We start from the raw sequence: 144,179 nt of genomic DNA, 5'->3' as shown, positions 1-144,179 counted from the left end.
TGTCTATACATTTCAAACATTCGAAAACTATATCCTTAAGTTCTAAACTATACAAAAAGTTTAAACCATCCAAAACTATGCATATCTGACTTTCTAAACATATCAACAACGTTTAAGAGATTATCTAAAATTACCGACAATAGTTCCTATTGTAGTTGCAGCTGCAATTGTAGCAAATCCACTTGCTCCTAGCACAGGGACGAGGGTGCCCAATGTATGCGTTAAGGCATCTAAACCCACGGCAATAGCTGAAGCAACTAAACCTGTTGCATTTCTTGTCTGCATGACAAAAGAAACTTCACATAAGTACAAAAAACAACGACTTAGGGACAAAAATATTTCTTGAGGTATTAAGAAATGATCAAGAAATTTTAAAACATCAACAAAATCTATCCCAAATGAGGCTTTCTAGTCCCTTGCTTGGAGGAAATGTCAACCGTCAGACTGAGATTTTGGGAAGCCAAGCTGATGTATGACTGGCACAAAGGGTCTCATACAACGAAACTTTTTTCTTACAATATCAAATTTAAATTTAAAATCAAATCTGATAGAGTCAAATGATTGGAATAACTCAATGAAATATTAATTTGTAAAAAAAAAAAAAATTTATTTGTATAGGTGTTTCGCCTGCCATCATGTTTGATTGGAAAAAACTGTCATGTATTAAATAGTTTTTTTTACTATAATTAGCTTGTTTCAAATATTAAAATTTATTAATTTATATGGCATTTTTTGCCCCCTCACATTCATGACTTGTTGTTGCTAGTATAGCAGAGCAAAGTTGCTTGCTGTTCACTTTTAGTATATGGTAAGTTAACATTGGTAATAGGGCATGGTCAAATGGCTTTGGTTGGGTCTTAACATGATTATTATGGGTATTTACTACTTCTACGTATGATACACTAATTCCAAGCTTTGCAAAGACAAAAACACTTTACATACCTTCAATGTGAGTGAAAACATCCCAATTGCTAAAACTCTTACCATCTTCAAGAATTGCTCCTTCAATTTGTGACGACAATACGGAAAAAGTCTAAAGAAAAGAGAGACGACACAATTTAGAAGGCAAGAAGAAGAGGCATACTTGGTATGAAGAAGTGGCTGTTCCAAAGAAGAAACCATCTGAGAATTATGATCTTTTGATGTCTTCTGCTTCATTGAAGCTCTCAACAAAAGAATGAACAAATGAAAAAAGGAGAAGAAAGCAGAGGTAGAAATGGATATACTTTTGTCTTTCATTTTGGTTTGTTTCAATTTGTCAAAGATTTCAAGATCAGTGTAACTATGAAAAAGTAATGGGTATTCTGGGCATATTGGCTATATATATATATATATATATTTTTTTTCTTCATGGGTTCGGTAAAGGGTTGTTTCAATTCTTTAGAATCTGTTGATGCAATTGTGCTTTCTACAACCACTACCATTGCCCCATCCCAATTCAACAATCTGCACTTGGCATTGTTCAAGTTAGATCCACTATTCCTAGTTTCATTCTCATTATGTAACTATCATGAAAGCAAACATAAAATAAGATAATAAATTAAAGACAAAATTAAGGTAATTACTAATGCCATAGAAAATTTACCCATGTGTGTAAATTAAAAACCTTGCTCATTTTGATTACATCTAAAGTTGTTCTTTGTGGCAACAGCATCCCCCCAAGCCAAGTCCATAAAATTTTAGTGCCACCAAAAACAAAAATAATCATTAGTGGATGTTTGTTTCATTGAAAATTAAGTTATACTAATGACATGTAGACATTTAAAGCCAAAGCAAGCACATATTTATGTGCATAGTAAATAATAGTGATAATAGACCATACAAATGCTTCAATACACCAAATTCATTTTACATACCTTATTTGCTCTTTGAAAACCATCTTACTCAGAGACTACATTACTTCTAGCAAGAATTTCAAAACATGAGTATATGATACTGAACATAATTTTAAATGAATACCTTTTTGGCATCAGGATCTGGTATCTCCTTTGGGATATCATCATAACCTTGACAAAACAAGAAAATGTTCAACCAAACTATCGGCCCCATATTCTCAGTTGTCAAATAAATTTAGGGAAAAATAAAATGAATTATTAACTAAATGTTCACTACCTCTAGTTTCTTATCTTCAGGATCAGGAAAGAATTTTGTCATCCCAATCTTCAAGCTTCATCAATAAGCAATTTGGTCATTATCAAAAACTTTAAAAAGAAAATAATAATAATAAAAACACTAAAAAAACGCATATGATAAAGAATAGCATGGACTTTCTTCGTGCTGTAGCCACACATATCTGGACCAAACATGATACTGCATACAAACATATGATAAAGAAAATGAAAGACATCAACAAAGAAGGTAAGGTAACCAAAAGAGAGTAAAAGATATATATATCAAAGAGAAACCTCCTTAAAAAATAATTTGCAACATGAAAAAGAGCATGATAAACATCTCATGAGCCCCATATAGGATTCCATTTGAAATTAAAATATATATATATCGAAAAAGATCTTCATAAGTTTATGATATGTATTGTAATATGATGCCTTAGACTAATCAGTTCTAAAGATGCCCTTTTGTTAGGATTTATCAAAATTTACCTTGCTTAGCCCCTGAGTAATTTGTGTCCTATTGAGGAATAGATCTAGGAAAATCGATGCACATTGCAGCTGCCTTTTTTCTCTGCACAGCACTGCATTTCAATTTTAAGTGGAGACCTTGCTGCTTCCTCGTGGAAAATTCTTACATACACAGAAATTCTTACCATCTAATCATTTTTTGCCCAGGTGGCATCGTTTTAAAATATTAAAAACATTAAAATTAGAATGAGTTATGATTACTAGAAGACAATAAAAATCAACCCAATGTTGCAAACAACTACATTATTAAGAGTGCATAAATTACAGTTAATGATTCAAAAGCACCTTAACAAGCTCCTGAAGAGGCTGGGATCATAAACCATCATCTTCCATGCCTAATTAAAGCTCCAAAACCCTATCCTTTTGCCACCCGCATACAAAACCTAAAAACCTCATAACTTCACCAAAATTTCAGCCACACCAACTTATTAAATTCAGCCCCTAAGAACCCCTATTGAATGGCAAAGGTTATCCCCACTTGTTCTACATCATATGTGTTGAAAAATTACACTCAAGGATCCATCCACTACACTTAACCAATCTAAAGTAAACTTTCACCATCAACACCAATAACCTACTTATGAGCAACCAAGGTGTGATAACAAAAATGGTGACTCTAAATATCTCTTGGATAACCATAATGAGAACTACCAATTGTTCAATTAGCATGGTGCAATAAAAATATTTGTTCTAAATGTATATATGGACAAAATGGAAGGCACTTCGTTTAACACGAAATTCAAATAAGCAAGCGACATGGGCAACTACTGGGAAGCATGAATACCTAAAACGAATTTCTGGAGTTGGAGGAAAGAACCTCTCAGATGAGCACAAAACTGTGCTTTCTTAGAAATTGGAAACCAATCCAGCTCTGTGGGCCCTAAGCACACGTCTGTTTTAAGTTCTACATTTCGCAGATTGAAGGAGATATGAGATATGAGTAAAGTTAACTTTACCATGAAACACGACTTTAATAAAACTTGGAAATACAATTACAAATAATTGTAATCATAAGATTAAGATCCAAAACTCTTTTGACCAGCAAATATTGAATCCGAAGAAATTAATTTAATTACAATAAACCAAAACCAAAGAACTGTGATCCACAAAACTAGATCAAACGCAATTGTGAACAAACAAATCAACAAAAATTGAGCATCAAAACTTTGGAATTGAATAAAAAAAAAGGGTATGAGTATACTGTAAAAAAAATTAAAAAAAAAACAATGTATTCTGAGCTACAAAACTAGATCAACTACAGATACGAACTCAATATAGAATGAGAATAAATCAAAACTAACAAGCCACAACTCCGAAGGAAGAAGCCTAACACAATCCCTATAAAAACCCTTAATTTCACCATTATCACTGCCTACAAAATTTGTAGGAGGTCAGATAAAGGAATCGTGAATATGGATTGCAGGAAAAAGTATAGTAGATGGGAGCAAAGAAGGAGCAGACTATCATTAAGGAGATGCCAACATAGTCTAGGTGCCAGAAAAACACATTCCAGCATTTGGAATAGCAAACAAAGAGGTGGGAAAGGGAGCTACAAATTAAACAGCCCATAGCCCCAGCTAGAAATACAAACCAAGGCCATCTAGGAATTGCCTTATTAGAAGCATCATCCATATCTAACGCCGCCATTGCTGATAATGCACGCGTGATGTGTCCTAGATTTGAATCCTACTAGGCAAACCATGTTTCAGAATGACTTTAGTATATGCATAGACATTCAATATTCAGCTTATAAGTAGAGTACATTATACAAATGAAATTCAAAACTCTCTTCTCTAGTTGGGTATCTTCTTCTAGTCTAGTACATAGACATAGTTCACCTAATTTTGCATGTTTTATATTTCCTTCCAAAATATTAATGACAATTATTGAAAAACCATATTAACACCAAATTGAAAACGTGAAAGAAATGAATAATGTAACCCCCCAAAATTTCTCCAACATAATCTAGGTACATCGACTAACATTCATTATAGAATAATAGCAAATCCCAAATCATCGTAACATTGATCATTAAAGTTTGTACAAAATAGTCCCACATGCGAATTATACATTCAATGATATTACATACATGAATCTATAGCATGCGGAACGTCAAATTCAAAAGTAAATAAAATGCCCTCAGGGGCTTACAAATTCCAAGGCTTAAGCCCGGTTACACAAAAATAGTCCCTCGAACTCAAACAGTTATAGCCCTAAGCTTAAAAAATACAATCACAACAAAACCGAGCCTCGTGCTTTATATACATATATCCACGCTCTAGATTGGCAGGTTCACGACGTCTTTTCCTGCACCAAAATCCCATAGGGGTGAGCATAAAGCCCAGTAGAGAATCCTTAACAAAGTATATACATTTATGCAAGATTCTCACTATGAAATGCAAATGTCATGCTATGCCATTTAAAAGAAGATTCCATTTTTTTTTTATCTTGTGAAAACCACCATGCTCAATGATAATTTGAAATCTCATCAATTTAGAAATTTACAAATTGGTTTCAGAGGGGCGGTAAATATGACTTAGGTAATCCCTAGGTTAATGTCTGCAAGTAGGCATAACTAGCACTACCAAAACCCCACTTTACCGGTAGCTAACCTGAAGGGAAATGGTACCTCTTCCGCGCATGTTTTCGTTCTTTCACCCTGGACACTCAAGCTAACTTAATCAATTTCATCTACACCTCCTATCTGGACTTACCAACGTATTTACCCCAAAACATTTCAATAATTCTCATTTCGAAATATTCTTTTCCCAATGTAAACGTTTCCAAACTCGACTCAAAATGTATAATGATCAATTGAATGAGTATGTAAAGCAATAACTATCAATGCCTCATAACATTTTCTCCATTTTCAAGTATCTCAACAACAATACGATAATAACCACCTATTCAATTAAATCTATCAACATGTAGCAACATTTCCTCATCTTGTACAATTCTCAACATTTTAGTCATTTCAAGACTATATGCAATGTTTTGAACATCAACTTCCAAATCACAATTCTCATTTTTCATGGAACTCAACAATGTGCCATTTCCTAACTACATATGCATATGCATTTAACGATAAATTCAAGTAAGGTCTCAAAACCCTCATACATCAAGAAGTTGTCATATTTGCAAACAACAACATGAAATTTCCACTCACTCCTTCATTTACCCCAAGAAAATCCATAAATCCCCAACATTTTTCCAAAACCCCCAATTTCTAGGTTTTTCACAAAAACTAGACATTTCTTCATCTCTTAGCAAAACTTGACTGAAAACATCATTTTTTTTAGCCAATGTGATTCAACTATTCAAGAGAATCTTCAAAAAAGAGACAAAAGATGAATTCCTTTTACAAAGCCACTAATTTCTTGAGCCAAAAACCAATTTTCAAAACAATCAAAGGGGAACTCTCAAAATCAACCAAAAACTTGCAAAACATATATATAACTCTAAGAAAATCCCTACCTCAAGTTCTTGGAGAGAAAGAGATGAAAGCCCCAAGATCAAAGGTGATGAAACCCGATCTTCACCGCACACAATGAAGCTCTAGCTTAGCTCTCCAATGTTAATCAAGGAACCAAGGTCCAAATGTTTGAGGATTTGGAGAAATCAAGGATTTAGTGGGTGTTGATGTAGGAAATATAGAGAGAAGGAGGAGAAAAGGGTTTTAGAGAGAGAGAGAGAGAGAGAGGTGTATAAAATGTTATACACTCAGTCCAAAGAAGGAAGAAAAAGAAAATTTTCGGACACAGCGACTCCTGCACGTGAAGAGCGTGCTTCACGCACATGCGACCCTCATCCCCGCACGTGTGGCCCTTCCAATCCGCAACTACATATAATGCATTGTGCTAGCCAGAATTCCTCATATTCTCGCATGTGCAGCCTCACCTCCTGCACGTGCGGCCCCATTCCGCACGTGCGGCCCAAGGCCCCGCACATGTGGCCCTGGTCCTCTAGCCCGAAATTTCCTCAGCTCAATCCCTAGCACTCCAGACCGAACCCTTACCCTCCGAAACAACTGGAATTCAACACCGGAATAAACAAGAACAAGGTTTTGAGAAAAAACTCCGAAACACAACAAACCCAAATGATTAACAAGATTCCAAGTCAAACCGACATCCCAACATGACCAACCCAAAGTTAAATGAGGAAAAACGAAACGAGTAGCACACTCGGTCATCACAACCTCCCCACCATAGGAAATTTCGTCCCCGAAATTGAATCGGCTACTCAAACAAAAAAAGTCTCTAGCAATCACAACCGTTCTATTTCGATTCAATCACAAAATAGATTTTCAAACAACAATTACTATTATCACCATGGTTCCCAAGTGTCCTAGTTACAATGTTAACAACAATGATTCATGTGCATGAAGCCTTCCAACAAGATAATGGTAATTTATAACAATTCCAATTTTCAAAATAATACTACATAGTCAACAACTTTGATACATTTCCCTCCAACATTGGGGAATAATACAAATTAAAATAACTAAGCATTTCCAAACAAATCTGGATACTTGGAGTGGACCTCCACTTCCCGTTCCCAAGTTGCCTCCTCAAGCCCATGGTGTCTCCACAACACCTTTACTAACGGTATGGTTTTGCCCCGTAGCACTTGTTCTCGGTATCTAGTATTTGAACTGGTCGCTCTTCATAAGAGGCATCTTCATCTACTTTCAATTTAACCCAATCTAGTACATGAGAAGGGTCGAGCTCATACTTCCTAAGCATAGACACATGAAACACATTGTGAACTCCCGAAAGTTGTAGCGGTAAGGCCAACCGGTATGCCACTTCCCCTATTCTCTCAAATATCTCAAAAGGCCTAATAAACCTTGGAGACAACTTACCACTCTTACCGAATCTCATCAAACCCCGCCTAGATGAGATCTTAAGAAAAACATGGTCACCCACTTCGAAAGACAAAGGTCATCTTCTCTTGTCAACATAACTTTTCTATCGGCTTTGGGCCGTAGCTAACCTCTTCTGAATGAGAGAAACTTTCTCAGTTGTCTCCCTAATAATTTTCGGACCCAACAACGGTGCATCCCCCACCTCGGCCCAACAAACCGGTGATCTACAAGGTCAGCCATACAAGGCCTCAAACAGTGCCATCTCGATGCTAGCTTGGTAACTATTGTTATAGGCAAACTCAATTAACGGTAAGTGCCTCTCCCAAGACCCCTTGAAATCGACGACGCAAGCTCTAAGCATGTCCTCCAAAATTTGAATGACACGCTCCGACTACCCATCGGTTTGAGGGTGGTAAGCGGTGCAAAAGGTCAACTTAGTCCCCAACGCCTCTTAAAGGCTTTCCCACAACCGGGCAGTAAAACCAGGATCCCTATCCGATACAATGGTTACAGGAACTCCGTGAAGTCGAACTATCTCTCTAATGTACAACTCGGCCAAGTGCTCAACTGAGTCGCCGGTACGCATTGGAATGAAATGCATAGACTTAGTCAACCTATCAACAATCACCCAAACGGCATCATTGCCCCACTGTGTTCTAGGAAGCCCAACTACAAAATTCATAGTAACGTGCTCCCATTTCCACTCAGCTATCGGTAAGGGTTGTAACAAACCCGCCAGTCTTTGGTGTTCGGCCTTCACTTGTTGACAAGTAAGGCACTTCGACACAAAGGAAGCGACATCCTGCTTCATACCTCTTCTACCAAAGCTGACAGCTAAGATCACGATAAATTTTGGTGCCTCCCGGATGTACCGCATGGCGTGAATGATGAAACTCCCAAAACACTTCCTCTCTACAAGATTCTTGTACAAACAAATGGTCTAGAAAATGTACACTCAGATCCGAGTGGATGTTCAAACCCTTCTCTTCCTTCCCGTTCGAGATTCTATCATGAATTGACTCTACTTCATGGTCTCCTTGTTGTGCCTCTATAACTTTACTAATCAAGGTGGGTTGAGCACTCAAAGTAAACAAAGTTACACCCTGATCGGACTCACCCAAGTGCAATTTAAACTTGCCAATGTCACCCGACATAACCCATTCCCAAATGGCCACACTCGCCAAACTACTCATGGATTTCCGACTTAAGGCGTCGGCTACTACATTGGCCTTTCCCGGATGATAGTGTAACTCGAAGTCATAATCCTCCAAAAATTCCATCCACCTCTGTTGGCGTAAATTCAAGTCTTTTTGGAAAAACAAATACTTTAGACTCTTATGATCGGAGAAAACCTCAAACTTCTCACCATACAAATAATATCTCCAAATTTTCAAGGCAAACACTACTGCTGCTAACTCTAAGTCGTGGGTGGGGTAATTCTTCTCATGAGTTTTCAACTGTCGTGAACCGTAAGCTACAACCTTTCCCCCTTGCATCAAGACACAACCAAGCCCATCCCGAGACGCATCACAATAATTGGTGTAACCCAAACCTCTTTCCGGAAGTATCAACACCAGTGCGGTAGTCAGTCTAGCCTTATGCTCTTGGAATGACTTTTCACAAGCCTCACTCCACACAAACTTGACCTCCTTTCTAGTCAGTCTAGTCAAATGAGTGGTTAGTCTAGAAAAGTCCCTTACAAAACGCCAATAATACCCCACCAATCCCAATAAACTCCGGATCTCAAAAACATTTTTGGGTTGTCCCCAATCTTGCTCGGCGTCTATCTTTGAAGAGTCCACAGTTACTCCCTCTTTTGACATTACATGTCCCAAAAACTTCACCTCAGTGAGCCAAAACTCGCATTTCTCAAACTTAGCATACAACTAGTACTCTCTAAGCAAATCAAGCACTACCCTCAAGCGAGCCTCGTGTTCCTCCTCGGAGGTTGAATAAATTAGGATATCATCCACAAAGACGACCACGAAACGATCCAAGTATTCTTGAAAAATCCGGTTCATCAAATCCATAAAGGAAGCCGGCACATTGATCAACCCAAAAAGCTGTAGCTCGACTTTTTCGTGCCCCCCTTTTCGGAGAGCTCGAATTGATCCTACAGTTCGGACTCCTGTCATGGTTCTGAATCTAATCTCACAAAGTGCAATGTGAGACTGATAAACACCAAAGAGTCCAAATCCAGCAAATCGTTTTGAAAATTTGATTTTGAATGAAAAAGCGCCAAAAATGGACTGCTTTGCCAGATTACAGAGTCGCCACCTATATATTTTATTTTGTGGAAATTTAGGAAACCCTGACTTGTGCCAAAGGCCACGTGTCCGTCATCACCAAAATTGCCTCAGCTCGGGAACTTGGGTACGAGAGAGGAAAGTCCTGAAATGAGCACCCCCGCTTGCCCGATCAAAGGATCGGCCTCTACTAACAATGATATGTTATTTTATAAACATTATGCATTCTTATTCCGGTTTATTAGCTAGTTTTACTATGTGATGCGCACATGAGCAAGTATAGACTAAAATCGCAAGAATTGGAACAACTCAATTTATGTTGGTTTTCGAAAATGGCTTGAAGTTGCCACCCTCTAGTGGGCTTAAAAGATGCGGATTTGCCACCTCAAGTGGGCTTAAAAGATGCGGATTTGCCACCTCAAATGGGCTTAAAACATGATTTGCCACCTCAAGTGGGCTTAAAAGATGCGGATTTGCCACCTCAAGTGGGCTTAAAACGCATATTTATTGAATCGTTCCAATTCAAACAATCAAGCCTTCATCCACGGGCATTCATACAATTAATCATTTAAGCAAATAGCCTCATGGCAAGCATGTTGTCATGGCAACATGGCAGTCGCACTCATGCAAGCATCCTAAAGCATAAAACTTACCGAGTACTCCAAGCCAAAACAAAAACTAGTTAGAAAGGTGCATGATCCTAACTATGTTAAGTGTCTAATGCAACGCATGCAATAATGCAACTAAGATAGGCTCCGCTACCTAACATGTTTGTTTACAACAATTTGATAGCATGCTTTTAAACATGTATTCATTGAAGATATTGAAATACAATGCAGTTTGAATGATGCGCCGAGCCTCGGTGCATGCAATACAAATGGATGGATGCAAACATGCAAGCATAAGGTATGCTAATTGAAAATGACCCTAATCTAACCATCGAAAGTGATTAAATAAAAAGGAGAAAGATGTGGGGTTGGAAGACATGCACACACGCACGCACACTTATTACAACATTGCGCCCTCACGACGAAGGGTTCGAATAAATAAGCTAAGCTACACTAAGCTAAGCTAATTATTACAAATCAAAACTAATTAACTATTATAGTTAACTAATTATTACAAACCAATTGAATAACTAGCTATGCTAAGCCAATTAAAATATTACAAAACGAATTAAGCTAATTCATTACAACACATGTATGAAGGAACTAGCTAACTTATTCTAAGCTAATAAAAGTGATTAAATGGCCTCGAGGGCGAGGGACGCATGCATGCTCAGTTGCTCCTCTCGAAAATACCATCGCCTTGCCATCGAATATCTCTGAAAATTGTGCCAACTCCCAAAATGCCTCTACTCTAACTCAGGAACACACTAATGCAAAATTCATTTCTAGTCGGTTGGCTACCAATGGTGGCTGTCGTCTACCATTGGTGGCCGGTTGGCTGGTACATGTGGCCGGTTGGCCACTGCTTTCCTGAACTTCCCTTTTTTTGCTGCAATAGAGAGCAAACAGAGGCAAAGTAGTGTATTCTCAAGGAGTGTGTGTACTATTACCCTCCTTATCATTACACAAGTTCAAAGGAGTGCCACTCTTGGTTCCTAAACCATCAACCAAGCATTTTCAATGCATGATGGCCAAAGAACCAAGCTTGTACAACTTCAATGAGTGCATAAACAAGACTCAACAAAACCATCACCCTATCATGCATGATCAAGGGTAATGGTGACTAAGAAAAGTGGCACATTTCATCACTTTGAGTATGAAACATCCCATTTTTCTCGTGTTCGGATTAACGTCTGATCCAAACACATGCAATGCAACACGAAGATGCTTAATCTTGCCTCTTTTACTTTATTCATTTTTGTTTATACATTTTAGATTACCAATCCATTCTTTAATTGATTAGTCCAAAAGTGAATGTTCTCTAATTGAAAGTAGGCTTAAACCACAAGTGCCTTGAGCATGAAAGAGTCCTCATGCCGTTGGTTAGTAGAAACCCTCAAAAGAGGATTAAAACCACTAAGCACAAGTGTCTCAATTTCACACTCAAGCCAACAAAGGGTTCAAAGCCACTTTCAAAATAAATGAAAGAGTGAAGAATAGAGGGAGGTGGCAAAGATTTCAGTGCTGAAATGGAGTGCAAAAAGACACTAAAACATGCAAGCAACTCATGCAATACATGCTAAAAAGCCTAACTCATTAAGCTAGTGAAAGAGATTGCACCACAACCACGCAATACAAGCCACAAAGGGCCAAACCAACTCAAAACAGAGCTAAGACCAGTCAAAATAGTGGCCAAAACATGCTGAGATTAAGGTACAAAATGCTAGAAGAACATGCTCACATGTTAGCTTGCAAATAAGACTCAAGAGCAACTCTAAAAAAAGCAATGAAAGAGTGAAACAAATGAGCATGTGACAGAGTCATATATGCTGAAATTACATGTAAAAAGACAATACAACATGCAACCATCTCAAGCAAATCATGTTTAAAGCCTTAAAACAATGAGCTAGTGAAGACCATTACACTATAGCCATGCAATACAAGCCTCAAAGGACTTAACCAGCCCAAAAGAGAGCTAAAACATGCCAAAATAGTAGCTAAAACATACTTGAATTAAGCTAAGTTAAGCTAGAAAATCAAGCTAATGTGTGAAGCAACCTAGGCATGGAAACAAGACACAAGGAGGGGAGGCTAACCCCTCCAATTTTGGACTTTAAAAGTTGATTTTTGCCACTGAAATAACTCTGAATTTCAGTGGTTTAAAGGCCCAAAATTTTTGATTTAAGGGTGGTAAGAAATGGCACAAAAGGTTTCATAAGCCAAAGAACAAAAAGGAGAGACAACCCCCTAACTCACCAAGACTTAAACTACCATTTTTAAACCTTAAAAACAAAGTTTTTTGTAGTTGAAAAACCAGGTCAAAACAGTACAAAAGAATAGCAAAACAAGTTATGAAAAACAAGTTTAAAAGGTAAGCTTTATACCTCTGGAAGCACAAGACAATTTTAGGCACAAATTCAAGCTCAAAACCCCTTTTAAGACACCAAGAAGATCTCCTAGAACCTCAGCTCCAGCGTAGTCAAGATTGATCAAGGGTCTATGTGCAAAAGTGTAGAGAAAGCTAACTACAAGGTGTAGACGTCCCCGAACGTCTCGGGAGGGAAATCTCGTTTTGTTCATTTGGGGTCACTACAGCTCAGGACTCAATGTCACGGTCCTGTATCTAATCTCGCAGAGTGCAATGCAAGACCGATGAATCATCAAAGAGTCCAAATCCAGCAAATCGTTTTTGAAAACAGATTTTTTGAAAGAAGTGCCAAACATGGACTGCTTTGCCAGATACAGAGTCGCCACCTAAATATTTTATTTTGGGAAATTTAGGAAACCCTGACCCATTGCCTAAGGCCACATGTCCGTCATCACCAAAGTTGCCTTGACTCGGGAACTTGGGTACGATTGGGGAAGGTCACTTCGTGAGCACCCCCGCTCGCCCGATCAAAGATCGGTCTCTACTAACCATGATATCAGGTTTTGAAAACACTATGCGTTCTTATTCCGGTTATTAGCCTAGGTTTACTATGTGATGCCCGCAGCATACAAATATAGACTGGGTCGCCTGAATTGGAACGAAACATCTCATGTTTGTTTTAAAAAACGGTTTGCTACTCGCAAGTAGGCTAAAATATGGATTTGCCACCTTCAGGTGGGCTTAGAAAACATGATGATTTACCACTCTCAAGTGGGCTTAAAACTCAAAATTGATGAATTGTTCCAATCCAAATAACCCAACCTTCACCCACAGGCATTCAGGCAGTTATATCATATAAGCACATAGCGTCATGGTAAGCATGCTATCATGGCAGTCACTCACACACATGCAAGAATGCTAAAGCATAAACACTTACCGAGTACTCCAAGCCAAAACAAAAGCTATGTTAGAAATCCATGCATGATCCTAACTATACAGAAATGCCTAATGCAACTCATGCAAAAATGCAACTACAGTAGGCTCGGCTGTTCTAAACATGGCATATGATGATGCTACAGCTAACACGTATTCAATTTGGAATTGAAATACAAATGCAGTTAGTATGATGCGCCGAGCCCGGTGCGTGCAAGACAGATGAATGAATGCAAACATGCTATCATACTGTATGCTAATTGAAACATGCCCTAATCTAACCATCATAAGCTGGTAAATAAAAGGGAGAAAGACGTGGGGTTGGAAGACATACATCACACACACGCACACTTATTACAATTGTGCTCTTGCTCGGAGGGTCTGAAAGAATAATACAGTCCGAATAAAATAATTACGGTCCGGAATGAATAATTAAATATTACAAAACCCTAATTAATTAACAAATTAACTAGGAAAGCGATAAACTAGCATGTAAGCCTATGGACTGCCTCAGCTCCGTTCTGAATGGTGGAATGATGCATGCCTGAATTACCTAGCGCGGGAAATTCTTTACGATGCCCCGGTTTGCCTCTGTTCGCAATTGTTCTCGGAATATTGTGCAAAGCTCCAGAAGGCTACTGATTTCTGATTTGCTGCAACAGAGAGCAACAAAGGGGCATGGCAAAGTATTTTCATATATGTATGCATGACAACTCTTCAGGGAGTGTAGTCCTCGATCCTCGTGCCACCAATTACGCATCTCAATGCATGATGGCCGAGGAGTCGAATTGCACGACTCAATGTGAAATGAATGCACATGAAAACACAACAAGACCTAAACTCCATCATGGGTAATCCGGAGTGTCGGCGACCGGGAATTGAGACACGTTCCGTCACTCGACGTACGATACGAAACGTCCCTCGTTTCCCGTGCTTGGGTTAACTCCTATCCCAAACACAATGCAAATGAGATGGCATGCACAATGCGACTAACACACAACCTAGCATATGCAATGTTATGAAATGGCATGCACAATGCTCGATGTAACATGGCATACACAATGCTCTAACACGCAACCTAGCATATGCAATGCTATGAATTGAAAAGGCATACACAATGCATAATGGACTTACACCAACATGAGTGGACCTCAGCCACACTCACATCAGTGGCCATAAGATGAAAATGAGATCACCGAAATGCGTGCACACATGCACGCAAACCGAGGATCGAACCTGAGGCACAACGTGCAACTCTAACAAGGCATGGCAAGGAATGCAACATGGCATTCAAACATGTAAATTTCAGCACTAAAATATGATGCAAAACAATCCCGAATCATGGATATATGGCACCCAATGCATGAGATGAGCCCCGAAACTTCAAAACTAGGCACATGTATTGACTTGTAGCTATACAAAGCATGCATTATTTGACCATGAAGCACAAAGACAGAGCCAAGACAGTCCTAAAACATGAACATTTCTAGTTCAAAGCATGACCAAAAGATGCCAGCATGATGGACTAAAATAGCGTGCAACTTTGACTAGCAAACATGGTTTACATGGCATGCATATGAAGCATATGAAATCTCACCAAACCAGAAAAAATCAGTGAATAAAACATGCCAAAATATGTCCAAATAATCACTGAAATGCAGCCAACATGTGCAAAAATGAGGGGCTTCATTGGAAGGGCATACAAGGGATTGTTAAGCACATACAAGATGGACATGAAGCATGACCGAACCAACTCTGGAAATGGAATATGAAAGCCTTAAAACTTACCAAATTGACCCTGAAATTGGTCTAGGGAACATGCAAAGAAAGGCTTCTTTGAGGGGCCTTGAATGGGATTGGTCTACACAAGCAACATAGACCTAAAATATGGTGAAATGGGCCTTGGACAGAGCCAAGGCAGGCCTCAAAACCCTCAGAATGAGGCCTAGAAAGTGGCTTCAATGCATGCAAAATAGGGTCCCTTTGGAAGGCCTAAACGATCCCCAAACAAGACAAGGAGAGAGGGGGTCACCCCCCTCTAATTTTGGCCCTCAAAAATGCGTCAAATCCACTGAAAATCCACTGCATTTCAGTGGCTAAGAGGCCAAACCAAGGCCAATGTAAATGCTCTAATGCATAGCCTTAATCATGAAGGGATGAAGCATGCATAGGGGAAGATGACCCCAAACAGAAAATAGATCTTAATAAAACATAAAGATGATATCAAAACAAGATTTTTTTTAGTTTAGGTCGAGGTCTAAAATGGCTCACAAATAAGGCTAATGTATCATGCAAAAACAGGCCTAAAAGAGAGATTAAACAAACAGGGAAGAAAAAGGTCTGAAACAGCAAATACCCCTTCAACAAAGTGGAAGAGGGTCTCAAAACAAGATACTTTACAGTTTATGGAAAATCTCAAATATGCTCACAAGTACGGCTAAAATATGATGCAAAAAATAGCCCTAAAAGAGAGATAAAGGGAAAGGGGCAGTAGATGGCCTCAAACAGTAAAGAGCCCTTCAACAAAGTTGAAGAGGGGCTCAAAAAAAGATACTTCACAGTTAGTTTTGAAGCCCAGAAATTCTCAAAAACAGGGCTAATATATCATGCAAAATATACCCCAAAAGAGGGATAAAGCACAAAGGGGGAGTAGAAGACTTGAAACAGAAAAAAGTCCTTAATGAAACATGAATATGAGCTCAAAATAAGACTTTTTTTAGTTCAGGCCGATGCCCAAAAATTTAATCAAAAGGGGCTAAGATATAGAACAAAATAGTGCAAAAAAATGGAGAATAGGAGCTTACCCTTGTAGCCCAACTTTCCAGCAGCCTTTGGTCCAAGGAAATGAGCTTTCAACCTCTGAAAATGACTTCCAAGGGGCTGGAATGGATGATGGTGGTATGGTGCTATGGGTTGTAGTGTAAATGGACCAAGGAAGTTAGGGTTTTGGAGCTTGGAATAGAAGCAATGGAGGTGGGAGGTGATGAGCCTTAAGTAAAAGTGTCCAACCTCTACAAATGAAGAGGAGGGCCTCTCTTATAGATAAGAGAGGCCAAAGCTTCTCTTGGAAGCTTCAAAGATCCTCCATACACGTGCATGGAGGATGCACCGAATGATCTCCAGCTGGCACAGCTGGATTACACTCAAAGAGAGGAAAAGCAATAAGCAGGCCGGCCAGTTCAAGTGGCCGGCCGGCCACTCCTCTTGGTCAGCCGACCAGGGGTCAAAAGGTTCAAGAACAATTGCTGGTCAGCCTACCCAGAAAGATGGCCTCCCAAATGAGTAGAACACAGCCCTGTGGAGAAAAACCAGAAAAAGTGACCCAAGAGAGAGAAAAGCTAGCTTTTTAGAGGGGTTCAAAAGGGTCAAAGTGAATTACTGGTCGGCCTACCCATATTGGTGGCCTCCTCGATGAGTAGATCACCATGGTGGTATGAAAAGCCAGAAACTGTGGCTCAAAAGTGAGAAAAACTAGCTTTCTGTCAGAAAAACCAACTTTTGGAGGGAGAAAATGAGAAAACTGATTTTTCAGGGGAATAGGTGGCCGGCCACCATCCTACCACCTCCCTAACAGTGAAAATAGGGTCTCTACCAAAAATAGACCAAAACGGATGCAAAACGAAGGTCCGGGGGCCAAAACGCGCGGTTTGGGGCCTCGAAAACAAGCTGTTAGGCACCGAAAGTGGCGTATGACCACGAAGGTGGTCTCCCAGGCCACAGTGTCCCTCTAAAGGGAGGAAATAAGGTGTGTGCCAAAAATCGGAGCAAACGGAGGTAGTTGACCGGTCCCGAACCGAGGCACACGGCCGACGGCTCTGAAAACCAGAAACCGGGCTTCAAATGGGAAAAATGGCCTACGACCACGAAACGTAGCCTACGGCCACTAAGAGATGATGTACGGGACCTCTCCCTCCCTTCAAGAAGAGAAAATAGAGAAAACAGGACCTGATTCGCAAACCAAGGCAAAGCACAAAAGAGCCCCGAAGTCTGGAGGCAAGGCTCGCAGCCGAGACTCTAAAACCTCAGAACGAGCACAATATGCAACATCATCGAGCGCTCAACTGGTGACGTCTGAGTCTTAAGGTCGGTCAAAAATGGGGTGTCTACACAAGGCACAAAATAAGAGAAGAGAGAGAGAATTTTGCTCCAAATTGTCTAACCTTCCAAAATGGGGGAGAGACCCCTCTATATATAGAAAAACAAGCTTAGAGCTTGTATTCATCCCTCCATACACATGTATGGAGATGCACTTTAGTTAACAACAGCTGGCACAGCTGGCAAACAAATGTTTGAAAAAGGAGAAAAATGGTCGTTGGCCATCACTAGTGATCGACCGGCCATCAAAGTAGCCGACAGGCCACCACTGGTGGCCGACAGGCACAAGCTATGGCCGGCAGGCTATGGGGATGGCCGATAGGCCACCCTCTCCTCCAGACTTGAAGCAACATGCTCTAGGTCCAAAACCAAGCACAAAACAGAGAAGTTGAGAGGCTCAAAGGCAAGGCACTCGGTCGAGAACTTTAGGGACTCAAAACGAACACAAGCATACAAAACCATCGACTGTTCAAATGATGACGTCCAAGTCTTGAGGACGTTCAAAAATGGGGTGTCTACAAAGGCATCACAAGGAATTCGTAATGGCCATAACGCGTGTGAAAGGCTGTTTTCTGGATGTCCTCCTCCCGAACCCTCAACTGATGGCAACCCAACCTCAAATCTATCTTAGAAAAGCAACAAGGCCCTCTAAGTTGGTCAAACAAGTCATCTATTCTGAGTAAAGGATACTTGTTCTTGACGGTAACCCGATTCAACTTCTGGTAATCAATACACAATCGCAACGATCCATCCTTCTTCTTCGCAAAGAGAGCCGGTGCTCCTCATGGCGATGTGTTAGGGCAAATGAAGCCCTTGTCTAAAAACTCTTGGAGTTGAATCTTCAACTCATGTAACTTCGCGGGTGCAAATCTATATAGCGCCATCGAAATTGGTGTCGTTCTAGGCACTAAGTCAATGGTGAACTCGATCTCCTGGTGGGGTGGCAAACTAGTAAGATCTTCGGGAAATACGTCCCGGTATTCACAAACTATCCTTGGCAACTCAACACAAGTCCTGTCACTCTCACTACCCAAGAAAGTAGCAAGAAGGCCACTAAGCTCGTTTCTACTACGAGGTTCAAAAACTGACGACAAGGCCCTATCAACCCGGTCTCCTAGAAAGTAAAAACGATCACCACTTGAGGTGCACACTAAAACTCTCTGACGAAAACAATCAATCACTACTCGGTACGAAGACAACCAATCCATGCCTAAAATGACATCAAAACTCGACATGTCTAGCAACACAAAAACAAACGGGAGTCGACGCCCGGCAACCTCTATCTCACAACCACGACACCCTCGATCTAACTCAACTATACCCCTAACCGGTGACTCTACTCTGAGCGGAGACGATGACTGTGCCACCTCTAATCCCAGTGCAGACGCAAATGCAGTAGATATGAATGAATGAGACGCACCTATATCTATCAACACATTAGCCAAAGAATTACATACAACAAAAGTACCTCTCAAAACTGAGGATCCTGGTAATAACTCTTGCATGGTAACAGCATACACATGCCCCTGTGGCCTCTGATCAACCTTCTCATCTCTTGGAGTATAGGCCTGATGCACTGACTGAGCTGAAATGGCTCCTTGATTAGCTCGCGAAGTCTAGACTAAGTGTAACAACCCACATTTATGTCTTAGTCATGTTCATGAACATTGGTATGATTATGACTCGTTAAGCTTGTATTTGCATGTTTATGACTTGTTTTGCCTATGTAAGATCCATGCCTTGTTTTAATGTCTATGCGATTTGCCTAAGTGTTGTGTGCATGTTTGTTTCCTTCCTTGGTGTCTCAAGCCTAGGTTATGCAAAGCCAAAGTCATGCCAAGCCTAGGTTACATTACGCCTAGATCATTCCAAGCCGAGGTCATCCTAAGTCTAGAAGTATCTTGGAACCCCTTTGTTTGACCTCCCCCTTCGCCTTGACATATTGGCCGAGATGTCATTATCTAGGCCGAGGTGTTCATCACCAAGGCCGAGATGTGTATTATCTAGGCCGAGATGTTACTTTTGCACCCAAGTGATCTTGTCCTGGAGTGGTATGACCTAGACCGAGGTGTGGCACATCTAGGCCAGGGTGTGGCACAGCTTAGTCAAGAGTTGTCCTTCCTAGCTGAGGTCATTGTTACCTTAGTTGCCAAAGCCTTGTCCTTAGCCGATGTCACCACTCGCCGGAGTGCCATTCCGAGTAGCTTGTTAGATACACTTTGTCATAGTGTTGTCTTGTCAACCTATCACCTTTTTGAAGAGAACCAACCAGCCGTTGCCACGTGTCCGAGCTGAGTGTTAAGTCAGCCGATAGAGAGAGGAAACCTATCATTTCTATATCCTTGTTTTGAAGATGAGAGAGAAACTCTAGGTGAGGAAGAGGAGTTCTTGGGAGGAGGTAGATTTCCAAGCTTGATCCCTAGAGATCGAACCGTTAGATCCGTGTTCTAAGGTTAGATTCTTGATCTACCCATGTTGTTCTTTATGTTTATGTTATTGCATTGCATGATTGAATATGATTTGTAAGCCATGCATTGTTTTGAAGTTCGGTTTTAGAAAGAGAAAATAGCATTCGTGTGTTCTTCAAGAAAAGTTATGTTTTGATCCAAAAGCTCATGTCAAGATCCATGTTTTTGTGTTTGTTTCCATATGATTTTCAAGTATGGGTACCCAGGTCCATGTTTTCAAACTCATAGCATGAAATCCCAGATTTTTGTAATAAAGAAGTTATGATTTTAGCATTCATGTTCTTCATGACCTTCATGTTCATGTTCTTCCTGTTCTTCACGGGTGGAAACCCAGATCTCCAGACCTCACTTCCCGAGGTGTAGTCGCCGAGATCACTCTCACCTAGACCTTACACTTAGGCCAAGCATCGTATCTCACCTTGGCCTACCTTGCATGATCACTTACGCCTTTAGTTGTCTTGTGCGCACCTCGGCATGCAGCCGCACGCCGAAGCCTAGGTAGCCACACCTCGGCCAAGAGGTGTGGGACCTCGGCAAGGACCTGGTTGGTACCCAGCATATCTTCCTGACATGTAAAACAGTGTTTTGACTGCCAGCATGTTTTTCTGAGATCATTTGTATGCATGTGAGACCTGTTTTGAGAAGTATGTTCAGTATGCTTTGTCATGTGTTTGTTGGACTTGGACCTTTGCCTTGACCCCGACATCCCAAGAACTAATGTGAGTGGTATTTCTAATAAAGTTATGTTATAACGTTTTGATAAAGCTTTGACTTGTTTTGATAAAAGTATTTGTTAAGCATAAATGATATCCCTATTTTATGTATCAAGTATAAACTCTATTTTGGATGGCAATGTATCAAGTAAGCTTTGCTTGGATGACAATCTTTGAAAGTCCGTACGTGCTAAAGGACTTTAAGCATTAGTAGCACATATGTGAAGTCCGTACGTGCCAGGGGACTTTAAGCAATTGTGGCACAAGTCCGTACGTGCTAGGGGACTTTAAGCATTAGTAGCACATATGTGAAGTCCGTACGTGCCAGGGGACTTTAAGCAATTGTGGCACAAGTCCGTACGTGCTAGGGCACTATAAGCATTAGTAGCACACATGTTAAGTATGTAAGTTTTGAAGGACCAAGATTTGATTGATGAACTTGATTCATCCCATGTTTTGAACAAGCTATGATATATGTATTGTTTTGACAAAGACCTCGGGAATCATTCATTTAACCCCTTTATTACTTATACCATTCACTGAGTATCCAAGCTCACCCTCCCTATGTATGTATGTAGGTAACAAGCAAGAAGTCGGCTACGCCGAGATGTGTGTCTTGTATGCATGTTATGTCGGCAGTGAGGATGTCGGCAATCTTGAAGCTTTCGTGTTTGAACATGTCGGCTTGAGAAGCCCTTTTGTTAAGATGTAATATGTATTTTTGTACTTCATTTCTATATGTATTCAAGTTGTAAAGCTATGTAAAGATGTATGCCATTCCATTTGACTTATGCACTGCTCTTATGGACCACTTGTATTTTAGATTATTGCTTCCGCACTTGTAAGCCCCATAAATTATACTCTGATTGTGTGTGAATTTTGAAAGTTGGCCTTCGGTAATCTCGGATTACTGGCCATCACGGCACCAAACTAATAGGGGCGGTTTGGGGTCGTGACAGAATGGTATCAGAGCCAGATTTCCTTATAGTACGTTATTCACACACTTTAAGTCCTAAAGAGCATAAGATGTCCCTTAGAATGATCTTAGGATTGCATCATATTGCTTGCTACTTGACAAGGTGTGCATCATCTCGACATGAGCATTTGTTACATCGGCATGATCATGTTCACTTGCATACATGTTCATTTGTTCATTTTGTTCTAAGAGTCATATCCTGCATACTCCTAGCATCATGAGAAGAGGTAGACCCCCAGTTGGCCGAGATCAATCCGAGGACAGAATAGACAGATTAGAAAGATTGGTTGAAAGTTTGGCCGATGAGTTAAGATAGGCAAGGCAGCAGAACACCGGTACCACCTCCACCCAGGCCGAGCGGACAGATGGCCGACATGCAGCTCCACCACCGCCAGTACCACAAGTGCCTCCACAGCCAGCTTTGTATGGAGATGACACATTGACCCTGATCAAAGAATTCAAAATGATGAAACCGTCGAAGTTCCATGGAGGTATAGAGCCAATGAAAGCAGAAGCATGGATCCTTAAAATGGAGAAGTTGTTCGAGGTTTTTCCCAGCACCGACGCTCAGAAGGTGTCACTAGCAACATTCACATTGGAAGACGACGCTCGTAGATGGTGGATGATGATCCGAGAAGGTAACCCAGACTTGACTTGGGCCAGATTTTCGGAGCTGTTCTATGACAAGCATTTTTCACTCAGTGTCCGAGATCGCAAGACTATAGAATTTCAGATGTTGACACAGGGTAGCAAAACAGTGGCAGAGTATGATCGTGCTTTCACCGAGTTGGCAAGGTATGCACCTCACATGGTCGACAACGAATACAGAAAAGCTAGGAAGTTTGAGAGTGGACTTGGGGGGCCAATACAAGACCAAGTTAATTTGCTCAACATGCCGACGTATGCCGGAGTGTTAGATAAAGCCATCCTTGCAGAAGCCAACCTGAATAGAAGTCAAAGTTCGGGGAGGAATCAGAGGAAGAGGCAGACCTATGACAATCACGAAGAAGAGGCAGACCCGGATGACGCTGAGGAGAAGACAAAGGAGGATAGTCCCAACAACGCAAATCAGGAGGGTGGCACTAGGCCGATATGTACAAATTACAAGAAGCGACATTTTGGAGTTTGTCATTGGGTATCGGGGGCTTGCTTTGAATGTGGCGAGATGGGTCACCGTGTGAAGGACTGTCCAAGGGTAAAGGCTAGAAAAGACAAGAAGAGCTGAGAACCCGACGCTCGGAAATTGTTTTGGAACATGGTAAGCTAAGTTTGGAGGACCAAACTTCTTTAAGGGGGGAAGGATGTAACAACCCACATTTATGTCTTAGTCATGTTCATGAACATTGGTATGATTATGACTCGTTAAGCTTGTATTTGCATGTTTATGACTTGTTTTGCCTAGGTAAGATCCATGCCTTGTTTTAATGTCTATGCGATTTGCCTAAGTGTTGTGTGCATGCTTGTTTCCTTCTTTGGTGTCTCAAGCCTAGGTTATGTTAAGCCGAAGTCATGCCAAGCCTAGGTTATGTTACGCCTAGATCATTCCAAACCGAGGTCATCCTAAGTCTAGAAGTATCTTGGAACCCCTTTGTTTGACCTCTCCCTTCGCCTTGACATATTGGCCGAGATGTCATTATCTAGGCCGAGGTGTTCATCACCAAGGCCGAGATGTGTATTATCTAGGCCGAGATGTTACTTTTGCACCCAAGTGATCTTGTCCTGGAGTGGTATGACCTAGACCGAGGTGGCGCACATCTAGGCCAGGGTGTAGCACAGCTTAGTCAAGAGTTGTCCTTCCTAGCCGAGGTCATTGTCACCTTAGTTGCCGAAGCCTTGTCCTTAGCCGATGTCACCACTCACCAGAGTGCCATTCCGAGTAGCTTGTTAGATACACTTTGTCATGGTGTTGTCTTGTCAACCTATCACCTTTTTGAAGAGAACCAACCAGCCGTTGCCATGTGTCCGAGCTGAGTGTTAAGTCAGCCGATAAAGAGAGGAAACCTATCATTTCTATATCCTTGTTTTGAAGAGGAGAGAGAAGCTCTAGGTGAGGAAGAGGAGTTCTTGAGAGGAGGTAGATTTCCAAGCTTAATCCCTAGAGATCGAACCGTTAGATCCGTGTTCTAAGGTTAGATTCTTGATCTACCCATGTTGTTCTTTATGTTTATGTTATTGCATTACATGATTGAATAGGATTTGTAAGCCATGCATTGTTTTGAAGTTCGGTTTTAGAAAGAGAAAATAACATTTGTGTGTTCTTCAAGAAAAGTTATGTTTTGATCCCAAAGCTCATGCCAAGATCCATGTTTTTGTGTTTGTTTCCACATGATTTTCAAGTATGGGTACCCAGGTCCATGTTTTCGAACTCATAACATGAAATCCCAGATTTTTGTAATAAAGAAGTTATGATTTTAGCATTCATGTTCTTCATGATCTTCATGTTCATGTTCTTCCTATTCTTCACGGGTGGAAACCCAGATCTCCAGACCTCACTTCTCGAGGTGTAGTCGCCGAGATCACTCTCACCTAGACCTTACACTTAGGCCAAGCATCGTATCTCACCTTGGCCTACCTTGCATGATCACTTACGCCTTTAGTTGTCTTGTGCGCACCTCGGCATGCAGCCGCACGCCGAAGCCTAGGTAGCCACACCTCGGCCAGGAGGTGTGGGACCCCGGCAAGGACCTGGTTGGTACCCAGCATGTCTTCCTGACATGTAAAGCAATGTTTTGACTGCCAGCATGTTTTTTTGAGATCATTTGCATGCATGTGAGACCTGTTTTGAGAAGTATGTTCAGTATGCTTTGCCATGTGTTTGTAGGACTTGGACCTTTGCCTTGACCCTGACATCCCAAGAACTAATGTGAGTGGTATTTCTAATAAAGTTATGTTATAACGTTATGATAAAGCTTTGAGTTGTTTTAATAAAAGTATTTGTTAAGCATGAATGATATCCCTATTTTATGTTTCAAGTATAAACTCTGTTTTGGATGGCAATGTATCAAGTAAGCTTTGCTTGGATGACAATCTTTGAAAGTCCGTACGTGCTAGGGGACTTTAAGCATTAGTAGCACATATGTGAAGTCCGTACGTGCCAGGGGACTTTAAGCAATTGTGGCACAAGTCCGTACGTGCTAGGGGACTTTAAGCATTACTAGCACATATGTGAAGTCCGTACGTGCCAGGGGACTTTAAGCAATTGTGGCACAAGTCCGTACGTGCTAGGGCACTATAAGCATTAGTAGCACACATGTTAAGTATGTAAGTTTTGAAGGACCAAGATTTGATTGATGAACTTGATTCATCCCATGTTTTGAACAAGCTATGATATATGTATTGTTTTGACAAAGACCTCGGGAATCATTCGTTTAACCCCTTTGTTACTTATACCATTCACTGAGTATCCAAGGTCACCCTCCCTATGTATATATGTAGGTAACAAGCAAGAAGTCGGCTACACCGAGATGTGTGTCTTGTATGCATGTTATGTCGGCAGTGAGGATGTCGGCAATCTTGAAGCTTTCGTGTTTGAACATGTCGGCTTGAGAAGCCCTTTTGTTAAGATGTAATATGTATTTTTGTACTTCATTTCTATATGTATTCAAGTTGTAAAGCTATGTAAAGATGTATGCCATTCCATTTGACTTATGCACTGCTCTTATGGACCACTTGTAGTTTAGATTATTGCTTCCGCACTTGTAAGCCCCATAAATTATACTCTGATTGTGTGTGAATTTTGAAAGTTGGCCTTCGGTAATCTCAGATTACTGGCCATCACGGCACCAAACTACTAGGGGCGGTTTGGGGTCGTGACACTAAGTGAGCCTGCTGGTGGCTCTGAGTCTATGTCGACCCTGATGCGCTAGATACGCCTCCCAATTGCTGGCAAGCTCTCTTCATGTGTCCTGACTGACTGCACTAATAGCAAGTAGGCCCCTGCCCCCTACTCTGAGACTGACTCTAAGATCAGTTAGGTAGTGGTGGTGGCTACATCTACTATCCTCCTCCCTTCTACGGACATGCAAAGGCCTTATGACCCGGTTGGCCACATTTGAAACAAGAAAAGCCACTCAGTGCACTCTTCCCGGGGCCTACACTAGGCAAGGGAAAGGTGGATCTAGACTGTTATGGTTGGGACTGGAATGAAAAGGTGTTTCTGCTCTTCTTATTAGGCCTATAGTCCTCCTAAGACCCTTGACCCCTCGACCTTGAACACCGGATTCTCTCCTCTTCGACCTCCACAGTAATCTCTATGTGTGCTGCCACTTCCACAAGACGATCATAGTTCCGGATCATATTTCCAGCAACCTTGAACAAGATCTTGGATCTTAGTTTCTTCTCAAACTCACTGCAACGGCGCTCTTTCGTTGCTACCAATTTCGGTGCAAACTGGGACAAACTAGAGAAGGCCGGTTCAAACTTGGCCACGGACATGTTAAGTTGCTTGAGGTCCTGAAATTCCTGCCTCAACCTCTCCCTAGCAGTGGGAGATAGATACTTATCTTGGAAAGCCACCACAAATGCTTCCCTTATTGGTTCTATTCGACCATTGGCGTATTTCCACCATTGGCCCGCATCTCCTTTGAGGTAGTAACTCACACGAGTCACTCTTAGCTCTGTCTTCTATGTGAAGCATCTCAAATGTCTTCACTATTTGTTCGAGCCACTCATGCGCTTTTTTGGGCTCGAGGCCACCATGAAACTCATCTGGTTTGGCCTGCAAAAACTCCCTAGCGAGAAAGCTTGCCCTCATCTCTACGGCGTTCTCTCTAGCTTGGTTCTCCACCCTTAGTATGTTCATCGACTCTCTCAAGGCCCCCGCCATTTCTCGGGCTAGGGCCCCCATTGCGGCTTGACCCGCTTACCTCAAAATTTCTGCTTGCCCCACTTGCTCGGCCATATTAGCTTGGCCCAACCCCTCCTCTTGCACCAAAACCTCATGGACTTTCACTCCATGCACCCCCCGGCGAGCCCTATCATGCCTTCCACCTCTACCACCACGGGTTTGACCCCTTCCTGACATCCTAATTAAGGAATAAGATAAACAATTTAGCACATAATCTCAAATGGCTCGCGACTTCTCTCACTCATTTGAACACAACAATTTCATATATTTCCAACCATACAAACAATTCATTTCCACTCCACATAAGCATTTAGTCACGTAAGCACATATGGATTATCCCTTTGTGATGAAATTCGTCCCACGAAAAACCAAGAATTCTTAATAGAACGAGTATTGATCAATTACCCTTCTAATAAGACCTCAAGGAATTTAATAGGTGCAAACAACATCCCAAGGGTCCAATCCCATACCCATCTAGTCATATAAGCATGTTATCACATAGTCACAAAATACAAAATATTTCTTAATCATGTGAAATGAACCCACTATGGCAAAACAACCATTCCCCACGAGCCCCAAGTATTCAAACCCAGTAGCTCTAATACCAAGTTGTAATGCCCCAAAATTTCTCCAACATAATCTAGGTACATCGACTAACATTCATTATAGAATAATAGCAAATCCCAAATCATCATAACATTGATGATTAAAGTTTGTACAAAATAGTCCCACATGCGAATTATAAATTCAACGATATTACATACATGAATCTATAGCATGTGGAAAGTCAAATTCAAAAGTAAATAAAATGCCCTCAAGGGCTTACAAATTCCAAGGCTTAAGCCCGGTTACACAAAAATAGTCCCTCGAACTCAAACAGTTATAGCCCTAAGCTTAAAAAATACAATCACAACAAAACCGAGCCTCGTGCTTTATATACATATATCCACGCTCTAGATTGGCAGGTTCACGACGTCTTTTCCTGCACCAAAATCCCATAGGGGTGAGCATAAAGCCCAGTAGAGAATCTTTAACAAAGTATATACATTTATGCAAGATTCTCACTATGAAATGCAAATGTCATGCTATGCCATTTAAAAGAAGATTCCATTTTTTTTTTATCTTGTGAAAACCACCATGCTCAATGATAATTTGAAATCTCATCAATTTAGAAATTTACAAATTGGTTTCAGAGGGGCGGTAAATATGACTTAGGTAATCCCTAGGTTAATGTCTGCAAGTAGGCATAACTAGCACTACCAAAACCCCACTTTACCGGTAGCTAACCTGAAGGGAAATGGTACCTCTTCCGCGCATGTTTTCGTTCTTTCACCCTGGACACTCAAGCTAACTTAATCAATTTCATCTACACCTCCTATCTGGACTTACCAACGTATTTACCCCAAAACATTTCAATAATTCTCATTTCGAAATATTCTTTTCCCAATGTAAACGTTTCCAAACTCGACTCAAAATGTATAATGATCAATTGAATGAGTATGTAAAGCAATAACTATCAATGCCTCATAACATTTTCTCCATTTTCAAGTATCTCAACAACAATACGATAATAACCACCTATTCAATTAAATCTATCAACATGTAGCAACATTTCCTCATCTTGTACAATTCTCAACATTTTAGTCATTTCAAGACTATATGCAATGTTTTGAACATCAACTTCCAAATCACAATTCTCATTTTTCATGGAACTCAACAATGTGCCATTTCCTAACTACATATGCATATGCATTTAACGATAAATTCAAGTAAGGTCTCAAAACCCTCATACATCAAGAAGTTGTCATATTTGCAAACAACAACATGAAATTTCCACTCACTCCTTCATTTACCCCAAGAAAATCCATAAATCCCCAACATTTTTCCAAAACCCCCAATTTTTAGGTTTTTCACAAAAACTAGACATTTCTTCATCTCTTAGCAAAACTTCACTAAAAACATCATTTTTTAGCCCATGTGATTCAACTATTCAAGAGAATCTTTAAAAAAGAGACAAAAGATGAATTCCTTTTACAAAGCCACTAATTTCTTGAGCCAAAAACCAATTTTCAAAACAATCAAAGGGGAACTCTCAAAATCAACCAAAAACTTGCAAAACACATATATATAACTCTAAGAAAATCCCTACCTCAAGTTTTTGGAGAGAAAGAGATGAAAGCCCCAAGATCAAAGGTGATGAAACTCGATCTTCACTGCACACAATAAAGCTCTAGCTTAGCTCTCCAACTTTAATCAAGGAACCAAGGTCAAAATGTTTGAGGATTTGGAGAAATCAAGGATTTAGTGGGTGTTGATGTAGGAAATATAGAGAGAATGAGAAAAAAAAAGGGTTTTTAGGGAGAGAGAAAGGTGTATAAAATGTTATACACTCAGCCCAAAGGAGGAAGAAAAAGAAAATTTTCAGACAAATCGACACCCACACGTGCGAAACGTGCTTCTCACATATGCAGCCCTCATCCCCGCATGTGCGGCCCTTCCAATTTGCACCTCTTTCCGCACCTGCATGTAATGCAGTGGGCTAGCTAGAATTCCTCAGATTCCAGCACGTGCGGCCCATCTCCACACGTGCGGCCCAAGGCCCCGCACGTGTGGCCCTGGTCCTCTAAACCAAAATTTCCTCGGCTCAATCCTTGGCACTCCAGACCGAACCCTTACCCTTTGAAACAAGTGGAATTCAACACTGAAATAAACAAGAACAAGGTTTTGAGGAAAAAACTATAGCGATCCCGGTTTTCCCTCTATTGTTTATCGTATTCTGAACTTGGGTTCCGTCATGATTGTTGTTGTCTTTATCTTTTTTCTGTCCTTTAAATTCTTTGTATTTGAGTTTTGGGATGTGTCGGGCAGGTTTGAAACAGGTTGGATGTGATTTGAAATAAATAGTTGCTGCCCAGATTTTGGTTTCTTCGTTCGAGCAAGCTTCGGGTTTTAGTTCCTTCGCTCGAGCCAGGGTTCCTTCGCTCGAGCCAGGGTTCCTTCACTTGAGCGAGCTTTGAGTGGTGTGTCTCTTGGCTCGAGCGAGCACTCTTGTGCTCGAGCGTGTGTCTATGTCTCTTTTTGACCTGAAGGTTGTGTTTCTTCACTCGAGCGAGCTTTCCTTCACTCAAACGAGCACTCTTGCGCTCGAGCGTGCTTCTGGGTTGGAGACCTGAAGCTTCGCATTGTTCGCTCGAGCAAGGTTCTTTTGTGTCTGGTCGCTCGAGCGAGTCTCGAGTATATCAGTTGCAGCAACGTATTTCTACTTCACTTTTTCATCCCTTTTTTCCTCAAAACCCTAGATTCGGCACACTCTCTCTCTACATACACATTCTCTCTAGAAATACACTTAGTTTTTGGGTGTCTCTACCCTAGTCTCTTTGATGAAAAGGTAGAGCTTTGCTTGGGCTACACTTTGATCCGAAAAAGGTTGGATTTGGAGCACTTTGAGTTTCTTCCTTTTTCTCCTTTGAGCTCTGAAACTTAAGGTAGGGATAACCTACTCCTTTCTATGAGTTTTGACATAAACGTTGGGTATTTTGTATAGATGGTCTTGTTTGGGAGTTTTGGGAAAGTTAGGGTTTGTTTTGAAATTATAAAATAGGGGTTTTCAATTGTTAAGCTCCATGTACATATGAGACCTTGGAAAATGGGATTGTTGGTGTAAGATTGAAGAAATTGAGCCTTAGGGTTAAAGTTGAAAAGAAAATAGGAAAATGCCCTAATTAAATATGATTAATTAATTTAGGGAAATATGGAAATATGAAATTGAGTTGAAAATCATGAAATTGGGAAGTTATGAGAATGAATGGTGTAGTTGGATTGATTAATTACTCACCTATGAAAATGTTGATAATTTATCTGTTTGATATATTTATTTATCTGTTTAGAAATAACTGTTTTGGGCTATCGGTGGAAGATAGTCTTGATTGTTGTAGATACTAAATGATGATTAGGTGAATTAAAACTAGTCAATTGAGTTATGTCATTGAATATGACTGTTGAATTGACACATTGAATATGTGCATGGATTGATCATTGTATATGATAAAGCATTTAAATACATTGCATATGTATCTTGTTTGGGAGGAGATAGCAGATGTACTCTCAAACCTGTTTGGAAGGAGATAGGGGATGGACTCCGTTGATAACTAAGTTGGCCGAAGTGTCCAGGGTGAAAGTCCTGAAACCTTAATTACGTTTCCATAACGTAGATGATTGAAGTATTGAAGTATTGATAATATGAATTGTAGTCACATTTGAATTGATTATGATTGAAGTATTAATAATATGAGTTGTAGTCTCATTTGAATTGATTATGATTGAAGTATTGATAATATGTGTTGTAGTCTCACTTTGAACTGTTCAGATAAACAATAAACCATATCGATAAATTAGTTTGGATAATAAAACGGAAAGGGATTAAAATATGGTTGTTAATATGAATTGGTTATTGAAGAGATGTACGTTGGTTTATATGAGTTAAACATTTATCAAATGCTAATGTTTTAGTTAATTCTCATATTATGTTTAGCGTATCTCTACTGGGCTTTGGCTCACCCTATATGGGACATCATTTTCAGGTACAGGTGATATGCCGCCTCTAAGGATGTAGCTTAGGAGGTTTATATGCTGAAGGCTTATTTTTTTTGTAGTTTTCTTTTGTATTACATGTAATTCAAGCCAAGGGTTTTATGTGTTAAGAGTTAGAACTCTCTTTTGTTGAGCCCAAGTGTTGACTTGGAAAGCTGTAAGCCCACAAGGCATTTACTTTTGTTGTCAACATGTGATACTTTTTGTAATGAATACTCTGATAGATGAATATATGTTTATTTCCCCTATGTCTGTGTATCAAGAATGATTGGTTTATATGTATTATTTTGAGGACGTTACAAAAACTCCCGAACACAACAAACTCAAACGATTAACAAGATTCCAAGTCAAACCGACATCCCAACATGACCAACCCAAAGTTAAATGAGGGAAAATGAAACAAGTAGCGCACTACGTCATCACAAATAAATCATATCAATAATCTCAATAACTTCTTAGGAATCCTAGTTTAGTTCTTCAAATTTTGCACGTTTTATATTTCCTTTCAAAATATTAATTACAATTTTAGAAAAACCACATTAAAACCAAATTGAAAACATGAGGAAAATGAATAAATTATATCAATAATGTCAATAATTTCTTTTGAATTCTAGTTTAGTTCTTCTAATTTTGCACATTTTATATTTCCTTCCAAAATATTAATGATAATTATTGAAAAACCATGTTAACAACAATTTGAAAACGTGAGAGAAATGAATAAATTATATCAATAATCTCAATAACTTCTTAGGAATCCTAGTTTAGTTCTTCTAATTTCGCACGTTTTATATTTCCTTTTAAAATATTAATGACAATTATTGAAAAACCATATTAACACCAAATTGAAAACATGAGAGAAACGAATAAATTATATCAATAATCTCAATAACTTCTTGATCTCTCATTTTACAAATTCTCATCTCTCGGCAATTTGGATTGATCTCCTCCACCAACCACTTCAGAAACTGCTCTCTCGCTATCATTTTGATGAGGGATTTCATTTTTTTTTCTTTGTTATGTGCCTCGTTTGTAGTAGAAAATAATATCTCATACTTCTTAACTCTATCTCTCATTTTGCAGATTCTCATCTCTCAACGATTCGAATCAATCTCCTCCACCAACCACTTCAGAAGCGATTCTCTTGCTATCATTTTGGTGAGGGATTTAATGTTTTTTTAATTGTTACAACAAAATGTCACATCAAAACCCATAATCATTTCATTTTTTTTTCTCACAAACATCACATCTAATTACAAAAAATTCCAATTATCTTTCCAAACACAAAAATTTTAGACTCCTAAAATAGCTTACTAAAATAGTAACTTCCCAAACATCCACATATCCAACGCATAATACACGCGAAAAAAAAAAAAAAGAGTTGGTTTGGTGTTCAAAACTAGGGAGACACATTTTGGTACCATACATTCAATGCATAATATCGTCTTCCGCAATAGTAAAAAAACACAGCTCTCTCTCTCTCTCTCCGTCGTCAATAGTTCTCCATCGTCAACAGTTTGCTCTGCATATAATTGTGGTTTGTGTTTATGTATAACATTATTATTTTGGATATTTATTATAATTTTATGATTTGCATGATTTTCATTATCATAAATAATTAAAAAAACAAAATAAACATTTTATGCATTAAAATTAACAAACATGTTTTTGAGTTTTTATTTTTAATTTTTTTAAATATTTTATTTTTATTTTTTAAAAAATAAACAAAAACTAGTTTATAATTTTTTCATAAACATAAACAAAAAAACGTAAACTTTACCGAACGGTATCTAAACATTAATATTCAAAAAAAAATGTCCAAAATGTAAAAAAAAAAAAAATTGCAGTTTACTAATTGACCAGGCGGACGACCGGTAACACTCTAAGCCGAACAGACTATTTTCTAATACCACCTCCTTGCCTAGACTAACAATAACCTCATCAAGGCCTATCATATAGTCCGAAGGAGACTACGAATCCGAAACTCCAAAACCAAAACAAACATGAGACATTTCACTGTTCAGCATTCACAATCCGAAATAGACTGTGAAATGGACTATGATAGAGGAAAACAAATGGGCCTTAAATCAATGGAGTGGTCTTATATTTGTGAGTGTTGCTATTCACTCCAACAACTCAACCCACTCTGATTTGCACGTAATGCTAAATCACATTGAGTCAGATTCAAAAGAGAATGCGGACTGTTTATCCATTTTTCATGTTTTGTCACTAAGCAAAAGGTTAGGCAGTTGAGTTGATAGAAAGGCAACCTCTTTAAGTTGTAATTTAATTTTATTAATAAATTAAAATTTGATAATCTTAAGAAAAAAATATTAAATTAACATCTATTGATTTATGCCCAAACACTGCCATATATTTTCCCATTTCATTTCTTATTGTGTGGAGGAGGGGAAGGGGGGAGGGAGGGAAGACAGCTCACCGGGAAAAAAGAATCTAAGCCGTTGGCGTCTGTCTTCATTGTCATCACCATCATCATCATCATCATCCATGGTATTTGAAGCGTAGGTCTAGTGTATGTCTCAACACAAGCTTAGGAAATGATTTTTCAATGGACGAAAAAGAACATTAAAAAATTATGATACTTGAAGAAACTCACGATCAAGCTTTCGATATTGGTCTTCTCCAACGAGCTCAACACGATCAACGTAACAAATATAATAAACCCCCCAAGTGCCTGCGGAAATTCAAATTCAAACTCAAACACAAAAAGAAACTAATTTCAATTTCGATTTACGATTCATTCATGAGATTGAGTCGATTCGATTCAAACAACAACGAATGACTCACGTCCAGATGTTTAGGGTTTCATTATGCCAAGTGAAGACACTGAACAGTTTCTCCTTCAACGTCTATTTACATCAGTAATAGTCCAATATGAACTCGTTGTCCTTCAAGTACTCAGGCAAGCTATCATACTTCACCAATCGCCTCTCGAATCCCTGCTTCATGTTTTGGCCTGAGTCAACTTGGCCAACTCTCTCCTCTTTGCCATTACCACCGAGCTTTGCACTGTTCCCGCCTCTGCGTTTCATCTTCACTGGAAAATCCTCCAATGTTTCTCTGTTTCCAGCGAGCTATTCACCGGAAATATCTCTATTTTCCGACGCCTCTCTCTCTCTCACTCGCTCGCTCCCTCCTCCTATCTCAAAATCTATAAATATGCAATTATTTATGTTTGTGCATATATAGTAGTAGATAATATATGTGTATATGTGTGTATGTTTGTCAAGCTGGTGCCGAGATTGGAGCTTTAGAGAATTTATAGCTAACGAGGAACGTGTGATCGAATTAAATAGAAAATGATTTTTTTCTTTTTGCTTAAAATAATAATAATTAAAAAAAAAAGAAACACTTAACATAAATAACATAAAATAATAATAATAATGTATGTGAAGCGTCATTTTTTATTTTCCAAAAATATTTTTCAGAAAATTTTATTTTATTATTTTTCATATTTTTTTATTTTTACTGAATTTTTTTAATATTTTAAATAATTTTTTTAATTTTTAGACACACTTAACATAAATACATATAAAAAGTATAATTTTTGTGAAAAAAAAAATATTTTAAAAATTGACTAAATACAAAAAAAGCAAAAACAATACGAAAATTCAGTATATTTTTTATATTTTTATGTATTTATTAATTTTTTAAAATATTTTTTCACAATTTTTTTACTTTTTAGATACATCTAAGTAAGGTGCATCTAAAAAAGTTTTAAAAAATGCTTAAAATTTCAAAAATATTCACTAAAAACAAAAAAACACGAAAAACAAAAAAACTCAATTTTCAAAAAACTTAATCCAAAAAATTCAAACTAAACACAGAGAATGGTGTGCTCGTGCTAGGGGGGTCTACGATATTAACTCCATGTTTAATCTTTTTGCTTTGAACGCTGGCTTGTTTCTAAATTTCAACATTTTCAAATCAAATTTAGGCGTTAAGGAAAGTGAAAAACACAAGTTGAGTGATTCGATTTTAGATTGAACAATTGGAAAAAGATTTCATGACAGGATACTCACATAGTCATCATGAGCCCACATTTTAAGTTTGATATTACTATTAAATTAACACACACTTGCCCTTTCATTAGTTACTGACAACAATCTTTGCACAAGGTAAGAGTTTCTTGAGTTTGTTTGATTGAAATTTTGTTATTGGAATTGTGATTGTTATTAATTTGCAATATATATAATATTTTAGGGAAAAAAAATAAACTAAAACAAACGTGATGGTAACATATTTGGAATAGTGGGATTAGATGGAATTGGCATTTGAAAATGGAATTTGATTTGGTGGGATTTGGAATTAATAAAATCTTTTCTAGTCTTATTACCCAAACTACACTCACATCTTTGATTTTGATCTAATCTTATCTGGTCTTATTGCTTCTTGTAGTGAAGCAAAAGTAGGCACTGAGGAACAAGGAAGTAGGATGCAATAAAACTGACATGCAATAATAATCACGTTTCATGATAGGATAGAGTGAATAAAAATTGGCATAAAAAGAAATCATAATAATAATAATCATAATAATAATCACTATATTTGATTTTAGTTTCTTAAATTCAGTTTTTCAAAAATTAAATTTTTTATTTGTTTGTATTTATTTGTTTTTAATGAATATTTTTAAAATTTTAAACAATTTTTTTACTTTTTTAGATGCACCTTACTTAGATGTATGTAAATAGTAAAATATTTGTCAAAAAATATTTTAAAAAATTAATAAATACACAAAAAAACGAAAAATGTATTGAATTTTTATTTTATTTTTTTTGTATTTTTAGTATTTAATGAATTGTTTAAAGATTTTTTTTCACAAATATTATACTTTTTAAGTGTATTTATGTTAGGTGTGTCTAAAAATTACAAAAAAAAATGCGTACAATATTAAAAAAATTTCATTGAAAAAAAAATACAGAGAATAAAAAAAATAGAATTTTCTACAAAATATTTTTTGAAAATCAAAACCAAACAAGCAAGTAATTAATCACACCAAATCTTGACTAGTGATTCTGCCATTTTCGTTTCTCTCATATGCTCTCATCTTCTTGTTGTAGTATCAAATAATGTTTGATATTACTCCTTAACTCTCTCTCTTTCTCTAAGACTTGTTGATCTCATTTTTTCGGATTCATTGATCACTCACTCTCTTCTCTCGGCGGTTCGGGTTGATCTTTCATGCTTTTTTTTTTTTTTTTTTTGGTTATGTGTTTCGTTTTTATGTATTTCATTTGTGGTATAAAATAATGTCTCATACTTACTTCTTAACTCTATCTATCAGACTCTTTGATCTCTCATTTGCTTATTAAATAAATTATATCAATAATGTCAATAATTTCTTTTGAATTCTAGTTTAGTTCTTCTAATTTTGCACGTTTTATATTTCCTTCCAAAATATTTATGAAAATTATTGAAAAACCATATTAACACCAAATTGAAAACGTGAGAGAAATGAATAAATTATATCAATAATCTCAATAACTTCTTAGGAATCCTAGTTTAGTTCTTTTAATTTCGCACGTTTTATATTTCCTTTTAAAATGTTAATGACAATTATTGAAAAATCATATTAACACCAAATTGAAAACGTGAGAGAAATGAATAAATTATATCAATAATCTCAATAACTTCTTGATCTCTCATTTTTCAAATTCTCATCTCTCAGCGGTTCGGATTGATCTCCTCCACCAACTACTTCAGAAGCTGCTCTGTCCCTACCATTTCGGTGAGGGATTTCATGTTTTTTTCTTTGTTATGTGCTTTGTTTGTAGTAGAAAATAATGTCTCATACTTCTTAACTCTATCTCTCAGTTTGCTGATTCTCATCTCTCAGCGGTTCGAATTGATCTCCTCCACCAACCACTTCAGAAGCAGTTCTCTAGCTACCATTTTAATGAGGGATTTAATGTTTTTTTTTTAATTGTTACGTGCTTCGTTTGTAGAAGAAAATTTTTAGCTTTTGATAAAGCTCTCTCTAGATTGAACTATTATTTTGTATTGAATTTAACTTGTATTGATCTTGAATTTTCCTCTTATTTGATTTCTTTGTCCATAGGCTTGGGGAAATAGCTTTAATATCAAATTCTATGAACCCAAGAGAAAATCCTTTCCATTGTGTGGCATTGAACCTAAATCATGATGAACACAAACCTCTCCTAATAGGGAAAATCTAAGATATGAAGGCCATAGGGTATGGCCGTTGTTTCAATGTGAACCCAAAATAGTATAACCAGAACGGCTGTAATGCCCTCAAAATATTATATAAATCAATCATTCATTAAATCTATAAACATGATAGAAAAGTTATATTTTCATTCACCAGAGTCTGTATTACAAAAGATATTACATTCATTACATTTTCATAAATATTCATTTCGAAACAATAGCATGTAACTCTAACTACTAACAATAAAATATGTGCTCTACGGTTTTACATCTTTCCAAGTTATCACTTGGTTATAACAAAAGAAGAGGCCTAGCTCTATACATATAAAGCCCTCAGCTTGAATTTACACTTAACACAAAGCAAAATAGAAAAATGGAGCCCTCAGCCCCTAAGCCTCCCAAGCTATGTCCTTGGAGGCGGCATGTCACCTGTACCTGAAAATGGTTTTCCAAGTAGGGTGAGCCAAAGCCCAGTAGAGATATGCTAGACAATATATGAGAATTAACTAAAATATGAGCATCCGATAAATGTGCAACATTCTTAACCAATATGTATTATTTTCAAGGTCATTCAATATAGATAGCCAATATCTCATTTCATTTCCATTTCTCCATGTCGGGTAAATCAATTAATCAAATTCATTATTATCAAAATAACCAATATGAGACTACAACTCAATAGTTCACAATTCAACACATTCATCAATTCAACACTTCTATTTCTTGCCATTCTATGGAACTACGTCTGAGGGAACTGGCACCCATAAATATATAAGATTTCGGAATTTTCACCCTGGACACTCTGTCCAACTTAATTTTCAATGGAGTCCATCCCCTATCTCCTCCCAAACAAAGATGCATGTACAATGTATTTAAACACGTTGTCATATACAATAACCAATCAAATCACATATTCAATGGTTTAATCCAACCGTTATATTCAATGACATAATCCAATTGATTAGTTTCAATTAACCTAATCCTCATGCAGTTTCTACAACAATCATAGTTATCCTCCACCGATAGCCCAAAGCAGATATTTCTAAACAGATAAATAAATCTAACAAACAGATAATTTACCATATTTTCCATAGGTGAGTGATTTATCAAATCCAACTACACATCTCATTTGTGCATTCTTCCAATTTCATATTTCTCATAACAATTTCATTACTTATATCAATAATTTATTTAACTCATATTAGGGCAAATTTTCCCCTTTTCAAACATCAACCTCCAAAACTCAATTTCACCACTCATACACAACTAATCCCATTTTCAAGACCTCACATACACATATGGAGCCCAAAATAGAAAACCACTCTTTCAAATATCAAACCCTAACCTTAACCTCACCCAAATCTTTCCAAATCCCACAATTTATACAAAATGACAAATATCTAGGTTAAAGCTCATATTAAAGAGTAGAATATCCCTATCTCAAGTGAAGAAGCTCAAAGAGGAAGAAGGAGAAACTTGAAGATGCCCAAAACTCAAACTTTTTCGGATCAAAAGGAAGCCCACGCAAAACTCTATCTTTTTAACAAAGGAAGTAGGGTAGAGAGACCCAAGATCATGGAGTATTTATAGAGAGAGGGTGTGTTTTAGAGAGAGAGACAGCCGAATTAGGTTTTTGAGTGAAAAGGAGACCCAAAAGTAATATAAAATCACGCTACTGCGAACTGATATACGCATTCCTCGCTTGAGCGAAGGAGTCGTCGATCGAGCGACCAGACACAACAGTGACCTCGCTCAGACGCAAAAAACGTCGCTCGAGCGTAGAATGCAAAGCTACAAATCTGCCACCAACGCAGACGCACGCTCGAGCACAAGAAGTCTTGCTCGAGCAAAGAAATAATTTCACAAGGCTCACTCGAGCACAAGAAGCCTCGCTCGAATGACGCACTTTCACCTTCCCAGAAAAGTTGCGTTTGGGAGAAAAACCTAAAGACCCGCATTTCTCGCTCTAGCGCAAGAAATCTCGCTCAAGCGAAGAGGCAAACCATACAAGGCTCACTCGAGTACAGGAAGCCTCGCTCGAGCGAAGAGGCCAAAATCTGGGCAACAACCATTTGTACCAAAAGGCAACCAACCTGTTCCAAACTCGCCCAACAAGTCCCAAAGCTCAAATTCAAATAATCAAAGGGAGGAAACAAGACATAGACAACAATATACAATCACGGAACCCGAGTCCGGAACACAATAAAGGTCGGGGTAAAACCGGGATCGCTATAACGGCAGTGCAACCTAATAATGGTCTTCAGGATTTCTCCTTCTATAAACACTATTATCATATCCATATTAAAACTCAAATGGTAACATATTTGGAATAGTGGGATTAGATGGAATTGGCATTTGAAAATGGAATTTGATTTGGAATTAATAAAATCTTATCTACTCTTATTACCCAAACTACACTGCACATCTTTGGTTCTGATCTAATCTTATCTAGTGTTATTGCTTCTTGTAGTGAAGTAAAAGCAAGCACTGAGGAACAGGGAAGTGAGATGCAATAAAACTGACATGCAATAATAATCACGTTTCATGATGGGATAGAGTGAATAAAAATTGACATAAAAAGAAATAATAATAATAATAATAATAATAATAATAATAATAATAATAATAATAATAATAATAATAATCACTATATTTGATTTTAGTTTTTTAAATTCAGTTTTTTTTAAATTAAATTTTTTATTTTTTTGTAACTTTTTGTTTTTAATGAACATTTTTAAAAAATTTAACATTTTTTTACTTTTTTAGATGCACCTTACTTAGATGTATGTAAATAGTAAAATATTTGTCAAAAATTATTTTAAAAAATTAATAAATACACAAAAATATGAAAAACGTATTGAATTTCATATATATATATATATATATTGTATTTTTAGTATTTAATGAATTGTTTAAAGATTTTTTCACAAATATTATACTTTTTAAGTGTATTTATGTTAGGTGTTTATAAAAATTAAAAAAATTGCTTAAAATAAAATTTCATTGAAAACAAAAAAAAAATGCGGAGAATAAAAAAATAGAATTTTTTGAAAATCAAAACCAAACAAGCAATTAATTAATCACACCAAATCTTGTCTAGTGATTCTGCCATTTTTGTTTCTCTCACATGCTCTCATCTTCTTGTTGTAGTATCAAATAATGTTTTATATTACTCTCTCTCTCTCTCTCTCTCTCTCTCTAAGACTCGTTGATCTCCATTTTTCGTATTCATTGATCACTCGCTCTCATCTCTCAACACTTCAGGTTGATCTTTCATGCTTTTTTTGTTGGTTATTATTTATAGTCAGAGCAATGCAAAATTTTTGCTGCTTCAATTCCCATAAAATCTTCATCTTTTGATATAGGTATGAAATTATGAAAATTCAAAATTTAATATAATAGATTTGCATTTAGTTTTTAGTGCCTTTGTTTGCTATCATAATTTTGAGATGGCAAATCAAAATTCCAGTTGATTTGCCCTTTTTGCTATGTTCCCATAGGTAGATGGTGAATGTGAAATTAATTCTCTTTCAAATGTAAATTTTATTTATTAATATTAGTAGGGCACGTGTGCTACACAAGAGTTGAGAAAAAATATATATTTATTAAATTAATGTAAGTGTAAATAAAATGTATAACATAGTTTTTTTATGAAGTTTAATAACTAAAATATTACTTTTTCGTCAGTTTTACTTAACAAGAATAAGTAACCGATTTATACTGAAAATAAACTGCTGTAAAAGATTAAGATTTAAATTAATAAAATTAAAATTTTAGTATTTATTTTTTTACAAGAGTCAAACCTTGAAAATTTTCTTTTATAATTTTTCCAAAATGTTTTGTAGGGCACTATATTTTCCAAAATGCACTGATTGTAATCTTTTTGCATTAGATTTTCATATTAAATCACTTTGTTCTATTTTCATATTAAATTTTCCAAAATGTTCTATTTCATCAGATTTTCATATTAAATCACTTTGTTCTATTTATAGCATTATATTTATGTGATATGTTATCACCGTTGATCTAAAATTGAAGTAGTTAATTGACAAGTAATTTTTAAAAGTAAAATTATTTTTAGTGTTTAGCCTATTCACATCTCTTTAGTTTCCAAATTTTATTAACTCAATTCATTTATTTTCATATTGTCGTATGGTGTTATTTTAATTCGTGTTCGATTGATGTTTAATGTGAAAACTTTCACTTTTAGTTAAAAATAACTTAGCAAGTGTATGGAGAGATCAAATTTTTTTTCATAAGTTGAATTTTATAAAATTTATCTCTACTAAATAAAATTATTTATAGAATGTTTAGTTTTAATTCAATTGCATTTTTCTAATTAAAAAAATTATACCTTATTACTATATATTTTTTACTAGATTGACTCTAAAATATGTAACAAAAAAATACATATCTTAAATGAAAAAAAAAATATTAGCTTTAATTATTATTTTGCATACTTTTTTATTCAGTTAGATGGAGTTAAATAAAAGATTAAAAAAATGTCATGGCATTTCTTAATGAACATTAAAATATATAACTAGTAATTCATGTTACTAAGTCGTGTCATACTTAGATTCATGTTGAAAAATAGTCAACCCTAACTTGCCAATTTTGTATATTGCTTGAGTTATATCGAAAATTCTCATCCTTACCCCTAATTAATTTTAGTTATTATAGTATTGGTAAGTTAAAAAATAAAGATTCGATCAACTAATTGAAGTTCAACTATTTTATATATATGCATATATATATTTGTTATCTAAATTTTGTTAAATTATAATGCAATACAAATAAATTTTTATCATTTTTATTTTATCCAAAACAATTTTTTTTAATAATGATATTTGAAGGACCCAATTTAAAAAAATTTCCTTTAACCCCTAATAATTCAGGACCGACCCTGCTTATCTGAAATAATTGAAAGATTGTGAGATACAGTGGTGTAGACACCCCATTTTTGACCGACCTCAAGACTCAGACATCACCGATTGAGCGCTCGGTGACGTTGCATATCGTGCTCGTTCAGAAGTTTCAGAGTCACGGCCGTGAGCCCTGCCTCCGGACTTCCGAACCTTCTTTTGTGCCTTGCCGCGGTTTGCGAACCAGACTTGGTTTTCTCTGTTTCTTTTCCTAAGGGGAGGGAGAGGTCCCATAGACCATCTCTTAGTGGCCGTGGGCTACATTCTGTGGCTATAGGCCATTTTGCCCATTTCGGAGCCCGGTTTCCGGTTTTCGGAGCCGTCAGGCCGTGTGCCCCTGTTCGGGACCGCCTAACCGTCTTCGTTTGCTCTGATTTTTGGCATACATCTTATTTTCTCCCTTTTGAGGGACACTGGGGTCAGAGAAACCCACTTCGTGGCCGAACGCCACTTTTGGTGCTTAGCAGCCCATTTTCGGGACCCCGAACTGCGTGTTTTGGCCCCCGAGCATTCGTTTTGCATCGATTTTCGTTCATTTCTGGCAGGTACCTCTGTTTTATCACCAGGAAGGTCACTGGAGGGTGGGAGGCCAGTAATTATCTTGGCAACCAGTTATATTCCATTTTCGCCCTCCGGCACCCGTTTTTCTCACTTCCGAGCCAATGTTGAACACCTTGGGGCCACTTTCTTCAACCCCAAACCACATATTTGTGTTGTACACACATGGGAGGATCCTAATATAATATGGCCGGCCAGAAATTCCATTTGACCCTTTTGAACCCCTCTTAAAAATGGCCTATTCTCTCTCCTGTTTTACAATTTCCAAATTCGAATCACAGGGTTGTGATGAGGGGACCTGGGAGGCCACCTTTATGTGGTGGCCGGCCACTAAATCAACTTGACTTTTTTGACCCCTAGCCGGCCGGCTAGGGAGGGTGGCCGGCCGGCCACCTGCAGCTCCAAAAGGTGGCCGGCCATGATCCTCACAATTTGAACTTTACAGCTGTATAGCTGTTGTCCCCCAGAAATATCTAAATCCGGGGGACACCTTTTGGGGAAAGGACTTGGTCCTTTTCCCCCACCCTTTCCCTCCATGCTCCCCCTCTCCTTGGTCCATATAACCAGCCTCCAACACTGGTTTTAGGGGTTAGAAAAATTGTCTTCAAGTCTTGCATCCAAATCTCCCTCTATCTCTCTCATTTTCTCAAAACATCCAAGTTCTACACCTCATTTCTTCATCACCACCAAGCACCACCACCACCACTCCATTTCCAGCAACTTGGGAAGCTTTCCAGCAGCTAAGAGGCACCACTTCTCAAGCCAAGAAGCAACAAAAGACTTGTCTTCAAGGATGAGTACCATTTCCCATTTTTTTAAGCCTATTTTTGCAACATTCCTTAACCATATATGCTTGCTGTTTTGAGCTCCGGCCCTAACTGAAAATGGCCTTATTTTGAGCTCTTTTTCACTTTTTCTTAAGGGCTCAACCCTGTTTGAGCCCCCCATCTTGCACTTGCTTCAATATCTTCCGTGAATGCTATTTTCTTGCATGCTTTGGCAGCCCATTATGCTTCCATTTTTGGGCGTTTTACAGAACTAAAAATAGTCTTATTTTGAGCCCCTCTTCAACATTGAAGAAGGGCTCATCAGTGTTTGGGACCTCCATGTGCCACTTCATGTTATATCCTCTCTTTGGTCCCCATTTTTGCATGCTTTGGCAACCTATCATGCTTCGGTTTTTGGTCATTTTACAGCACTGAAAATAGTCTTATTTTGGCCCATTCTTCATGTTTCATTTAGGCCCTTTCATGGTTTGGGACCTCCATATGCCACTTCATGTTATATCCCTCTTTGGTTCCCTTTTCTTGCATGTCTTGGCAGCCTATTGTGCTTTGGTTTTTAGACCATGATCAGAACTGAAAGTGGCCTTATTTTGACCTTCTTAACATGTTTTATTAAGGGTCTTTGCTTTTTTGGTGAATGCTTTGTATACCTCATGTTATAGCCACTTTTGAGCCTCATTTTGCATTGCATTTCTAGCATGTTTTCATACTGATTTTGGGGTTGCCATAAACTGTAAATGTGCATATTTTTGGTCCCTCTTAAATGTTGTAGAAGGCCATTTTTCATTTTGGGTTTTACATATACCACTTGTTTCATTGCCCTCTCTTGGCCCCTATTTTTGCATGCCATTGTTGCCCTATCTTTGCTTGCTGTTTGGCCATGATTTGTACTGGTAAAATGCTTATTTTGGGGCTGCCTTGCTACTGTCTATTCATTGCATGTCCATATTGTGCATGTTCGGTATAGCTATAGGCCATTTCGGGTGCCAAAATTCATGTTTCGGGACTATTCCATGCACCGGGTGTACTTTTGTCTCATTTCGGGGCTGTTTTCCCTACATTTCAGTGCTGAAATTCCATTAGCATGTTTGCATATCATTTTCCATGTCATTGCATTACATATGCCATTGCCTCGGTTTGCGTGCCCGTGTGCACGCATTTCGAGGCGCTTCATTTTCATCCATCGGCCTCTTATGTGAGTGTGGCTGAGGCTCTCTCATGTTAGTATAAGTCCATGTTGCATTCTATATGCCATTTTAGCCACATTGCATTGTATATGCCATTACCTCGGTTTGCGTGCCCGTATGCACGCATTTCGAGGCATCTCATTTTCACAACATAGTGCATACTAGGATTGTATTTTAGTTGCATTTCATGCATATCATGCATATTGCATCGTGTTCGGGATAGGAGTTAGCTCGGGCACGGGAAACGAGGTACGTTTCGTACTCCGAGTGACGGAACGTGTCTCAATTCCAAGTCACCGACACTCCGGATTATCCATGATGGAGTTAGGTTTTGTTGTGTTTATACGTGCATTCATTTCATATTGAGTTGTGCAATTCGACCTCTCGGCCAGCATGCATCGATATGCGTGATTGGTGGCACGAGGATCGAGGCATGCATACATTTGTGAAAATACATTGCTATGCCCCTTTCCTGCTCTCTGTTGCAGCAAAATGAAGAATCAGCAACTTTTTGGAGCTTGGCGCGCATTTCAAGAAAAGGTGTAAACAGAGGCTAATCGGGGCATCCCAGTGGATTTCCGCGCGAGACAGCCCAGACATACATCATTCATTAGAAGCAAGGTAGTCCCTAGCTTGCATGCCAGCTTACAGCTTTCTTATTTTAATTTGATTAATTAATTAGGAATTTGTATATTATTTGGACTGTAATATTTGGACTGTATTATTCTTTCATTTGGGACTGTATATTTATTCGGACCCTCTGTGCGATGGCATAATTGTAATAAGTGTTGGTGAGTGCGATGTATGTCTTCCAACCCCACGTCTTTCTTCCCTTTTATTTACCTGCTTATGATGGTTAGATTAGGGCATATTTCAATTGGCATACAGTATGACAGCATGTTTGCATCATTCATCTGTTTTGCATGCACCGGGCTCGGCGCATCATACTAACTGCATTTGTATTTCAATTCCAAGTTGAATACGTATTAGCTGTAGCATTCCATATGCCATGTTTAGAATAGCCGAGCCTGCTATAGTTGCATTTTGCATGTGTTGCATTAAGTATTTCTGTATAATTAGGATCATGCATGGGTTTCTAATTAGCTTCTTTTTTGGCTTGGAATACTCGGTGAGTTTTATGCTTTAGCATCCTTGCATGCGTATGAGTGAATGCCATGAATAGCATGCTTACTATGAGGCTATATACTTATATGATATAAATGCCTGAATGCCTGTGGGTGAAGGTTGGGTTACTTGGATTGGAATAAATCATCAAATGTTTTAAACCCACTAGATAGTGGCAAAACCATCTTTTCTAAGCCTACCCGAGGGTGGCAAAAATCACGTCTTAGCCTACTTGCAAGTAGCACCATCAAACCATTTTCAAACAAACAAACATGAAATGTCTTGTTTCAATTCAGGCGATCCAGTCTATACTTGTATGTTGTGCGCATCACATAGTAACCTAGGCTAATAACCGGAATAAGAACATACAAAGTTTTCAAAAATAGATATCACGGTTAGTAGAGGCCGATCTTTGATCGGGCGAGCGGGGGTGCTCACGAATTGACCTTCCCCAATCGTACCCAAGTTCCCAAGCCGAGGCAACTTTGGTGATGACGGACACGTGGCCTTAGGCAAACGAGTCAGGATTTCTTAAATTTTCCAAAATAAAATATTTAGGTGGCGACTCTGTATCTGGCAAAGCAGTCCATGTTTGGCACTTCTTTCAAAATCTGTTTTCTCAAAACGATTTGCCGGATTTGGACTCTTTGGTTCAGATTTAGAACCGTGACAAATTTGAGAGTCCTGAGCTGTAGTGACCCCAAATGAACGGAACGGGAGCTCGTCCCTCCCGGGGCGTTCGGGGACGTCTACAAGTGGGTGTTTGAGAAGTTGTTGTTCTAGTAGGTTATTTTAGTTTTTGACTATTTTAGTAAGTTAAATTTTTTGTGTTTGAGAAGATAGATAGATTTGATTTACAGTTGGATGTGATGTTTGTGAAAGAAAAAGTGAAATGATTATGAATTTGATGTGACATTTTATTTTATTAACTATTTTAACCTATTTTATCATTTTGTAAATTTTAACCCCAAAAATAAAATAAAATAAAACTTTTGCCAAACACCCCTACAAGTGGGACGTAGGGATGGCAATGAGGGGTATTGGGTGGATATTAATTCCCTATCCCCATTCCCCTATAATAAATTTTCCCCATTTCCTATTCCCCATTCCCCATGGGTACCACCCTCCCCATTTCTTAATGGGTATGGATTTTCCCCCACCCACTTTAATCCCCATTTTTATTTTTTATATTTAATGTTAACAACCACCTTTTTTTTTTTTTTTTTTTTTTTTTTTAAGGTTCACAACAAAAACTAAATATACCTTCAATCTTTTTTCTTTCTTTTTTAATATATTTAATGTTAACAATTTTTTTTTTTTTTTTTTTTTTTTAAGGTTCACAGCAAAAGTTAAATATAACTTCAATCTTTTTTCTTTCTTTTTTAATATATTTAATGTTAACAGCCTTCTCTCTTTTTTCTTTTTTTTTAATAAAGGTTTTAGCTAAATATACCTTCAATCTTTTTTCTTTCTTTTTTAATATATTTAATGTTAACAACTTATTTATTTATTTTTTTTTATTTTTTTTAAGGTTCACAACAAAAGCTAAATATACATTCAATCTTATTTTATTTTATTTGGTTCAACAACAAAATCAAATACACATTAATTAATTAATTAAAAAGTTTGTTTTATAATAATCAAATATATAATTTTGAGACAATCAAATAAGTTTTAGTAATTGAAAAAAAAATGTGGAAGAACGTGGAAGATTAAAAAAAAATTACAACCATCTCTCTCTCTCTCACTCTCACTCTCACTCTCTCCCCTACATGTTACAAGAACCTGATTACAATGTTATAAGAGCCTGTTTGAAGAAATAAAATGTGAAAGAACCTGTTTTAAGAAAGTGTTATAAGACCCATATTAAATTGCATCAGGACATAAATAATGAATTGTTTGTTGATCTCTTAGCCACGGATATTTTAGACATTAAATCATCTTTCTCTTAGCAAATTTAAACCATTCATTTTAGTTTATCCAAATCTAATTATACCTTTAACAAATCTGAACCACTCATTTTAAGATATCTATGCCTTACCACACCCAATCCATCCTCCATCTTCTTCCTTTAGTCCCCCACGAAATTTGTTGTTTGTTACTTTTAAAAAACAAAAAATGTTTTTTCAATTAAATTTTTACTAATTTCACAACACCATCACCACTATTCTCACCTTCACTGTCACACTACCATCATCATAGCCACTACCATCATCACTGCCGCCATCACCCCACCACTATGTCACAATCTCTACTTTCACCTTCGTTCCATCACCACCACCACAAAATATAAAAAAATATATTTTTAATTTTTTTTATAAAAAATATTTTTCATTAAAAAATATTTTCTATCTAAATAAATGAAGCATAACATTGGGAAACAAGCTGATTTCAGTTAAATCTGTTCATAACTAAGAAAAATTCTTTTATTTTAAAAAAAATTATTTAGTAAGACTTTGTATCCCCATTTTGTTTTTCTAGCAAATAAATCTTTATACCCATCCTTTCTAACCAATCACGACTCATGCTTGTTTTAATTCTCTACAATTTCCTTATTTTCAAATACATTCATATATATATATATATATATGTTATATAAATTGTGTGATAACATAAAACAAATAGATTCATACTCGTTAATTGAAATTTCAGAACAAGCAAACTATTTTGAAAATTACAATACATAACAAAATAAAATAACATAGAAAAGCAAACCGAAACCTACACTAGACAGTGTCCTTAATTTTTTTAAATAAATTTAAAAAATTCTAGATATGCATAAAATTTGACAAGAATAATGTGACAATGTTAATTAATGTGTATTTGATTTTATTGTTGAGCCAAATAAAATAAAATAAGATTGAATATATATTTAGCTTTGGTTGTGAATCTTAAAAAAAAAAAAAAAAAAAAAAAAAAAAAAAAAAAAAAATTGGTTGTGAACCTTTAACCTTAAAAAAAAAATTTAAAAGAAAAACAAAAGAAAAAAGATTGAATGTATATTTAGTTTTGGTTGTGAATCTTAAAAATTAAAAAAAAATGATTGTGAACCTTAAAAATAAAAATAATAATAATAATAAAAAATTAGATGTATATTTAGCTTTAGTTGTGGATCTTTAAAAAAAAAAATTGATTGTGAACTTAAAAAAATAAATAAATAAATAAAAGAAAAAAAATTAAATATATATCTAGTTTTGATTATAAATCTTAAAATATATATATATATATATATAAAAGAAAATTAGTGGATACCCATTCCAACCCATCACCTAATATCACTTACCTACCCAATGAATAAGAAAAAAAAAAAAAAACACCATGGGTTGGGTCTCCCCGATACCCACACTCTGGGTTATCCATTGCCATCATGGAACGTGCATCCGTGGTTATTTTTTATCTCCATATGCCCCCTGCATGTGTTTCAGACGTTTCTTCGCAACCGACGATCGTTCGAAGGCTAGACGATCGTTCGAAGGCTAGGGTTCCTGCAACACAACAGCAGTTCCTTTGAAAGAAGTCGACAAGAGTGGTTGGCGATGGCATTGGAGAAAGTGATACGCCTGGTCATTCCGCAATGATGTGTTGCGTTGTCGTTGCCTGTGCTCAGATCGCTCTGATTCTAAACGATGTAGAAATAGAAAAGTAGTAGTAGAAGAAGAAGAAGAAGAAGAAGAAGAAGAGAGCGAATTCCAATACAGTAACTGGGGTAATCCTGAAACCCTTTCGATTACATCAATTATTATATACAAATAGAAATAGAAATCATGTTCAGCGTTCATTTTGACCTCTTTTTGACTTAATAATTGATATTCTTCAATAATTTTAATTGTTGCCTAATTTTGTATTATCAACTGCATTTAGTTTATCAGATCCACTGAAACTTTTCAAATTGCTTTATAAGCATTTATTTTTTCCCTAGTTACTGTGAGAGAGAGAGAGAGAGAGAGAGAGACATGTGATGCAGCTCTATAAAGCACGAGTATGAGTACTGGTATGATACGGGAGGTCATGAGTACTGGTATGATACGGGAGGTCGATATGGTAAAATCTCAAAAAATTAGGGTACGGATGCGATTTGGTACGTTTGTAAAAAAATATTTATTTTTAATTTATAGTCGTGAAAAAATTGATTAAATGATTTAATTTATTAAGATTTAATCTAAAATTAATATTTAATGCTAAAAGTAAAGGTATAAATCAAAATTAAATGGTATTATATTAGATAACTTATAAACCATAGTTTAATTTTAAAATCATGCTAAGCATAAAACTAAAAATAAAAAAGAAGTCTAGTGAAAGGAATTTTATGTCTGTAGTAGAAGAAAATATTATTTCCACTAAGGTACGGTATGACTTAGGTAATATGCTAGGTTCGTTTGGGTACGTCAAAAATTTAGAAGAAAAAATTTGAGTACGTATTTTGTGTACTCGGTACGTATGCAGAAGCACTATACAAAGTATCATATGCCGGTTCGTATCCAGTACGGGTGCGACATGTATTTTGAAGTACCCATGTTTCATAGATGCAACTTAAGTTTGTTGTCAATGTGAAAGAATAGAAATGTAAAGGAAACTTTATACAAAACCTCAATTAAATCTTTGGTTGTGTTGTGTGCAACTTTTGTAATGGATGACAAGCTACAAAGCACGGATAGGGAGTATCCGTATTGGATTCCAATAATCTTTGGATACTTTCATATATGTATCTGATTACTTCCTAAACTTATATTTATTTATTTTTTTAATTTTGACAAGGGTTGGATATTTTTTTGGTTATACTAGGGTACTTGATAATAATTATCTTTAATTTGTAGGTCATGTTTCCGAACTATTACAATTCATGAATTGAGATTGTAATAATTCTTGCATTGCATTAGAGTAAAATTATTATGATAAATACAAGAATATTTTTTCCCCAATATTTTTCTTATTTCTTATGATAGAAGAAACTAGTGCGATTAGACTACTACCTTAGTTTTTCAAATTTTATTGAATTAGCATATGCTTAACGTGTCATACATGTGTCCTATATCTATGTCCGTACTTTGTATAAAGTAAGGATAAAACAAATGTAATGATACTAAAATTATACTAAAATTAGGTTTCAATAATTAAATGAGGAAGTAAATTTGCATATAATATTTTTACATATACCACTGTTAAGGGTGAAAGTATAATGCACATGGACAATATAAATAGTTTAGACTTGAAATTAAATTGAAATTTTTATAGGATCCACCGAAAAAAATTGACTACTGACTCTTAAATTAATACCTAATACTACCTAATTCTCGTAGAATCAATCTTAACATTCTTTGTGTTTATGTATTATATAATATTATAAATTTTAAATTTTTCTAACTTATCTTGGCCGTACTTGCATCCATCTTTTTTGGGGTTTTGTTGTATCGCCTCTTTTCTATATTCATATTCATATCCCGTATCCATATCCCTTATTGTGTATCCCATATCCATATCCGTATCTGTGCTTCATAGATGACGAGGCTATAATATTTCCCAGCTATTAACTGTACTTGTGTGACAGCCCCCAGCCTTTCATGAGGGTTGGTACCTAAATAACTTAAGAATATCTTTGGATGCCAAGATGAATTAATTAACCCCACGAAAGGTTTCCCTAGTGCAAGGTCGTTAGATGTAAAATCATGTTCTTGTAGTGGTGGTGTCCTCATCAGCTTGATAGTGTCTGGTTGGATGCAACTTGTTCTATTTAATAAAGTGTTATTTGGCAGTTGAGATAGCTTCTGTTTTACATATATATGTTTATTTTATTTTGAACTAAGATTTAACTTGCCAAACGAATGCATGTCTAATTGAGTGTCTTTCTTTCAGATTTGATAGAGATTAGGACCATGCCTCGTAAAGTAAATTGTGGAATTGACTATGATGAAGATTATGATTATGATTCTGATGTACAAGAAATTTGTAAGTGACCCTGTTAGGTACATGGCCTTCTACTTTATCGTCTCAATGGGCAGCACATTTTACTTCAATTGGAGCATTCCTTATTACACTTTATTTTGAGATCGTTATAAAGCTTGACTCTGGGCATTGAGTACATGGTTAATAATTTGCTACTTTACTGTTTTACTATTTTACGTAACTACATAAGCTAAAAAGCATGGACTCTTTCTACATTTTCTATGTTAAGATGTTTTCAGGATTGTAGGGATGAAATCATTGGGCTTGAGTTAAAACCTTGCTGGCTTGCTGATAAGGGGTTCTTTATATGGTGATACTGATTATTAAGATTCTGAAGGCCTCTAACTAAAATAGCATCATAGGTTAAAGGGAAAGATGAAAAGGGAAGCATTGGAGCATAAATTGAAGTAGAAAACATCTGTAAAAGCAATTCTCTGTCTTTCTTTCTTGTTTCCTTCTCCATCCTCTCCGATCTCCCTCGTCTCATTTTTCCCATGGCCTTTGTTGTTTGGAGTTGACATTCCTTTTTTGGAACCGAAAGTTGTGACTGTTTGATGATGACACTTAAATGGCAGTATTGAATAAACAGATCTGAATGTTTCAAGTTGGTTAATTAATGTACAGGGATAAATTTATCAATTCAAATTTGATGACTACCTTCTAGTTGTTTTTTGTTTTTGTTTTTTTTTTGATAAATGGAAAGTAGTCTTTTTTATTTGAAATTCAAACCCTCCTTATCAGAACATTCAGCCCCTTATTAAGTAACATAAAATATATATAACTGAAGTGGTATCAATAATGCCTTATCAAACTCACTTCATACAATAAGAGGTACTCTAGTTGTATTGTAAAGACCTAATGAAACCATCACTAGTATTGAAACTTACATAGAGATAGATGTTAGGGACTTGCGTGTAGGTTCTAATAGGTGAATTTTTTGTCCCATAGGTCCTATGATAATTAATGGCATTTTCATCAAATACTATTAAAAACGTCACTAATTGTTAATTTTCAATGACAATTTGAAAATTGTCACAAAAAATGTCACTAATCATAAGTTTTAGTGACAGTTTAAAAAAATTGTCACAAAAAAAAAGTTATAAATTTTCAACTTTCAGTGATAATTTGAAAAATTCATCACAAAAAAAGGTCACTAACTGTAAGTTTTAGTAACAATTTATAAAAATCGTGGCAAAAAAAGGCACTAATTGTCAATAGTTTTAGCCACATGCAAAAAATCGTCCCAAAAAATTATTTTTAGTGATGATTTTACTTGGACTTATTTTCAATAGGACTTGATGGGAATTCAATCTAACTATTAGGATCTATTGGTATTTACCATAGATATTAAATATCTAAAGTGCCCTTTTGTGTAGTGTATGGATGTTCCAATTAGCCAATTCCATGATTTGGAAGCTAAGAAACACGAACATGGACAGATGCGGACAGGGACACAGGACACAGTGATTTCCAAAAAATAGGGACACAGACACAATGAGGACATGGAAATATATTTTTTTTTTTTTATTTTGCTATGTAGATTAATCTTACATCCACAAAAAAATCAAAATTAACAAAATCAATCACTAATTCAATATAATAAGAAAAACTCACTCTTAAGGTAACTCATTGTTTTTATCATTTTTATGGATCCATTAATTATTTAAATCTAAGCAAAAAATAATGAGCATTCAATATCTTACATCCATCAAAAGAATTAAAGAAGAGGGGGATAAAACTAGTTAGTGTGTCCCCTATGTGTCCCTTGAAAACAAATTAATTAAATAAAGGAACATGCCATGTGTTGCGTCCCCCTGTGTTGTAGCCGTGTCCATGTGTCCAACACTTCTATGACACTTATTTTAAAGTGTCAGTGCTTCATAGTTGGGAACTATTTGGTCATTTCTCTATGAAGAGGGCATGTAATATATTCAACATCAATTTGGTATTATTATTCAATGTCGTCATAAAATTTTGGATCGGTTACCAACAGGAAGCCACTATATTGCCTTTTCTTTTTTCCTGTTTGGTACGGTTTATCTACGCAATAAAATGTGGGAACGCCATTGCCTCCATTTCATTCCATTCCATCTTAGAATCATTATAAGTATTATCAATTAGCTACCACCACTGTTTCTTTCTGTTACCACCCCCTTCCACCACCGCCACGACTACCACCAACACCACGACCACCACCCTATTGCCACCACTATCACTACCACCACAACCACTACATTATCACCGCTACTGCCACCGCCACCGCTAGAACTACCACCACAACCACCATACCACAACCATCATACCACAACCATCCTACTACCATTGTCACCACTATCACCACCACTACTGCCACAACCACTGCCATAACCACTACCACTACCACTTCCTTATCACCACTACCACCACCTTCATCAAAAACCGCACCACCACCACCACTATCGCTGCCACAACCACCACAACACTGCCACCACCACCGCCACGATGACCTACCGCACACCATCATCCTACTACCACTTCTATCTCCACCATTGATGCCCCCGCTGCCACTACAATAACTTAACACATCCACAACTATCAACACTATTACGATCTATATGAATTTTTAACTTGTTTGTTATTAGCTTATTAAAAAAATAAATAATAAATAAAAACTTAATCCATTTCATTAGTTTAATAGGTATAACCAAACACGAGAATGAAAATTATCATTATATTCTTATGTTATTCCATGTGGGCAACCAAACAATGGAATGAGAATGGACATTCCATTCCATTCAACCTTGTATTCCATTCTCACTCTCATTTTATTCCCCCCTTCATTCCATTCATTCGTACCAAACATGCTAAGTTTTAAGTTTTTGGCACTTAGAAGGGATCATCAAACACTGTAATCTAAGAAGCATGGATACAGATACGGATGCTGACACGGGACACGACGATTTCAAAAAAATAGGGACACAGACACAGACACGGACACGGACACGGCCGGGACATAGCAAGAAAATATGTTTTCATATATTTTTATTTGCTATCTAGATTAGTATTACATCCACAAAGAATTAATATTAACAAAAATAACTCTAATTCTATTTATATATTTAAAAAAAACACTTTTAAATTTACACTTATAGTTTATATATTTTTTTTATTGATGATCTATTAAGTATTTAAATCTAATAAAAAAAATAATAAACATTTGACATTCATCAAAAACACTAAAGAAAATGGACGAAAAGACAAATTGGCATGTCCCTAGTTGTCCTTGACGTGTCCTCTTTGTGTCTCCTGAAAATAAATTAATTAAATAAGGGGACACACCATTTGGCGTGTCAATACGTGTCCCCGCCGTGTCCGCGTGTCCGGCATGGATACTACACTTGTTTTGAAGTGTTAGTGTTTCATAGATTGTAACACTTTTGGGCTTCACGCAAATTACATTGTTACTATGGTTTGGAAAATATTTTTATATTTGTTTTAGGTCCTTAAATTTAATATCTAGTCATATTTGTTGAAAATAATTCCTCCATTATTTCTACAATTAAGAGCGCATCTCTGATGCAACTGCCATTTGAGCTGCTATATTAAAAAGAGCTCCAATGTAGTGCCATTCAAGTTGCCAAATTTTGGCATTACTATATCTTGTAATCTGCCAACTCATCAACCAACCACTGCTCATCTATTCTTCTTAGGAGGAAAAAAAAAAAAACATGACACAATATTTATTATAAGGAGTGGAGAAAAAAGGAGAGAGAAGACTCACATTCACCAACCAAACACTAGACCACCATCATTGAGGATCACTACCATCGACCACCGTTGACCATTGCACTGTCAATCATTGACCATCGCCAAACCACACTGATTTCTCAGATCCATGAGAGATCGGAAGGGTGTTTCCAAGGATGTGGGATTGGAAGGGGATGAGGTGTGGCAACGGGAAGGGTGATTTGTGATGTGGTTTTAACCCATAAATCCAATTTTGTTTGGATTGCTGGTGTGATAATTGTAATGATCGGGAAAAATTTGAACTTTAATTTAATTTAATTGAGTCCTAATGAAGTTTAATTAATTATAATTTAGATCACGAGTTTCTCTACGTATTTCAATTTAGATCTCTGTTGGCTAATTTTCTGCGCAACCGATCATCTCGGTTTGCTTGCGTCGATTCCAGAGCCAACTTAGGACTCAAGGGACAGACTCTCTAAGCCTAGTAGAGTGTGTTAATATGATCTTATGGTCAATCTTGTACAAATAGAATTTAATTGCGTGTTGAGAAAGGTAGTGCAACAATTGTCTGGATTTGCGTGCACCCGGGCCCGAATTGCCATGAGATTCGAAAGATGGATTCTTTAGGCTTAAGAATTATTAATTTTGTGTTATTTATGTATGTTTTATTTATTGTAGTTATCCCTATGAATTTCATGCTATTCTAGTACAGAAATTGTGCATTTTCTATGTCCGAAACTATACAGCTTTTAGCTAGGGTTTTGGGGAAAGCACAAAACCCTTGAACTAAGTAAATATAATTTTTTTTTGGGATCCTAGAGGGCCAGCTGAATATCTCTCTCTCTCTTTCTCTCTCTCTCTCTCTCCCAATTGTCCTTTTTACCTCCAATAATGCATACAAACACTTGGGTTTTACTTACACCTTTCTGTTTCACCATTTGGGAAATGTAGGCACATGGGCCATTTGACCACCTTGTTATATATGTATATATATATATATATATATATATATGAATATGATTTTTGAATCTAGGGTGCGGATTTGAGGGGTTTTCAAGATTCAATCTTAGACATTAGTTACAACTTTGGTTAAGGGTTAACCTAGGGTTAGTTTAGGGTTGTTGGGGGTTGAGTTAGAGGAGAAGCCCTCATTTCAGCCAATTCATCCCCCAAAACGTTACTCTTCTCTCTCTAGAATTCTCTCACAAAACCCTTGCCTTGATCCTTGTTTGTCTAAACGAGTGAGTGTTCTTGTGTTTTTAGGCTTAGAACCTTACTTTAAGGAGTGATTAGAAGACTTGGAAGTGGTTTTTAGTGTGTTTTGAAGATCAAAGTTGACGGACAAAGCTTGTTCTTGGAACATCTCTCCCTTTTCTACCTCATTTCCTCATTATTTGTTTGAAAGCTTCAAGTAAAGGTAGGGGTTTTCTCATCTCTTGCTTAGAAAGCATGCTAGGATTTTTATTTCAAAATTTATGACATGATTTTATCTATGGAAGCATGATTAGCGTGTATTTGTTGTAAATTATGAGTTATTTAGTTGATTTATGCCTTCTTGAGACACTTTTAAGTTAGAGTTGGATTTTTGCTTTGAAATCTCTAAAAGTGTTCTTATTATGCGATTTCATGAACTTTGAATACAATATTGTCATACCTATCTTGAAATCATGAAAAGTATTATTTCATTAATTCAGGGCTTTTTGTTCAAACCTCAAAAAGTGTAATCTATGGCATGTTTGATGACTTATGGTATAAAGGACATGTGATTTGGACAACTTTGAATTTTTGAGAAATATTTAAAGTGTTGAGAAATTGGGGAAAATGAATCACGGGTTAAATTGAGTTAGTCTAAAAGATGGTGTGATTTAGTGTTGATTTATTATTTTCCCCATGATTGTTACCCTAGTTTCGCTTACTAGTTTCTTAAAAATATATGTTTCCATGACTATTTTATTATTTTAGATGCGTTTATGAGTTATTTGGATTATTTGATGAATTTGGGACTTATAATGGCAAAAAGGTAATTTTGACTCTTTGGGGGTAAAATAGTCATTTGGGTGCATTTTGGATTATTTGATTGAAATTTGCCACGTAGGAAATTAACTTGGGATTAATGAAGGGTAAATTGCTAATCTCATGCTTGAAGGCATTTTGGTAATCAGTACTTTAGGGTAATTTGGTGAAATTATGCCGTAGGGATATATTGGTCATTTCACACTAAGAGTATTATTACTATTATAGCCCTAGGGGCAAACAGGTAAAATTGGCTAGAAAGAGCATTATTGACAAAAAAAATGGTAAGCGTTGGATATTACTAAGGCCTCGTTTGGGAAGCGACCAGTTTAGCCAAAAAGTCAAAAAGTTACTAAAAAAATCAAAAAACCAACAACCCATATAAAAAAGCCAAAAATTTCCTTTTCTCTCTACTTTTTGCACATCTTTTTGTAAAAAGTCAAAAAATCATCCCAAACATACTAATTTTTTTTACATCACATTTTAGCCAAAAAGTCAAAAAGTTACTAAAAAAGCCTGTTCCCAAATGAGGCCTATGTATGGCATAGTCGGAATCTAAGTAAGTATTAAATAACCGGTGTTGGTATTTACTATACTTAGTTGTTTTTTGGGTGTGTCTCGGTATTATTGATTTTACGGCCTTGGCCTGGGTTATAGGCTTATAGCCAATATTGTGGTCTAGTGCGCTTGAGGAGATAATGGATTCAACTATCTACGGGTTAGAATCACGGACACTGCACAGTTTAAAGGAGTAGTAGCCTCTGGTGGTTGAGGACGAAGTTTCTTTCTAACACGCAACTTGGAGGAAGTTTGGGGTGTGATCAAGGTAGGACCGATTATGTACTTATTTATGGCTTGGGTAAGGTATTTTTTTGGTCATATACAACGGAGACCAATAGAGGTAGTAATGAAGAGATGCGATATAGTGACAGTAGAAGGAAGTATTAGGGGAAGGGGCAAAACTAGATTGACGTGGCCTAGTGTAGTAAATAGAGATATGAATCTTTTTAATTTGACTAACCAAATGGCCTTTGATAGAGTAGAGTGGAGAAGAAAGATTCATATAGCCGACCTTATTTGATGGGACTTAAAGTTTGGTTTTGTTTGGTTTGGTATAAGGTATGTGTTGGCGAGACTGGGTTAATTGCCCTGTTGGCAGTTATTGATTTCGGATTATTTCTTTTATTTAATTGTCCTAGTGTGAGTTAATTACTTAATAAGAATAAGTAAGTTAATCCGAAAATTGGACATTTCATTTTATAATTTTATTTGTCATGATACTACCATGTTTACTTAGTAAGAATGGCATCATTGTCGGGTGAGTGTCAATACTCACGGCCCCTACATTTTGTGGGTACCGATGGACACCCGCCGACATGAGCGGCAGGACGTGGTTTATTTTTTTAGTAATAGTATAGACCCTAGGTTAATTTGGGCTTGTGTACCTTTTACACGTTTTCGTCAGATTATTGTATTAATTAATTTAGGACCTATTAACTTAAATATTTATTTCCATTATTGCATGACGTAATTTATTTTATGGATTTGCGCGTCAAGTGATGATGTGTTTTGTGTCTGAGACAACATTGGAGTTTTTGAACTTAAAGAATGAATTATTTCAAAAGCTATCAAAAGGCACGTTTCTCAATGCAAGCCGAATTTTATCAAAAATACCTTGTTTTGTCACCTAAGGTTAAGTTAGGTTCAATAAAGGAAAAAATGGACATGTTTTCCAACCTCATCCGATCTGAGGCCATTGGGCACGTTTTACGAGGCAAACCTAATTTTGAGTATTTAATGAGAATTGACTAAGGAAAGTGATTTCGAGTATGAACTAAATAATAAAGAGAGTTTTACTTAAAAAGCTCACACTTAAGTTAATTAGTTTCCGCCTAATTAATCTTTGAAAAATCAGGGCATGACAATAATAGATAGGATGAATGTGTGATAAAGAGTTCTAGATCCTTCTTCTTGCACGTGACAGTGCAATACTCTCTTTTTTTGATTTTTTATGATTATCTTAAGCAAAGCTCCTACTTGAAGAAACAAGTCTTCATTTTTATTCTTTTAAAGCAACGGTCCAATAGCAATTGTTCAATTTCATAGTGCGCAATCAGTCCAATTTTGAAGAGATGAATTAAAAATTTGTTGGTGGTTAGAAGAATAGTGGTTAAAATGAGAAAATATGGAGGAAAAGGTTGTTGTGCCAAAACATGGCACTTGTAGCATTGGAGCAAGTTTGTCAAAATTTGACATTTTCGTAATGTAGCATTGCCAAATTTTGGCAATGGCATGTCAAATTTAACAATTAGCATTTTAGATGCTCTAAGGCATCATTTGGCAGAGCTAAAAAGCTAAGCTTGTTGGCTTATTTGGCCCACAGGAAACCACCCTAAGCCAAGTTCATGAATCAATAATACATGTGTTAAAACATGTGCTGGAGGGTCTTTTGTATTATCTTGGAAATGTGGGCTTGGAAATGATTCATGAAAATCGTAACTTTGACCATCTATTTATTGATTTGTTCTTCAGTTCTTTTGTCTCTTGAATACTATTTCCCCATAATGTTACTTCCATGTGGTTTCTGTCATGATGTATGGCAACTTCTTGCTCTTTATTTTTATTTTTATTTTTTTGTTAAGCTTAAAACTTTATGTTTTGAGGAACAATATCAACAAACATGGCTTGAAACCTAGCTGCATGTAGGGAAGTAGTGTTTTGTTGATATGACGAGGTGCGAAACCCATGCCAATATATCTGTTGAGTTGTCTCACTAAAAAGGCTCTTTGGTTTGTGAAGCGTTTTGCATCTTATATGTTGACTTCTTAATGGGTACTGCATTGCAACAGCCGAAGGACCTGAGACAAAACAGGAAAACATTACACTGGGTGTTTGGTGTTGCCCCATTTGTACATTTGATAATAAGAGGGTATGTCTGCATGCAATATTTGCTGGGTTCTTCGTACTCCTTTGGGTAATGCTTGCAGCAATGGAAATAAGAACACAGGTAAGAGTTATCTTGTTATTCTTCTATCACTATTTTGATGTATAGTTTCTTAAATTTGGAGAAGTTAGCTGCTTCATGGATTGCCCCTTGTCCACATTTTATGTGATGATCACTCTTCTCTTTGCATTTTCCACCCTCTGTCACATCAGTACATATGTGTTAGTCATGTTTCATTTCCACCCGCTTTTTTGAAGTGGATATACAGGCAGCTCACATCTATTTTAGGCATGGACTCCTTAGTGGCATGATGCATCCTTGTAATGTAGGTTTCGTCTCATGTACATGGGCCCTTTATAGAGTATATCTTTTTCATGCAGTTGATGGCATGTGCAAAGATTCTGGAGCATCCATAATGGCCAGGTCTCTTTTTGCATCATTGCCGTGCCTGACACCCAACAAGCCTAAAACTTTTCAGCAACGGAATGACAATTTTTTGATGGAAGAGTGCAATAGCTTCTGCAAGCTTGGCAATATCCAAGGACATTCTAATGAATTGCATAGGGCTTTTAGCTTACGAAAGCATTACCATTTCAATATATGTCTGCACATATTCTGATACAGGATGCTGATATGTAGAGATAAAATGTCAATATGCTCATATTAGGGAACGTTTCATGACCTAACAGTGCATAATTTATCTATTTTATCTAGTCTTTTTCTGTAATCATTTTCTAACCTTACCTCTGTTGATGATAACAGGGCCTTTGAAGTTTGATGTCCCATCTCCATATGATTTGGTATTAAAAGGATTGCGTTTGTCCAAAGTGGGTTCAAAAGGTACCATTTTAATGTTTTAATCTTGAGTTTGTGGCTGGCTTCTTAGATATATAGTTTTTGGAATTTTCATTATATTTAGCTCTGGAAGAGAGTATCAGTTTGCTCTCAGTTGGAACTATTTCAGCTTTTGAGTAATGTATATATTGTTTCTCAATTTGTTTAGCAAGGCCCTTCGCCTCCCAACCTCGTTTTCCCATCTCTTTCATCCTGCCAAGTACTATGAAATCTATAGGTTGAAAAGTGTTAGGGGTGGTGAATTTATTTCCCCTACAGTTTTTATGGAAAGGCATCAAATGGAGAGGTGAATCTCCATGAAATCATGGGGCCCAATCCTCTACAATTAGGGATGGCAATGGATAACCTACCCTGTGGGTATCCACCGAGACCCAACCCAAATATATGGGTTTTTTCCTTTTTTTCTTATCCATTGGGTACGGTAAGTGATATTCTTCAAATATCCACAGGGGATGGATACCCACTAATTTCCCCATATGTTTTTTTTTTTTTTTTTTTTTTTTTAAGATTCACAACCAAAACTAAATATACATTCAACCTTTTTTCTTTTATTTATTTATTTATTTTTCAAGTTTACAACCAACTTCTCTTTTTTTTTTTTTTTTTTAAGATCCACAACCAAAGCTAAATATACGTCCAATCTTTTTTATTATTATTATTTTTATTTTTAAGGTTCACAACTATTTTTTTTTAAAAATTTTAAGATTCACAACTAAAGCTAAATATACATTCAATCTTTTTTCTTCTTTTTTTTTAAATTTTTTTTTCTAAAGTTCACAACCAAAGCTAAATATACATTCAATCTTATTTTATTTTATTTGGCTAATCTTATTTTATTTTATTTGGCTCAACAATAAAATCAAATACACATTAATTAACATTGTCACATTATTCTTGTCAAATTTTATAAATATCTAGAATTTTTTAAATTTATTTAAAAAAAATTAAGGACACTATCTAGTGCAGGTTTCGGTTTGTTTTTCTATGTTATTTTATTTTGTTATGTATTGTAATTTTTAGAATGGTTTGCTTGTTCTGAAATTTCAATTAACGAATTTGAATCTATTTGTTTTATGTTATCACACAATTTATACAACATATATATATATATATATGAATGTATTTGAAAATAAGAAAATTGTAGAGAATCAAAACAAGCATGAGTTGTGATTGGTTAGAAAGCATAGGTACAAAGATTTATTTGCTGGAAAAACAAAAAGGGGATACAAAGTCTTACTAAATAATTTTTTTTAAAATAAAAGAATTTTTCTTAGTTATGAACAGATTTAATTGAAATCAGCTTGTTTCCCAATGTTATGCTTCATTTATTTAGATATAAAATATTTTTTAATGAAAATTATTTTTTATAAAAAAAAATTAAAAATATATATTTTTATATTTGGTGGTGGTGGTGATGGAACGAAGGTGAAAGTAGAGATTGTGACATAGTGGTGGGGTGATGGCGGCAATGATGATGGTAGTGGCTATGGTGATGGTAGTGTGATAGTGAAGGTGAGAATAGTGGTGATGGCGTTGTGAAATTAGTAAAAATTTAATTGAAAAAATATTTTTTGTTTTTTAAAAGTAACAAACAACAAAATGCGTGGAGGACTAAAGGAAGAAGATGGAGGATGGATTGGGTGTGGTAAGGCATAGATATCTTAAAAGGAGTGGTTCAGATTTGTTAAAAGGTATAATTAGATTTTGGATAAATTAAAATGAATGGTTCAAATTTGCTAAGGAAAGATGGTTTAATGTCTAAAATGTCAGTGGCTAAAAGATCAACAAACAATTCCTTGTTTATGCCCTAATGCAATTTAATATGGGTCTTATAACACTTTCTTCAAACAGGTTCTTTCACATTTTATTTCTTCAAACAGGCCTTTATAACATTGTAAATAGGTTCTTATAATATGTAGGGGAGAGAGTGAGAGTGAGAGTGAGAGAGAGAGATGGTTGTAATTTTTTTTTTTAATCTTCCACATTCTTCCACATTTTTTTTTTTCAATTACTAAAACTTATTTGATTGTTTCAAAATTATATATTTGATCATTAAAAAACAAACTTTTTAATTAATTAATTAATGTGTATTTGATTTTGTTGTTGAACCAAATAAAATAAAATAAGATTGAATGTATATTTAGCTTTTGTTGTGAACCTTAAAAAAAAATAAAAAATAAGTTGTTAACATTAAATATATTAAAAAAGAAAGAAAAAAGATTGAAGGTATATTTAGCTAAAACCTTAAAAAAAAGAAAGAAAAAAAAAAAAAAAGAGTTGTTAACATTAAATATATTAAAAAAGAAAGAAAAAAGATTAAAGGTATATTTAGCTTTTGTTGTGAACCTTTAAAAAAAAAAAAAAAAAAAAGTTTTAACATTAAATATATTAAAAAAAAAAGATTGAAGGTATATTTAGTTTTTGTTGTGAACCTTAAAAAAAAAATAAAAAATAAATAAATAAATAAATAAAAAAGTGGTTGTTAACATTAAATATGTAAAATAAAAATAAAATAAAAATGGGGATTAAAGTGGGTTGGAAAAAATCCAAACCCATTAAGAAATAGGGAGGGTGGTACCCATGGGGAATGGGGAATGGAGAATGGGGAAAATTTATTATATGGGGATGGGGAATTAATATCCACCCCATTAACCCCCATTGTCATCCCTATCTACAATTCGCCATAGCGAGATTGATTTGTTCGTCCCCTAGGGATGTGCCTGGTGGTTAGATAGTAGTGGATCAAGCCTATGAAGCACGAACACTTCAAAATAGGCCCTGTAGTGGTGTCGTATATGGGGACACGTATGGGAGACACCATTTTGGCTTGTTCCATTTCTTTTTTTTTTTTTTTTTTTTTTTTTTTTTTTGATATGGGACATGGCTGGGGACACGGTGGGTCCTAAATCTAACAAATGAGAAAAAAAAAGGGAGAGAAGAGAATCAAACTTCTTGTTCATGGACTAGCAAAGTCAATTGTAGATCTCCATTCGGACGAAGACAATCGAACCTGCTCCATCTCAATCGACCTTCATCGACCTCCATCTCTATTCGATCTCCACTTGGTAAGTCTCTCAGTCTCTGGCTCGCCCCTTGTCTCTCTTCTCTCTCGTCTGTCTCTCATCTGCCTATCGTTTCTCTCATTTTCACTCTGTCGCTATCTCTCTCAGGTTTTCATGATCTCTTCCTTATTTATTTATTTCCTTCTAATTATACTCTATTTATGTATAATAATTATATATTGTACGTTTTTTTTTAAAAAAAAAAAAAAAAGTTCTTTGCAAATTTATATATTGTATAATAAATTTATAATGGTTATAATTTATAGGAATTATGTTAGTTTTTATTAATTTTAATTGTTTGGAAACATGATATTAATCTACATTGCAAATACACACACACATACATATATATAAAATAAAAATTTGTCGTGTCCCCTGCTGTGTTCGTGCCCCTATTTTTTTGAATCGCCGTTGTGCGGGGGTGATTTCCACACCATGATGAAGGGTAGAACTTTGTGGAAGAACAATGTATTTTGAGGAGAAAAGTCTGCATAAGTAAAAACGGTGAGGCTGCCTAATCGGGTTTGGTCGGAAACCCCTCCAATGGTAAAGCCGGGACTAAGGAAAAAGAAGAAGAAGAGACGATGCAAAGAGTGTATATATTTTTTTTTTGAACGACAAAGAGTATATATTGAGTGTCTCGATTTTGGATCCCTTTAGAGTGAATAGTGCTTACCTTTAATAGGAGAAGGCTGCTTTTCCTCCAAGATCTTCTCTCTCCCCCATTTGTCATGTTTGTCTTATTCGTGATCATTTTTCATTGGAAGAGGACGACCACTCCGCCTGACACTCGGGTGTAGGTCTATCGTGTGCGCGCCTAATCCCTTTGTGCCTTCATGTCTCCACGTTCTGTTCAGATAGATAGAGTGGAGTGGAGATATTTGTCTTTGTAGGCTCAACAAATATTCTTGTCGAGTTGGACTTCTAGTTAGAGAAGCCCACTTGTTGCTCGACTTGCTTTAGTGCAGGCCTTGCATTTTAGGCCGAGCTTCGTAGCTTGCCCACTTTGGAGTGGGCCCAACATTGGCCGAGCTACCTTGCTTTGGAGCAAGTGTTTGGTCATTGGGCCGAGCTCCAAGCTTGCCCCACATCAATGTGGGTCTAGTGTTGGGCCAAGTTACACTTACCTTAAACGAAGTAGAAGCCAACTCTGTCATCGATTTTGAAGTTTGGTTTATTGCAACTTGGCTCGATAGAAAATAGTTTCGCAACTCGGTCACAACTTGGTTGAGCTCCACGGATTGTTGGTTCCACCCATGCAAAATTTAGTTTGGTCCATCATTGTTGCTGATGAGTTGCTCGGTCGACTGAGCTTGGCATTCTTTGATTCAGAACAGTTTGCATGTGAATTGATTTTTTTTTTTTTTTCAACAGTTCCCATTGGTTCGTGGACCCCACTTCTGATCTTGGTTGGCCATGCTTGTTCATGACATGCATGTTTGTTTGCTTGGTGTTGTTTGCAGATGGATGGACCCCACATGTTTGTAAGTTTTGATTTAGCTTGCTGTGAGCCAAAGACAAAATGGTTGATTACATATTTTTGCTTGGTAATGCTATACAGGAAACAACTGGGTGGGCCCAAGCTTAGTCACTGTTTGGTTGTGTTGTTGTTGTTGTTTGGTCACGCCTCTTCTTGACACTTGATGGGCCGATCAACTCTTGTCTTCTTAGGGCTTCATTAATTTATGCGTGACAGATCCGCCACTTTGCCTCATTACACATCTCTCTCTAGAATAAGGAAATAGCTTGGTTGACCCCCCAGAGCTCTTTTGCTTTGCTCATTGTTAATGGGAGTGCTCGGTGGGCCAGGACTTGATTGCCATGCTTGGTGTAAAATGGGGTCTTCAGGTCTGCTTGGCCCTTCGGAGGACGTCGTAAATCGCTCGTCGTTGCTAACTTAAAAGCTAGGTTGGGCTGCTCACTGTGTGGCCTTGCTTGGTCTGACTTGCGCTTCATGTTGCTTGGTCAATCTTGAATTCAGTCGTACTTGCGTTGTTCAGTTAGGAATCACCTCCGTTTCGGTCGACTAGCAATAAAGCAGCTCAGTCAGTCCTCTTCTGAAGCTCTTGCAAAAATCAAACCCATCACCTTGTCCGGTTTTGCTTGACTTATTCTGTGAATATCTCGGCGTTGGCGGTGCTCGGTTGGACCGTTGCTCGACCTTAGAGGAGCAGCCCATCGAATTCGCAACTTGATCACCATTTGGCTTGATTCATGGTCGTCAATGAATGAGCTCTGTTGCTCGTCGTTGACATTCCATAGCTCGGCCAACTCTAGCTCTTGACGTTGCTCGGCCTTGATTCACGCAAGACTAGGATTGCTCAGTTATTTCTTATTAGATGGGCCCACAGCCTTTCCCTTTCTCGAGATTGTTCTGCTCGGTTTGTTTTGCCTAAGGAACATCTTGGTTACTGCTTGGTTCTGACCCAGATGTGATGTCGCCTATCAAGTGGGCACGCGGCCTCCTTTGGTTGGTCGTCGGATGCTTGAAATGATGGGTTGAGTGCTGTTTCAACATAGGATTTGCAGAAATTGGCTTCAAACTTTCCTTATTCATATTTCTCACTCTAGTACTCAAATTTCCAAAACTTGAGAGCTTGGTTTGACGCCATGGTCTTCTCATTTTACTCTAGAAACACAGATTTTTCTCAAAAACCAGAAAGCTTCGTTGCCGATTTTCTATTCCGTTTCATCTTTCTTTGACGGTGTTAAGTGGACTTCGCCGTCACGACTCATCTGTTGACACCGTATCACATCGCCACCGTGCTTTCTCTTTCTGACGGCAATTCCACTGGCATTTCCTTGCTCACAGTTGGATTTGTTTGCTGGTCTTATTTCTTTCCCTTTCAGCAGTCTGTTTTCCGGCATAAAGTGTGTTAGAAATGGGCGCCCATGTGGCATGACCATTTCAATGCTTTGAATTTATAACTGTAACTCCTGCATTAATGGGGTTTGTAACTCCTGCATTAATGGAGTTTGTAACTCCTGCCTTTATTGCAGAGGTTAATGGTGCATTAATGACCAGCCATAAAGGCTGGAGGTTTTTCCTCTCTCCCCTATACATGTATAAATTGAGACTCTCCTGTCAAGTCTAAGAGACACAAAAATTTCCCATATTCTGACTCTCTCCCAAAAACAACGATCAAAGCCGTTTGCACTGTGATTTGTGTGGGTGATATTCACTGTTGTAATATCACCCCACTGCTGGGTTGACTGATCAGATTCAGGAAGCACGTGATTTACCCACAAGATCCTTTCTATTCAGACTCTGCAGGAAAGGTATGACCATAATTTTTATTCCGCTGCATTGTACTGCTGATTTACATTGGTATCAAAGCAGAATATGGGTATTTTCGTGCTTATTTGTATGCGATAAAATGTGTATAATTTTATACAAATATACATACACATTATATGCATAAAAATTAGATTGAGAATGTGATACATCTCATTTTTATAGTCTCAAAAATGACATTATATGCATAAATAATTTTCTGGGGTTGAAATTTTTATTATAGACTTTTGAAAAGTTATACTATTTACTGATATTATTGTTTCAGTTTATCAGTTTCTGGATTTTTTATTTCTAATTTTATGTGTGTTTATTAGTTATTTAAAATTCTAGAAAATTTCAGAAAAATTCCAGAAATTTTCAGAAGTGATACAGTTTCTGTTATGGCATAATTTGAATATTAAATACAGCATATTATTTTTTTTTAGAGTTTGTAATATGTTGTGATTAGAATAGCATGATTAATTGTTTTTATTTTAATTCCGTTATTAAATGTAACATAGAATGTATTGATTGTGAATCTACATTATGATGCTATTGGATGGAATTAGAATTTTTTATCATGCTTTTAGACATGCCATAGTCAGTGGGAGGTTATTCGGTTGAAAGAAATCTTTGTAGATTAACTCCCGAAAACCAATATTTTGCGTATAAATTAAATTAAATTTTAGATAATTGTCACGTGTGGCGCAAGAGATGATTACGAGTATAGCGGATTTTCGATCTTGCGACTTGTGTAATATTGTCACTATTTAATTTAGATTTTTTGTGGCAAAATTATATTATGCTAATCAAATTAATCCCAATGCGAATTTCTCTCTAAATTGACTTAGCTTATGGAAGTTAATTGGTTGACCTAGACTTAGTAAAGATGTTCAAATGTGAACAATGTAATCCCATTCTTTAGATGAGCAAAAGTCTTGGAGACTTTAGGTCAAGTCTTAATTGAGCCAAAGTAAGGAAACATGACTTAAAATCGCCGTGGTTTTGTTGCCTTGTTTGGCATAATAAAAACTAATGTGTGCGCTATGGTTAGCGGCACGCTACGTAGTTTTGGTTGGCGAGTTTTGGAGTTATGAAATTAGAAAGCCCTCAATAGATCTGTATACGATCTTGACTATTGAGCTACGCAGATTGACTTTGTAATTTGACTTGTAAATAATGTTGCATCATTGGATGAAGTAACATTCAAGAGTCACGTCATCCAAGAGATGCAAGCTTAAATAAATTAGTCATTAAGTGTAAGACGAGTAGCCAGTATGAGCAGTGTTTTGCTCTCTACCCAATTATTGGGAGTGGATGGAGCAAAATTTCATGCACTATAATAGTGTGCATTGAAATATCACGTGAAGTTAAAAGATTAGCGCTTAGAAGCTGCGAAATCTATTAACACTATGTGAAAATATTAGCGCTTAGTGGCTGCAAAATCTATTAGCATTGCCAACTTGTCTAAGTCTGGACACTTACTGTTTCCACACTTGAGTGTGAGACATAAGGAGGGGCTCCTTTGTATGATTCCTTAGCTAGGCTAACATTTTTTTAAAAAATGTTTACCACTAAGCGCAAACGTTGCAGCATAGTAATGAAAAGGTCAAGGCCGACAAGATTGTTATGACTCTAAGAATTTGACGCATCGCTTGTGAGAACATTGTGTTGAATTAGACTCTTTAGCCTAATTCGCGCTTAAGTTACTTCAAGAGCTGTCATAGATTGATAGCTTATTCTCTCCTTCTTGTGGATAGTAGAATTAATTGCAAGTAACTATGAAGCGAGAAATAGATATGACAAGAGGAGTATTGTCATCTTTCAACTAGATGCATTAAAGTGTATGGCGAATAAAATTGACTTGAAGGTGCAGGGGATTAACACTTGCTAGTTAAATTTGCGACTTAGGCGCACTTGATATCTCCATGACATCCTTTTATGATCTAGTGAATATGAATTATTCGTGAGTCATTACCTAGTTGGCCTAAACCTTTAAAACTTGTCTTTGAGAACTCACACATTAAGATGATTGGAATTAGTTTATGACATTGGTCATGAACCAGTGGCTTATTATACTTAATCACATTAATGAGATGATGACACGATGGTTTGAGTAGGCCTTCTCGGGCCCACTCGCTTATGACGTCCTGCTCTCATGTGAATGTGTAACTTTGTTCGCAATGGGTGTGCACAAGTAAGTAGGAAAGCCGTAAAAGGTCATTTGTTTTGGCGCATTTAGTCCACTATGATATTTGTGACTAGATATGTGTGAGGGTATGATAGCTAAGCCTCACTTTCGACACATTTATAGATTACGATATGCATCTGAGTCAAGACTATTTGATCTTCCATAAGTCAAAAGTTTTGAGATGATTTTTGACATTGCACATATGAGGTCGAGATCAATTAGATAAGAGCTTTTGTGCTTTTAGTTTTGACCAAGGTGGCGAGTATCTATTTGAGTTATTTTTAGAAAACTCTGTGAAGAGAGATGGATGCTTAGAAAATTGATTATTCCTAGTACTCAACAACACAATGGTGTAGTAGAGATAAGCAAATTAAGTATTGTTGATGTTAGGTGGATAATGGCGCAAAATGTTTCCCAATTGGAAATTGCACTAGTTTGTTGCCTATATGCCTAACTAAGTGCCCTCCATATCAGATTTTACACTCCATTTGAGTAATGGGTTAGCAGAGAGCCATCTATGGGCGATCTGTAATCATTAAGCAGCTTATCTTTATTTTACTTCTCATAAGATTGCGAAGTTAAGACCTAGGGTTCAATAGCGCATTATTGCATGCTATCTTGTAAACACATAAGGTCGTGTGGCGCATTATTGTATGCGGTCATGAAAACCCTTTGGATCATGTGCATATTGGTAAGCAGCTTTGTGGTAGTGTAACTAAGTCACATAAAGTTTTCTTAGTAAAGGTGACGTGAATAGAGTTTTGGAACTCTATAAGATAGAGAATTCTAAGCATAGCGCTCTATGTAGCCTAATTGAGAATGGAAATAAATTTCCAATATCCTAGGGACAGTGGGAGCGATGTGCCTACTAATGGATTACTCCATTAGAGAAGAATACTCTACATTCTTAGTTGCGTGGCAGCGAACGTGAAAATTTTCCACGTCATCACTGGGTGATTGAGAGAGAAACATTCATGATTGCTCCGCAAGATGATAAAGAGTCTAGGATAATACCAAAGGCTCTAGTCCCTTGTTTTTAGAAAGTGGATTAATGTTTCGCAGTTTAGGACAAAGTCTTTGACCATTTCTATAATTTGGTTGACTTTCCATTATGACGCGAAACTGTTCTAAAATTATGCGTAATTTGGATAGTCATTGTTGAGGCATAAGGCTCGCTAGATACCGAAAAGTCGCACCATTAAGGAAAGTGTAGACTATGAGAAGACTTCCTCTTTAGGAGTGAGGTTATTTCGACTAAGGCTATGATTGACATAAGTTCGGAATATTAATTTGTGGACATTGTGACCCAACTTCTCGTTGGAGAATTGGATAAGTAAATCCGTAGAGATTTACCTTCTGCTTTTATGGTGAAAAGTTAGGAGCGCAAAAAGGTTGCTAGTTCCAATAAATCTTTTACAGCCTAAAACAGTTATCCAAATAGTGGTTCTTAGATTTCGTCAAGCCATGATAGGCCAACGATGATCGATGAAGACCACTGAGGCATGATCAATGGTCCAAAAGAAGTTTTTCCTTACTTAGTCATTATGAGCCAGGAATTTATAAGGTTGTCGCCACCTAGGGTGGCCAGTCCTCTATTTTAGATATAATGGACACGGGTGATGTAATTTATATGCTCGAATGTACGATCCTTAGGGATTGTTTTGGGAAAATTTTTGGTTTGTCTTCGATGACTTACATAAGGAATATCCTAGAATGATTCTAGATGCAAAATTGCAAACCCATTGACTTACCTATCGGTAAAAGCCAGAGCCTTAGCTATTGAGTGAATCCTCGGATTGTCTTTGGGAAAAACAGATGACCTATATTCCTTGATTTTTCTTTGTTGCGGGAGCCTAAAGTACGCTATGTGGGCATATTCGGCATGATAAGTGTTATCTTTGGTAAATGGTCAACTGAGTTGTTTAGACATTGACCTTGCTCATTAGACTGTGGATAAAATGCTTTACTAGTAGCATATTAATTTGCTCCTTGTAAGATTCAATGCGCTAGTTGGGCGCATTAAGAATGAACGCAAATTGGTCACCAAAATATCTTTAGAGAGGTTACTGCGCAAGAGGTAGTGATCTTAAATCACTTCATGTGAGGCACACATGGTGGATTCCGTTGTATATACTTATCGCAAGAGGTGCTGATAAGGCTTATGTTTGGAATCTAGAATTGTGATCTTGAATCGCTTCATGTGAGGCGCACATGGTGGATTCCGTTGTATATATTTATTGCAAGAGGTGCTGATAAGGCTTATGTTTGGAATCTATAATTGCGCAAGCTGTGGTCAATTTTTTTTTAAATCGATCACTTATTTTGAGATGATGGGATGTTGACACTATTATGGTTTGTGTCATAATGATTAGCAGATGATGATGTCAGCAGGCAAGATTGGCTCACTCACACAAGCAATCGCCCTTGGCGCTTGGGAGCGAGCAAGGATGAGACTAGTGGTTTATTTTTATTTGGAGCCAAGAGAGGCTTAAATAATCCACTATATATGTCGCCTTGGTTACAACCAAGATGAGGTCGTGTTAAGGATCAAACATGGATATTAATACCCACTTTCCATGTTGTGCCTGTTATGATTAGCCAGATGCGAGATCTCATTTGGCGCCTAGAAGGCGAGCAAATAGAGAATTCGGGTTAGGCGCTAGAAAGCGACTAGACTTATATTTGTACGGTGTATCGAGGATGACGTCACTCTTTTGGAAGAGTTACTCCACCATAACATGTATTCATACTATATGTGCTTAGCGACTGAGTAATGAAGTGAGAGAATGGATCCTTGTTTCCTCACCGTATGAGTCTTACGTGTCATTATTGATATGACTTTCATTTATGTACCCTTTTGTGATTTTTGACTATGTCATAAGGTAAGGGATTGATGTTCTGCTACTTTGGTATGTTGCCTACGGTCATGTATGATTCGGCCTTAAGGGACATCACTGGGAAAGCGATCAATCCTAAACTAAATGGCATGAGGGCAAAGGGAAAATCATCTAGTATTACACCACTGTTGTATATTCATTGCCGGCAACTCACATCGCTCTGTATGAGAGGCGAATTGAGTGTAAATATATTGCAAGAATTGAGAGGGTCAAACATGCTCTTTTTGAGGGATTAGAGATGTTTTTTGGACCGGTGTAATTAGATGGGTCTGGGGTATATGAGACACTATTTCTGTTCTTTTTGGGTTGATGTCTCTATACTGACTCATATTGAGTTTCTAGTATAGAGCTCCCACTTGCAGGTGTTCTCAGCGGTCGCACGGTGCATTGGCTAGTATGAGATTGTTCATTTTTTGGGGAGATTGAGATAGAGATATGGCAGTGTCATGCCAACTCATGTGCGAGTGGGAGATGTTAGAAATGGGCGCCCATGTGGCATGACTATTTCAATGCTTTGAATTTATAACTGTAACTCCTGCATTAATGGGGTTTGTAACTCCTGCCTTTATTGTAGAGGTTAATGGTGCATTAATGACCAGCCATAAAGGCTAGAGGTTTTTCCTCTCTCCCCTATACATGTATAAATTGAAACCCTCCTGTCAAGTCTAAGAGACACAGAAATTTCCCATATTCTGACTCTCCCAAAAACAACGATCAAAGTCGTTTGCACTGTGATTTATGTGGGTGATATTCACTGTTGTAATATCATCTCACTGCTGGGTTGACTGATCAGATTCAGGAAGCACGTGATTTACCCACGAGATCCTTTCTATTCAGACTCTGCAGGAAAGGAATGACCATAATTTTTATTCCGCTGCGTTGTACTGCTGATTTACAAAGTGCTTCGCCGGTGTTGGTTTCCACAGTGGGCGACATTTCGTCACCAATTTCCGACATTGTTTCTTTATTTCCGGTGTTTCAACACTGGCAGATTGGTTTCATTGTTGTTGGCATTCACCATCGACTTCGGCGCTGTAAGTTCTTAGCTTTGCTGCTATTTTTCTTCTCGTTTTAGTTGTTACTTGCCATTGTTGTTGATTTTGGTTGTTACACCATTGTTTCCAGTCAAGTACTTGTTTTCGGCTGGTCCACAACCTTCTTCTTCGATCTGTTGAGTTTTGACTTTGATTTTTGCTACAATAACTTTAATTTCAATTTTTGGGCAGGCCCACTATTTTCCCTCATTTTTGGGCTGGCCCACTGTTTATTTGGCAAACTTGCATTCGATATTGTTGACTTTAGCTGGTTATAGTACGTTGCAAGTAGTGTATCATATAGTTGAGAGTTGTCTAACACACGCTTGGTCGCTATGATTTCAGTAGTTGTCCATCACTAAATTGCTTGGTCAACCCTAACCTTCAATGTCATGACCCGAACCCACCCTCGTGGGTTGAGAGTATAACCGGCCAGTAATCATGAGATTACCTACGACCTCAAACCAAACCAAATGTATGTTAACAGAGTTAATGGGGGCCAAACGGAAGCAGTTTAAAACTTTGTCCATAAAGCTGTGCTTACATGGCACGTCATAACAAACCATACATATGCATATTAATAACTCACAACAAAATATGTACTACACAAGGTTCTGTACATACAGGATCATATAAGTCTAAGTCAACCCAAGAAAACTATATACAACATATTCAAAGACTTCGCCCACATGACAAAATAAAATAGAATGACAAAAGGCGAAGGCGGGTCTCATGCGTGAGACGCAAGAGCTGACTCTTCAAAACCTTTGTTGTTCCACACAGACATCACTAGGGCTGGGTCTGGACTTCTCATGGCTCACCTACAAACACATGAATGAGCGTGAGCGATAGCCCAGTGAATAATATCAAATAAAGAAGTTATACAAACGATATGTAGAACAACATACTTCAAACGGCCTTGGGCCCAATTCATATTTTCATTTATGTCAACTGGCCTTTAGCCCATTTATTTATTCATATCAAACTGGCCTTTGGCCCATTCATTCATTCGTGTCGAAACGGCATCGGGCCCATTCATTCATTCGTGTCATTTGGCATAGCAACATTGTCCACCAATCGAATCAACAAACTTATAAAACTTACATAGAAGTAAGTAATTTGGACAACAACATATTTCAGATATCTTTGTTAAGATATTACTCACAGTGATCGGTTGGTTAGTTTGCCTTGGAGCTCGACCCTACACATTCCATGAACACAAAAGGGTCACAAACAATTCAATCCGTTCTAAATTCACATTTTCCTCTTTAGGCTTTATTCTTATCTCTTTAACTCAATTACAATGCGCAATGCATGCCTAAGAGTACTTAGAAGTGAAAGAGGACGGAAAACGAAACTCAGAATGCCTTTTCAAAATTTCAGAAAACAGGGTCCTCGCTCAAGCGTGAACTTCCCCGCTCGAGCGGACCCAAGAGGCCTGCAAAAATACTGGATGCATCAAAATTACGCTCGAGCGTAAAGTCTGGTGCTCGAGCTGAAGGTCTGTCTACATAGCTACCCGCTTGAGCATGAACTTCCCTGCTCGAGCAGACATCCAAGTCTGCAAAAAAATACTGGGAGCACGAAAGTCACGCTCGAGCAGTGGTTTCCCAGCTCAAGCGGACATCAAATTTTCTGGGTTTTCCAGAACATGTTCTTGAGCTCCAATTCGACATTCAATGGTTCTAGATGCATGCTTTTGGCTCAAACTTCACATAATCATATACTAACATGGCACCAACACCAAATTACAACACAATGGAGCTCAATTTCACAAATTAATCACATGCATGTCCCAATATATACCAAATTCACTTTCAACATAACAATTTCATGCATTCAAGCTCATACTTCTTATGAATGGTATATGCATGTGAGATATAACTTCCATTTCAACTCAAATTGTACAAATGGTGGTCACAAGCATGGATTCTAGCCATAATTCTACATGGATCATATTTTTCATGCTCAACTATACAAATTCATGGCTATTATGCACATGCATGCATTCCATGACTTCAAATACAACAAAATCAACTCAATTTCCTTATAATGAAACTAATTCATGCTCTTGACCATTATTCAAACTTGAATTCAAGATCAATTACCTACCTAAAGGCTCAATTTCTCCAATCAATAGCAAATTCGTGAGTATAGCTCCAAAGTTATCAAGCTTCAAGGCCAAAATTGCACAATTCTCCCCTCTCTCTCTCTCTATAGCCGGCCTTCTCACCCTCTCAAATGTATAACTCAGATTTTGAGCTCAAAAAGAAACCATGAGAGTGTATATGGCCCTTTATATAAAGCCCCACTAATTCTAATTTAATAATAATAAATAATTGGGCACTAATTCATCAATTAAATCAATTAATTCTGATCTGAATCAATTTTTCAATTAAACTTCACCGTAGGCTCTAAAAATTATGCCAATCACAATGGCACGACCAATTTCGGTTTTGGTGGCCGATAGGGCCTTCAATTTAATTTCCAAAGCAGACAATCAAACAGATATTCCTACGATGAACAGATAGAAATTCAAAACCACATATTTTCACATAATGGCACACAAAATCATATGAAACACATAATTACATTCATGTTAAGGACCAATTAATATATTACGGAACAGGGATATCACATTCAATATTGAGAGTTGTCTAGCACATAATTGTTCAATTTTCGTTGATCGGTTGTAGTCGTTCATCACTAGGTTGCTTGGTCGGCCTTAGCAACTGTTTGTATTTTTAATCTCCAATAGTCTTCACTTCGGTTGTTTGGTTGGTCGCCACTCTCATGGGTAAGTTTCGTAACTTAGTGAGCACTCTAGCGAGAATGGATGAGTTATGTAGGAAATATCACATTCCCAACGATGTCATGTTCACATTGGCGGTGATGGACGCGGATTGGTCATATACAAGCACCACAGTGCCCTTCCCAGTTGCCTCCATTATAGAGAGGAAGTGTTATGTTTCCGTTGGATCCATTGTTGCGTCAATTCTTTTCTTATTTTGGACTTACACCAATGCAAATATCAATAACACATTTAGAGTGATAAGTGGAGTATTAGTCTTGAATGGCCTCTTAGACTTGGATTTGGGTATTTGGTTATCTTCATTGCTATTCTTTGTTGCACAACAAAGGTAGTAAAACCTATTATCTTAAAGCTCGGTCGTTGGACTTCCAACTTGTCACTCACCTTCCCGATAGGGCTGCAAATGAACCGAGTTGTTCATGAACAACTTGAGCTCAGCTTGTGTAAGACTTGTCTCGTCTAAGACTCGTTCAAGCTTGGTTTGTTTAGCTAATGAACAAGCTCGAGCTCCAATCCTAAGCTCGTTTACCAAACGAGTGGAGTCCAATAAGACTAAAGCTCGGCTCGCTTAGGCATAGAACCACAACCATTATTGGATAAAGAAATGTTTTCATAAAAAAATCTCTCTTTTCACCTTCTTTCTTTCTTTATTCTTATTAAATTGTTTTAAATTTAAATTCTACTCTAGTAGCAATATAGAACAAAGGACAAGATGTCCATATATAACTCTGAAACAATGTTCTCTCCCATTGCTCTTTACTAAGAAACACTCATCTGTCATGTGGTCCATGTTTGAATTTGTGCAACAACTCTAGCCATAGTTACTACTTAATTCAGATAGAATTCTAATTAAAAATCAATTGACAATCAATGTAGACAACTCAACAATCTGCAATCACAGAAGAAACAAAACTTGAATTCAGGACTTGTTGAAAATTAGAGCTCACACCATATTAAAGTCATTCTAATATATATCAATTGCCAACAAGGTGAGAGAAACGAGTACATGAAGATCAACATGAAAACTTACAACGCAAACCCGTCAAACAATTAATATTGTTATGATGATCATATTTTGTTACTGTGTTTTTGCAATGGCAATTGAGAATATTATAAATCTATAATACGTCCCAGTTCCTGCTCCAAGTCCAGTCCTAGTCCCTCCAAGCTTGTAAACAAATTGAACATTGCGGTTGTAATTTTTTTGTAATGCCATTGGCTGAGATGACGAAAAATCAAGTCCCATGTCACTAGACCCACAACAGTGACAATGAAAAAGAGCCAAATCATGTAGGGAAGCCAATAGAGCCGATTTGGGACGAAGACAGAGACAAGGGACATTGCAGAAAGAAGCCTTGAGATCAGAACAAGATGGCTAAAGAATCGAGAATAGTTCAAACAAAGCTGAGCCAACTGGAACAAAGCTGCCAAGCCATAAATGCATATTGCTATCAGAAAAATCCCCATGTTCTTCGAGTGAGTTTGGAATGAATAGTCATGTCTGTTTTGATACTCGATTTGAATTAAGCCAATCACCAATATAAGCAAAGCTATAAATTTAGCATGGCGTGCAACAACCTGGGAGAAAGTGAATTCTCTTGTTCTAGCAGCAGCAAGAATCAAAGATAAAAAATATGTATTAGAATCATCATAGGATTCAAAAGAAGTACCATTTTAGTATTTATTTATTTTTAAATGTAAAACCAACTTTGTTCTCAATTGTAAAACTTTGTCTGGATTATTTAAAACGGTAGTCGAAAGCTGGAACCATTTAGGTAAGAGATTGAAAATTAAAAGATAAAATAATAAAAATAGAATGTGCAAATACATGTAAAAAATAACAAATTGGGATTGCATTAGCCAAAGAACCCACTTGTTTTTTTTTAGATTCGAAAGGAATTGGAGTGGTTTAGTTGAATCAAACTAACATTTATAAACATGGTAGCAACTAATGTCATCTTACAAAATCAACCATTTAAATCATCAAAATGAGATTTGTAATAGACTGTACGGGTCCAGACAATACGGTCAAGTTGAAAAATACTACAAACTTTAAATATAGTATGTGGGTTGTAAGAGTTTCCAGAATTGATTTATGAGTCTAGTTTTCAACCCCATTGCTTTTAAGGGAAATGATTACGTAAAACTCCAGATTTGACAAAAATGGTGATAGTGGCTCAGAATCTATCAAAGTTTGGAAAACAGAGGATATATCCTTCAATTTTTATTAGCCTATTTTATGTCAAAGTTTAGATAACACATAGGCCCCACGTACTATATGTAAAGTTTGTAGTATTTTTTAACTTGACCGTGTTGTCCGGACCCCGTACAGTCTATCACAAATCTCATTTTGATGATTTAAATGGTTGATTTTGTAAGATGACATTAGTTGCTAACATGTTTATAAATGTTAGTTTGATTCAACTAAACCACTCCAATTCCTTTCGAATCCAAAAAAATAAACAAGTGGGTTCTTTGGCTAATGCAATCCCAATTTGTTATTTTTTACATGTATTTGCACATTCTATTTTTATTATTTTATCTTTTAATTTTCAATCTCTTACCTAAATGGTTCCAGCTTTCGACTACCGTTTTAAATAATCCGGCCAAAGTTTTACAATTGAGAACAAAGTTGGTTTTACATTTAAAAATAAATAAAAACTAAAATGGTACTTCTTTCGAATCCTATGATGATTCTAATACATATTTTTTATCTTTGATTCTTGCTATTGCTAGAACAAGAGAATTCACTTTCTTCCAGGTTGTTGCATGCCATGCTACATTTATAGCTTTTCTTATATTGGTGATTGGCTTAATTCAAATCGAGTATCAAAACAGACATGACTCTCTATTCCAAACTCACTCGAAGAACATGGGATTTTTCTGATAGCAATATGCATTTATGGCTTGGCAGCTTTGTTCCAGTTGGCTCAGCTTTGTTTGAACTATTCTTGATTCTTTAGCCATCTTGTTCTGATCTCAAGGCTTCTTTCTGCAATGTCCCTTGTCTCTGTCTTCGTCCCAAATCGGCTCTATTGGCTTCCTACATGATTTGGCTCGTTTTCATTGTCATTGTTGTGGGTCTAGTGACATGGGACTTGATTTTTCGTCATCTTAGCCAATGGCATTACAAAAAAATTACAACCGCAATGCTCAATTTGTTTACAAGCTTGGAGGGACTAGGACTGGAAGAGGGGCTAGGACTGGACTTGGAGCAGGAACTAGGACGTATTATAGATGTGTAGTATTCTCAATTGCCATCTCAAAAACACGGTAATAAAATATGATCATCATAACAATATTAATTGTTTGACGGGTTTGCGTTGTGAGTTTTCATGTACTCGTTTCTCTCACCTTGTTGGAAATTGATATATATATATATATATATTAGAGTGACTTTAATATGGTGTGAGCTCTAATTTTCAACAAGTCCTGAATTCAAGTTTTGTTTCTTCTCTGATTGCAGATTGTTGTGTTTGTCTACATTGTTTGTCAATTGATTTTTAATTAGAATTCTATCTAAATTAAGTAGTAACTATGGTTAGAGTTGTTGCACAAATTCGAACATGGACCACAGGACCGATGAGTGTTTCTCACTAAAGAGCAATGGGAGAGAACACCATTGTTTCAGAGTTATATATGGACATCTTGTCCTTTGTTCTATTGCTACTAGAGTAAGAATTTAATTTTAAAATAATTTAATAAGAATAGAGAAAGAAAGAAGGTGAAAATAGAGATTTTTTTATGAAAACATTTCTTTATCCAATAAAGGTTGTGGTTCTATGGCTAAGTCCAATCCAAATTTGCTACTTTTAATTGTATTTGCCCATTCTATCAAAGGGCCGAGCATCTAGGCTTGGCTCGAGTTAAGACCCGTGGCCAGTCTGCTCCACCGAGCACAAATGTACAACACATAAGTAAATAAAGACAATTTGTAGAGAGAATTTACATTCATTGATACTTAGAAGCTTGTGATTACATCAAGGTGCGTTATGAGAATTACATTACTGGAAGTACTTCTTTAGGTTAGCAACATTCCATGGTCATGGGATTGCCTTCCGTGCTAAGTCAGCTAGGTAGTAAGCTCTATTGCCGATGGCTGAGGTAACTTTGTAAGGCCTTTTCCATATTGAGTTTCCCTTCTCTAGGAACTTTCGTGTGATCCATCACCTTCCTGAGGCCCAATTCACCTAGTAGGAATTGTCTTGGGCGCACATTGTAGACACCCCGTTTTTTACTGCCTTTAAGACTTGGGCGCCACCGATTGATCACCCAATGATGAAGTTTCACGCTTGTCAAACGCTCGACTTTCTCAGGAGAAAGTCTCGGTTTTGAGCCTCAAAAGTCTACAAACCTTGCACCACTCTTGGACAAAAACAGTTTTTTTCCAAGCCTGACCACCCAGAGGCCTACAGACCACTTAGTGGCCGGCTGGCCACAAATGAGTGTACGGCCATCCCCTTAGTGGCCGGTCGGTCACTTGTGTCAGTAAAAACAGATATTTTTGCCAACTGTTTCCACAAGTGCATGCACTACACCAACTGTTTCTATACTGATATTTCCGAGGGAGTAACATAATTTTCTATATATACTTGACCCCCTCTCATAAAATTAGGTTAGAAAATTTTGGTGAAGCCAAATTCTTGGAAAAAATATCTATCTTCCTTGCAACCTACACACACCTCACCTAGACTTCCTAAACCAAATTTTAAGGGTTCTTTGTTGAGGTTATTGAGCTTGAATATTAGTTCTTGAAGGTGAGAAATTGGTGGTTTATAACTCCAAGGGGTTACTCCTCTTCGAGAGACATACTTCTAGCTTCTTTTCCTTATTTATTTCCTATCTTTATTTGCTGTTTTTGAATTATTTTTCAACTGTTTTTATGGGCTGAAACTTGTGGTTAAAAGCTATCCAAAGTAGAGGGGTGGACCACCCTTTTTTGTACCTTGTATCCCAAGCTTTTGCCCTTGTGTTTCCCATCTCTTCATCAACTTTTTTTTTTTTTTTTTTTGAGCTTTTTGCCACTGAATTTTAGGGGCTTTCAGTGGCCAAAAATGTAGTTTTAAAGTCCCAAAAATGGAGGGGTTAACCTCCCCTCCTCGTGCTTGTTTACTAGCTTCATGTCCTTGTTATTTTAGCTAACTTTTTCAAGCTTTTCTCTTAGAATTTCAGCACTGTTTTTAGCTATTCTAGGACTATTTTATGTTGTTTATTTCATTTATGCTTTGTATAGTAGGCATGTAGTATAGTGGTCCTCATAGGTTTGGTGTTTTAGGCATTAGACACCAACCTATTTGAGTTGATAGCCTTTATTTCAAGCTTTCCATACTAGTGTTCACCTCTAATCACCTCTGCACTCTCCCTCTTTTCTTGGCTTTTCTATTACTTTGAGAGTTGTTTCAAATAAGTATTGTTTAAGTTTGAGAAAGAGAAATCCGTGCTTAATGGTTTAATCTCTTCGGAGATTCATTACCAAAGGCATGACCTCTCTCTCATGTCCAAAACAATCCTTTGTTTGACACTCCTCTCCATTAGTGGACTTAATCTTTATTATTGGACTAAAATGACTAATGAATGGAAAGGTAATTAAAACATGTAATAAAATTGGGGCTAAAATAAAACAAGATAATGAAATCAACTTGGGTTCAATCGTACGTCAATTGAACCCCTTGAGTCTTGAGTCGTTTCATACTTGTTCGTGATGAAAATGGTTCAAGAGTCAATGTCAACCACTTCCCTTGATCAATTCTATGATAGGGAGGAGGTTTTGCGAGTCTTTCATTGTCATTTATTGAGATTGTATCCCTTGGTTCGTAAGTCACCACGCAATGAATTTGCGTCAATTGATGGCTTGCGAATCAAGCCTACCTATTCTTTGATCTGTTTGATGATAAGGAGGGGTAGGGTGGACAAACATCCCCTGAAATACTCTGTTTCATGTCTGTTGCAGCAGAGCAGTACCAAACATTAGTAGCCGGCTAGCCACTTTACTGTATGGACGACCACTTCTTCTGGCCGGCCAACTACCTTTTTCAGCCAGGCAGTGTCTTTTTTGTTTCCCTGCAGAACAGAGTTAAGGCTGAGGTGAACAGTGCAATTTTCTAACTACAAAACAGCATCATTCTGGCAGCTAAACAGGGGTATTTTTGGGTGGCAAATCCGTATTTCATGCATAAGCACTTCCTTCCTGTGGCTTGTTAATTACTATCTTGTAATTAATTCAGTGTAATTATTTGTAATAGCTTAGTTAATTAATTTTGTCTTGTACTTAATTGGTTCTCACTTGTAAATAATTAGCTAAAATAGTTGATTCATTTATTTTTGGTATTGTAATAGTTAGTTAGTTCGTAGTAATTAGCTAGGACATTTATTCGGATCCTCTTGTGCGAGGGCAAATATGTAATATTGTGTATGTCTTTCAACCCCCATTTCTTTCTCCTTTTTGTTTACTTGCTTATGATGGATTGCATGTACCATCATGTTTTCTTTAGCATTTTTCATGATTTGCATCCATTTGTTTTAAATACATAAAGGTTTAGCTCATCATGCAAAATGATGTCAAGTTTCAAAATTCTTACTTGAATACGTGTTTAACTGCATGTTATCAAATTGTCTCACATGCCATATTAGTAGTCGAGCCTATTAATTGTATTTTGTCTGTGTTGCCTTAGTCAAGTTGCATTAGTTAGGATCATGCATTTTTTTCTAACTATTTTGCTCTCTTTTGGCTTGCCTTGGAGTACTAGGTAAGCATTTTTTGCTTTAGCACGTTGCATGAGTGTGATTGTTGTCATGTCAAGCATAATACCATGAGGCTAAATGCTTAAGTAATATACTTGTTCGAATGCCTGTGGATGAAGGCTAATTGCTTAACTTGAGATAGATTGATTAATGTACATATGAGATCATTTTTTCAAATGGCACATATTCAAAACAATTTTTCAAAACAAACATAAAATCAAAATGTTTCAACTTTTGTAAATTATTCTATACTTGTGTGCAACATATAGTAAAAATAGTCTAATAAATCGGAACAAGAGCATATAATGTAAATAAGAATCACATCATGATTAGTAGAGGCCGATCTTTGATCGGGCGAGTAAGGTGCTCAAATCATAACCTTCCCCTCTCGTATCTAAGTTCTCGAGCCGAGACACTTTGGTGATGACGGATAAGTGGCCTTTGGCATGAGCCTCGGGTTTCCTAAATTTTTCAAAAAAAATATTTAGGTGGTGACTCTGTAATCTGGCAAAGCAGTCCATTTTTGGCATTTTGATTCAAAATCGATTTTTCAAAAGAATTGTCAGATTTGGACTCATTTGTATTTATCTATTTCACATTGCACTTGTGAAATTAGATTTAGAACCACGGGAGTCCGAACTGTAGGGCTATCGTATCCGAAAGGAACACGAAAAGCAAGCTAATCGAATGAGAACAACTTCCCTGCGCTCTTCGACTATGTCTTGAGCTTAGGCAATGGCTTCGTTGTTGTTTATTGGCTCAAAGATCTCAGAACGGATGGTAGGAAGGCCAACTTCTAAGGGAATGATTGTCTCCATCCCATAGGTGAGTGAGTAAGGCGTTTAACCCGTTGACTGCCGAGGAGTAGTTCGATAGTCTTAGAGGACGTTCAGTAGCTCTTTCACCTATTTGCCTAAGGCAAAACAATTTTGATATGTTGGTTTATAACGTACAAATGAGCTAAAAGCATTATTTGATGGTATTAGAGCAACTGGAAAATTTTCATGGGGCCCATTGAAAGAAGGGTTACCTACCGATTAATCGTGATGATGAATTTATTGAGACACCTTCACCAAAGGATGTGGCAAAATTTGCAAATAAACGTCAAAAAAAAAAAAAAAAAACAAATATGGTGATCTTGATGAACAACTACTTGAAACGCTTGAAATATTGCAGATTTCTAAAGGGCCTAGTATAGAAGAATGCAATTAGATTTTGGATGAGATACAACTTTGTGAAATGACTAACCCATTATATATAATTGCGTGTAGTATTTTTTGTGAGAGTAAGGCACATAGAGAGCAATGGATGTTGCTACGTCAGAAACTAGAAATAGTTAAAAATAGGACTATTTTGAATTTATGAATACGAAATGCTTAGAGAATTTTGAATACATTGTTTAGGGTTGTTTTTATAATAATTTGGTTGGAACTTTATTTTTCAATTAATATATTTATCATTGATGGATTTGTTTGCAATGTTTTTTTTTTTTTTTTTTTTTGAGGACATTTGCAATGTTTTAATTTGGATGTGTATTTTAAATTGATATTTTGTTTTATGTTAATCTAATTTCGATATTATTAAAATATCAGGAAGATGTTGTCTGAGAAGCAGAAGAGTGCATTAAAGATTATTGCGATTATTTTTATAATAAAAATATTGAGAAAAAATGTACTAGGAGGGGAGAAAGGAGGTCATATGCTGATTCTTTGTGGAGAGGAGCTACATATTTGAAAGAAATTCTTGATGGAAATGAATCACATTGTCAAGAAATGCTAAGGATGAAAAAGTAAGCATTTGTACATATATGTGGTCATTTTTGGGCTAGAGGGTGGCTTGAAGATAATCATTATATATCTGTAGAAGAAAATGTGGCTATGTTTCTCGTAGTATTGAGTCAAAATATACGAAATCGTTTTGTTAAGCAAAGATTCAACCATTCAACACAAACAATACATCAGTAATTCTATGAAGTGTTATGTGATGCTCAATTTCTCAAAAGAAATTATTGTTCCCACTTCATATAATTCCCTTACAAATTACATTCAGTGTAATCGTTGTGTAAGAGAAATATTTAAGGTAATATTATAAGTTTTAGTTACGAAAATTTTCATTTATTAAAATTATATAAAATATGTAATTCTCTCTTAAGTTATTAGAAATTTTAAAGTTTTTTACATTGATAAATTTATGCTTTTAAAGGGTGCAATGGGTGCACCTGATGGAATATTTATTTCTGCTGCTATACCACTTGACCAACAAGCTCCTTATAAGGGAAGGGGAAGGAGCGATTGTTACCAAAATGTTCTTGCTATATGTGATTTTGATATGGTGTTCACATATGTTTGGACTAGTTGGGAAGGGATAGCACATGACTCTAAGAGTGTTAAAAGAGACCATGAGTGATCCAACTAACAACTTTCCGATTCTTCCTCTAGGTTAAGTGATTATTTTATATTAATTTCTCATTTTATATATTATGATAATTTTTTATTCTTTTGTACAGAGAAGGTTCTTTTTATGTGATGCAACGTATACACATACTTGTGGATTTATGACACCTTGTCGTAACGTGCGATATTGGTTATTTGAATTTTGAAATAATTGTTGTCCTAGAACAAAAGAAGAGCGATTCAACCAATCACATACTAAATTAAGGAATGTGATTGAACGTGCTTTTGGAGTATTGAAGACTTGTTTTCCAATATTAAAGAAGATGCCTACATATACGTTTACTACGCAAAGGAATATTGTAATTGCTTGTGTAACCATACACAATTTTCTTAGGAGAATGTGCATTACAGACAGATTTTTTGAAGAGCTCAACAATGTGAATGGCCATGGCAACAACCTCCAACATGGGAAGAATTTATAAAGCTTAGAAATAGGAGAGAGATCGACACAAGCTGATCAAAATTTTATACTCAACTTACATGAGCAAATTGCAATGCTCAACCTATGCGAGTTATAAATATAATTATCATATTTTCACATTGACAATTTTTTAGTTATTAGTAGAAATTGAAGAACATTTTTTTTTTTTTTTTGTCTCCAATTTTCTAAGGTAATGTTTGATAAATTTTATGGTTCCTACATGTGAAAGGATTCCATGGATATTTGATATTGGTGATATATGAGCAAAATGATGAAATAAGAAATAAGTTTTAATTAATTATCTTTGCAATTATTATTTTATTGCATGAATGATTTAGTACCTATATAAGAAAGAAAATTCCTAATAATCATAATCTTTTAAAATTTTGAAATATAATGTTATAATTACGATTATAATATTTTTTTTACCAATTATATTAGTGTGATGAAATAATTTAAAGAAATATTTCAATGTAAATGGTAAAAAGACAAAATACAAATTTTAATTATTTTTCAAACTTCAACTACTTGTATAGATTAAATAGCTTAATTGAATCAACACTTAAATTTTAATACATAGCAAATAGCTTTTTAGATTAAAAAATTTAGCATTCAGTTTTTTGTACTTAATTTTTAGTTTTCAGTTTTATCAAACAATACCTAATATCTATTTTAATATATAAAGTGAAGGTTCCTTGTGGTGTTCGTGTATTTGTGACTCATATTTTGGGTTTTTCCAAAATACCTCTATCTATTCTAATATATATAGTGAAGGTTCCTTGTGGTGTTGGTACATTTGTGACTCATATTTTGGGTTTTTTTTCAAAATACCTTTGTAAGGACAAGACTTGAAACAAATATCATGGGTTTGGTGAAGCAAGCCCTTACAACTTGAGTAACAAATATTATATGTACATATTTCTTTTATCATTATTCTTATAGTATTACATTTTTTTTTTAATTGTGCACACATTGCGTGTGCAGCTCACTAATTCTTTAATAGTTTTAGAGCTTTGTTTGTGCACTTCTATTTGGACGCTTTGCTTATATAGTTTAGTAATTGTGGAAATATCATTTTGTCTCCCAAATTATTGTGCAAAAAGCAATTTAGCACCCAAATTTCGTCTTATTTTAATTTGACACCGAAATTTTTTAAAATTTGATCAATTTATCCTCCGCCGTTTGATTCTGTCTACAATCAAATGGAATGTGTTAACGTGACATCAAATTTCATTCGGAATTTCATTTTACCCGTTAAACTATACGTTAAAAATCAATTAGCCCTCCAAATATTTTTTTTTAAAAAAATTTAATATTTAATTAATAATTATTTATCTCAAAAATTAAAAAAAATTAAATTTTAAATAAAAATTGAGTGTTGTCTTGTTGAGTATTCTTTAGATGATAATTAGTAACTTTTACGTTAAATTGTCATTCAATCGATGATACGATTGAGTAGGTAATCTCGATTTTATAGGTAAATCTCGACATATTCATTTTTATTGTTCAATATAAATTTTCTAATTTCAAAAGAAGATACTCTCATAGTAAGGGTGATCTAAATTTTTACTCGCTCAATTATGAAATTACTATTAGTCGATCAATTTTATTGAAATTAATTCGGAGAATAAACTAGTTATAATTGCACATGCGCACACATATAGAGTAGCCAAGAAATTTCGGCTCAAAGAGTTTCTCCATGATCGATTTGAGATAATTTGAGACTTAAAAAAACAATTCTAAATGAGGATTTTAATATTTTTTTTACAAAGTATATTATTTGAAATTTAATTTTTTCATTATTGACATAAAAAATTATTTATTAAATATTTTAATTTAATTTTTTTAATATTTGGGGGCTAATTGATTTTTAAGGTGTAATTTAGGAGGTAAAATAAAGTTCCAAATGAAATTTAGTGTCACGTCAGCACATTCCGTTTGAATGTAGATGGAATCAAACGATCTACAATCAACCGATGGGAGTAAATTGATCAAATTTCAAAAAATTTAAATATCAAATTAAAATAAGACAAAATTTGAATACAAAATTAATTTTTGCATAATAATTTAGAGGGAAAAATAATATTTCTCTTAGGCTCCGTTTGTTTAGAAAGAAATGGATGGTAGAAAATGAAAATAGCAGAAAGTGAAGTGAAAGAAAGGAAGACAAATGAAAATTTATTTTCTTGCATGCATTTGACTAGATGAAAAATTTTGTAAGAAAATGATGGGAAAAAATAATAATCACAGCATAACAAGGAATTGTAGGGAAGAAATATGAGCAAAAAGGAAAATAAAATAAACCTTGTCAAGATTTGTAAGAAAAAAATAAATTTCCCTGTATATTTTGCAAGAAATTATTAGCCTAACTAATATGCTAGTTTGAGTTGTACAAGAAACTTTAGGTAGCGTTTGGTAGAATTTTAGAATTATGATTTGATAATAAAGTTTTATTTTAAGTTTGTGAGTTTTGGAATTATGATTTAAGTGTGGAAAATTTGTTTGGTTATAAGTTTTGAAAACAGTTTTGAATTGAGTTTGAAATTTTTGATATGACATATGATATTTGATTCAAAAACTTATAACTCATAACCAAACACACAACCCAAAATTCTATTCAAACCTCATAAAAAAAATTTCAAAAATATTTTTTATTTAAAATATTAAAAAAAAAAGACACGAACACTGTTCCGGTCAATTGGGGGACGTCCGGAAGGATGACCGGATAGACGTATTTTCAAAAATGGGTGTAGAATCAATTTTTGAAAACTGCAACCAAATACCACACTCAAACCAAGAGGTGGAATTGAGTTTTGAAAGCTTTACCAAGCACATTAGTTTCCATTAACTCTCTATCTAAACAAATACATAATTTTTTTTTCTTTTTCTTTTTTTTTTTTTTTTACTTTCTTGTATTATCTATCTAACCAAACTAAATCTCAGTAATTTTGGTTTGAGTAATTTTGGAAAAAGGAGGACATTGGACAACTAGTTGAGATAAGTATTTAAACTCTAACCTACGCCAGTGTTACTATAAAATGTTCCTGGTTCAATACTCAACTCAATGTGTCTGTTACAAGCGATATCATCAATCCCCTTCCCTTTTTTTCTTTTTTGGTTCCGTTTTGTGATTTTTGCTTAGTTTTAAGGTATAATTTAGGGGTATAAGCGATATTATTTTTTTTAGCAATTATATTAGTGTGATAAAATAATTTAATGAAAAATTTCAATGTAAAAGGTAAAAAAACAAAATAAAAATTTTAATTATTTTTCAGACTTCTGCTACTTGTATAGATCAAACAGCTTAATTAAATCAATACTTAAATTTCATTACATAGCAAACAGTTTTTTAGATTAAAAAATTCAACAATTTTTTTACTTAATTTTCAATTTTATCAAACAACACCTAATATCTATTCTCATATATAAAGTGAATGTTCCTTGTTTTGTTGGCACATTTGTGACTCATATTTTGGGTTTTCCCTAAATATCTCTGTAGTTGATATTAATGTAAAAAGAAAAAGGATAAAACTTGAAGCCAAGATCATGAGTTTGGCCAAACAAGCCCTTACAACTTGAGCAACAAATATTATATGTACATATTTCTTTTATCATTATTCTTATACTATTACTTCTTCTTTTTTTTTTTTGAATTACACATGCAATGCATGTGCAACCCACTAATTCTTTAATAGTTTTTGTGTTTGGTTTTGCAAAAATTTGGTTTTGCAATAATTTATTTGTTTTGGCTGAGTTGAGACATACGACAGTTGTCAAAACTTGTGTGAAATTTGGTACAAGTTTTGGCATTTGCTATATTCAACCATTGGAGCACCACTTTTCAACCATTGCTGTTATATTATAGCAATGGCAGCTCCAATGGTTCTCTAATGGCAAACCATTGGAGTTGCTCTAAATAAGGATTTTTATAGTTTTTTTAATTATTTTTTTCCAAAGTATATTATTCGAAATTTAATTTTTTCATTATTGAGATAAAAAAATTATTTATTAAGGTAGCGTTTGGTAACATTTACGTTTTTTTATTTATCTTTACAAAAATTTTATAAACTGGTTTTTATTTATTTTTAGAAAAACATAAACTACAAAGGCATTTGGTTTGAACAAAATATTTAAAAAAATTTAAAAACATAAACTAAAAAATATGTTTATTCAAATCTAAAATATTTATATTTATTTTTTATTATTTATGACAATGGGATCATACACATTATAATTAAAAAAAAATAATATTGAAAGAAAATTATTTGAAAAAAAAATTATGTGAAAAAAAAAATAATTGAAAAAAAAATTAATTGAAAAAAAAAAATTGTTAGTCAAATTATTTAAACAAATTTTAAAATTTCTGTTTAAAAACCAACGTAAACTCATTTTTTGAGTTTATGTTTTTTCCTCAAATTTATAAACTGAGACAACTATTTATAAATCAAAAAAATTATCAAATAAGTTTTTTTGACAACTTTTTAAATTTTTGTAAATATAAACTGAAAACTAAAAATGAAAAAGGAAAAAAAACCAATAAATCCTAACTTATAGTTTGAACAATATGGCCCTGCATTTTTTTTGAAAGATTGAAAGGTCCCAAGTGAATGGAATTTTCGTTGTAGCCCTCGAACGGCAAGTGAGATAATGTTGTTTGGAAGGGGTAAATAAGGGGTTTGTTGATGTTGCATTAACCAAAATACCCGAAGATTACTATAGGCTTTTTCCCTTTTTTCCTCCATTGTAAACAATGCGGGAGGTGAAAAGTTGGAACGACAATGTTTTTGTAGGGGATGTTTCATTGTTGATATTCATTCCTGTTTGAATTTGGGTGTTTGATTTGACAACGTTGCCTTTCTTCAAGTTCATTCCCATAAATAACATTATAGAACACAATCAAAACCCTAACTTTTGAAAAACCCTTCCTACAAACGCTGCATCTGCGAAACGATGTGGGAGGTGGTGTTTTTTGGCGTGCGATTGACGTTGTCAGTGAAACACTGGAAACGTTAGAGCAGGCCGTCAGAGGCATCGTTGACCGTGTGATGGTGCGATGGCAACAGGTATTAGTCATTTTCGATGTTACGTTGAACATTTGTGGAAAAATAGGCCATCAAAGTCAATTATTGGAAATTCAATGTTGTTGAAATGCTGTTTGTTGTGGACATTAGGTGGTGTTGTGAACATTGTTCCCATTTGTAATGTTATGCGTGTGTATAGAGTTGTGGATGCATGGTGTTTTAGTTAGTGTTATAGTTAATGTTTGTGTTATTAATTGAGGTGGGGGTACCAGTGATTAAGAATGTGATGTTGTACATATGTAAATAAGCTTACGCTTTGTTAACATTTTTGATTTTGTGAGTGTTGGGTTAATATGTTTTAATGTTAGTATTGTTGGGGGGCAGAGGAAGGATGTATGCTTGCAAATGTTGCAGGGGTATGGTGATACAAGGTTGTAACAACATTTGATGGCTTGGGGTTCTGGGGCTTTGTGAATGTTACAATGTGCAATAATTGTGTTGCACAAAATAGCAGTGTCGTACATTTGTGTTATGTGTGCGATAAGTGATCGACATAATGTAATTTGTGAAGTTGTATGTGAAACTGTTGTGTTAATGTTAATCATTTGAGTAATTAATTGTTTCTGTCCATTAGTTTGGTTGGTTTACTATTTTGAATGTCCATGATTTACTTGCGCACATGCGTCAACATGTTAGGGTGCAGTTGGGTCATGTAAGTTTCGAAATGTTGAGTTTACATTGTGGGAGTACATTGTGTTTTTTGGGGAATGTCACGGGATGTAGGTGCCTAATGTGTCGTATCTTTGTTTGTCATTATGTTATGTAGATTAGTTGGATTAATTATGTTGTGTAGTGGGTTGAGAAAATCCAGATGATGGATTGACTTTTTTTGTAAATGTGGTGTTGTGATTGATGTGGCAGGTAACGCTGGGACAGGAAGGTTTGCCACGCCGGTGTGGGTGGCGTGCATGGCGTTCATCGTTGTCGGTGCAAACGTCAACTAGAATGGCGCTAAGAAGACAAGCACAACTGCCATTCAAGAAGAAGAAGGTGAGTGTCGTCTGTGGGAGGAAAAATGAAGTCGATATGTCTAAGCTTATGTACCAGTTGAATGTTGTGGATGTGATTGAAACTGTTCTAGAGTTGGAGTTTAGTGCGGGACATATTCGACAACTGCAGAAGATGCCATTTTGGTTGATAATAGAAAGAATCCGTGTGCACAAACTCAATCCGAAGGCATTTAAAAAATGTGATGCAACGGTGTTTGTGTAATCCTGACGTACAATCCTGTAGATGAGAAATTCTGCGTTGGGGGGGTTGGTCTGCCGGTACAGAACAGCGACATTCAATTACTGTTTGGGATTCAATGTAGAAAGGAGACGCTGGATTTTTCGCCGGGTGTGAAGGCGCCATCTAATTTTATTCAGCGTCGTTGCCCCAATGTTAGTCGGGATTTCTTCAAAAGTGATAAAAGATTTATTACTAGAGTAGTGCATGGCAAGACTGAACAAGACGAGGAAGATGTTGCAAAATTACTTTGTCTATATATATGTGCGAAACTATTTTTTGCTAACACGAGTGAGCCCATTGGCTAGTCATTTGTCTGTGTAATTAACAAGCTGGAGACATGGCGTTCGTACGATTGGGTAGCAGCAATACGTAATGCTTTGGTTGGTTCGTTGAATGAGTTGCACAACAAACCAGAAAAGGTTACTGGATGTGTTATGGCATTGCTGGTACGACACTGCAAAACTCTATTCTTTTAATGTTTTGCATGCGTACACTATGTAGTTATTGATTGTTTTGTGTAACTGCATGTATTTGTGTTTAATGGTTGTAGTTTCTCATTTGCGAACACACACTTTACTTTAACCGGAACGGCGTAATGTGTCGCCACAATTTTGCAGATGGAACATCGCAACTCTAGTTGTCAAGCTTAAATCCATTGATTTAGCAGTGGAGGGCTGCATCGAGGTATGAAACATTGGATTATTATGCTTAGTCCATACGTATTTCATTAAATGTTGTTGTGACGTATGGGGTCTGTTGTAGGTGAATTGTGGTAAACTTGCTACGACGGTCGTGGAACGTTATTTTGTTAAGTCGATGACGGCCATAGATACGCCAAACAAGGATGAGGTAGTAATATTGGAGGTTGATCCAATGAGTTCGTGGCCTAGTGGTAGGGCTGATGTGCGTATTGAAGGGGGAAATGACGTAGAACCAAGTTTTGACTGTTGGCAACCTGATTCGCCATTTGGAAGGAATGTTGAATTGAAACTGGATAACGTGACGAATGGTAAGTCAGTTAACAGCTCGGATGTTAAACGAAGTGGATTGCCTGATTATGAGATGAAGGAGTTCAATGAGATGCTAGCATCAGGGGAAACGTGGCTAGTATTGTTCCCAGACCTTCTGCACCTATCAAGCACACCTATTGGTAACGCAGTTTGCAATGATAGAAATGGAGCCAACGAGCAACTTAGCACGGCATTGTGTCAAACTGAAAAGCTAGAAAACGAATCGAGAGGCAAGTCTGAACTTGTCCGTGAGTTGGAGGGCAGGGTGGAGTGGATGGAAAGGATGCTTGGTGCGTAGTTTACAAATCTGTTAATTGGATTCAAAAGTGTTATAGTTGCCAAGGACGCTAAAATCGCATGTCTGAACACAATGGTAGGTTAGTAGAAAGAAACAATTAGAAATTTGGAAGATCACGTTGACGATCGTAAGGTGCATGAAGTCACACAGTGAGTTAGGAAGGACATGGAAAACGAACATGGTGCAGTCGTGGAAGAGGTGGAAGTTGTGGACGATGTTGATATGAGGAGTGCTGCTGGATGCAGATTTGGTGTATCATCGGGTAAAACGGAACACCCCACTGTCACACATCCGGTGTTAGGCGAAGATGGTGGTGTTGACTGTGTAGTAAGTGGAGGCAGTGGGGCAAAAGTGCAATGCAGAGCCGAACCGATGATTACATCGTTGGTGAAGCGGGTGAAGAACAACCCGAGGCGAGAATTCAAACTGTATGATTATGAGTACATAGGGATATTTTAGCGTAACAAACATAATGCAAGGCCGTCGATTAGTAAAGGTATTGAAGCTGGAGTAATATACAACATGGATGATGTGGACATGGAATGGAAGACATGGAATGGGTTTGGTATGAACAGAAAACATGAAGTTCGGAATTTGTTGAGCGATGATGAAAGGAAGTTGGTCGAAAATGCATACGGCTTTGACGATGATAGGTGAGTTGTGGTGTTTGATTTTTTTTTAATGTATGATTGGTAATGTGTTAGAACTGTCATACTGTAGAAATGAAAGTAATGGTGATCACTTGTTTCTAGCGGTGTAATTTGGGACGGTGTGGATAATGGAATCCAAGTCCTTTTTACAGACATTTGAGATTTGGTCAAACATAGCTCAATACACGAGAACGTAAGTTTGTTTTGGAGTCAAAGTTTTACATTATGGGTTAGTTGAGTAGGTTGATGTTGTAGGTCATTTGATGTTATAGTTTCTGATGGTGAACTTCATTATTTATGATAAATGGTATGGTGCAGGTGATCAACGGGTATGGTTGTGTGATGATGGATATACAGAAGGAGTTGGCAGTTAAAGGCAAGACACGGGACACGTCGTACGTGTACAGTACCGTATGTTCAGTATGTCGAATTGTCTTTGTAACATACTCACATCCCTTTAAACAACCCCTAGTCACAGTTGAAGTGTGTAATTTGAACTCACATTTTAGCATGGTTTGCAGGACATGATGCGCAATCCTAGTGCAATTTCGAGGACAAAATATCTAAATGTGCACATCAAAGCTGCCAAAGGACACAGATACATACATTACCCAATATATCATACGAAGCATTAGACTGTGATGGTGCACAACGTGGAGGCTGGAACGTGGAAGCATTACAATTCATTGAAACAGAGATGAGCCATGCGAGATGAACATTATAATTAGGCGTTAAAAGTGGTAAGTAGTATTTGAATGTTAGTTGAGGTTGTGTGCAGTGTAATTATTTAGTGTGTTCTATTTCATGGATGTTGTTGGTGTTGGATTAGTAATGTTTTATGCGCTGTTGGTAACGTTATGTTAGGAATAGCACGTAGTAATTTGTTAAATGGTTGCCGTGTGATGTTGACAGAAACAGTGGGTGGCTGACCACCACAATAGGTTTTATAGCCGGAGGGTGGCAAATGACAGAGCTAAAAATGGAAATTATGATGGACCGCTGGTAACAGTATTGGATTGTCCGCAGCAGGGTTCGGACACATAAGATTTGTGGATGGCATTTATGATTTACTGATTTTGATGTGTAGTACGATTTGTGTTGGACTGCCTTAAATTATGCACGTTGACAATTGTTTTGCGGTGCAGGTCGAACTGTGCAATTATAGTTTGGTTGATCATTCGGCAACATGGTCAAGGCATTCAAGTTAACACTTCGATGGACGGACTAACCCCAAATGCAATGCGCACAATGATGGTGAGGACGTTTATCAATGACCCGACAAGTGGGTTGCGTGCACGAATCAAGTAATGTGTTTGGCCCTACCCAAGACTCAGTATTTTAGTGTTAGTGGTGACACTTATTATGATTTATGTTTGAATGGTAACAATATCCAGATGTTTGGTTGTTGATTTGTTTAGGCAGTTTTTTGAGTGGTGAACGATTGGGATTATTTTTTGGTAGTATTGTTTTGGAGATGGATAAGTTATTTTGCTTAAATAGTGTTTTGAAGTTCAGCCAATACTTGGGAACGGTATTTTATTAATTATTAGGTGTAATGCCATTATGAAATGATATCGGTTTGCGTATTTGTTGTGTCAATATTCTTAGGTGAATGGTATGAATATTGATTGGGTAGAACAGCATACATGGCCAGCACGACACATTGGTTTCGTTGCATGTTTCCCTAATTTGGTTAAACATTTTGCCCCAATGGAAATTGAAGTTTAGTTGCTACATTTCACGTCCAACCCAACATTGTATTGTGTGTCAAAGACATCATAGGGTAATGTGAGCAGGAAAACACCGGACGGTAAGCATTAGTACCCGTTGGTGTCACACCTAATGCCGTATTGGGAAAAAGCAATGCTAGTATGTAGTCTGATTGACTTGAATTTGTGACCGGAAGTCGAATGTGCATCAAAACCCAAAGTTGGTTTATTTTAAAATGATGCAAAATCTCACAACACTCGCATCGAAAAATGCAATTAGTACATTGCAAACTTAATAAAATAATTAGTATGGTATGGACATGGTAAGCTGATAGGCAAACAGAAACCATTTGGGAGAAAAAATATATGTATATGGCGTGAACGATGCGAATTATGAAATAAAACAATAGTATTAGAATTTTGAAGTAGCATGTATGATATAATAACATGTACACAAATGTGCAAACAATCGGAAAGTAAGGTATATGAATTAGCTATGATAACTTGTCAGCGAAATAGAACCACCATACATGTCCACCATGCTACATTGGTTCGGTGGATGTTTTCATAATGTTGTAAAACATTTTGCCGCAACATGCAAAACCAAGTGTCATGCGAGAAACAAATGGATAACATTCACGTTAAGAATGCGGTAAATTGTAGGGTACGAACATGATAAGCTGATACACAAAAAAAAAAAAAAACATTGGGAAACCCACATTTATTTTATAGAGACGACGTTGTGAATTGGGAAATAACGCAAATGTAATGTAGTTGTGAATTAACGTATGTGATTTAATAACATGAACATAAATTTGAATGCAAATGGAAAATAAAGGGACGTGAATTAGCTAAGATAGTTTGGCAGCGAAGTATAATCGCCATACATGTCCACCATACTACATTGGTTCCTTGCATGTTTTCCTATTGTGACCCATTTTGCCGCAACGCCCGCACCGAATCCATTTAACCACCTCACTTTTGGATGGGATCCGTTTCCGTTTGGGCCTTCCAGGTAGGCGTTTATAAATAGGTGGTGTGATAAGGTAATCCATTGTTGTCAAATTTGGTTTTCCCATTGTAGGAATTGGGTGAATAGCCCTGGAAAACGTCGCCTTAAACTCGTGCACATGGTAAAATGAATCAATGAAGTCAGATATGTTCTTACCACTATTCCGGAAAGCTACAACCGTATGTGAGCATGGGAATCCATTTAATTGCCACTTGAAACATGAACATATACGTGTCCCAAAATCGATCAACACCGATGGGTGTGAATAGACCTCAAACACGTTGTCATCAGACTGACTAACAATCCACGACTTACTGTCGTTGTCCTCCGATTCCAAAACCTTTTCCATCTTCGGGCAGAGCTCCCCGGTCCAATCACTGGATTTAACTTTACGTTTAGACCTCTGCTCCATGATTTGGCCCCTAATCGCATTCACCAACTGAGTAATGGATAGATACCGAGCCTTCTAAACCTAGTTGTTGAATGATTCGGCAGCGTTTGAGCACATCTCACCATACTTGGGGTGTCACGACCCGCTCCCCATACCCAAGGGTTAAGCATCGTGATGGCCAGTAACCGAGGTTACCTCCAGCCAAATCTTTAAACAAATTAATAAACGCAAGCGGAAGAAATATTTAAATAAGGGTACTAAAATAATCATTGGAGCTTTTATTTTTATTACAAAATGTATTGACCAAAAAGGCCGATATTTACATAAAAAAAAATACATCAATAAAAGTGCTTTGTGCCTACCCCACACGCTGATCCTGACATGTCACCTGAAAGTGGTAAAAAACTATAAGTCCATGGCAGAGTGAGAAATATTATACTAAGAGTATAAGGCATAAAATTCACCATGGATAATTAGTTGGGCCAAAAATAGTTGGATATTAAATGCATAACATATAATACAGAAATCATTTAACATATACTTCAGATCATTTAACATGTAATACGGAAATCACCATACAACCATAACCACGGTACATTACTAAGTGCCAAGCACTACACTGGTCAATGGATCCACGACAAACACTGGACCACAAAGTGGTCAATCACTAAGCCAATGGTTATTTCAGTCTCCCAAGGTATGGGACTCACTAGCCAATGGTTATTTAAGTCCTCCAAGGCGTGGGACTCCCGTGATGGTACTTACAAAACATATTTTCATATAAGGTCATAGCCAAATATTCTTTAAAAGCAAAACAGACATATCCATGGATTTCCTTTTAAGCAAATAGGGTTCAGAAATAAAACCACGTAACTGAAACCTTTTTAAAACATAACTTTTATAAATATACTAATAAAACATAACTTGTATAAAATAGATTTTGGTAAGTCAAAACATAAATAAAATACATTTTGGTACCTCAAGGTATAATATAACTCACCTTAACTTTAATACCTTACTCTTTATTTTCACATCTTCTTAACTTCTACTACTTTTCCTTCCTTTCCTCTTATCCTTTTCTTTCCTTTCCTTTCCTTCTTTCTCTCTTTCTTTTCTTCTTTCTTTCCTTTTCTTTTCTTTCTCTCTTCCAGATTGATCACTCTCCCTATTTATAGGGAGGTGATCTCCCTATTTATAGGGAGGTGACGCCACTCCTTGGCCAACACGTGGCCGAGCATCTCTCTCCATCCAGATTCGTCATAAATATATATAGATTCAATCTTATTCTAAATAAATATTTAAGATAATTATCCTTTGACTCAATATTTTAATATAATTATATAAATTAATTAATTCTTAATTAAATTACACATTATCACATACTAACAGAAAATTAATTATTTATTTTATTATTATGTCCATTATTATTATTATTATTATTTATATTTTGACTCCTAAATTTTTAATAATTATATTATTTTATAAAATTACACATAATAATATATAATAAATTATTTATTTTCCCTAACTGTGATTAAATAATATTAGTATAAATTCTACAAAATAATTAAAAATCTGGATTGTTACAATCTTCCCTCCTTTTAAAATTTCGTCCTCGAAATTTGTTATATGTACAAACTATCCACTGCGCACTCTGATAAATATGTATTAGATGATTAATCTGATAGAAATAGCACCTCAAAAAAAAAAAAATTTACCAAAAATAGCACACTGTCTAGTTGTCAAAATTTGTTTTGGGTGAAAATAAGAAATAATTGGTGACTTTAAAACTTTTCACTCATTTTGTTTACGATAAAAATAGATAAAAATGAGAACACAATAACAGAATTATATGTAAGGATTGAAAAAATTTGAGATGAACTTTTCATTGATAGGAAGTAGTTTCAAAATTAGTATCTTTATAATTTGAACCCATTTTCAAAAACATCAAAATAAATTTTTTTTTTTTGAATACTGAACTGAAAATTATATGTATTTAATTATATTATAATTTTTTGTGGGTGCTTGACATCTTTTGTTTCTTTCCATTCTTAAATTATATCTAATATCCTTCACAAATTATGCACCAAAAAAAAAATTAATATATATATATAGAAAATCATAGAAAATTATAATATAATTAAATCGACAAACTAAATATAATATTTAGGCCTCGTTTGGGATGCTACCTTTTTAGCCAATTAGCCAAAAATTTACTAAATTAGCCAATTAGCCAATTAGTCATACCAAAAAGTCAACAATTACGGCTTCTCTCTACTTTTTGCACAGTTTTTCGTAATTAGTCAAAAAGTCATCCCAAACATACAAGTTTTTTTTACCTAACTTTTTAGCCAATTAGCCAAAAAGTTACTAAATTAGCCTGTTCCCAAACGAGGCCTTAGGTACTAATTACCCGCTATTGCACTTCTTAAATGTGCATGTGTCCTATGCTCCAATAATGTTTTTTTTTTTTTTATAAACCATTGCTCTGATACCATTTGTCGCGACCCGCTCCCCGTACCCAAGGGTTAAGCATCGTGATGGCCAGTAACCGAGGTTACCTCCGGCCAAATCTTTAAACAAATTAATAAACGCAAGCGGAAGAAATATTTAAATAAGGGCACTAAAATAATCATTGGAGCTTCTATTTTTATTACAAAATGTATTAACCAAAAAGGCCAATATTTACATAAAAAAAATACATCAATAAAAGTGCTTTGTGCCTACCCCACACGCTGATCCTGACATGTCACCTGAAAGTGGTAAAAAACTATAAGCTCATGGCAGAGTGAGAAATATTATACTAAAAGTATAAGGCATAAAATTCACCATGAATAATTAGTTGGGCCAAAAAGAGCTTGATACATAGCATACATAATACGGAAATCATTTGACGTATAACATGTAATACGGAAATCACTATACAACCATAACCACGCTACATCACTAAGTGCCAAGCACTACACTGGTTAATGGATCCACGACAAACACTAGACCACAAAGTGGTCAATCACTAAGCCAATGGTTATTTAAGTCCCCCAAGGCATGGGACTCACTAGCCAATGGTTATTTAAGTCCCCCAAGGCGTGGGACTCCCGTGGTGGTACTTACAAAACATATTTTCATATAAGGTCATAGCCAAATATTCTTTAAAAGTAAAACAGACATATCCATGGGTTTCCTTCAGAAATAAAACCACGTGATTGAAACCTTTTTAAAACATAACTTTTATAAATATACTAATAAAACATAACTTGTATAAAATGAATTTTGGTAAGTCAAAACATAAGTAAAGTACATTTTAATAACTCAAAGTATAATATAACTCACCCTAACTTTAATACCTTACTCTTTCTTTTCACTTATCGAAGATCTTCTTAACTTCCACTACTTTTCCTTCCTTTCCTCTTATCCTTTTCTTTCCTTTCCTTTCCTTCTTTCTCTCTTTCTTTTCTTCTTTCTTTCCTTTTCTTTTCTTTCTCTCTTCCAGATTGATCACTCTCCCTATTTATAGGGAGGTGACGCCACTCCTTGGCCAACACGTGGCCGAGCATCTCTCTCCCTCCAGGTTCGTCATAAATATATATAGATTCAATCTTATCCTAAATAAATATTTAAGATAATTACCCTTTGACCCAATATTTTAATATAATTATATAAATTAATTAATTCTTAATTAAATTACACATTATCACATACTAACAGAAAATTAATTATTTATTTTATTATTATGTCCATTATTATTATTATCATTTATATTTTGACCCCTAAACTTTTAATAATTATATTATTTTATAAAATTACACATAATAATATATAATAAATTATATATTTTCCCTAACTGTGATTAAATAATATTAGTATAAATTCTACAGAATAATTAAAAATCTGGATTGTTACATGGGGCCCCTGACAAAATGTACAAAAATACTGTTGGTGTGCGAAGACAATATTCAATGAAAAAAATTGTGCGGGGGGTCATTACGAAACGTTACTTGAAATGTGCATTTGACCAATGTTGTGGATGCAAATCTTTCAAGAAATTACCAACAACAGTTGGGTTATATTGTTTCAATAGCTTAATGTTGTGGTTGAATGAAGCCACTGTGGGTTCATAGGCACATTCTCGTAACTTGCACATAAGCCTGAGTTTATGTTCAGCGTTTACGTATTTCATACGATCTCTCAAGTTCATTTGAAGATGTAACAAACAGAGTGCGTGGTGTGCCATCAGGAAGGCGGTAGGTGGTAGGCATCGCGTGGAGCAAACCGACATTGCGATCAGACACAAACGTCAACGTCTTACTACCATCCACAACTTCGGCCAATTGACGCAAAAGCCACTCCTAATTAGATGCATTCTCGGCATTAACAACAGCAAAGGCAACTGGGAATAATCCTGTGAATTAACATTAGCACAACATATGGGTAACATGTTATGTTTGGGACCACAAATTTCGAAAAAAACTAGTAAACTAGTGACTTGGTTTTTGACCTTCAGTAGTGACATTGAAGTGTGCACGTGTGCTACAATAATGTAGCATAAAACACACATACTTTGGTTGCCATCCTTGGCAGTGGTTGCAAGCAAAGTTCCTTTGAACCTCCCTTTTAGGAATGTCCCGTCGAGGAATAAAAATGGACGGTAATGTTTGAACCCATCCATGCATGTGCGAAAGGCTATAAAATACCGTACGAACCTCTCTGTTTCTTGTTCGAAATCCAAATTAATTAAACTGTGTGGGTTGTTTTCCATGACCGCGTCACTATACCACCTAAGTTGGTCAAACAACATTGCATGATCGCCATAAATTGCCGATCATGCTTTTTCCACCCCTAACCATGCTACACGATAACTGACGTCCAATCCATACTTGTCTTTCATATCAAACACCACGTCCGTCGGCCGGGTAAGCGGTTGTTCACGCACACAGTCGGCAATGACATCAGCCACCAAATCCGACCCAGTCTGGGGGTTCCTGTACGTCCTCACAATAGCACCACACAAATGTAAGTTGTTAAACCTCTTCAAACACAAAATCCCGTAGGATGCGGACACCTGGGTGTGAACCAACCAAGGACAGACAGTTGACGTTGCGAACTTACACACTACTGTGATTCGCACTGAATTATTTTTAATGTACTTAAATTGAAACCTGCATTCAACCACATATTTGCATAATATCATCCGAAATTCATTAGCCGCGCCACTGAAATATTGTCCAACATGTGTAATACCAAATGCATACTCCACGGACAAGAACGTCTTCGATTTATGAGTACAATACAAAGGCAACAAATCTGTCCGGTCTTCCATATCAAAATTATTACCGTCATTGTTATCACCAACCTCATCAATACAAGAATCCACAACGCAGCCATCAATGATTGACCCGTAACATCTTGTTTGAACAAGCGCGTCAATATGTTCCAACCTGAATGACTTCGTTAATGAAAACATATTGTTCACATCGTCATCAGAATCAACCTTAAACTTGTTATACCCTGGAATGTTGAACAAGAAAAACACTAGCCCTGGCAACAACCCATCGAACTTGCCGCAAACACCATCAACCAATTGTTCAAATGTGGAATTTTGGTGAAGACGAGCAACCGCATTTGTCTAGCCAAATATACACAACAGCAAAATGACACACTCCATTCCTGGAACAAAAACAAAAAACCCACCATGGCATAACATTATACACCTTCGCTAGACGTAAACATACCAAACCATACAAAAATTATAAGTAAAACATCATATAGATTACCAGCAACATTGTACCAAACAATGTATTAAAAATCCGAAGTAAATGTTCACTATCACCATGCCAACACCCGACATAAACTACGTGGGTTTCCACCAAATAGACATCATAATAACACACAAACAACTAATACACAAAACTATACGAACACATTAAAAACAAACAACTCCACAATAACAACAACAAACCTGGGCAAATGTACAACACCTATCTTTGTTAATCAGAATGACCCCGCAACAAACGAACAATAACCCACATCCTCTTGATGAACCCTCAAATCGAAATAACATCAACAAATGTAACACCATGTAAGGCATCATCACCCATCCCTCCAATCACTCCACAAAATCCCCTAAAAAAATGAAAAATATTACACCATACCTTACCCAAAACTACAAAGATCCCAACAAAACATCAACACCAAATCTTAATTAAGGGCAAACAAGTAAACTCTAATATTACTAAATCAAATCAATAATATATACTACTGTTGGATCATTTTAATATCATTTATTTATTTATTTATATGTTTTGTTCATGAATCTCATATTGTTCATGAATGGAGGTTAATTGAACTTGGTGGTGAGTTATTATTTGGAGTCTCTCCATTTTCTCTTGTTTAATGGTCATTATTTTTTGGTGTAATTTGTAAGGTCCCAGTGGCCTATAAATAGTCCCTCTCATCTACTCTTTTCTAAACCAACACACCAACTATTTTCTTTACAAGAGAGATTACTAGCAAAGAAGGGTGTTTTTCTTGGTGGAGCTTTGGGTTCACCATCTTGTGCAGAGTTGGCCTGAATCATACAACAAGTGGTCGAACTGTTGTATCCTGGTGGGGACAAGTCATAGTATTGTAATTGCTGCATCGGTATTTGGGTTCTTCCTACCGCAGTGGGCTTGATCTCCTTAAAGAAAACGAGATATTCGTGCCTCAGCCTGATCTATTTGTATCTCATTTTCTTTGCATAATTTATTTCTTAAATATAATTTTTTCTGGTATTTTCACCAACAATTTTAAAGAGATCAATCATGGAACAAGTGCCAGAAAAATCCAATGATGGAATTGGAGATCTCAACAAGCCTTTCAAGTTCAAGGGAGTTCATTTTAAGAGGTGGAAAGGAAAAGTTCTTTTTTACCTTAGCCTTTTGAAAGTTGTATATGTTCTTACCAAGAAGAACCCAAACAAAATCCCAACCGAGGAGATGAATGATGAAGACTACGAGGCACATGAAACAAAAGTGGCTTCCTATAATACAGATGAGTATAAATGTCGCTTTTATCTCTTAAATTGCCTTGCTGATCAATTTTATGATTACTATGACACCACTTACACTTCCGCAAAGAAAATTTGGAAAGCTTTACAGACTAAGTATGATACTGAAGAGGCAGGAGCAAAAAAGTATGCAGCTAATCGCTTTTTTCGCTTCCAAATGGTGGATGGAAAATCTGCTGTGGAGCAAGCACAAGATTTCCAAATGATAGTTGCAGAAGTAAGATCTGAATGCATCAAGATTGGTGACAACTTGGTAGTTGCAAGACTTGTTGACAAGCTACTGCCATCTTAGAGAGAATTCCAAAAGAGCATGCGCCATAAACAAAAGGAGACTTCCTTAGAGGAATTGATCACTCGCATCCGAGTTGAAGAGGAGGCTAGAGGCCAAGATGCATTAATAACACAAGCGGGTAATGGCAATTCTACCACAAAGGTAAACTTTGTTTCAACGAATAATAACTTACCCAAAGGTCACAATTCCAAGAATGCTTATTTGAAGCCTTATAAAAATAATATGAAGAATTATGGTAAACCTCACAATAAATGGATTAATCCAAATAAGAACCAAGGTCCATCAACTCCACAAAATTTTACATGCTTTGTCTGTGGCAAAAGTGGGCATATTGCTCGAACTTGCAAATTCCGAAAACGTGCACTTGTCCCAAAGGCTAACGTTATCGAGGAGCCATTTGTGGCGATGATTATAGACATTTGCATGGTTAATTATGTGGACGGTTGGTGGGCCGATTCTGGTGCCAATAGACATGCTTGTTATGATCAAGCTTGGTACAAGGAGTATACTCCTTTTGATGATGAGAAAACAATTATGCTTGGTGACTCTAGTCAAACCAAGATACTTGGGAGTGGTGAGGTTGACCTTAAGTTCACCTCTAGACGTGTGCTTACTTTAAAAGATGTGCTTTACACACCGTCCATGAGGAAGAATTTGATGTCAAGTTATTTGTTAAATAAGGTTAGTTTTGAGCAAACTATGGAATCTGATCAATATGTGATTACCAAGAAGGGTATTTTTGTGGGTAAGGGTTATGCTTGTGATGCGATGTTCAAATTGAATGTTGAGATTAATAAACCATCTACCAATTCGGTTTACATGTTGTCTTCTATTAATTTTTGGCATGCTCGCTTGTGTCATATTAACAGTAAATATGTGGGAATCATGAGTAGTTTAGGATTAATTCCTAAAGTGACAAAAAATTTTGAGAAATGTGAAGTTTGCAGTAAAGCAAAAATTACCAAGAGGCCTCATAAAAGTGTTGAAAAAAATACTGAATTGCTAGAATTATTTCATACTGATTTGTGTGAGTTTGAAGGAATTTTAACTCATGGCGGCAACTGATATTTTATCACTTTTATTGATGATTTTTCAAAATACACAAACGTATATTTATTAAAAAATAAAAGTGATGCTTTTGAGAAATTTAAAGAATTCCTTCTTGAAGTGGAAAATCAATTCGGTAAAAAGATTAAGAGAATTAGAAGTGATAGAGGCTGAGAGTATGAATCTCTTGGATTCAACTCTTTTGTTCAGTCATTGGGAATTATTCATGAGACTGCTCCACCATATTCACCTTCATCTAATGGCATAGCTGAAAGAAAAAATAGAACATTAATTGACTTGACGAATGCTATGCTTATTGATTCAAGTGCTCTCTCAAATCTTTGGGGCGAGGCTATTTTGACAGCTTGCCATGTGATAAATAGAGTGCCACACAAAAAAGTAAAATTGTACCTTATGAGTTGTGGCGGGGGCATAAACCAAATCTAGGTTATTTGTGAGTTTTGGGTTGTTTAGCTTTTGTGAGGCTTGCAGATCCTAAACGATCTAAATTGGGTGAACAAGCTACTACTTGTGCTTTTCTTGAGTATGCATTGCATAGTATAACCTATAGATTTTGTGATATGGAAAATAATATTATTTTTGAATCAGGTGATGCTATTTTTCATGAAAATAAATTTCCTTTCAAATCTAGAAATAGTGGGGGTCAAATAATTTCTGAAAATATTTTATCCATGCCTAGCTCTTCTATTCCATCTCAAGTTTTTCAAGAACAAGAATATTCTCAAATCCAACCAAGGAGGATTAAATGAGCTAGAGTTGAAAAAGATTTTGGTCCTGACTATTATCTTTACAATGTGGAAGAAATTCCTCTTACGGTACAAGAAACTTTATCATAACCTGATGCTATTTTCTGGAGAGAGGCTGTAAATGATGAGATAGATTCACTATTTTCAAATAAAACATGGAAGCTAGTGGATTTACCTCTAGGTTGTAAAACTATTGGGTGTAAATGGGTCATTTGTAAAAAACTTAAACTGGATAGAATTGTAGATAAATATAAAGCGAGGCTTGTCGCTAAAGATTTTAAGCAACAAGTTGATTTTGATTTCTTTGATACTTTTTCTCTGGTTACTAGAGTTACATCCATTAGACTATTGATTGCAGTGACTGCAATTCATGATTTAAAAATTCATCAAATGGATATAAAAACAGCATTTTTAAATGGAAGGTGTGTAAGCAAGGTGTGTAAGGTAACTAAATCCCTTTATGGTTTAAAACAAGCTCCTAAACAGTGGCATGAGAAATTTGATTCATGCATGTTTGAGGATGGCTATAAGACTGATGAATGTGATAAGTGCATATATTATAAAACTTGTGAGAATGCACATGTGATTATTAGCCTATATGTGAATGATCTACTTATCTTTGATTCTAATTTACATATTATAAATGAGATTAAAAATATGCTTAATAACCACTATGCTATGAAGGATCTTAGTGAAGCCAATTTTATTTTGGGAATTAAAATTACCAAGACTAATGATGGTATTTTTCTTGATCAGTCGCATTATGTTGAGAAAATTTTAAAGAAATATAATTTTCTAGACTGTAAACATGTTGCTACTCCTTTTGATGCAAACATACATTTATCTGTTGTAACAAATGAAAAAGAAGTGATTAATCAAAAGGAATATGCTAGCATGATTGGTAGTTTGAGATATGCTACTGACTGTACTAGACCTGACATTGCATATGCCGTTGGAGTACTTAGTAGGTTTACTAGCAAACCAAGTCGAGATCATTGGCTAGCCATGGGAAGAATTATGAGATATTTATCTGGGACCAAAAATTCTGGTTTGTTTTATAACAAGTATCCTGCGGTACTTGAGGGATATAGTGATACCGATTGGAACACTTTGTCAGGTGATTCACTCTCTACCTCGGGTTTTATTTTTATTTTGCGTGGCGGTGCTATATGTTGGAAGTCTAAAAAACAGACTATAATTGCTAATTCTACAATGGAAACTAAGCTTATAACGTTAGCTTCAGCATATGAGGAAGCGAATTGGTTGAAAGATTTGTTACATGAAATCCTTTTTTGGGAAAAACCAATTTCTCCTGTGTTAATTCATTGTGATAGCATTGCTGCTATTGGTAGAGTGAACAATCATTTTTATAATGGTAAATCCAGACCTATTTGAAGGAAACACAGTAATGTGAGATCCTATTTGAGTAATGACATCATAACTGTGAATTATGTAAGATCTTGTGATAATCTTGCAGATCCAGTAACCAAGGCCTTACCGAGAGATAGGGTCTGGAATACATCGAGGGAGATGGGTTTGAAGCCTATAAAATCATAAACCATGTATGAGGATACCCATGTATGAGGATACCCAACCTAGGGACCAGAGATCCTGTAACTAGGTTCAATGGAAAGAACGAATTATATGGTGGTTGTAAGAAAATGCACTCCTTAATATTTTGTTGTCCATTCCTATGATGTAAGTGCATTTGTCCTGTAATGTTGGAGGGTTGAGTTTTTATTCTCTTTATGAAATTCTGTAGCTCTTGTTGAGTGGGGTGTGTCAATTACAGGAACATCATTGACAGATTTCACCTATGTGAACATGAAAGTGGGGCCGCTTTCTATGAGAACAAGACTTATTCTCAAATATGCTCATGAAAACTGGGATAAGCACAAGGCCGTAATGTGCCGGCTATTAAAAGCTCATGCCAACACTTGGATTATTATGTGTGAGCAGTGATACTTTATTTCCCCTAAGCAGTCATAGTTCAAGTCTGAGACCACTACTGACTCTGGAGTAGAGGTTGCTGTTTCACTAATAAAGGTTCAATGCAGAGTACACCTTCATGATGCATACTAGTCTATTTTTGTTTGGTAATCTCTCTTGTCCTTGTTGATATTAAAATGAATGGGGGATTATTGGACCATTTTAATATCATTTATTTATTTATTTGTTTATTTATATATTTTGTTCATGAATCTTATATTGTTCATGAATGGAAGTTAATTAGAATTCATGAACTTGGTGGTGAGTTATTATTTGGAGTCTCTCAATTTTCTCTTTATTATTTGGAGTCTCTCCATTTTCTCTTGTTTAACAGTCATTATTTTTTGGTGTAATTTGTAAGGTCCCAGTGGCCTATAAATAATCACTCTCATCTACTCTTTTCTAAACCAACACACAAACTATTTTATTTACAAGAGAGATTACTAGCAAAGAAGGGTGTTTTTCTTAGTGAAGCTTTGGGTTCACCATCTTGTGTAGAGTTGGCCTGAATCATATGACAAGTGGTTGGACTATTGTATCATAGAGGGGACAAGTCATAGTATTGTGATTGCTGCATCGGTATTTGGATTCTTCCTACCGCAGTGGGCTTGATCTCCTTAAAGAAAACGAGATATCCATGCCTCAGCCTGATCTATTTGTATCTCATTTTCTTTGCATCATTTATCTCTTAAATATAATTTTTTTTTTTGTATTTTCACCAACAACTACAAATAAAAAAGACCAATTGGTTTATAAAAAAACATGCAGGACTAAATGGACTAACATTCCCTTAAATGAGATTTATGAATAATTTTTCTAAAATGAAATGGTTACCAAACAGACCCTAAATATTTAAATTTAATTTTTATATTTGGGGTAATTGATTTTTGAAGTATATAGTTTATGAGTAAAATGAAATTGTAAAGGATATTGTACAGGAAAGAAATAAACCTTCTCGTATAATTCTGTTGATCAAGTCTGTGCTCCTCCGTACGTCGCCGCTTTACTCCCTGAAAATACAAACGTGAGCTAGCCGGCGGGTGTGTGCCGGATACCTCTCCGATGCCTAAGTCAGCAAAATAGACAAATAGACAAAAAACTCTGTGTGTTCGGGAATCAAAGTTGTGTTATCTCTCCATAGGTGATGTTATGAGCTTTTATAGGTTCCGCGTGACACAATCTTAGTAGGACTCTTACTCCTCCATGTAGAGTCCTCCTAGGAATCACATTCCTGAAAGATAATGCTTATCCTTCAACACCCCCTTCACTGCTTAAACCAAGTGAGATGGTTTTACCATGGTCGGATTCCAATACGACCGAACTAACATGACCATGCTAAAGCCGCAGACTAGACCGAGCTCCAGCTAGCTCGGTTCTTCCTTTCACTGCGTGTACCGCGGTTTGACATACTCCAACTGTGGTGTTTACTTACTACCGTGCTAACCGTAGTAAACCCCCGACCAAGCTAACGATAGCTAGGTCCACCGCAAGAAGCCCAAATACCTTGGTTCTGAATACCATGACCGAGATAACTACCTTTACTCCATCTGGTGACTTTAGTCACACTTGGACCGTGGTAACACTTGCCAATCCCTTTTCATACTTAGACCGAACTAACTATGGCGCGATAAGACCGCACTAACCAAAGCGAGGTCCACCATGAGAAGCCATCATACCTTGGCTCCAAATACTACAACCAAGCTAACAATGGCGCGCTACGACCGCGGTGACCGTCATTACACTTGGACCGAGCTAACACTTGTGATCCACTTGCTAAGCTCTTTTTACCGCGGCTGACACCTTTACCTCGGCTGACCCCTTTACCTCGGCTGATATCTTTATCTCGTCTAACATTGCGGTCAACCAAGTTACTTCGGCTCTTCTCTCCGTTTGACTGCCTTGCTTGGTAGCTCGGCCATAGTGTTGACCCCCACTAGGAAGTAGTTAAGTCTCGTAGCTAGGTCCCGTGGCTAGTTCTCATAGCTAGGCCGCGTAGCTAGGTCCAATAACTTGGTCCCGTAGCTAGGTCTTGTAGCTCGGTCTTGTAGTTAGGTCCTGTAGCTAGGTCCAATAACTTGGTTCTGTAGTTAGGTCCTATAGCTAGGTCCCATAGCTAAGTCCCGTAACTAGGTCCTATAGCTAGGTTCTATAGCTAGGTCTCGTAGTTAAATCCTAAAAACATCTTTGACCGCCACTCCAACCTAGCTCGGCCCAATTTAGCTACACAAATTACCCTCTCAGATATAGTTTAGGAGTAAAATGAAATTGTAAATAAAATTTGATATCACGTCACCGCATCCTGTTTGATTGTAAATAGAATCAATCGATGAGAGTGAATTGATCCAATATCAAATTAAAATAAGACAAAATATTTGAATACCAAATTAATTTTTGCATATTAATTTAGAAGAAAAAGTATTCTCTTCGTAATTTTGGTTGAGTAATTTTGAAGGAAGGAGGATATTGGACAACTACTGGAGATAAACTCTAAGCTGCGTCGGTGTTACAAAAATGCTCCTGGTTCAATACGCAATGGGTCGGGTACAAGCGATATTATGATTCCCTTTCTCTTTTTTTCTTTTTTTGGTTTAATTTGCAGATTTTTCTTCGCAAGCGACGATCGTTCGAAGGCTAGGGTTCCTGCAACACAACAGCAGTTCCGTTGAAAGAACTCGACAAGAGTGGTCGGCGATGGCAGTGATGTGTTGCGTTATCGTTGCCTGTGCTCTCAGATCGGTCTGATTCTAAACGGTGTAGAAATACAAAAGTAGAAGAAGAAGAAGAAGAAGAGAGCGAATCCCGATTCAGAAACTGGGGTATTTCTGAAACACTTGCGATTACATCAATTATTATATACAAATAGAAATAGAAATAGAAATCATGTTCCGCGTTCAATTTCATCTCATTTTCACTTAATAATTGATATTCTTCTATAATTTTAATTGTTGCCTAATTTTGTATTATCAAATGCATTTAGTGAGTATCAGATCCACTGAAACTTTTCAAATTGCTTTATAAGAATTTATTTTTTCCCCAGTTACTGAGAGAGAGAGAGAGAGAGAGAGTGATGATGCAGCTTACGTTTGTTGTCAATGTGAAAGAGCATAAATGTAAAGGAAACTTTATATAAAACCTGAATTAAATCTTTGGTTGTGTTGTGTGCAACTTTTGATATTCTTCTATACTTGAAATTATTTTTTAAAATTTTGACAAGGGTTGGATACCTTTTTGGTTATACTAGGATACTTGATAATAATTTTGTTTAATTTGTAGGTCACGTTTCTGAGCTATTATGATTTATGAAATTGAGATTGTAATAATTGTTGCATTGCATTACGCTGTGTTTGGTTAGGAGATTTGAAAAGGGATTTGGAAAGGGAAAGAAAAAATGTAGTGAAATGTGAATAAAATATACTTATATTTCACATAGTTTCATGTACCTTTTTTCTTTATTTTTTCAAATCCCTTTCCAAATCTCCTAACCAAACTTGTAGAATTATTATGATAAATATAAGAATATTTTTTTTTCCAATATGTTTCTTATTTCTTATGGTTGAAGAAACAAGTGAGATTACACTGGTACCTTAGTTTTTCAAAATTTATCGAATTAACATATGCCTAATGTGTCATACACGTGTCCTATATCTATATCCGTACTTTGTATAAAATAAGGATAAAGCAAATGTAATGATACTAAACTTAGATTTCAATAATTAAATAAGGAAGTAAATTTGCATATAATATTTTTACATATAACACTTTTAAGGGTGAAAGTAAAATGCACATGGACAATATAAATAGTTTAAACTTGATATTAAATTGAAATTTTTATGGGACCCACCGAAAAAATTTGACTAAATTAATACCTAATAACAGCTAATTCTTGTAGAATCAGTCTGAACATTTTTTGTGTTTGTGTATTATATAATATTAAAAATTATAAAATTTTCTAACTTATCTTGGCCGTACCTGCATCCATATTTTTTGGGGTTTTGTTGTATTGCTTCTTTTCCATCTTCATATTCATATCCCTTATTGTGTATCCCATATCAATATCTGTATCTGTGCTTCATAGATGACAAGTCTATAATATTTCCCTGCTATTAACTGTACTTGTGTGACAGCCCCCAGCCTTTCATCAGTGTTGGTACCTAAATAACTAAGAATTTCTTTGGATGCCAAGATGAATTAATCAACCCCATGAAAGGATTCCCTAGTGCAAGGTCTTTAGATGTAAAATCATGTTCTTGTAGTGGTGGTGTCCTCATCAGCTTGATAGTAGCTGGTTGGATGCAACTTTTTCTATTTAATAAACATACTCACTGTGTGTTATTTGGCAGTTGAGATAGCTTCTGTCTTACATATATATGTTGTTTTATTTTGAACTAAGATTTAGCTTGCCTAACGAATGCATTTCTAATTGAGCGTCTTTCGTTTCAGATTTGATAGAGATTAGGACCATGCCTCGTAAAGTAAATTATGGAATTGATTATGATGAAGATTATGATGTCTATGAAGATTATGATTATGATTTTGATGTACAAGAAAACTGTAAGTGACTCTGTTAGTTATGACTTTCCACTTCATTGTCTCAATGGTCATCACATTTTACTTCAATTGGAGCATTCCTTATTACTCTGTGCTTTGAGATGGTTATAAAGCTAGGTTCTGGGCATTGAGTATGTGATTAATAATATATTGCTTTGCTGTTTTACTATTTTACATAACTACATAAGCTAAAAAGCATGGACTCTTTCTACATTTTCTATGTTAAGATGTTTTCAGGATTGTAGGATGAAATCATTGAGCTTGAGTTAAGACCTTGCTGGCTTGCTGATAATGAGTTCTTTATATGGTGATAACATATTATTAAGATTCTGAAGGCCGCTCTAACTAAAATAGAATCATAGGTTAAAAGGAAAGGTGAAAAGGGAAGAATTGGAGCATAAATTGAAGCTGAAAACATCTGTAAAATTAATTTTCTGTCTTTCTTTCTCATTTTCCTTCTCCGTCCTTTTCAATCTCCCTTGTCTCATTTTTTGTTTGGAGTTGACATACCTTTTTTGGAACTGAAAGTTATGACTGTTTGATGACACTAAAATGGCAGTATTGAATAAACAGATCTGAATGTTTAAAGTTGGTTAATTAATGCATAGTGATAATTTTATCAATTCAAATTTGATGACTGCCTTGTGGTGGTGGTGGTGGTGGTGGTTGTTGTTTTTTTTTTTTTTTTTGTGATAAACGGAAAGTAGCCTTTTTTATTTGAAATTCAAACCCCCCTTATCAGAACATTAAGCCCCTTATTAACTAACATAAAATATATATCTGAGGTGGTATCGATAATGCCTTATCAAACTCTCTTCATAGAATAAGAGGTACTCTAGTTGTAAATACCTAATGAAACCATAACTAGATTGAAATTTACATAGAGATAGATATTAAATATTTATAGTGCCCTTTTGTGTAGTCTATGGATGTTCCAATTAGCCAGTTCCATGATTGGGATGCTAAGAAGCAAGTACATGAACACAGATATAGATGCGGACAGGGATATGGGACATGATGATTTGAAAAAAATAGAGACACAGTCACAATGAGAGGACATGACAATGATTTTTTATTTTTATTTTGCTATTAATCTTAGACCCACAAAAAATCAAAATTAACAAAAACTATTACTAATTAGGGGTGAGCAGCGGATATACCGATCCGCCAAAACCGACCGAACCGAACCGAACCGATCCGATCCGCCGCATTTTGGACGGATGCGTGATGATGAGCGGACGGTTGCAGATTGATTTTCTCCAATTCGTCAATCTGGCGGACGGATGGCGGATTTGAGATTCCTTTGGCTGCAACCGAACCGCTAAACCGCGAACACTCTTAGTAATTTATAAGATTATGTTTTCAATTTGTTTAAATATTCTGTTTGCGTTTTCAATTAAAAAAGAGTTTAAATATTCTATTAAAAAAAGTTTTCAACTTGAATATCTTTTTTGAATTGAAAAAAATAAACGTATTGTTTATCTATATTTTTTGGTTTTTAAATCTATCTCTAAAAATAATAAATAGAAAATATGATATATGCTGATTGGTTTTTGTTTTTAAAAACAGATATAAATGTAATAATACAGAGACATACAATCTCTATTACTGCTCCGTTCATGGTTTTGGTGGTTTGAATTGTTTTTATATTTTAAGAATCACATATTGTTATACTTTATGAGGATGAGACATGCAGTGATTGTGATATTTTAAAGTTTCAAATTTTCTTACTTTGGATGAGGCATGCAGTGATTGTAATATTTTTTTAAGTCATTAATTGTAATACTTTCTTCTTCTTCTTCTTTTTTTTTTTTTTGAGAAAGTGCACAAGTTAAATTATGTTGAAAATTTATAAAATTTTAAACCACCAAATCGATTCGCATCCATCCGCCAAACTGCCAATCCGCTTAATTCACATTCGTCGGATTGGCGGACGGATGCGGATTGATTTTCTCCAATCCGCCAATCTAGCGGACGGATGACGGATTGGAAGTTCCGTGGCCGCAACCGACCTGCCCCCACCCCTATTACTAATCAATAAACCAAACCAAATCAAACCAAACCAAACCAAGCCTTAATACCCATCAATTGGGGTCGGTTACATGAATCATTCTTCTCCACTCGATTCTATCTACGGCCATTTGGTTAGTCAAATTAAGGAGATTCATATCTCTATTTACTACACTTGTCCACTTCAATTTAGGTCTGCCCCTCTCTTAACACTTCTATCTACCGTTATTGTATCGCATCTCTTTATTACTGTCTCTGTTGGTCTACGTTGTATATGATCAAACCATCTCAATCTATTCTCTCTCAACTTATATTCTATCGGTGCTATTTCTACCCATTTACGGACATACTCATTTCTAATTCTGTTTTTTCTAGTCTTGTCACGCATCCATTTTAGCATCATCATCTCAGCAATACTCATTTTATCTACATGTTTCTTAGTTGCCTAACATTCTGTTCCATGCATTGCTGGTCTAATAGCAGTTCTATAGAACTTTCTTTTCAGTTTAGCGGATACTCGTTTATCACACAGTACCCCAGACGCATTCCTCCACTTAAGTCATCCTGCCTTAATTTTATGGACCACATTTGCTCCAATCTCCCCAGCCGTTATGATAATCGATCCTAAATAATGAAAATGTCCACTCTTAGGTTGTTTTTGGTTCTCAATCTTCACTTTTCCTCTGTTGCCATTGTTACTGTTACTAAATTACACTTCATGGATTCTGTCTTAGTTTTGTTTATCCTAAATCCTTTAGATTCAAGTTCTTTTTTTCAAATCTCCAACTTAGTGCTCCTTCTCTAGTCTTATTCACTAACACGATATCATCTGCAAAAAACATACACCATGACACGTCATCCTGAATATTTCTCGTCAATTCATTCGTAATTAAAGCGAAAAGATAAGTACTTAAGGTTAATCCTTGGTGTAACCCTACAGTAATTGGAAATTCACTTGTCTCTCCAGTAGGTGATCTAATAGTGGTCACCACACCTTCATATATTTCCCTAATCACATCAATGTAATCTTTTGTCGCCCCTTACTTCTCTAACACCCACCAGATTATATCTCGAGACACTCTATCATATACTCTCTCAAGATCGATAAAAATCATATGAATGTCTCTTTTCTTTTCACTATTCTTTTTTATTACTCTCCTCAAAAGATAGATCGCTTACGTTGTTGACCTACCCAAGATAAATCTAAATTGATTCTCTTACACCTCTTTTATATCTCGCAATCGACGTTCCATCACTCTCTCCCACACTTTCATTATATGACGCATCAGCTTAATTCCTCTATAGTTGCAATTCTGGACATCTCCTTTATTCTTATAGATTGGCACTAAAATACTTTTCTTCTTCTCTGGCATTTTCCTAGTCAACAAAATCTTGCTATATTAACCAAGTAACCTGTTTTTTATCCAAACATTTCCAAGCTTCAATAGGGATATCATCGGGTTGTAAAGCTTTATTCGATTTCATATTTTTAAGTGCAATCTCCACTTCAAAGTTCCTAATCATGCGATAGAACCTGTAGTCTTGGTTTTCCTTATTACTAGCTACTTCTCCTTTTGACCTTCCTTCATCTTCTTCATTTAACAACTTCTCAAAATAGTTCTTCTACCTCTCCTTAATCTCTTTATCCTTCACCAACACCTTAGAGTCATCACTCTTGATACACTTAACCCAATTAAAATCTCTTGTTTTCCCCTCTCTTATCTTAGCAAGTTTGTATATTCTTTACTCTCCCTCCTTACTATTTAGTCTAGTGTATAGGTCATCATAGGCTTTCAATTTAGCCTCTCTCACTACTTTTTTGACTTCCTTATTAGCCAATCTGTAGCTCTTAAGTTTTTTTTTTTTTTAATTCTATTCTTTTACTACTTTTTAAAGCACTATTTTTTCGTCTTTACTACTACTTGAATCTCCTCTCTCCATCACTAAGTTTCCTTAGAGTTGGGTCCCTTTCCTTTCGATTCTCTAAGGACTTCTCTTGAGATTCTCCTCATACAATTGGCCATCGAGTTCCATATAGTGTTAGCATCATCTTCCAAGTCTCAAGTATCTTCTGTATCCATTCTATTCTTAAATATTTATACTTTATTCCTAGCTTGGTATTGCCCTTTAAAGCATAAATCCAATATCAAAATCTTATGTTAAGACGTCATGTTCTTTCCAGGAATCACCTTACAGCCACTGCATTTTAGACGGTCTACATTTCTTATTTGAAAGTAATCTATTTGGCTCCTAATTGATCCACTCTTAAAGGTTATCAAATGCTCCTCTCTCTTCTTATATATAGTATTGGCCACCATCAGATCAAAAGCCAACACAAAATCTAAAATACTCTCTCTAGCCTCATTTCTATCACCAAAACCATACCCACCATGCAATAACCTAGTTTATTGATTCCTACATGACTGTTGAAATCTCCACCTATAGGTAGGTTCTCTCCTATAATACCTTATCCATTTGGCGCTAAAAATCTCTTGTAGTCTGATCATCTAATCCTACTTGGGGGGCGTATGCACCTAAGAAGCACGGACACTTCTAAAAAGGTGGCGTATCCGTGTCGTGTCCATGTCGGACACCGACACTTATCAGACACTCTCCCGACACGTGTCCGACACTCATCCAAAAGTGTCTTGATTTTTTATAAAGAATTTAAAACTTAGACACTCTTCGGACACTTGAAGGACATGCGTGTCCATCGACTAGACACACGAAACTAATTATAAGTTTGAATAAAATAACTTAGAATAAGATGATAAAGGAAAAATAACGTTAATTTATAGAAATTAGTGTTATAATGTATTTATTTATTGTCTTAGAATGACATGTTCATATATATGACATATAATAAATATATAAAATTATATATTTTGTCCGTGTCCCCCACGTGTCGTGTCCTACATTTTTCAAAAATTGCCGTGTCTGCGTGTCCGTGTCGTATCCGTGTCGTGTCACGTGTCTGTGTCCATGCTTCTTTGGTATGCACTAATAATTTCAATATTCTCTACAATAACTAGTTTAACTAATATAATTCTATCACCTTTCCTAATGATTGCAACTATATTTTCTACAAGACCCTTGACAACTATTATTCCTATCCTATTTCTGTTTCTATCCTTACTATTATAATATAGTTTAAAACTGATATTATTTACTTCTCTAGCTTTCTCATCCGTCCACTTAGTTTCTTGTATGCGAGCTATATTAACTCTCCTCCTAATCATGGGATCTACCAATTCCATAGTCTTACTAATTTAAGTTCTTACATTCCCTGTGGCTACTGTAAATGTATAATTTTGGACTAGCTTCTTTATCCGTGCTCCGTGCTCGTCCATAAAAACGCAGAAACCTTTGCTCATTTTTCACCGCACCTAGGTGTCGATGCGATGCCCCTTGCTCACTTTTCGAAACACTATAAGGTAGGCGTAACACGTCATTTAAGGGGAACGACCTAATTGATTCAAAGTAGGATTCATTTTCATAAGGGATCCGAGTGGCCTTTTTTACGTGTTGGCTATCGGCTACCTAACACACAACCCTCCTCCTTTGCTCGGGCTTGGGACTGACGGAGTTGTCAAACTATCCCGGCAGAGTTTATGTCAATATAATAAGAAAAACTCACTCTTAAGTTAACTCATCGTTTATGTCATTTTTGTGAATGATCTATTAATAATTTAAATCTAAGCAAAAAATAATAAACATTCAATATCAAACATCCATCAAAAGCACTAAAGAAGAGGGGGAGAAAACTAGTTAGTGTGTCCCTGATGTGTCCCTTGCAAACAAATTAATTAGATAAAGGGACATGTTGTGTGGTGCACTCCCGTGTCCTAGTTGTGTCCCTGTGTCTGACATTGCTATGAAACTTATTTTGGAGTGTTAGTGCTTCATAGTTGGGACGTGCTTGATCACTTTTCTATGAAGAAGGCATGTTATATATTCAACTTAAATGTGGTATTATTATTCAATGTCGTTATGAAATTTTGGATCTGCTACCAACAACAAACCATTATTAGAGCACATTTTGTACGATGGTGGAGGTGGTGATGGTTGTTGTGGTGGTGGTGGTGGTTATAATGCAGTGGTTGTGGTGGTAGTGGTTGTGATGGCAATAGGGTGGTGGTCGTGGTTGGCGATGGTCATAGCGGTGGTGGAAGGGGGTGGTAGCAAAAGGAAATGGTGGTGGTAGCTAGTTGATAATTTTTATAGTGATTCTATGATGTAATGGAATAGAGACATTCCCATATTTTATTGGCATAGCCATTCCATTGGAATGACTACTCCCACTTAGACAAGTTGTACCAAACAAGGGCAAGGGAATCTAAAGTTAGAATAGGCGTTTCCATTCCAATATCAGAGCCACAATAGGAGAAACCTAACACAAATCACAGCCACCTTGCTTCCACCGAAAGCCATCCAAACCCAAACCCTAGACTGACTAGGCCACCCAAACCCTTGTCTGGGACAGTCGACCCCCCACCTAGCTTAGCCGAAGGTCAGTCGGCTCTCTACCAGGGCAGCTGAAGCCTCCTCTACCCTCCTCTAGGCCTGTTGGCTGCCCTAGCCTGTCCTTATAGGTCTATCGGCACTCTTGGAGGCTTTGTGCCTATTTGGTGTAGCTTAAAAGCTGCTTATCTCAGCTTTCAGCTTAATTTAAGCTATTTTGATGTGTTTGGTTTAGCTTATAGCTTATAGCTTATAACTTTTTGGAAGTCAGAAATCAGCTTATTCTTTGAGTGGGGCAGGAGATGCTTAATTTATAAGTCGGAAATCAGCTTATGTTCATAGTTATAAGCTATAAGCTGTTTAGGCATAAGCTATAAGTACTTTCCCACAGCTCTACCAAACAGGGCCTTTGTAGACCACTTCCAGTCAACCCATGGTTCAACCCACTAGCTTCTTTGTCTCTTGGTTGGTCGACTGGTGTCTAACGAATGGATTGAGCTCTTGTTGTGGTACATACATCTATAAAAACTTTTTCTCTGTTTTTTTTCTCTTAAAAAAAAAAAAAAAATCTTTATGAATTCCTAGTTTGTTATGCTTTCATAGTGGTAGTTGTGTCTTTCATTCCACTATTATCTTTCGGGTTTGTAATTGGCATTGTGTTTAAAAGTTACATAGGAGAGTATCCAGGGCAGGTTCCCTTAGTAAGTTCACTACTTCTCAGCCACCTAAGAGCAAGAGTTCCATTATATCTCTTACTATGACTGATAACCTCAACTCTGGCCTAAAAACCACCACCTCTCTATTCAATGGTCAGAATTATCTAGCCTGGTCGCAGAGTCTGACTATCTTTTTGAAGAGCAGAGGGAGGATGAGGTATGTTGATGGAAGGATATAGACACCCAGTACCACGGATCCTAGTTATGACCAGTAGGAGATCACCAACTCTCTCAGCATGGGTTGGTTGATACATTCTATGGTACCCGAGATTGGAGAGGGCTACTTGTCTATGGACACTATCTAAGATATTTGGGAGGTTGTAGCTACTACTTATTCCAGGAAGGGAAACTTCTCATAGGCTTTTGAGTTACGTCGCTCCATTGAAAGGTCGGTATCAGGTGAGATGACTATTCTCTAGTATTTTACCTTCCTTAGCAATGGGTAGAAGCATCTTGATCAGCTTCAGGATTACAAGCCTGTTTGTCCCACTGATTTTGCTGGTTACGGGAAGTTTGTGGCACAAGAGTGGGTCTTCAAGTTCTTGGAAGGCCTCAATGTGGAGTATGATCCAATTCAGAGTAGAGTACTTGGCATATACGTGCTTCCTTTGCTCTAGGAAGCCTTCGCTTTTGTGCAGAATGAGAAGAATCGCCATTTTGCGATGCTTCCTTCTGCCACTATTGATTGCTCGGCCTTGGTTTTTGCACCCCTTGCGATGGAGAACGTGTGACTCGTGGTTCTCGTTCTTCCTCTGAGAAGGATAATCTTTTCCGTGACTACTGTCGTAGACCTTGACACATAAGAGAGACTTGTTGGAAGCTACATGGGACTCCTTCTGGTGGTTGAGGAGATCGTCCTGGTACTCGAGGGGGTAGGTTTGGTCAGTCTAGAGGCCGAGGGGCCAATGCCCGGGCACATCTTTCAGACACTGTTGAGCCATCATCTTCATCTCAAGTTGTCTCACTTGCTGCTGATGTTTCGGGGTTATTTGCCTCATATTTTGAGATTGTTCTTGGCCACTTGCTAGACCGTCGAGCCTCCACTTCCACCACATGCGCATCCTCTTCTTCCTTTGCCAATTCAGGTAACTTTTCTTCATCCTCATGTGCATTGCTATTTCAAAAAACTGTGTCATGGAGTATTGATTCTGGTGCTTTCGACCATGTGCCTGGTTCATCTCATTTGTTAGAGTATAACCCCTTCTCAAGTCAAGAAAAAGTGTGTATTGTTGATGGTACCATTTTGTCTGTGTCAGGGAAATGTTTAATTCATGCCATCTCTTCCCTTCTTTTATCCCCTGTCCTCCATGTTTCCTATTTTAGTGTTAATCTTTTATCTTCGAGTCATATTAATCATGAATTGGATTGTAGCGTGACGTTTTTTCCTGATCATTGTTTTTTTCAGAATCTTATTATGAGGAAGAGGATTGAAAGTGGTACAGTGGAACATGATCTCTACATTTTGGATCAGACAGACAAGCTGGCTCATTCATCTTTTCAGTTACAATCTACTAAGGAAGACCTTTGGCTGTGGCACTGTCGTTTAGGACATCTCTCCTTTTTACTACTTAAGCATTTATTTCCTTCTGGTTTTGAGAAAAATAATGTGTCTGATTTTTAGTGCCTTGTCAACTTAGAAAACAGCATAGAGCTTCTTTTGCTCCTCCTATTAAAAAAAGTTCAATTCCATTTGCTTTGATTCATTCTGATGTATGGGGTCCCTCACGTTTTGTGTCTTTAAAAGGTCAAAAATGGTTTGTTACTTTCATAGATGACTGTTCTAGGGCCACTTGGGTATATCTGATGAAAGATAACAGTGAGGTGTTTTCTGTATTTCAAAACTTTCATAAAATGGTGTGCACTCAGTTTGGAGCGATTGTCAAAATTTTGCGTTTGGGGAATATATTGACGCTGGTCTTGCAGTTATTTCACAACTCATGGCATTGTTCATCAAACTTCTTGCACTAACACCCCTTAACAAAATGATGTTGCCGAACGAAAAAATCGCCACCTCCTTGATGTGGCCTGTTGTCTATCCTTTGAAATGCGTGTTCCTCGATCCTATTGGGGGGAAGCGGTTCTCACTGCAACTTAGTCTTCCTACCCAAGTCCTTCAAAAACTAACCCCTCTTCAAGTTTTGTCTAGGTCCACCTCTTCTGGGTTCTCCATTCCACCTAAGACCTTTGGATGTGTTTGTTTTGTCCATAATCCTTCACCTTACCATGGTAAATTGGATCCTAAGTCTCTTAAGTGTGTTGTTCTCAGTTATTCTCAAAAGGATTATAAGCGTTATCATCTTCCCATTCGCAAATGGTTCGTCTCCATGGATTCTTTGAGTCTCAGTCTTACTTTCTATCCTCCCTAGTGTCACAGTCATCCCTTCAGGGGGGCTTTGGTGTGATGAGATTCCCGTTCCACTACCGCCAGTGGTTGAACAGATAGAGGATGATAAGTCTGCTGTTGTTGTGGAAAAGGAAGCAAGCAAAGTTTATGTCAGAGACAAGGATAGACAGAAAGTCACCTAGATGCAAGAGACTACTTCCTTCCCTCTACTGCCAACTTCTTCTTCGGATGAGTGTCCAGAGTCAACACCCTCTCTTGAGAGTCCAGGTAATTCTAATGCTTCTATCCTTGAGTTTTCAGATATTGATTTTCCAATTACTAATAGGAAGGGAGTTAGGTCATGTACTCATCATCCTATTACTAATCACGTTTCTTATTCTAATCTGTCCCCCTCATATAAGGCCCTTCTGTCTAAGATTTCTTCTGTGAGTCTACTTGACAATTTTCAAGATGCTCTCTCTATTCCTGAATGGAAACATGCCATGAAACAGGAGATGAGAGCTCTCAGTCAGAATAACGCTTAGGAGTTAGTAGAGTTACCTAGAGGCAAAAATCCAGTTGGGTGTAAGTGGGGGTACACTGTAAAACACAAAGCAGACGGTTCCATAGAATGGTACAAAGCAAGACTAGTTGCTAAGGGCTTCACTCAGACTTATGGGGTAGATTACCAGGAGACATTTGCGCCGGTTGCTAAGATAAATTCTGTGAGAATACTACTCTCTCTTGCAGCAAATTCGGATTGGCCACTTCATCAGTTTGATGTGAAGAATGCTTTTCTTCATGGAGACCTCGAAGAAGAGGTCTATATGGATATTCGTCTTGGTTTTGCGGATGCCAAGTCCAAAGGTAAAGTGTGCAGGCTCCGGAAGTTACTTTATGGGCTAAAACAGTTTCCTAGGGCTTGGTTTGAAAGGTTTGCTCGAGCTATGCTGATATATGGGTTCAAGCAAAGTCAAGCAGATCACACGTTATTTGTGAAACACTCTCCTCATGGTAAGATCACAGCTCTTATTGTTTATGTTGATGATATTGTTTTGACAGGGGATGATATTGAGAAGATCCCTCGGTTGAAGGAATACTTAGTCAAGGAGTTTTTGAAGTATTTCTTGGGCATTGAAGTAGCTCGGCCCAAGGATGGCATCTTCATATGCCGAAGGAAGTATGTACTTGACTTGCTAAAGGAAACTGGGATGCCTCGGGGTAGACTATGTCATACACCTTTAGAATCGGGCCAGAAACTAAGTGAGGATCAAGAGGGAGAGCCAGTGGACAAGGGGAGATACTAGAGGCTGGTGGGCAAGCTCATATACTTATCCCACTCGCGTCCAAACATTGACATTGCAGTAAGCATGGTTAGTCAATTTATGCAAGCTTCTAGAACTTCCCACCTAGAGGCAGTTATGAGAATTCTGAGGTACTTGAAGACTTCTCCTGTAAAGGGTCTCTATTTCTCGAAACATGGGCATCTCGGTATGGAGGCATTTACTGATGCGAATTAGGCTGGATCAGTCACTGATAGACGATCAACCTTTGGATATTGCACATTTGTTGGTGGCAACCTTTGTCACATGGCAAAGTAGGAAACAAAATGTGGTTGCTAGATCTAGTGCTGAGGTAGAATTCAGGATTATGGCATAAGGTGTATGTGAGTTGCTATGGATTAGACTATTGTTGGGAGATTTGGGGATCCATCAGACCGATTCCAAGAGATTGTACTGTGACAAGAAGGCAGCGATCAACATAGCTCATAACCCAATTCAACATGACAGAACCAAGCATGTTTCACCAAAGGAATGGGGAGCAAACCATTTCATGACATTCTCAACAAGTTGGGCATGAGAGATATCTTCGCATCAGCTTGAGGGGGAGTGTTAGAATAAGGAAATTATATTCATATATTTTATTATGATTTGTTTAATTCCTTGATTGATTTAACGGGCTGGCCCGTAATTTATGCCTTATGGCACTCCTGTAATTATACTTTATTATTAATACAAAAAGGGATGAGGTCTCACTCATTTCCTATATCTTTCTCTTTTCTAAACTTACAATATATTCTATAAAAATTCAACAATGTATTTTACACATTATATATATAATATTATTATTTATTTGTTGTGGGCTGGGTAGGATTTAGGTAGAAAAATACTCTCCCCGCCCCCGACCCGAATCCAATCAGGTTTTTCAAAAGTTTTCTCAAATCCGTGCCAAACCCTATTTAATTACCCTCGAACCCATCCCATTATAGTCGGGGAGAGTTAGGGACCCAGCGGATCGGGATATTTTTCCATCCCTATTGTTACAGGGTCAATTTTTGTTTCAAATTTCCAGCCTGTAATGGAACTAGGTTGGACACTTAGTCTCAGCCAATTATGAATACACACACACAAAGCGTTATACCAAGTAAGAGAATAGGCAATAAGAGATTGCAGGAAAATTTCCAATCTTTATTAATTGCACCAACAATACAAAGGAGGCCTATGGCAACTCTTACAAACACTTAGTTAATTTTTGAGTTCCATGGCTATGCCTAAAACAGGCTTACAATCAGTTACAAACTTATAACCAGCATCACAAGGAAAGCATGCCAAGTGGCATGGCAGTTGACACCCCCAACTGCCTAGGGACTTAGGAATATTTCTGGGACATAACTGTTATTAACTGCTGCTATCTTCAAGCCTTGGTTCCTGATTTCTAGCCTTGCCTTGTCTCTGCCCAACATGGGTAACTGCTGCCAACAGACAAGCATAACTGCCAATAACTGCTATGTTGTTTGCCTTATCAAGTCTGCCACGAATTTGGTTGTCTTGGCCCCCAGACCAAGTTTTGCCTATTGATTGCTTTGAACCGCCAAGTATGCTGCAACCCACATTCGGGTCATGTTAATGCCTTGCATTTGTGCAACTGCTGCCCATACTTTAGCCAAGGGTTGTGTGCTGCTGCCTCAACACTTAGCCAACTTTTCATCTTGCTGTTTTGGCATGCCACCATCATGCCATTGCCTTGGCTGGACATTGGCGCAAGGTGTTGCCAATGCCGAGCTTGCAGCCTTCAAGTAGAAGGTGATAACACCTATCCACAACCACCATACCACGACCACCCTACTATCGCTGTTGCCACTACCACTACAACCACAACTACCACCACCACCACTACAACCGCAACCACTACCACCACCACGACTGCCACAACCACCACCACTATCACTACTACTGCCTCTTGCTGCCATAGCCACTACCTTATCACTACTACTACTACCTTCACAAAAAACCACACCACCACCACTACTATCGCCACCACAACACCACCTTACCATCACCGCCACCACCACTGCCACAACGACCTATTGCCATACCATCATTCTATTACCACTTCTATCACAACCACCAATGCCACCGCCGCCACTACCATGACTCACTCCATCATTTCCACAATTATCAACACTATCATGATCTATATGAATTTTTAACTTGTTTGGTATTATTGGCTTATTAAAAAAATAAATAATAAATAAAAGCTTATTCCATTTCATTAGTTTAATAGGCATAACCAAGCATGAGAATGAAAATTATTATAATATTCCTATGTTATTCCATGTTGGCAACCAAACAATGGGATGAGAATAGACATTCCATTTCATTCAACCTTGTATTCCATTTTTCACTCTCATTTCATTCCCACTTCATTCCATTCTTTTGTACCAAACATGCTTAGGTTTTTAGTTTTTGGCACTTAGAAGGGGTCATCAAACACTAACGCTTTTGGGCTTCACGCAAATTACATTGTTACTATGGTTTGGAAAATATTTTTATATTTGTTTTAGGTTCTTAAGTTTAATATCTAGTCATATTTGTTGGAAAAACAGAGCTCCAATGTAGTGCCATTCAAGCTGTCAAATTTTGGCATTGCTATATCTTGTAATCTGCCCACTCATCAACCAATCACTATTCATCTATTCGTCTTGGGGAAAAAAAAAAAAAAGAGGAACACAATATTTACTATGCACACATATATAGACATACACAAAGAAACATATATATGAAGATATGTATACATATATAATTCATGTATTCATACTTGCAAACCTGAGAGAGGGAAAGAGGAGAGAAAAAAATGAGAGAGTACTCACATTTACCAGCCAAACACTGGACCACCATCATCGAGGATCACTGCCATTGACCACCGTTGACCATTGCACTGTCAACCATTGACCATCGCACTGTCAACCATTGACCATCGCCAAACCACACTGATTTCTTAGATCTATGCGAGATTGGAAGGGTGTTCCAAGGATGAGGGATTGGAAAGGGATGAGTTGTGGCAATGGGATGGGAGATTTGGGATGTGGTGTAAATCCATAAATCGAATTTTATTTTGATTGCTGGTGTGATAATAGATAGGTAGAATATGTGACAAAGAGTTCTAGATCCTTCTTGCACGTAACAGTGTAATAGTCTCTCTCTCTTTCTCTCTCTCTTTTAAATTTATTTTTTATGATTATCTTAAGCAAAGCTCCTTCTTGAAGAAATAAGTCTTCATTTTTATTTTTTTTAATTCTTTTAAAGCAACCGTCCAATAGCAATTGTTCAATTTCATAGTGTTCAATCAGTCCAATTTTATGAGATGAATTAAAATAGTGGTTAAAATGAGAAAATATGGAGAAAAAGGTTGTTGTGCCAAAATATAGCACTTGTAGCATTGGAGCAAGTTTGTCAAAATTTGACTTTTTTTGTAATGTAGCATCGCCAAATTTTGACAATGGCATGTCAGATTTAACAATTAGCATTGGAGATGCTCTAAGGCTTCATTTGGCAGCTAAAAAGCGAAGCTTATTGGCTTATTTAACCCACAATAAACCACCGTAAGCTAAGTTCATGAATCAATACTACATGTGTTAAAACATGGGCTGGAAGGTCTTTTGTATTATCCTGGAAATGTGGGCTTGGAATTGATTCATGAAAACCATCACTTTGACCATCCATTTATTGATATGTTCTTCAGTTCTTCTGTCTCTTGAATACCATGTTTGCACTCTCCATTTCTCCGTAATGTTATTTGGTTTCTGTCATTTAGTTGATGTATGACAACTTCTTGCTCTTTATTTTAAAATCAATGTCACTTAATATATGTTTGTACTGTTTTTTGTTAAGCTTAAAACTTTATGTTTTGAGGAACAATGTCAACAAAGATAGCTTGAAACCTAGCTGCATGTAGAGAAGTAGTGTTCTGTTGATATGATGAGGTGCGAAATCCATGCCAATATATCTATTGAGTTATCTCACTAAAAAGGCTCTTTGGCTTGTGAAGCGTTTTGCATCTTTTATATTGACTGCTTGATGGGTACTTCATTGCAACAGTTGAAGCACCTGAGACAAAACAGGAAAACATAACGCTGGGCATTTGGCGTTGCCCCATTTGTACATTTGATAATGAAGAGGGTATGTCTGCATGTGATATTTGCGGGGTTCTTCGTAATCCTTTGGGTAATGCTTGCAGCAATGGAAATAAGAACACAGGTAGGAGTTATCTTGTTACTTTTCTATCACTATTTTGATTTATAGTTTCTTAAATTTGGTGAGGTTAGCTGCTTCATGGATTGCCCCTTCTCTATATTTTATGTGACGGGCACTCTTCTCTTTGCATTTTCCACCGTGTCAGTTACATCACATTAATACATGTGTTAGTCATGTTTCATTTCCCACCCACTTTTTTAATACAGGCAGCTCACATCTATTTTAGGCGTGGACTCCTTAGTTGCATGATGCATCCTTGTAATATAGGTTTCGTCTCATGTACATGGGCCCTTTATAGAGTAGATCTTTTTCATGCAGTTGATGGCATGCGCAAAGATTCTGGAGCATCCATAATGGCCAGGTCTCTTTTTGCATCATTGCCGCGCCTGATACCTAACAAGCCTGAAACTTTTCAGCTACGGAATGACAATTTTTTGATGGAAGAGTGCAATAGCTTCTGTAAGCTTGGCAATATCCAAGGACATTCTAATGAATTGCATAGGGCTTTTAGCTTACGAAAACATATAGGTCTGCACATATTCTGACACAGGATGCTGATATGTAGAGATAAAATATCAATGTGCTTATATTAAAGAACGTTTCATGACCTAGAAGTACATAATTTCTCTATTTTATCTAGTCTTTTTCTGTAATCATTTTCTAACCTTACCTCTGTTGATGATACAGGGCCTTTCAAGTTTGATGTACCATCTCCAGATGATTTGGTATCAAAAGGATTGCGTTCGTCCAAAGTGGGTTCAAAAGGTATATCATTTTAATGTTTTAATCTTGAGTTTGTGGCTGGCTTCTTACTTAGACGGAACTATCTCAGCTTCTGAGTAATGTATATAGTGTTTCTCAATTTGTTTAGCACAGCCCTTGGCCCCAACCTCCTTTTTCCATCTTTTTCATCCTGCCAAGTACTGTAGAATCTAGAGGTTTAAAAGTATTAGGGGTGATGAATTTATTCCCCCTACACTTTTTATGGAAAGGCATCAAATGGAGAGAGGTGGAATCTCCATGAAATTATGGGGCCCCAGCCTCTACAATTCACCATAGTGAGATTAATGTTTGTTGTCCCCTGGGGATGTGCCTGGTGGTTATACAGCAATGGGTCAAGCACTCTCATGATGATTGTTGAGTGGGCATTTTACTTGGTTAGCAGTGAGTGGACCAGTGACATTGTTGCATAGCTTTTGGATGAAGGCTTTTGAGCAGTCGCTAAATGCTCAACGAACTCTAATTACAATGATATGGAATTAGAGAGAACTCAGGCACTTTCACAATTGTTGTGCACGTGTCAAACACCAACACCTTGTGGACACTGTTGACACACATCTGATACCTTGTGGAAATGTCCATGCATCAAAATTAAATTACTTTGCTTTGAAAACTTTGCTAACACATCTCAAACTCCAAACAATCTTAAATGTTCAATATTATTTTCCTTTTCTGAAAATTAGATAGTTCACACGTTGTAATGACAAGCCAAGCATCCAATTAATGCTTGAATATAGGTAGGAACACAATTGTTAAACCAAAATTATAGTAAGAATGCAATAGTAATATACATAATAATTGAAATGAACTTTTTGAGCTGCACCTTCCACTTCATAAAATTCTTAATATAGAAATTTAGAATAAATTACGTTGCGTCCTTGCTATATTTGTGTCTTAGTTTTGGGATTTCCTATGCCAGTGTGTCCCATGTCATAATGTGTCTGTCTTCTATATCCATATCGTAAGATCTCTCTCCCTTTGTGTTTGTACCGCTTACTTAGAGAAAGTTTAATGAAGCAAGACACACATTTTCTCATTTTGACCTAGAAGTCAGATAACATCCAGAGTATAGCATTTGGTGTTTTAATGCTATAATTATATATTTGACTATTTCCCAAATGGCCAGATAAAAATTTGGCATGTGGCCAGCTTGAAGTAGGAAATCTATGTTATTTGGTTCTTCATCCCATTTTCTTTTGTTGATTTATTTGACTTTGCAGTGAAGAAGATAATGAAAGCAGTCAGAGTTTAGTGCCTTAAGAATTGAAGAGATGTGATAAAACATTTCAATTGTTATTTCTTGATTCATGAGTTTTGTGGAGGCCACATTTGGTCTTTAGTGGTTAGCAAGTTATTTTTTCTCTGTTTTTTTTTCCTCTGCTGCGTGTCCGTGCTCCTTGTAAGTTTACTCTCAATAAGTTATGAGGAAGAGAAGATGGCCCCTGTTCCTTAATTTCGATTTGTGAATTTTATTGTCATTATTTTTTTAGAATTTTGTGCCTTAAACAACATTAAGGAATTGTGATGGCATGGAATGGGTCACTGGGAAGCCGATGTAGGAAAGTTGAAAAAACTTACTTAATGATGCCTATAATTAGGTTTTGTGATGAATTTGAAGTCTAGGAAAGCTTCTAAGTGTTTTGAAAGGTAGAAGAAGGCTTATAGGGTTTCTAGACCCAAAAAGGGTGAGCTTTGACTTGAATTTCAAAGGAGTAGGTTGTTGGATTTTCAGCCTGTGATGCCTCTTCCTCCAACAACTCTATATCTGTCCATGCCTGTTCCGGCCCTATAATTGCCACAGAAGTGCACTGAGCAAGATTCAAGGCACCAAATCCTCATTGCCTGTGTCTGAGCACTCCACAGTACATAGCTCCACCAACCCCCACCTGCACCCCCTGAATAGTCAGCACAAGCACCCTTCCCTAGGACTGTACTCACCGGCAGCTAACTCCTATCTCCTTCCACATCCCTCTAGCTACCTCAGTTTCCAAACCTCAAAGCCTCCCACCTTCACCCATAGCTCCAACAAATGACACATTCCTACCATCTCTTCTTGCTTATGCCTATCCCCAATATCAGTATGTTCAGCAACAACCCTACCCCCAAGGCATAGGAGGAAGTACTCCACAAGTCGCACAATCCCCCTCCTTTCCTCGATGATCTCCATTTGTTCGTGTCATTAGCTCCCCCCCTGATAGTGTTGAGCTGAAGAGGCCTCCAAGAAGAGAACTTACCACCTTGTGCCTTAGGCCCTCCTCCCCCATCTTCTTTTTGTGTCAACATCGAAGGGACATCAAAATGAAGCTGTCTTTCATAGTTGGAGGATTCTCTAGCCTCAAAACTGGTAGGCCTCCCACTACCAAAACCTAATGGTACCTTATAAAATCTTTCTAGCTATGTTTTAACTCGTGAAATACATGAAAGAGACTCAAATTAACCCTAAACAAATTAATAACCATTCAAAGTGGGCTCTATGTGAACTTCCAAAAATTGTCTTCTCCTAGCCCTCCCCCTCCTTAGTTTTTAATTTTTTTTTGAACACATGAACTTGTGATGTCAGGTGCTTCATAAACTTTTATTTGTCTATGCTCATCAGCATTGATTACTTTAGTCTTACATGATTTCTATTGTATTGTTGGTGGTTGTAGCCTGTAGGAATTGGGGTTTGTTATTCACCCAAAAAAAAAAAAAAAAAAAATGGGGTTTGCCTATAGGGATGGGGGTAAAAAATGACCCAGCCTTGGAGGGGTTCCTCGTCATAGAAAAAACTGTATTCTAATTCTATTCAATTGTGGTGATTTTGATGTATGCTTTCCTTCTTGTAAGCATGTTTCAGTTTGTGGTATTTTGTGTTTTCTTTATCCTCTTTCGGGGTCTCCCCATGCTTGGGTTGGTTTTTTTCGTTGTTATATTCCTCATTTAGAGTTTAACATCCTTGTATTACAATCCTACCTTAATGTTGCAGCCAACGTCAACAAATTATCTTCTTCGGATGTCCCTTCAAGTGTCACAGAGAAGAAAATTGCAGTTGAATTGCGATCAGATGCTAAAAGCTTTGATACCTCTTCAGCATTTATATCAGATAACAGACATGGTAGCATAGGGGAGGATACTCATTCTCTGTCGAATGAGGTTCAGTCACAAAGTCTTTCAAGTAGTCTGAATACTGTCAAATCTGGATCCTCAAAGAATGTCAGTGCTAGAAGAGCTGTGTCACATGCTCAATATAAACCTGAGAAATGGATGCTACCTGACCATGCAGAAGATAGATTGACACAACTGAATCTTGCCATTGTAAGTCAACCATCTAACATTGGTCATCCACAAGTTACATTGTTTGTCTTCATGCAGTTAACTCTTTTATAATTATTTATTTATTTATTTATTTATTTTTAGCATGTTTGAAATATCATATGTTTTAATTTATCATCTTAGGTCGGCCATGTTGATTCTGGAAAATCAACACTGTCGGGAAAGCTGCTGTACCTTTCGGGCCGAATATCCCAAAAGGAAATGCACAAATATGAAAAGGAGGCTAACCTACAAGTAACTTCACTACATTTCTGTTTATGTGAGCTTTTGTGTTGTTAAAGCTTGGTTGGTTGGATTTATGAGTTCTTTGTCAATCTATCAGGGAAAGGGCTCCTTTGCTTTTGCATGGGCTTTAGATGAGAGTGCTGAAGAAAGGGAGAGGGGAATAACAATGACAGTGGCAGTTGCCTATTTTGACTCCAAAAGGTATCACGTTGTGCTGCTTGACTCTCCAGGCCATAAAGACTTTGTGCCAAACATGATATCTGGGGCAACACAAGCGGATGCTGCAATTCTTGTTATAGATGCCTCGATCGGTTCATTTGAAGCAGGCATGGACAGCACTGGGGGGCAAACAAGGGAGCATGCACAACTCATTAGAAGTTTTGGTGCTGATCAAGTTATTGTTGCAATTAACAAAATGGATGTTGTGGAATACTCCAAGGAACGTTTTGATACAATTAAACTGCAACTTGGAACATTTCTCCGCTCATGTGGTTTCAAGGATTCTACTCTGTCATGGGTCCCTTTGAGTGCTATTGAAAACCAAAATTTGATGGAGGCTGCTTCTGATGCACGATTGGTGTCCTGGTTAGTTATACTGCATTCATCATTTTTAAGTCCTCACAGTTCTGTTGGAGAATTTCATCCTTTGTTTATGATAAATTTCTATCCAAATGGGAAGTTGCTATTGCTGTTCAAATAGTAATATGAATCAAAACACACAAGGATTCCAAAAATTTTCTGTAGTTTGGTGCATAAACAAGTTTGGATTCAGATGCATAGCTGTTTTGAGCTTGATCTAGCAGATTTTCTTGAGCTTGTTGAGACTTGAACACTTCAGGGTTTAGACTGTTGATTGTTCTTGGTTGCTAGAAAATTTTATGATGGCAGCTTGCAGCTGATAATGATGATGATAATACGTTCAGACGCATAGTTGTCAGTAGGGGTGTGCAGGGTGCGGGTCAGTGCAGTTTAGGGGTAAAATAGAAACCACACGACGGGTGGTGGATTGACAAAATTGACATTAGAAATTGCTGTTTTGTTTATCAAAAACCGACGGTTCAGTTGGCAAATAATAGTGGTTTTGACTTGGCGGTTGAGGTGGATTGGCTATTTATTTAAAAAAAAAAAAAAAAAACATAATTCAAATTACAAAACGTGAACCAAAGATTAAAAAAAAAAACATAATTTTTAAATTAACTAAAATAGATATCCATTCATCTAACACATTGAGAAACTAGTAAACTAAAAATCCGACAATCCAAACAAATTATACAATAACAATCTAACAAGGCAAAAAATAACTTCCAACATATAATTCTAAAAATAGTTCTTAAAAGTTAATCTAACCATCAAACTCCACAAACAAAGTTAATATAACAACAACATCCAACATAGTTTTGAAAAATAGTTCTCAAAAGTTTAAATGATCATCAAATTTCACAATAGCTTCAAAATCCTTCACAATAGCTTCAATCAAACTCCAAAACTTCATTAATTTGTACACATTAGCAAAGAAAATGTAAATAAATGCCACCCAATTAGTACACATTAATGTGTGTTTGCGAGGGGAAAGATTGGGTACACACCTGATCTTTGACATAGTGCACAAAGTGGTTGCCCCGTGACTTGAACTCATAACCTCAATGTTGTTAGGCCAAAGAAAATATAAATAATTAACAAAAAACACTAACACAACAAAATAATATTTAAGAATAAGAATTAAGAACTTCAAAACCAAACTAACTTGGAGACAAATTAGTCCTCAACAATAGTTACTTCTTGTGTAGTAGATGATGTAAAAAATTTTAAAAAATAAAAAAATATTTGTAATGTTATTCAAAATTACATAAAAGTTAAAATCAATATTGAATAATTAATTTAAAATAAATATAAATATGAAAAGCTACCTGACTCTATTTCTTCATATTTTTCAACATCATCCATACATTCTCTAAGGTTGATTAGAATTGATGAAGACCATAATCAATTTTGTCTACAAATTAGAGCCTTCACCATCTTTTGAGTCTAAGAACTCTTAAATGGATCAAGTACACGTCTACTGGTACTAAAGGCTGACTCCGAGGTAGGGATGACAATTTGAAACCGGCCCGACGGGGATCCGACCCCCCTACCCCGAATGGGACGGTTTTTCCCCGAAAAAAATTCCCCACGGGCCGGGGATGGTATTAAAAAATAAACCCCCGATCATTTTTGGGCCGGGGACGGGGATAGATTTTCCCACCCCGGCCCTGGCCCCGGCCCCGGCCCCGGCCCGACTACTCCCCGTATATATCCCCGAATATATACCGCATATATATGTGTTTAGGTTATTTAGGACTCATTTCACTCCTCTCTCCCACTCACACTCTCTCATCTCTAGGCCTCTCTCTCCTTCTCTCTGCTGCGAATCTGCGATGCTCAAGGCGATGGCATGGCGTCGGCGTCGGCATCGGCGTCGGCGTCGGCCGCTCTTCCTCTCTCCCTCACGGCGTCACTCCTCCCTCTCTTCTCTCGGCCTCTCTCTCTCTCTCTTTGCTGCGATGCTCACGGCGATGGCGTTGGCTGCTCCTCCTCTCTCCCTCACGGCGTCACTCCTCGCTCACGGGGTGTGTTGTTGATCAGATCTGGGTGTGTTGTTGAATCTGAGTTTGTTGAATCTGTTATTAAATCAGATCTGTTATTAATCTGTTATTAAATCAGATCTGTTATTAAATCAGTTTGTTGAATCAGATCTGTTGATGAATTTGTTGAATCTGTTATTAAATCTGAGGGTTGTTCTGTTGAATTTGTTGAATTTTTGTTGATCTGTTGTTGAATTTTTTGAATTTATGTTATTAAATCACTCCTCAATTTGTTGAATTTTTGTTGAATCTGTTGTTAAATCCATTGTTGTTCTGTGTTGTTGAATCTATTGTTGAATTTGTTATTGAAGCTCTTTTTTTTTTTTTTTTTGGCCGGGGACTCTTCGGGGTCGGGGAAACCCGATCCCCGTTAGGGGGCGGGGGCGGGGGTGGTGACAGGTTCCCCGTCGGGGATCGGGGTCGGAGATGGGGGAAATTTCACCGTCGGGGATCGGGGACGGGGAGGGCGATCCCCGGCTCTGCCCCGCCCCGCCCCGTTGCCATTCCTACTCGGAGGCCACTGTAGAAACTAGAACGCCAACATATCTCTTGCTATTAGAGAGAGAACCTTATATTTATTAGCATTAACCTTCCACCAATTCAAAATATCAAAGTTTGGAGCTCTCGGGTCCACACAATCATCAATATACTTTTCCAACTCTGACTTGCTCTTCACACTTTTTTCTGCCTCCAAATGGCTAATATATTGAGAGGTAAAGAGTGTCATGGGATCTTTCTCTTCATCAATTTCCATCACTTCAGGAGCTTTACTTGCATTTGAAGGTCAACATTAGCAACATTGTCTTTTTTAACATAATGCTCAAATAAGCGCTCCAATGTTTCCTTCACCCTCTTTACTATCTTTTCTTCCTTGTCATTTTCATACATTTTATTGAATGAAAACTTAAGATATGTCAACTTGTTGCGAGGGTCTAGCACAACGGCAATATATAATAAGAAATCGATATTATCAAGATTCTCCTAATATTAGTCGTATTTCAATTTCATGCTATCAGCTATTTTACTCAATAATGCATCTCCACTTCTACTCAATTGAATTAATTTAGATTGCATCGATACAAGTTGATGAAAAAAAGCATTAGATGTCACATAAAATGGCCTGAAAGTTGTAAAGTCACATTATAACAAAGTCTTAAAACTTCACAATGACTCTAGCTACATCGCAATCATCCTCTTTAGGATATGAAATGAATCTTTTTCCTTTCCCTTTGCCTCTTCCACCATCATTCTCATTTGCGTTCTCATTTTCATCATCATTCTCCACGAAAAATAACTTGAATTGTGGGTCATCCTCTTCTAAACACTCAAAAGCTTTTTGGAATTTCTCGGCTACCTCCAACATCAAATAGGTGAAATTCCATCTTGTGGGAACATCAAGGCATAGCAAACTTTTAGAAGGAATCTTTTGATGCTCCACACAATTTTTAAAAGTTCGTAGCTAGGAGGAGATGATTTAACATATTTCACAGCTTTTCGAACATTGGCAATTGAGTGATTTTGTTCTTTTAAACCATCACAAACAATTAAATTGACAATGTGTGCACAATATCTCATATGCAAAATCTCATTTGCCAATATAGTGGAATCTCAATCTTTGGTTCTTCTATTCAAAAATGCGATATGCGATAGCACCATCACTAGAACTTGCATTATCAACTGTAATAGTGAAGATCTTATCAATCCTCCAATCTTCTAAGCATTTCTCTAATTGTTTGCCAATTGTCTCACCCTTATGATAAGGACTTATACAAAAACTAAGAATTCTTTTGTGCAAGTTCCAATCATTATCAATTCAATGGCCAGCAACACACATAATTCAAATTTTGAATTGATGTCCAAGTGTTAGTGGTTAGGCATACTCGTTGCTTCCTAAGAACTTTATTCAATTTTTGCTTTTCATCAAGAAATAATTTCATACAATCACGAGCAATAGTTGTGCGACAAGGGACAGTAAACATAGGTTGCATAACTCGACAAAATTTTCTAAACCCTTACCTTCTCCACATGCCTAAAATGTAATTCATCAATTATAATAATCTCTGTTAGTGCTTGCCTACAATTTTTTTTCATCATATCCCACTGCTTTGAGAGATCCAATCCTTGAACCATCATGTTTCGTCCCCTCTCCTTTTTTCTTTTTTCAACAAAAGGGAGTCTTTTGTTTTTTGTCCACTCTCTTAATAGGATATTTCATACATTGATATCTAAGGTGGTTCCACATTATTAGTCCCATCTTGTTTTCCACGAGCACCATAATCCTTGCACAATAATTACAACCAGCCCTAGGTTTTTTAGGATCACAATCATCAAGCAAGGTGAAGTGTTCCCAAATCACAGATGTCTTTTTATCTAAATTAAGAGTAGGGCATGGACGAGTTTTACCAGAATTTTTTGCAGGCATTGTGGTAGTGGCAGACCTAGCAACTGTAGTTGATTATGTGGTTGGGACTTGGACTGGTGCAGGAGTGTTTTCACCACCATCAAAGCAATCATCACCTGTAATTCCCTTGTCCATGATCTATTACAAAATACAAATTTACAATGATGATAAGTAAAAATATTTCAAAGGAAAAAATAAAAAGAAGGCACCTAAGTGTTAAGTCACACTTTCATGAAACAAGATATAACAAACAAGAATAAATAAAAACACAGGGTTGTTCTCATGTTACAACCGAAATTGTTTGAAAGAGTTTAGTTAAGAACATACCATAGAAGAAAAAGGTTTCAGATTCCTCAATGGCAAGAAGAGATGTAATTCTCAGCATGTTCAATTCTCTGTAAGTCTACCTATTCTAGGTGCCAAAGGGAAGCACCAATCAGTATCAACTTGATGCAAATATCAGCACGTAGAAAAAAAAAAAGAAAAAAAGAATGAAAGAATAAATAGATAAATAAAAGTTCCTAGCTGATTGATCTAGGTAGGAAGATTAAGTTCAAAACACTCACACACAGGCATGAATAAATGATGCATCTTGTAATATTAACAATGAAATTTATTCAACATGGAATCCCACCTCATAAAACAATTCATTATACAAGACACCAAAAAATGATTAGTCAAAAAAAATGTCATTGCCTATAATAATAATGGTGTTACAGAACATTATATAATCATTACAATTTATTAACAGCTTCAACAATCAAGATATTCAATGACTTTTGAAAATATATCTCCTCACCTTTCAAATATTCAAGTTAAACAAAATTTTCACGGCATCTATCATTGGATTGATCCCACATATAATATAAACTTGACAAAGTAACTCTGACAAAATATCAATTCATTGACTTTTGTAGAAGGCACTGCATTGTCTAAACTCGAACCTTTTTTTATAGAATGTTCATAACTAAACTCTTTCAAACAATTCTCATTGCTTGTCTGACTGAGCAAATAGATGTCTGAAACACACATGAAAGGAACAAGAAATGCAAATACAAGCTGGACAAGCATGGATTTGAATCTTGACATTTATTTTAGTTAAAAAAACAGAATATTACACATGCTTTTATGAAGGGAAAAAAAGAGAAGATTTTATTCCCTTCAGTATTTTAGTAAGAAAGAAATTTTCATAATTAAAAAAAAGAAATGCAGGAAAATAAGAAATGCAGAAATTTTGGTTACAAGATTGAAAACTTAGATTTGAATATACCTCTTGAAAACCCATTACAAAACTCAGATTTGAACAAGATTGAAAGCCCATTACAAAGCATTCCAATACAAGGGAAAATATATATCCTCTTTCCAGTCCAAGAAAACACAGAAACACCAAATCAAGAAGCAAAAGGTCCAAATCTAGAGACCCATTTCGTAAGAAAACACTACAAAGATACCCAAAACAGAGAATAAGATAAAAAGACGGCAGAAAAGAGCAAAGAGAAATCATGTACCAAATCGACAAGCGGAGAAGATGCGGTGGCGACTGGCAAGGCTACCAGCGGCGACAGCGATGGTGATGGCAATGGCGACGATGATGGCAATTGGCGTGGTGGAGGAGCAAGAGGTGAGACAAATGTTGTTTACCATCTATTGAATACGACGAGATGTTAGGAGTGTTATGGTTTAATTGAGAATTGATTGTGAGTGCGAGAGTATGGAAACGTGGTTTGGAACTTGTGTACGCATATATATGTAATAGCGGTTTTGGTGATATTGTGCACAGCCCTAGTTGTCGGTATATTAGGATCCCGTGTGTGCTAGAAAACTAGCTAACATTGTGCTTTGATCTCCAACATACCTAATGGTCAGTGATAATAGATGAAATCACTCATTTATTGTCCTGAATGATCAGCAGTATGGACTTTGGCTCTTGGATTTCGCTGTTTATTAGTTGCTTAAAGTATTAGATGGAATACAGTGAATGACTACTTCCTACGATTCAGACTTTTGTGTGCAGAATAGCTTCCACTGTCTTTATTGTGTTTTATTCAAGGTGGAAATACTTGGTCTTGGCATATTTGCATATGATCATGATGCTTATTGTTCATGCAGGCAAGTGTTTTTTTGTGCCTCAGAGATAGGAAAGAGAAGAAAAAATCTGGAGATAGTTATGAAGAATGCGCTGTATCAATTTACTTTTCACATATTATATCTTTTAATTTTATTTCTTTCTATTCTCTCCACCTTCATGTATATTCTGTTTTTCTTGGTCTAATTATTTACATGAGAAAATAAGCTATTTGTGCTTGTTCATATTTTCTCTTATGCTCTCTAAAGTTAATAAGACAGTTTGGTTTTATGCTATTGTGGTAATATGAAGAAAATAGAATTAGTAGGTACTATATAAACTACTATATTTTTGACAGGGAAAGGTTTGACTTTATAAGGTGACATTGATAGCTTGTAGGAAGTTTATGTTTTTACAAAATTTGTTGTAGGAAATTCAAGTAGCTCTCTCTCTCTCATTTATTTTTTATTTTTATTCTCTTGCCTTAATTCTTATTTTTTGGGGGCTATATAATGGAGGCTGAAACCTGACTGAAATGTTTCAATTGCAGGTACAAGGGACCCCCTCTGTTGGATGCAGTAGATTCCCTCAAACCACCTGCTAGAGATTATTCAAAGCCTCTATTAATGCCCATATGTGATGTTATCAAATTGCAGACACAAGGGCAGGTGTCTGCATGTGGGAAGTTGGAGGCTGGAGCACTTCGAAGTGGATCTGAGGTACATAATCCTCTTGTTGGTTTAGGTTGTTGACTAATCAATTTAATTGGCTTGTTAGTCATTTTCTTGTTCCACTTTTTGAAATGGTGTGAGGTGGGATGTTACACCATCCAATACCCTTCTACGAAAGCAGTTTGAATGAACTTTGCTTCTTTTGTATTTGTGAATATGATGATTGGTTTTAATGGTTAGTGATTGATCTTTCCCAAGATGAGCTATATTGGAAGGGAAAAAAGATCTGAAAAAGTTAAAGCAGCAGCCTGGCAAAGGTTTGTAGCGAACTGGTCGGTCTACAAACCAGTTTAGCGGTTAGATAAAAATAACATGCAAACCAGCCAGTCCATTGATGTGTATCGCACTGAACCAGTTCCGCCATTATAATATCTCTAAAATTTGAACTATTGTATATTGACTATGAAGCATAGATACAGGTATGAGATACGGATGCGATACGATATAGATACAGATACAGTGATACAACAAAACCTAAAAAAGTTGGATACGGGTACAGCTTGGACACGTTTGTTAAAAGAAATTATAATTTTTAGTACGGTATTATACATAAACTCAAAGAATGGTGGTCAATCATTCTATCGAAATTAAGTATTAATTAAGAGCTAGTAGCCATTTTGTTTTATTTTATTTTATTTTATTTTTTCCTCTTAGTAAAAATTTCATTTAAATATAGAGCCTAAACTATTTATATTGCTATTGTGCTCGTCTTTTTCACACTTAAGTGAAATATACAAACATATTGTAGGCAAAATTTTCATTCTTGTTTAATTGTTGAAATCTGATTTTAGTATATTATATTTTTAATTTATTCTTACTTTCTATAAAGTATGGACATGGATACGGTACACGTGCACATTAAGGATAAGTCATTAAAAAGTAGAGTACTATTGTGATCTCACTATTTTCTTCTTCTTCAAGTAATCAAAGTATTAAAAAATTATTGTTGTATATTTATCCTAACAATTACACTCTAATGGTACGCGAAAATTATTACAAACTCAATTTCACAATAGTTTAGATATGTGACTTGGTGGAGTATCCAAAAAATAACCGATACTTCTCAAAATTAAAGAAAATTAATTTCAAATATCGGATACGCTTAAGAAGTATCCGATATGTATCTGCGAGCATCCGAGGAGTATTGGCATCCGATACGGGTACGATATGAATATGACTCCCTTGTCATAGTACTTTTTCTTACTAATGTGGTTAATTTTTGCTCACTACATGAAATAGACCTCGAATGTTAATTTCCCAATGTGGGATTGTAGACTTGCCTAATAAACTATTTAGTTTAGAACGAAAACTAACATTATTTTAAAAATAGTAATTTCTTAGCAATTCGTAAATTTATTCATTTAAAATTGATATATTTCATGGCAAGATTAAAATAGTGAAAACACGTGTACTATTGAGTTTTAGAATGGTTGCTGATGATTTTTAAAATTCATGACCGCATCACCCAATTCTCGATACGTATCAATATTGTTACACCGTGACTGTTACTGCTACATGTCTCGATACTGTGATTTAAAACGATGCCATGGAACCAATTAATCATATGTCATTACTAAGGACAAGTTTATGCTTCTCTTGAGTAGCTAAGTCCTTCCACTATAACAATAGTTGTCCACTGATATGTGTCATAGGTTCTAGTTATGCCATCAGGGAAGATGGGCACAGTGCGTTCCTTGGAACGTGACTCTGAGGCTTGTGCCATTGCAAGAGCTGGAGACAACGTGGCAGTTTGTTTGCTTGGCATTGACGGAAGTAGTGTGATGGCTGGGGGTGTGCTGTGTCACCCTGTTTTTCCAGTTGCAGTTGCAAAGAATTTGGAACTGAAGATTCTCATACTGGATGTTGCAACCCCTATTTTAATCGGGTGTCAGGTAATGAATGTCTCATCCATGGATGACATTTATCTTTGTTGGTATTTGTAAGTTTGTTTTGTATGAAGGGTTCTTATTATTTGTTGTGGAAACGAGCAGTTAGAATTTCACATACACCATGCGAAGGAGGCTGCTAGAGTGGTAAAGATATTGTTATTGCTTGATCCAAAGACTGGGAAGGTGGTTAAGAAGGCACCGCGACGTCTATTAGCGAAGCAGAGTGCAGTAGTTGAGGTTTGTTATTCTAGTTATTATTTTTGCAGGTTAATAAAAGACTTTGGTTGATATAATGGGTTGTCATGTTATTCTGATATTTCAGGTGGCTCTTGAAGAAGCGGTTTGTGTAGAAGAGTTCTCATCATGTAGGGCTCTTGGGAGGGTGTTCCTCAGAGCATCAGGAAGAACTGTTGCCGTTGGTGTTGTAACTCGAGTAATAGAGGACCTGCAGCAGCAGCAGGAGGAATAGTTAGTTCTTTTTTCTGTACATGAGATTTTCTACTTCCTTCGTCACGTAATAGTTTACTTTGGCATGAGAGATTTTCAGGGCCAGTGTTGTTTTGCAACTTCAACACAACCATTGAATCCACAAGGCAAAAATACATGCTCTGTGAAGAGCTGGTTCTACTCAAAAGTGCGGTTCGGCTTCTACTTCTGCTTCTTAAAAATGTAAGTTCTGTATTAACAATGGGAGGAATTTCTTGGGTAGGTTATGACATGATTGTAGGTTACAGATGAGTGTCAGTACTTGCACTCGTGGAACTGGCTAGCTCTCAGAGGCTACGTGCAAATTAATTTTGTTTATTTATTTATATTGCAGCGGCGGGGTAGGTAAAGAAGTTTAAATTTACCCCCTCTCGGTTTGGATGGATTTTCAAATGAAGGAATTTGAGATTGAATTTTGTAAAAATATAGGAAATTAGGTGATTAAGCTTTATTAGGTGGATTGAGAAACAAAAAGGGCAAAGATAAATTAGAGATAGTAGAAGGCATTTGTGTTAGCACCTTTACACTTTTACAGTAGGTTCCTTTCACTTTTAATTGTGACAATCTATCTCTTATATTTTAAGTCAAGTTGCAATATCATCTCTCTATTCATCTACCATTAATAAGCTTGGGAGACCTTGTGATATTGCGAAATGTGACTTTTTTTTTTTCCTAGTCTCATTAGCATTTTTACATTTTCATCAAAATCTCACTATAGTTTTTGTACCTTCACTAAAACTTTTATTTTGATCTTTTTTTTAGTTTTTTTTTTTTTAGTCAAATCTCATTAATGGTATATGGACAAAAGAGTGACATTAGGATTTGAGTGTATGTGGTTAACTGTCACAATTAAAATTAAAAAGACTAGGGAGATTACTGTGAAAGTGTAGGGGTGTTAAGTGTAATTAACCCAAAGTGTTTTATTATGATCTTTGTAAAATTAAAATCCTTAGCATCAAGGGTTTCTAATAATTATTTTTTATATTATTTTGAATTTATCACTACAACTTTCAAATTTAATTTTGAAGTATTTACAATGTTAGATTTTAGATTTGAATTGTTGTCCTTGAATCAAGTGTCAAGT

At 36.5% G+C, this 144,179-nt stretch overlaps 2 protein-coding genes and 1 long non-coding RNA gene across 15 annotated transcripts; 2 read left to right on the top strand and 1 right to left on the bottom strand.

The window, feature by feature from the left end:
* Positions 1-49,434: 49,434 nt before the first annotated feature.
* LOC114267609 (uncharacterized) lies at positions 49,435-83,314 on the top strand. Of its 3 annotated transcripts, none has more exons than XR_014342554.1 (5): positions 49,435-49,815; positions 51,960-52,052; positions 60,638-60,795; positions 61,495-61,572; positions 82,808-83,314. It is a non-coding gene; the product is annotated as an uncharacterized LOC114267609 (long non-coding RNA). The 3 variants fall into 3 exon arrangements; XR_014342555.1 differs by having other exon boundaries at positions 49,436-49,815; positions 82,811-83,314; XR_014342553.1 differs by lacking the exons at positions 61,495-61,572; positions 82,808-83,314 and adding an exon at positions 61,113-61,265 and having other exon boundaries at positions 49,436-49,815.
* Positions 83,315-97,349: 14,035 nt separating this feature from the next.
* LOC145800676 (uncharacterized) lies at positions 97,350-97,874 on the bottom strand. Its single transcript, XM_082890404.1, has one exon. The coding sequence runs from the start codon at positions 97,872-97,874 to the stop codon at positions 97,350-97,352; it is 525 nt and encodes a 174-aa protein (XP_082746530.1).
* A 13,457-nt stretch (positions 97,875-111,331) lies between these two features.
* LOC114267610 (Translation elongation factor EF1A/initiation factor IF2gamma family protein) lies at positions 111,332-143,519 on the top strand. Of its 11 annotated transcripts, none has more exons than XM_082892229.1 (13): positions 111,422-111,809; positions 113,434-113,544; positions 122,134-123,339; positions 128,430-128,588; positions 128,904-129,113; positions 129,273-129,350; positions 132,331-132,659; positions 132,801-132,911; positions 133,000-133,487; positions 140,540-140,708; positions 142,373-142,612; positions 142,712-142,846; positions 142,932-143,519. In XM_082892229.1, exons 3-13 carry the CDS (start codon positions 123,255-123,257, stop codon positions 143,076-143,078), a joined length of 2,151 nt encoding a protein of 716 aa, XP_082748355.1. In that variant the 5' UTR covers positions 111,422-111,809; positions 113,434-113,544; positions 122,134-123,254; the 3' UTR covers positions 143,079-143,519. The 11 variants fall into 11 exon arrangements, with proteins under 11 accessions (XP_028064473.2, XP_028064467.2, XP_028064470.2 ...); XM_082892231.1 differs by lacking the exon at positions 122,134-123,339 and adding an exon at positions 128,223-128,314 and having other exon boundaries at positions 111,460-111,809; XM_028208666.2 differs by lacking the exon at positions 122,134-123,339 and having other exon boundaries at positions 111,382-111,809.
* Positions 143,520-144,179: the final 660 nt, after the last annotated feature.

Source organism: Camellia sinensis, chromosome 10, assembly GCF_055761805.1.
Source record: "Camellia sinensis isolate YWXY chromosome 10, ASM5576180v1, whole genome shotgun sequence".
Classification (NCBI taxonomy): Eukaryota; Viridiplantae; Streptophyta; class Magnoliopsida; order Ericales; family Theaceae; genus Camellia; species Camellia sinensis.
Note: the sequence above shows the minus strand (reverse complement) of the source record. Positions and strands in the feature narration are given on the sequence as shown.

Bases quoted from the DNA above. Each gene is read 5' to 3' on its own strand.
- LOC145800676 (XM_082890404.1), bottom strand. From the start codon at position 97,874: ATGGAGCAGAGGTCTAAACGTAAAGTTAAATCCAGTGATTGGACCGGG.
- LOC114267610 (XM_028208666.2), top strand. From the start codon at position 113,454: ATGCCTCGTAAAGTAAATTATGGAATTGATTATGATGAAGATTATGAT. The intron at 113,545-128,429 runs GTAAGTGACTCT...TCATTGCAACAG, and splicing joins TTTTGATGTACAAGAAAACT to TTGAAGCACCTGAGACAAAA. The intron at 129,114-129,272 runs GTCTGCACATAT...TTGATGATACAG, and splicing joins TAGCTTACGAAAACATATAG to GGCCTTTCAAGTTTGATGTA.